General features: G+C 39.6%; 1 protein-coding gene and 1 pseudogene across 2 annotated transcripts; both read left to right on the forward strand.

Annotated features, from left to right (window-relative positions):
- The first annotated feature begins 59,090 nt into the window (after positions 1 to 59,090).
- HTR2A (5-hydroxytryptamine receptor 2A) lies at positions 59,091 to 119,538 on the forward strand. 2 transcript variants are annotated; one of them, XM_068526826.1, is made up of 3 exons: positions 59,091 to 60,479; positions 63,437 to 63,637; positions 116,268 to 119,538. In XM_068526826.1, the coding sequence occupies exons 1-3, from the start codon at positions 60,068 to 60,070 to the stop codon at positions 117,065 to 117,067; spliced, it is 1,413 nt and encodes a 470-aa protein (XP_068382927.1). In that variant the 5' UTR covers positions 59,091 to 60,067; the 3' UTR covers positions 117,068 to 119,538. The 2 variants fall into 2 exon arrangements, with proteins under 2 accessions (XP_068382927.1, XP_068382928.1); XM_068526827.1 differs by having other exon boundaries at positions 59,194 to 59,304.
- Positions 92,330 to 92,735, forward strand: LOC137752195 (prefoldin subunit 4 pseudogene; annotated as a pseudogene).
- Positions 119,539 to 144,179: the final 24,641 nt, after the last annotated feature.

Here is a 144,179-nt window from a genome sequence, read left to right on the forward strand (position 1 = left end):
TTACATTTGGTAGTGTATATATGTCCATGCCACTCTCTCACTTTGTCCCAGCTTACCCTTCCCCTTCCCCGTGTCCTCAAGTCCATTCTCTAGTAGGTCTGCATCTTTATTCCCGTCCTGCCCCTAGGTTCTTCACGACCATTTTTTTTTTAATCTTCCACATATATGTGTTAGCATATGGTATTTGTTTTTCTCTTTCTGACTTACTTCACTCTGTATGACAGACTCTACGTCCATCTACCTCACTACAAATAACTCAATTTCGTTTCTTTCTATGGCTGAGTAATATTCCATTGTATATATGTGCCTCATCGTCTTTATCCATTCATCTGTTGATGGACACTTAGGTTGCTTCCATGTCCTGGCTATTGTAAATGGAGCTGCAATGAACATTGTAATATCCTAAAATATTTTAAAAGTTTAGGGGTTTTTTTCTGACCCAGGATCTAAACAAGATTCAGAGAATGAATTTGGTTGTTTTTCCTTTAGTCTCTTTTAATACAGAACTGTACCCTCTCTTTTTCTTATGGCATTGAGTTTTTGCCAGAGGCCAAGCCAGCGGTCTTGTAAAATATGTCATGTAATTAATTTGTCTGACTGAAGAATCTATCAACTAAAAGATTCGGCTAATATATTTTTGGCAAAAAATGCTACGGGGGTGATATTGTATACTTCTTATTTCATTGAATCAGGACACATAATACTCATTGTCTCACCGTAAGGAACACTAAATCTGATCACTTGGTTAAGTGAATCACAGGCATATGTCTCCATTGCAAGAGCACATTAAAAGAATCATTCATCATGATCAAGTAGGATTTATCTCAGGATAGTTCAACATACATAAATCGATAGATATGATATACCACATTAATAGAATCAAAGATAAAAATCATATAATCACCTCAATTGATACAGAAAAAACATTTGGCAAAATAGAACATTCTTTCATGATAAAAACACACAATAGGGCTTCCCTGGTGGCGCAGTGGTTGAGAATCTGCCTGCCAGTGCAGGGCACACGGGTTCGAGCCCTGGTCTGGGAGGATCCCGCATGCCGCGGAGCGGCTGGGCCCGTGAGCCACGATTGCTGAGCCTGCGCGTCTGGAGCCTGTGCTCCACAAGAGAGGCCGCGACGGTGAGGGGCCTGCGCACCGCGATGAGGAGTGGCCCCCACTTGCCACAACTGGAGAAAGCCCTCGCACAGAAACGAGGACCCAACACAGCCAAGAATAAATAAATTAATTAATTAAAAAAAAAAAAGAAAAGAAAAACCCGGCATTCGCAAAAAAAAAAAAAAAAAAACAAAACACACAATAAATTGGGTATAGAAGGAACATTCCTCAGCATAATAAAGGCCATATACAACAACTCCACAGCTCACATTATGCTTAAAGGTGAAAAGTTAAAATCCTTTCCTCTAAGCTCAGGAATAGGACAAAGAATCCCACTTTTGCCATTTCTGTTCAATATAGTACTGAAAATCCTACTCAGAACAATTAGGCAAGCAAAAGAAATAAAACCCATTCACATCAGAAAGGAAAAGGTAAACTTACCTGTTAGTATCTGACATGATATTATACAGAAAACCCTAAAGACTTCACTAAAAAAGATACTGCTAGAATAAATGAATTTGGTAAAGTCTCTGGATACCAAATCAACATACAGAAATCAGTTGTGTTTCTATACACTAACAGTGAACTATCTGAATGAGAAATTAAGGAAGCAATCCCATTTACAATAGCATCAAAATCAATAAAACACTTAGAAATAAGTTTAGCCCAGGAGGTAAAAGATCTGTACAACAAAAACTATAAGACACTGGTGAAAAAAAGATTGAAGAAGACACAAATAAATGGAAATATATCCCATGTTCTTGGATTGGAATAATTGATATTGCAAAAATGTCCATACTACCCAAAGCTAACTACAGATTCAACACAATCCTTATCAACATCCCAATGGCACTGTCCACAGAAATAGAAAAACTTTCCTAAAGTTTATTTGGAACCACAAAAGACCCTGAAGAGGCAAAGCAATTCTGAGAAAGAACAAAGCTGAACACATCACATTACCAGATTTTAAGCTTTATTACAAAGTGATTAAACAGTACTGTACTAGTATAAAAACAGGCACATAAGGCAGTGAAATACAGAGCCCAGATATAAACAATACATATACATGGTCAACTAATTTTTGACAAGGGGGCCAGGATCACACCGTGGGGGAAAGGACAGTATCTTCAATAAGTGGTGTTGAGAAAACTGGGTATCCACATAAAAAAGAATAAAACTGGACCCCTATCTTACACCACTAACAAAAATTAATTCAAAACAGATCATAAACAACAAGATCCTACTGTATAGCACAGGGAACTATATTCAATATCCTGTGATAAACCATAATGGAAAAGAATATGAAAAAGAATATATATATATGTATAACTGAGTTACTTTGCTGTACAGCAGAAATTAAAACATTGTAAATCAACTATACTTCAATAAAATTTTTTTAATTTTTAAAATATAGATCAGACACTTAAATGTAAGACTTGAAACTGCAAAACTACTAGAAAACATAGAAGAAAATATTCTTGATATTTGCCCTAGCAAGGATTTCTTGGAAAAGACACCAAAAGAACAAGCAACAAAAACTAAAATAAATGAGTGGGACTAGATTAAACTAAAGAGCTTCTGTACAGCAAAGGAAACAATGAATTGAAAAGGCAACCTACAGACTGGGAGAAAACATTCACAAACCATACATGTGAGAAGGGGTTAATATTCAGAACTATAGAAATAACTCATAACTCAATAACAAAAAAGCAAATAATCCAATTAAAAAATAGGCAAAGAACCTGAACACATTTTTCCAAAGATGATATACAAATGTCCAATAGGTATATGAAAAGATGCTCAACATCACTAATCATCAGGGAAATGCACATAAAACCACAATGAGATATCACCTCATATCTGTTAAGATAGCTATTATCAAAAAGACAAGGGGTAAAAACTGCTAGTGAGGATGTGGGGAAAAGAGAGCCCTTGTACACTGTTGATGAGAATATAAATTGGTTCAGCCACGGTGGAAACAGTATGGGAGGGTTCCTCAAAAAATTAAAACTTCAACTATCATTTGATCTGGTAATCCCACTCCTGGGTATACATTCAAAAGAATTGAAATCAGTATCTCAAAGAGATATCTGCATTCCCATATTCATTGCAGCATTATTCACAATAGCCAAGATACGAAAACTAAGTGTCCATCAAGAGATGAACAGATAGGGGCTTCCCTGGTGGCACAGTGGTTGAGAATCCGCCTGCCAATGCAGGGGACACAGGTTCGAGTCCTGGTCTAGGAAGATCCCACATGCCGTGGAGCAACTGGGCCCGTGAGCCACAACTACTGAGCCTGCGCGTCTGGAGCCTGTGCTTCACAATAAGAGAGGCCACGATAGTGAGAGGCCCGCGCACCGCGATGAAGAGTGGCCCCCGCTCGCTGCAACTAGAGAAAGCCCTCACACAGAAACAAAGACCCAACACAGCCAAAAATAAATTAATTAATTAATTTTTTAAAAAAAGAGATGAATGGATAAAGATGTAGTGTGTTTTTAGATATATAATTGAATATGAGTCAGCCATGAGAAAGAAGGAAATCCTGACAGGGTGACCATGTGGATGGTCCTTGAGACCATGATGCCAAGTGATGTAAGTCAGACAAGAAAGACAAATACCGTATTATTTCACTTATGTAAGGAATCTATTTTTAAAAAGCTGAACTCATAAAAACTGTAGAATGGTGGTTACCAGGGGTTGGAGTTTCGGGGAAATACAGGGGATCATTAGGGTCAAACTTGGAACCAGTAAATAATTTCTGAAGATCTAACACACAGCATCTTCCAAGTAGCAAGAAGAGACTACATCTTGTTCTCACCACAAAAGAAGAAATGATTATGTGACATGATAGAGGTGTTAGCATATGCTATGGTGGAAATACAAAAATATTAAATCAACACATTATACACATTAAACCTACACGATGCTATATGTCGATTATATCTCAATTTCTAAAAAATTCAAAATGGAAAAAAACAGTAGTAGGCGATCAAGACCATGTAAATTTCCTGTTCCTTAGCTCAGTTCCTTAACAACTTTAGCACATTAGTTTAAACATCTATTGATATTATTCTGCTGCAAGTGCCAAGAGAGTGATTTTCTAACTTTATTATTCTTAATGCATTTATTTACCAACATATCATAATATTTTCTCAATCAATAGCTAGGATAACTACTGTAATGTGAGAGTACAAGTCTTCAGTAAGGTTAGAAGCCACTTTATCTAGGCAGATACTAGACATCAGGCTAGAAATTGTGTAAATGTTCCACTTCCCCCATACACCTCACTGCACCACTGCAATTATCTTTCCTCTCAGAAGCTCTGCTGATTGACAGCACTGCTGGCTGAATTATTTGTAAAGATCTCATTATTAGATTTAATAGGGATAAACATAATTTTCTTTAAAAAACTAGAACCTCATTATTCCTAACACTTAGTATTAGGATTCTAGATATCTGTACAAAATACCTGAAAAAGAGGGCTTTGTCCAGACAGTGAAAACACTAAGCAAATGATTATACAAACCCCACCTCCATACATGCTGAGAGCAACGAAATTTTAATATTTGCTGCTTAATTTGTCTTTATTTTCTTTAACTTCTGATATGTCTAATGCAAAGACTACATGAGGTCATGTTGTTAAACTTTTGTACATGGCCTGTTACTGTATAATTTGTGATTCCCTGGGCTTTTCTTGAAAATCAGCCACAAGTTGCTACAGGTGCAGAATTCAGCAGCTTGACCACTGCATTTAAGGAGAAGAGAGACCAATTTCATTACGAACGTAGTATGTAGATCCCTCAAAACGCTCAGATATAAGGGCCTCACCTACTCATATTCGATATCAAACCAAGAATTTGGCCCAGCAGTTCAGTCTTGCCCCTGTGATGTTCACAAAATCATCAGTTCAGAAAGGGGTTTCATTCTTTAGAAATGTCTCCACAAAGGTACATTACAAGGTTTTTGTTGTTGTTAAGATTTCAAGATTTACTACACTATCAAATCTGCCTGCATAAACAATGAGCCTCTCTTTTCTGATCTGGGATCACCTTCTCCAAGGGAGATAGCTGGCAGGTATTTAAAATACAGCAGAAGAAGGGGCCTTCAAGATGTCAGAGGAGTAAGACATGGATATCACCTTCATCCCCACAAACACATCAGAAATACATCTACATGTGGAACAACTCCTACAGAACACCTACTGAACGCTGGCAGAAGACCTCAGACTTCCCAAAAGACAAGAAAATCCCCACGTACCTCGGTAGGGCAAAAGAAAAAAGAAAAAACAGAGACAAAAGAATAAGGACAAGACCTGCATCTCTGGGAGGGAGCTGTGAAGGAGGAAAAGTTACCACACACTAGGAAGCCCCTTCACTGGTGGAGATGGGGGGGTGGGTGGGGGGGAAGCTTCAGAGCTATGGAGGAGAGCACAGCAACAGGGGTGCAGAGGGCAAAGCAGAGAGATTCCCGCACAAAGGATCAGTGCCAACCAGCACTCACCAGCCTGAGACGCTTGTCTGCTCACCCAGCGGGGCAGGCGGGGGCTGGGAGCTGAGGCTCAGGCTTCAGAGGTCGGATCCCAGGAAGAGGACTGGGGTTGGCTGCATGAACACAGCCTGAAGGGGGCTAGTGTGCCACAGCTAGAGGGGAGGGAGTCCGGGAGAAAGTCTGGACCTGCCTAAGAGGCAAGAGACCACTGTTTCAGGGTGCACGAGGAGAGGGGATTCAGAGCACCGCTTAAATGAGCTCCAGAGACGGGCGTGAGCTGCGGCTAACAGCACCGACACCACAGACGGGCATGAAACACTAAGGCTGCTGCTGCAGCCACCAAGAAGCCTGTGTGCAAGCACAGGTCACTATCCACACCGCCCCTCCCGGGAGCCTGTGCAGCCCACCACTGCCAGGGTCCCGTGATCCAGGGACAACTTCCCCAGGAGAACGCATATGGTGCGCCTCAGGCTGGTGCAACATCACACCAGCCTCTGCCGCCGCAGGCTTGCCCCGCATCCGTAGCCCTCCCTCTCCCAGGCCTGAATGAGCCAGAGCCCCCGAAACAGCTGCCCCTTTAACCCCCTCCTGTCTGCGTGAGAACAGATGCCCTCAGGTGACCTACATGCAGAGGCGGGGCCAAATCCAAAGCTGCACCCCAGGAGCTGTGCAAACAAAGAGGAGAAAGGGAAATCTCTCCCAGCAGCCTCAGGGGCAGCGGATTAAATCCCCACAATCAACTTGATGTACCCTGCATCTGTGGAATACCTGAAAAGACAACAAATCATCCCAAAATTGAAGCAGTGGGCTCTGGGAGCAACTGTAGACTCGGGATTTCCTTCCTGCAACTAATTTGTTTCTGGTTTTAAGTTTATCTTAGTTTCGTATTCAGAGCTCATTATCATTGGTAGATTTGTTTATTGATTTGGAGGCTCTCTTCCTTTTTTTATTTTTTTCATTTTTCTCTTTTTGTGAGTGTGTATGTGTATGCTTCTTTGTGTGATTTTATCTGTATACCTTTGCTTTTACCATTTGTCCTAGGACTCTGTCTTTTTTTTTTTTTTTTTTTTTTTTAGTATACTTTTTAGTGCTTGATATCATTGGTGGATTTGTTTTTTGGTTTGGTTGCTCTCCTTTCCTTACTTTTAAATTTTTTTATTTTTAATAATATTTTTTAATTTAATAACTTTATTTTATTTTATCTTTTTCTTTCTTTCTTTTTTTTTCCCTCCCTTTTCTTCTGAGCCATGTGGCTGACAGGGTCTTGGTGCTCTGGCCGGGTATCAGGCCCGAGCTTCTGAGCTGGGACAGCCAAGTTCAGGACGTTGGTCCACCAGAGACCTCCCAGCCCCACATAATATCAAACGGCAACAGCTCTCCCAGAGATCTCCATCTCAATGCTAAGACCCAGCTCCACTCAACAACCAGCAAGCTACAGTACAGGACACCCTATGCCAAACGACTAGCAAGACAGGAACACAACCCCACCCATTAGCAGAGAGGCTGCCTAAGATCATAATAAGTTCACAGACACCCCAAAACACACCACCAGATGTGGTCCTGCCCAACAGAAAGACAAGATCCACCCTCATCCACCAGAACACAGGCACCAGTCCCCCTCCACCAGGAAGCCTACACAACCCACTGAACCAACCTTAGCCACTGGGGGCAGACACCAAAAACAACGGCAACCATGAACATGCAGCCTACGAAAGAGAGACCCCAAACACAGTAAGTTAAGCAAAATGAGAAGACAGAGAAACACACAATAGGTGAAGGAGCAAGGCAAAAACCCACCAGACCAAACAAATGAAGAGGAAATAGGCAGTCTACCTGAAAAAGAATTCAACGTAATGATAGTAAAGATGATCCAAAAATGTGGAAATAGAATGGAGAAACTACAAGAAACATTTAACTAGGACCTAGAAGAACTAAAGAGCAAACAAACAATGATGAACAACACAATAAATGAAATTAAAAATTCTCTAGAAGGAATCAATAGCAGAATAACTGAGGCAGAAGAACAGATGAGTGACCTGGAAGATAAAATAGTGGAAATAACTACTGCAGAGTAGAATGAAGAAAAAAGAATGAAAAGAATTGAGGACAGTCTCAGAGACCTCTGGGACGACATTAAATGCACCAACAGTCGAATTATAGGGGTCCCAGAAGAAGAGAAAAAGAAAGGGACTGAGAAAATATTTGAAGAGATTATAGTTGAAAACTTGCCTAACATGGGAAAGGAAATAGTCAATCAAATCCAGGAAGTGCAGAGAGTCCCATACGGATAAATCCAAGGAGAAACATGCCAAGACACATATTAATCAAACTAGCAAAAATTAAATACAAAGGAAAAATATTAAAAGCAGCAAGGGGAAAGCAACAAATAACATACAAGGGAATCCCCATAAGGTTAAGAGCTGATCTTCCAGCAGAAACTCTGCAAGCCAGAAGGGAGTGGCAGGACATATTTAAAGTGATGAAAGAGAAAAACCTACAACCAAGATTACTCTACACAGCAAGGATCTCACTGAGATTCAACAGAGAAATTAACACCTTTAAAGACAAGCAAAAGTTAAGAGAATTCAGCACCACCAAACCAGTGCTACAACAAATACTAAAGGAAGTTCTCTAGGAAGGAGACACAAAAGAAGGAAAAAACCTACAAAAACAAACCCAAAACAATTAAGAAAATGGTAATAGGAACACACATATCAATAACTAACTTAAATGTAAATGGATTAAATGCTCCAACCAAAAGACAAAGACTGGCTGAATGGATACAAAAACAAGACCCGTATATATGCTGTCCACAAGAGCCCCACTTCAGACCTAGGGACACATACAGACTGAAAGTGAGGGGATGGAAAAAGATATTCCATGCAAATAGAAATCAAAAGAAAGCTGGAGTAGCAATTCTCATATCAGACAAAATAGACTTTAAAATAAAGACTATTACAAGAGACAAAGAAGGAAACTACATAATGATCAAGGGATCAATCCAAGAAGAAAATATAACAATTGTAAATATTTATGCACCCAACACAGGAGTACCTCAATACATAAGGCAAATGGTAACAGCCATAAAAGGAGAAATTGACAGTAAAACAATCACAGTAGGGGAATTTAACACCCCACTTAACACCAATGGACAGATCATCCAAAATGAAAACAAATAAGGAAACACAAGCTTTAAATGATACATTAAACAAGATGGACTTAATTGATATTTATAGGACATTCCATCCAAAAACAACAGAACACACTTTCTTCTCAAGTGCTCATGGAACATTCTCCAGGATAGATCACATCTTGGGTCACAAATCAAGCCTTGGTAAATTTAAGAAAATTGAAATCATATCTAGTATCTTTTCCGACCACAATGCTATGAGACTAGGTATCACTACAGGAAAAAATCTGTGAAAAGTACAAACACATGGAGGATAAACAATATGCTACTAAATGACAAAGAGATCACTGAAGAAATCAAACAGGAAATCAAAAAATACTTAGAAACAAATGACTATGAAAACACGATGACCCAAAACCTCTGGGATGCAGCAAAAGCAGTTCTAAGAGGGAATTTTAGAGCAATACAATCCTACCTCAAGAAACAAGAAACATCTCAAATAAACAACCTAAACTTACACCTAAAGCAATTAGAGAAAGAAGAACAAAAAGCCCCAAAATTAGCAGAAGGAAAGAAATCATAAAGATCAGATCAGAAATAAATGAAAACATAATGAAGGAAACAATGGCAAAGGCCAATAACACTAAAAGCTGGTTCTTTGAGAAGATAAACAAAATTGATAAACCATTAGCCAGACTCATCAAGAAAAAAAGGGAGAAGACTCAAATCAATAGAATTAGAAAAGAAAAAGAAGTAACAACTGACACTGCAGAAATACAAAGGATCATGAGAGATTACTTCAAGCAACTATATGCAAATAAAATGGACAACCTGGAAGAAATGGACAAATTCTTAGAAAAGCACAAGGATGTCCACTCTCAACACTATTATTCAACAGAGTTTTGGAATTCCTAGCCACGGCAATCAGAGAAGAGAAAGAAATAAAAGGAATACAAATTGGAAAAGAAGAAGTAAAACTAGTAAAACTGTCACTGCTTGCAGATGACATGATACTATACATACAGAATCCTAAAGATGCCACCAGAAAACTACTAGAGCTAATCAATGAATTTGGTAAAGTAGCAGGATACAAAATTAATGCACAGAAATCTCTAGCATTCCTATACACTAATGATGAAAAATCTGAAAGTGAAATTAAGAAAACACTCCCATTGACCGTTGCAACAAAAAGAATAAAATATCTAGGAATAAATCTACCTAAGGAGACAAAAGACCTGTATGCAGAAAATTATAAGAAACTGATGAAAGAAATTAAAGATGATACAAATAGATAGAGAGATATACCATGTTCTTGGATTGGAAGAATCAACATTGTGAAAATGACTCTACTACCCAAAGCAATCTACAGATTCAATGCAACCCCTATCAAACTACCACTGGCATTTTTCACAGAACTAGAACAAAAAATTTCACAATGTGTATGGAAACACAAAAGACCCCGAATAGCCAAAGCAATCTTGAGAAAGAAAAACGGAGCTGGAGGAATCAGGCTCCCTGACTTCAGACTATACTACAAAGCTACAGTAATCAAGACAGTATGGTACTGGCACAAAAACAGAAATACAGACCAATGGAACAGTATAGAAAGCCCAGAGATAAACCCATGCACATATGGTCACCTTATCTTTGATAAAGGAGGCAAGCATATACAGTGGAGAAAAGACAGCCTCTTCAATAAGTGGTGCTGGGACAATTGGACAGATACATGTAAAAGTATGAAATTAGAACACTCCCTGACACCATGCACAAAAATAAACTCAAAATGGATTAAAGACCTAAATGTAAGGGCAGACACTATCAAACTCTTAGAGGAAAACATAGGCAGAACACTCTATGACATACATCACAGCAAGATTCTTTTTGACCCAGCTCCCAGAGAAATGGAAATAAGAACACAAATAAACAAATGGGACCTAATGAAACTTAAAAGCTTTTGCACAGCAAAGGAAACCATAAACAAGACCAAAAGACAACCCTCAGAATGGGAGAAAATATTTGCAAATGAAGCAACTGACAAAGGATTAATCTCCAAAGTTTACAAGCAGCTCATACAGCTCAATATCAAAAAAACAAACAACCCAATCCAAAAATGGGCAGAAGACCTAAATAGACATTTCTCCAAAGAAGATATACAGATTGCCAACAAACACATGAAAGGATGCTCAACATCATTAATCATTAGAGAAATGCAAATCAAAACTACAATGAGATATCATCTCACACTGGTCAGAATGGCCATCATTAAAAAGTCTACAAACAATAAATCCTGGAGAGGGTGTGGAGAAAAGGGAACCCTCTTGCACTGATGGTGGGAATGTAAATTGATACAGCCACTATGGAGAACAGTATGGAGGTTCCTTAAAAAACTACAAATAGAACTACCATACGACCCAGCAATCCCACTACTGGGCATATACCCTGAGAAAACCATAATTCAAAAAGAGTCATGTACCACAATGTTCATTGCAGCTCTATTTACAATAACCAGGACATGGAAGCAACCTAAATGTCCATCAACAGATGAATGGATAAAGAAGATGTGGTACATATATACAATGGAGTATTACTCAGCCATAAAAAGAAACGAAATTGAGTTATTTGTAGTGAGGTGGATGGACCTAGAGTCTGTCATACAGAGTGAAGTAAGTCAGAAAGAGAAAAACAAATACCGTATGGTAACACATATATACGAATCTAAAAAAAAAAAAAAAAAAAAAAAGGTCATGAAGAACCTAAGGGCAAGTCGGGAATAAAGACACAGACCTACTAGAGAATGGACTTGAGGATATGGGGAGGGGGAAGGGTAAGCTGTGACAAAGTGAGAGAGTGGCATGGACATATATACACTACCAAATGTTAAATAGATAGCTAGTGGGAAGCAGCCGCATAGCACAGGGAGATCAGTTCGGTGCTTTGTGACCACCTAGAGGGGTGGGATAGGGAGGGTGGGAGGGAGGGAGACACAAGAGGGAAGAGATATGGGGATATATGTATATGTATACCTGATTCACTTTGTTATACAGCAGAAACTAACACACCATTGTAAAGCAATTATACTCCAATAAAGAGGTTAAAAAAAAAGAATCAGGTACCACAATGTTCGGTGCAGCTCTATTTACAATAGCCAGGACGTGGAAGCCACCTAAGTGTCCATCAACAGATGAAAGGATAAAGAAGATGTGGCACATATATACAATGGAATATTACTCAGACATAAAAAGAAAATAATTGAGTTATCTGTAGTGAGGTGGATGGACCTAGAGATTGTCATACAGAGTGAAGTAAGTCAGAAAGGGTAAAACAAATACTGTATGCTAACATATATATGGAATCTTAAGAGGAAAAAAAAAAAGGTTCTGAAGAACCTAGGGGCAGAACAGGAATAAAGATGCAGATGTAGAGAATGGACTTGAGGACAAGGGGAGGGGGAAGGGTAAGCTGGGACGAAGTGAGAGAGTGGCATAGACATATATACACTACCAAATGTAAAATAGATAGCTAGTGGGAAGCAGCTGCATATAGCACAGGGAGATCTGCTTGGTGCTTTGTGACCATCTAGAGGAGTGGAATAGGGAGGGTGGGAGGGAGATGCAAGAGGGAGGAGATATGGGGATATATGTATATGTATAGCTGATTCACTTTGTTATAAAGCAGAAACTAACACACCATTGTAAAGCAATTATACTCCGATAAAGATGTAAGCAAACAAATAAATAAATAAAATACAGCAGAAATCCAAGGTTATAGTCAATAGGCCATAACAACCTTCTGGATTACACTGTGATTATTTTTATTGTTGTTCTAATCAAATTTGAAGAATAATAATGGAGTTAATGTTTACTTGTAGGAAACATTAACTTATAGGAATTATGAAAAGAAAGCTAATAAAAGCCAATAATCCTTGAATGAAATTTAGGAATGGTTGGAATCTGGGAATGGAACCTGAAGATAGGCCAACTCCTAAAACAGACAATGATTTGCACTTTTTTCAGAAAATCAAAACAAACACTATCCTAATAGTAGGCTCTATATTTTTAAATAGATTTCCAAGTATGTTTCAAACAGAATTCTTCTACATAAAAATCCAACTGTTAACTACTAAGTTCACAAAATATGTAGATGTTTGCTTGCTAAAAGCAAAAAGCATTTGTTCTCGAAGTCTATTGCTTGAGTAACTATAAATAAGTGTCATTCATTCAAGACTCTCTACCTAGCATTCAGCTTGGATTAGCAGAGTTCTTACATAAGGCTGTGTATCAGAATTATCTGGGGGACTTCCCTGGTGCTGCAGTGGTTAAGAATCCGTCTGCCAACGCAGGGGACACGGGTTCGAGCCCTGGTCCGGGAAGATCCCACATGCCGTGGAGCCACTAAGCCCGTGCACCACAACTACTGAGCCTGCGCTCTAGAGCCCGTGAGCCACAACTACTGAGTCCGTGTGCCACAACTACTGAAGCCCATGCACCTAGAGCCCATGCTCTGCAACAAGAGAAGCCACCGCAATGAGAAGCCCACGCACCACAAAGAAGAGCATCCCCCACTTGCCGCAACTAGAGAAAGTGCACGTGCAGCAATGAAGACCGAATGCAGCCGAAAATAAATAAATTTATTTTTAAAAATTACAAAAAAAAGAATTATCGGGGAAGATTTTTTAAAGCACATGTGCTGGAACATACCCCCAGACACTCAGATTTACTGGAGATTTACAAGAGTCAAATATGTTCATATTTTAAAAGCTCCCCCAAATGATTCTGGTATGTACTGCCATTTGGAACTAGTCAGTGGAAAGAGTAAACATACATGGGTTCAAACAACTATTGCCTAACTAGTTATACAATCTTGAGAAAGATACTTAAAATCCTGAACATCCCTTCACTTGTGTGTAACTGGGCCACACAGGCATGAAATGTAATCAAATATCATATTTCACTGTTTTACTATTTTTGTAATTGTTTTAATTCTAAAAATCTGTACACATATTTAATGTTTCATTTTTCTCCAAAACACTATTACTAAAGTCACAGTGAGTCTTAACAGTGAGTAACATGCTAGGGTGAGGAAGTAAAGTTTAGACCCAAAGGCAATGCCCCGAAGTTGATGTTCTATCAATGTTGTATCAGCTGAACAATTGTCTCTGCTACACCTCAGTACCAGGCAAGAAGGGCCTTAGAACCTTAAGAAAATTTTAGCCTTAAAAGGTAGGCCATTTGAGTCCCTGAAAATATGAATCTCTGTAGGAGTGACACCTAAATTAGGGTAATCAAATCAATTTATTTTGTACCATCCCAGAATGTAAATATGACCTTTCAAATAGAAGTACCCAGAATTTGTCCTCACCAAAATTCCAAGTCTCAAATTTAAGTTCTTATACATGTTCTGCCTCTCTTCATACCATCTTCAAAAGACATGTATGTTCTTGCTTCCTTTTCTTAATTGTCTCTTCTAAGATACCTTTTGGGTAGGTAACTAACATTCATGTGTTTGCGACCATCACACATCAATACTCTTCATCTCATTTTACTGGGGACGAAGACCTTTCTAACAGTAAAAACTGAACACCTGCAGTAGGGACTTCACTCCCACAGTGTACCACTAGGGATTGTTGAATTATGACCTATCTCAATATATTAGTCATCTCTAACAAAAACTTTACCTCTTTTCTATCTCCTTTGCATGACTTATATTAATGAAGGATGTTAAGTGTTTTTTTTTTCTTTTTGGCCACGCCGGGTGGCGTGTGGGATCTTAGTTCCCGACCAGGGATCGAACCCACACTCCCTGCACTGGAAGCGTGAAGTCTTAACCACTGGACCGCCAGGGAAGTCCCAAGGATGTTACGTTTTCACGAAGGACAGAATATCACAAAGTACAGGGTAGGTAGATGATTCCACAGCAGAAATGTCTTTTATTCTAGAATTTAATCTCCCTCTTATATATTCATGAGAGCTTCTATAATAATATAATAAATTTAAAAAATAAACCAGGGGGAAGGGCAAGATGGCAGCATAGGAAGACCCTGAGCTCACCTCCTCCCATAGACAGACTGAATCTATACCTACATATAGAGCAACTCCTCCTGAAGAAGACCTGAGGGCTGATTGGACAGCTACTGCACATAAAGTGACCACAATAGCAACAGGTAGAAAAGACAGACATGGTATCGATGGGAAACCTACTCCAACCCGCAGTGGGAAGGGATATAACTGAGGGGCTTGAGCACCTGGGATATAGCAAAAACAAAAAACAAAAAACAAAAAATGGGGTGGCTTCCCTGGTGGCGCAGTGGTTGAGAATCTGCCTGCTAATGCAGGGGACACGGGTTCGAGCCCTGGTCTGGGAGGATCCCACATGCCGTGGAGCAACTGGGCCCGTGAACCACAACTGCTGAGCCTGCGTGTCTGGAGCCTGTGCTCTGCAACAAGAGAGGCCGCGATAGTGAGAGGCCCGCGCACCGCGATGAAGAGTGGCCCCCACTTGCAGCAGCTAGAGAAAGCCCTAGCACAGAAACGAAGACCCAACATAGCAATCAATCAATCAATCAATCAATCAATCAATCAATCTTTAAAAAAAAAAAAACCCAGCTGTTTAAAAGGCACCTAGACTCTATGGGAAGAAAATCCATTTCCTAAGCCTAGAGCTTCTGCCAGAAGATCAGGGAACTGCTGCAGCCCTCTGCAGGGTCAAGGGCACTGAGGAACATCACGGAGTCCCACCAGGACTCCTCCCAGCCCACACATTCTACTGAGTGGTTGTGGAGATTAAATGATTTACTTTTGTATGAAAGTATTAAGCTATTCTTTTTACAAGAAATGTTGGTTTGATAATTTCCGCTCTCTTACTCTTCTTTCCTTCCCTTTCTATCCTTTTTGTTTTCCTCATTATAAGCTCCTCAAAGAAGAGAGTATGGCAAAGCCCACTGCTCCTCAAATGAGAGTTGCTGAAAGTAGGGTTAAAGGAGAGGTCCATGGGACACATCAATGAGAACCCCTGAATACATGCTCCTATCAGCTTCCACTAGATGTGAAATCTTAGGCAGGTGGAAGTCTCAGAACCTTTAGGGATGCCCGCTTCGCACAAGATTGACCAGACTTTAGTCTGGAATATAAAATTGAAAATTGCAGTTATCCTGACAGATCTCCTCTTGAAATCAAGACAATACAGCTCTGCCAATTCTCCTTGGTTCTTGGGATCTTACCAAACTGTTTCTGTGTGTTCCCATGGTGAAAAATGGAGTCACTGGGGTAACGCTTAGGCCTGAGAGGCAACCCAAGTAGACCCTCATACACATTTGCTTCCACACTTGAACATTGGCTGAGTTTCTTTGGTCAAAATATACGTCTAATTGACTTGTGTGGCCTGGAGACAAACGTGAAAGAATGCTTCTGATTAACCAGGACTAATATCAGCAATCTGCTATGGTAAATAGTAAATACTGTGCTGATATGTCTCCATGAGTTAGTTAGAAATGTCAGTCTTGCACTATGAAAGCATTATCCTTGCTTGTCATTCTCTTGGATGACACTTGCAGAGATAGCACCACTCAAGTATGCTTAGGCATCCAGCTCAGATAATGAGCCAATTAGCTGTCCCACCCTAACCCTGTCAAAAATCAACACTGAGCAAAGACATAGGTAATTAAATCTCAGCCAAGAACACCAAATAGCTCAAAAGAACAAAGCCAAGTAATGAGGTCATGAAGAGTGTAAGACTGCAACTTAGCCTACAATTCAAGAAGTAAGCCCTTAGCACTTAAATACCTAGTAGATGGGAGCATCAGAGTTTTTAAATCAATCAAAATAAAATAGCTGGTAACTTGAAGTTCTCAGCATCCATGCTAGATTCTGACAGTGAAATGATAAAACTTTTTACACTTCCTACTGCCGTTCCACATCCCTACTAAACATCCTTCACTGGGTCAGCATTGCATTCATTATCTAAAACAGAGATTGGCAAACTATGGTCTGCAGGCCAGACACCCATTTTAAAATAAAGTCTTATTGGAACACAGTCATACCATTCATTTGTGTATTGTTTATGGTTGCTTTTGTGCTGTAACAGCAGAGTTGAGTAGTGGCAACAGAAATTGTATGACCTACCAGCCTAAAATATTTACTATCTGGCCCTTTAGGAAAAAAATTCTCAATCTTTAAATTCTCAGCAAAAGTTTCTGGTTCTGGGTAAGATGAAGTAAACACACTCCTGTCTCTTCCACTGAATTCAGTTTTAAAACCTGGACAGAATGCACGAGCAAACTATTGGGAAACTCTGAAAAGTAATGACAGGTAGATTGGGGTAAAGACTACAATTCAAAGTAGTACCAGACCAGTGGTGAGTTTGCCATTTTCTCCCCTCCATTTGGCATCCCCACCATTTGTCCCCATATGTGGATGGAGCTATGGACATCCATGGTAGACCAGGATAACTAAAGTCCCATATTTCTGGCAAAAAGACTGAAAAAGGAGATTCCCCAGGAAGCTGGAAAGTACTGAAGAGATTGTAGTGGTGAAGAAGCTTATGAAAGTGACCTCACAAAGTTGTTTATCGATTCCTGGGATAACCCCTGACCTGTGTACATATGGATAAGATCTTAATCAGAAAATAAAAGATTCTGAGAACTGAACTAAATGACCTCCACCCAGATCCCAGACTGGCCACTGGCTGATGCACACATGTAATACATTCAAATAACGCTGCAAAGGCTTTGGAAACTGAGTTAACATCGAAACCACAGTGCACTGAAGGTAGTTTTAAACTTTCAACCTGAACCTAATCAGGTGCTAAAACAAAAATATCAACATTCACCATAGGATTTAACAAGACCCAGAATCTCACAACCTGATATTCAAAATGTGTCAGATCTAATCCAAAATTATTGGGCACACGAAGAACCTGAAAATCCTCCAGCCCCATGTCACATGGGAAAGACAACTCACAGACATCAAAAGCTGAGATGAGATGGATGTTAGAACTATCTGACAAAGACTTTAAAGCAGCTATTATAAAAATGCTCCAGCAAGCAATTGTAAACATTCTTGAAACAAGTGAAAAAATAGAAAGTCTCAGCAAATAAATAAATGGATAAAAATCTGAAATTTTAGAACTTAAAAATATAATAAAAGAAATTTAATGCAAAGGACTAATAGTTGGGGGAAAAGAAAGGACTAATAGTTGAAACTGTCCTACCAGAGTCACTAGGATATATATATATATATATATATATATATATATACACACATATATGTGTATATATATATACATATATATACATATATATGTGTGTGTGTATATATGTATATAGTGTGTGTGTGTATATATATATATTTGTTTGTTTGTTTGTTTGTTTGTTTTTTACAACCCATACAGGCATCCCTTCACCAAAATAGTATAATTGAAAGGTCTGGGTCTCAATTTCTACAAAATTTTTTTTAAAATCCATTGTTGCCCTTTTGATCTACCTCTAAGATAAGCTTACCAACTACAAAAACTGTTATTTTTACTTTATGCTTACATATGGGTTTGCTGTTTCCTTGCTTACTTTAAACAAAACTGATATCACCAAGCTCAGTTTTTCATCATATGCAACAAAGTTTTCTGGCAAACACCTGTCAAGTGTTTGCCACATTTATTGGGATATTTTGTGCCAGTTAGAATATATCAAAGACAACTGGGCTGTGTCAAGAAGGTAAAAGAGATCATTAGAAAGAGTTTCTATCAAAAAGAATGAGTGCAATTGATTGGAAAACAATGAATATTTTAAAATCCATGAATTAGTAATGCTAATGTTAAATGAGATACAGGGAAAGACAAAAAACTCATTGAATACCTTTGGAAGAACTGGGTCAACAATTCCTTATTCTGAAAGCTGGCAATTAGAAATTAAGAGGAAAGAATTAAACAGTCATTCTGCCTTAACCTACATGAACTGTATTTCAGGATAACTAAATAGTCTTAATTAATGATGGAAAGCTGTTAAAATTCACTACTTTGCAGTCCCTAAGTGAAATAATTGAGTCAAGCAATAAACGTCAATGGAACGAAAGCATTAAACCATGGGTTCAAAGGGGTCTTCACAAAGGGGGGATCAGGATTTCAGGATTAAAACAACCAGACATCACTGTCTTCTGATGTGATGCAATAGGGAGCATATAGCATCCATCCAGTGAAGTATCTTGCCAAAAATGTTGAGCCAGAACCAAATCAAGTGTCTAAAGCTAATGTTACTTAAAAAAAAAAAAAAGGAGATAGAAAAACATTACATGACACCACGATGAAGCAAATAAAACTATTTTAAAATTAGGATCTTCTAGAGGTTTCTGTTGACAAGTCACCGACCAGGTGTTGCAACCAATCAAAATGTCATGAAAATGAAAAATAGGAATGGAGTCAATATAGATGAAAAAAAGTCTTAGGAAACATAATATCCAATGCATAGATCTTGTTTGGATTCTGACTTGAAGAAAAATTAAAAAGAGACCTTTGCACCTTTGAAACAATGGTATTGTGTGATACTAAGGAATTAATATTTTATGAAGATAATGGCATTGTAGTTATGTTAAAGATATCCCTTTTAGAGATGTACACTGAAGCATGAAGGTGTAAAATGACATGATGTCTGATATTTTCCTTCTAACACTTCAGAAAGGGGGGGAAAAAAAGAAAAAGCTATAGATAAAGCAATATGGAAAAATCCTGATAACATATCTTGATGTTGAGTATATGGAAACTCGTACTAGTCTCTCTACTTTCCTGTATGTTTAAAATTTATTTATCAAAAATATTTTCAAGAAAATTTGCTACTGATGATATCATAAAGATATTCCAAAGTCTGTCAGCTAAGTTCAAAAAACATCTCTGAAAAAGAATATAACAAAAGATTTGGGTGCATTTGCACCCTCATTCAAATATGTGGTTGTCCTCCCAAGGTGAATATTTTGAAGGAGCAAAACTCTTTGAGTTATAAGTTCTAATGTGTTTTCTTTAAAATGCAGTCACTTTTATCTGTAGTCTTAATAAGTCTTACTGTTTACTCCAAGGTAAAACCATCGTACCTCTTAAAAAATATCAAACCCCAGATGCTCCACTGATAATGGAAAAGAGTGTGAGGTGGAAGAGAGAGAAGACTGACGCCTGGACCTCATAACCATCCCATTCCCCCAGAGATTTACCTTCTTATTACTTACAGCTGCTTCAAGGAGGACTGCCACTCCTGTTTAATATTCTGGCCTAGGTCACAACATAGGACCCTTTTCTTATATCCTCAAGCAAAACTGAGTTAATACTGAAACATTCACACAAGATTTTAGTTAAAATTTGGGACTAATTACAAGAAAATGAGTACTAGGAGTAACGTAAAACTAGATCAGGGCGACTCAAACAGTGGCCACTGAACCAGCGGCATCAGTAACACTTGGGAGTCTGTTACGAATGCAAATTCATGGGTTCCCCGCCCCAGACTTACTGAGTCAGAATATCTGGGGATAGAGCCCAGGAATCCTGGTTTTAAGAAGCTTTGATGTGATTCTTTTGTGAGTACAAGTTCAAGAATCACTGAACTTGATAATCTCTCGAGATTCTGATTCAATTGGTTTATGATCATCATTCGCAAACTTGGTCGCACAACAGAATCACCTGGGGAGTTTCACAAGTCCTAACACCCAGACCTTACAACAAACCAATTAAATCAGAAACTCTGGGGTCTCTGCCAGGCATCGGTAGCTTTTAAAACTCCCCCAAAGAATTCCAGTGTGTAGCCAAACTTGAGAACCATTGGTCTAGAATATGGCATGACCCAGACATCAGTATTTCTGTTTTGTTTTGCCACTTGGCTTGCGGGATCTTAGTTCCCCAACCAGGAATTGAACCTGGGGCCCAGCAGTGAAAAGTGCCAAGTCCTAACCACTGGACTGCCAGGGAATTCCCTGGACATCAGCATTTTTTAAGAGCCCCCCAGATGATGTTAAGTGCAGCTTGAGTTGAGAACCAATGAATGATATGGTTTAAATACAAGATATATCATGTTCATTTCCAAAAAGGGGTCTTCTAAGTCATCTCACTGTCTGCCTTCACATGCCATGGGCCATTTTTTTCCCTGCATGCCAGGAATACCCACAAGCATACCTCGATGCTGAAAAATCCAAGGGAATAAGAATGAAGACAGTGATAAATTCCCTCTTCTACCTTTTCATGTGTGCCTTCCAAGTTCTAATGATTTGCCTTCCACAGATGGGTGATGTCAGGAGTATCACCCTCATTTTGAGAGATCCCACTTCTTACTCATAGGGAAGAGAACTTATCCCAAAGATCTCCATAGAAATTATGTCAGAATCTGCCTCAACACAGTAACTTCAACATTTCAAAATGAGACACTTAGAATATTAGAAAAAACATTTCATGTTCTCTATATACATCAAAAATAATGCAAATAAATATTTGAGCATCCAGGAGTAGAGAAGTAATTAAAGATATGCATCTACTATACATATGTGTAAACTACTCTGTAGTTTATACTTTAACTGATTATAGACCCTATGGGAATCAAATACTTTTTTTCTTAGCCTTTTTTTTTTTTTAACATCTTTATTGGAGTATAATTGCTTTACAACGTTGTGTTAGTTTCTGCTGTATAACAAAGTGAATCAGCTATACATATACATATATCCCCATAACCCCTTCCCTCTTACGTCTCCCTCCCCCCCTCCATATCCCACCCCTCTATGTGGTCACAAAGCACCGAGCTGATCTCCCTGTGCTATGCAGCTGCTTCCCACTTGCTGTCTATTTTACATTTGGTAGCGTATATGTGTCAGTGCAACTCTCTCACTTCATCCCATCTTACACTTCCCCCTCCCCATGTCCTCAAGCCCATTCTCTACATCTACGTCTTTATTCCTGTCCTGCCCCTATGTTCATCAGAACTTTTTTTTTTTAGATTCCATATATATGTTAGCATACGATACTTGTTTTTCTCTTTCTGACTTACTTCACTCTGTATGACAGACTCTAGGTCCATCCACCTCACTACAACTCAATTTAGTTTCTATTGAATTAAATACTTTAAATACCAGTTCCCAAGTTTTCTGAGAGCTTTAAGTTCTAAAGAACAAATCTATCTCTGATGCCATTCTGAACTACCAACAGGGAGATACTGCTATTTAATTAGCTTGTGTTTGAGATTTACACAGATCTTCATTTGAACCCAAATCCACCACTTACTAGCTATGTGATCTTGAACAAGTTAAGTCATCTATTTGAACTTTGATCTCATTTATAAAATGGGAATAATAATAATACCTGTTCTGAAGGACCTTTGTGAGAATTTATGTATGTGACACACTGACAAATTGCTTAGCATATGATTTGTGGTCAACAATGGGTAGCTATTATTGTTTCCAGAATACCTGTGTCATTTCATGCCTCCATGATTTTGCCACACCATTTCCTCTGCCTGGAAAGTCTTTCCCTTTTGTCAACCTGGTTCATTCATTCATCTAGTATTTTTTTGGATACTATGTGCTGGACCTTATTAGGCACTGAGGATAAATTAAGCAGACAGTCCATCCTTCATGTAAAGATAACCCAAATTGACAAATGCTATGAACGAAAAAGTATAGAATAAAATTTAAGTGTATAAAGGGGACTTCTAGTGTGGGGGTCATCACCAAAGAGTGGAGGGGTTAAAAGCATGGACTGTGAACTCTGCAATTCACTAGTTGTGCGACCTTGGGCAAGTTATTTCAGCCTTTGTGCTTCTGTTTCCGTAGTACTTAACACATAATGTTGTTGGGACAAGTAAATGCTGTGCAATCAATGTAACATCTGCCACATAGCAAGTACTTAAGTCTTAATCTGGTGAAAAGCATCTTAAGTGTTACCTTTTCTATGAAACTTTTCCTACTATTAGTGTACAGCACATAGTATAAACACAATAAATGTTTGTTGAAAGAATAAACTCCACATGTACTGCAAATAAGTCAGATGCTTGCATCAAGTTATATAAATAGTACTTCAGTTTAGCAAGCAAACATTCGTTTTGACATCTGGCTCAAGGTCTTCATTTTAACCTTCATATAATAACTGCTGATATGTTCCACTGTCATCCTCTCTAAGGATTTCAAAGGGAAGCTAAGTTTTAACAGAAAATTCTTTGAGGATAGCCTTTCTAAGAAAATCTACTTGCAAATTAACTTTGTGCCTGTCCATAATATTATCTTTCAATGTATAAAATTATATTTATCAATGCTTACTTAATTTGATTTTCTATGATGGGTATTATTATCATTCCCATTTTATAAAGGAATCAATTACAGCTCAGAGGCTAAGTAACATGTCCATACGCATGGCTACTAAGTGGCACAAACTCCCTCAAACATGTTTCTAAGTTTCACGATCTTTCACCTTCTTCCATTGCAGCTATAAAGCAAAAGACCCTTGTCATATTTAAACCCATCAATTTTTAGTAAATGATTACCAGCATCTCCTAAAAACTCCAAAGCCTACTCTGAGTCTATCTTTATTGTACACAGATGTCAATGCTCGACTACAACCAAGCCCCCATATAATTAAATTATGTCTAGCAAATCAGCCTTGATATAACAATAAATAATTCTTAACATTTAAATTTATCATGTGCAAGGTACCATGCCAAACACATTACAGGCATTATCTCCTTTAATTCTCTCAACACCTCTATGAGGTAGCCAGTACCATTACCCTATTTCACAGATGAGTAATTTGGAGCTTACAAAGGTAAATCTAAGTGACAGAATTCAATTTCCACCTTACATTTATATAGTTTCAAACCTCTAATTTTTAGCCATTTTTTTCAGTCTTCTCAGCCTATCTGTGTTCTTGGTTATGGATATAATAGCATCTTAGCTTTTCTCATTCCCAGTCTTCTCTGTTGCTTGGAATTGTAGTTCCCTGCTTCAAGGTTATTATTCTGTTTGTCATAAATTGCCTGTGAAATTTTTCCTCTAAAAGGGTCCCAGGCTGGCTTTGAGAATCTCTGTATTAAATCTGCCAGTTCCCATTCCTAAAAAGTGTGTCTATCAGGGATCTGGCCACAGGTGACTGAGATATAATTCCTAAGCTATGCCTCATACTCAGACCTCCATGAACCAAAAATACATCCTCACCATGACTGTCAAGCAGATAAATTCAGAATACCCAGAAATCAACTTGAATCAAGTCATGATGCCCCCTGGGCATCACCTACAAGCTTGATGGAAATTGTACAGCTATTTTATCACCAGCATCACAACTGTTGGGGAAATGTGCTGTTAGGTATTGAGTGTTACAGACGGAGAGTCAGACACATGCATTACTATGCGAGTTACCATACTGACAAAATCTCAGAAGAATTTGCAGGCAGGAAATTATGTGTAACCTAACTTCAACAGAACACAGGTTCCTAAGAAATGGAGACTTTAAGGAAGGAGAGAGGAGGAACATAGTAGATATGTCTTGGCTAATCCAACATCCCCACACTTTTTCACCTACTGAGACAGGATTGCTTAAAGACAGAACTATTGCTGGGGCTAGTCAGCAAGCAGACAAAGGAACCATGCCATGGCAAAGCTACACGCCATCAAAAACCTTCTCAGGAAGAACATAGCCAGGAATAAATAAGATCTGCATTGTGTGTGTGTGTCACTGAACTGTTACTGGAGTATTTAGTCTTAAAGGTAGCACAAATTCTTGGAAATCAGGTAAATTTTTGTAGAGTAGGACATTAGAAACTACATGTGCTCTCAAACCCACAAAAGCCTCCATTTCTCTGGCAAGACACCAAATGACATTTGAAGGATTATGTGGTAACAATGTCAAGAGTCTCCTTTAAAACAGCATGAGAGAGGTACCATGCAGAAAAACAAAATTGGATCCCTATCTTACATCACTCATAAAAATTAATTGAAATGGATTAAAGACTTAAACACAATACTTGAAACTGTAAAACTCCCACAAGAAAACATAGGGAAAAATCTCCCTGACATTGGTCTTGGCAATGACTTTTTGGATATAACACTAAAAAACAGAAAAAGACGAAGATCAGCAAGCGCGACTACATCAAACTAAAAAGCTTCTGCACGGCAAAAGAAACCATCAACAAAATGAAAAGGCAACCTATGGAAAGGGAGAAAATGTTTGCAAACCATATATATGGGTAAGGGGTTAATATTCAAAATACAGAACTCATACAACTCAAAATATGATTTTAAAGTGGGCAAAGGAACTGAATGAAAAACAACATACAAATAGCCAGCAGACATATGAAAATATACTCAATGTCACTAACCATCAGGGAAATGCAAATCAAAACTGCAATGAGATATCACCTCACACCTATTAGAAGGGTTATCATCATAAAGACAAGAGATAGTGTAACTATTGGCAAGGACATGGGGAAAAGGGAACACTTGTGCACTGTTGGTAAGAATGTAGGCTGGTTTAGCCACTATGGAAAACAGTATGGAGGTTCCTCAAACAATTAAAAATAGAGTTGCCATATGATCCAGCAATCCCACTTCTGGGTATATACCCAAAGGAAATGAAAACAGGATATCAAAAAGATATCTGCACTTCCGTGTTTATTGCAACATTATTTGCAGTAGCCAAGATATGAAAACAACCTAAGTGTCTGTCAATGGATGAATGGACAAAGATGTGGTACATTATACACAATGGAATATTATTTAATTCATGAGAAAAAAGGACATCCTGCCATTTGCAAAAACATGCAGGGCATTATGCTACGTGTAAGAAGACAGACAGAAAGACAAATAAATACTGTATGATATCACTTATACGTGGAATCTAAAAAAGCTGAACTTATAAAAACAGTATAATGGTAGTTACCAGAGGTTGGCGAGGAAGAACTGGGGAGAAGTTGGTCAAAGGGTACAAACATATACTTATAAGATGAATAATTCTGTATATCTGATACCCAGTACTGATTATAGCCAAGACTGTATTATATACTTTAAAGTTGCTAAGAGCCTAGATTAACCGTTCTCACCCCAAAAAAGAAATGGTAATTATGTGATGTGATGGAGGTGTTAGCTAACAGTGTGGTGATTATATTGCAATATATAAATGTATCAAACAACACATTATACACCTTAAATTTACACCATGTTATATGTCAAGTATATCTCAATAATAAAAGACAGGTAACTCCATATGTGGGTTTAATATCCAGAGAACTTTGCAGGAGACCACAACGAGCACACCTGGCAGAATCGAGCACAGCTGAAGCACTCAGAGAAGATGCTATTCCTAGGAAAGCTTATGTGGAACAACTTGGATTTCAGCGATTGAATTCTTACTATTAGTGGAGCAAATGGGGGAAAAGAGGAGCACAAAATTGGTCGCCCTCAGGGAATAAAACAAGTAGTATAAGGTCAGCCTTGAAGAACTAGTGATGAGACCAAAATGGCTTAGCTCCTTATAAGTCAAATCCTTGGCAAGTGAGGCCCCTTGGAACCTGCTTGGGGTCAGGTAGGATGCCAAGCCCCATAGTCTACTTCCACAGTGACAGTGTTGGTAGCAAGCTGCAAAACTATGACAAAGTAGGTACTAACGCCCAGCTCCTTTCAGACACAACTCATGTGGGGCAGATTCTAGATCCATCCTGGGGCTGTCCAGGACATTGGGAGGTGGTAATGCCCACCTACCTATTTCAATTGTGATGAGAAGGAATACACTGGAACAGACAGGAATAAGGTAGTTTTCTTCTTGTGAAAAACATACAAAAGGCAGCCTGGATGGGGGTTCTGCCCACCTGCTAATGTGACTGAATTCGACTTAATATTCACTCATTTCAAATAAATAAATAAATAAATAAATAAAACTCAATCTCCAGTCCTTCAAGCTCCCCAAGGTACTGGCTTACCCACAGGGCCACACACCTGCCCGGGTTGTAGCAGCAGAGCTGTACCCGAAGGCGAGAGCACAAACCTTCCTAGCATCTTAACATCCTAGACTGAAGAAGGTCGCCTCATGGAGCTCCTTAGATTAGCCCTGCTCAGCCCTGAAGGAGCTGCGGAGGTAAGTGGCAGGGCTTAAGACATGGAGCTGAATTAGGAATTTTTGTCAAAAGGAAAATCATGAAAAACCAATGAATATTCCATAGGCCTCTCTTTATTTTTTTAACATCTTTATTGGAGTATAATTGCTTTACAGTAGTGTGTTAGCTTCTGCTGTAGAACAAAGTGAATCAGCTATATGTATACATATATCCCCATTTCCCCTCCCTCTTGCGTCTCCCTCCCCCCCCCCATCCCACCCCTCTAGGTGGTCACAAAGCACCGAGCTGATCTCCCTGTGCATAGGCCCTTCTTCAAACAAATATATCTCCCTTATTCCCTACTCTGCACCAAGGGACAGGCTGAGGAAGAAGAGGTATTCTGCTCGGGGCTCAAAGGGGTAAGCAGTCTACTGTGAACAGCTGCATTCCTCTGGATAATGGGGGAATTTTATACAGATGGAAGGACACATGCACGGGTGAGCAAAAACCAAAGGAACAGATTGGTTTACTGGGGAATTCTGATGCATTTTTGTTACATGGTGTATGATGGAGTTCTCTCCTCCGATTCCCCCGTCCCCAAAAAATACCTTCGGAAAAACTACCCAAGTCTGGGGTTTGGGGGCTGTTTGTGGAGGAGGGAGCAGGGAAGGTAGAGCACAGGGGGCGGCCACACCGCAGCTGCACGAGGTCCTCCCGTGGACCGGTGAGAAAATCCCAGACGGGTCGCAGGCAGAGGGCGAGCTCACGTTGATGCTGCCGTTAAGTTCAGGCATGTGCACAGACCCCGGGGATCGGGGGCTCCTGAAAGTCTACTTGCCTGACAACCAAGGGGTCTCAGGAGAAAACGCTCTGAGACAAGTCAGAAGCTATTCTGCTTTTCTACCTACCGCTGCCTAACAAACTGTGCCCCAAACTCAGGGGTTTAAACCAACTGTATCCATCTCCTAATTTTGTGGGTCAGGAATTTGGAGAAGGCCTGTCTGGGCAACTCTTGTGCACTGTGATGGTACCACTTTGGATCACTCCGTGTAGTCTCAGAGTCTCCCAGTGGGCCTTCCAGCAGAGCAGTTTGACGGTGTACATGTGGCCCAGGGCCCCATAAGTGAGCATTTTAAGAGACAATAAATGGAAACTTAGTGGCCAAGCCTGGAACTGGCTAAGTGTCACTTCCCCACGCTCTACTGGTCAAGCCATCACAGGGCAGCCCACATTCAAGGAAAGAAGATCCACCTCCTAATGGGGCCGTCTTTAATCTGCCACCAAAGAAAACAAGTTTAGTCTAAGGACAATTAGGTGTTTTCCAAGGAGAAGGATACTCTGAATATATATAATGTGTGCTACTCAGACTGCCCTACCAGCCAGCTGTACACACTGATTTTTATGCAGGGGATCTGCAGAGCAGAATGGGCCTAAAAGAACGTCTTCAGGGTGTTTGTAGAAAACGGAGGAGACCAACAGCTCCACTTCAAGATAAAACATAACCCAGGTTGAAGTAGAGTGTCTTGTCAATGTCAGACGTGGAAGAAGCTGGGAGCCACCTGCACCCTGAGCCTCCCTTCTGCATCACAGCCTGAGGCGGGCAGGGGACAGCCACCCCACATGGCTACCACATGCCCTCACACAGGTAAGGTGTCTTGCAACCCCAGGGCCTCAGAGAAAAGGGGATGAATTTGTGGGTGGAGAACGGGTCAGAGAATGCACTTCTAAGCATGGGACCATTGCTTAGAACCCAGTGACCTTGATCATCTCCTACTGAGCACACAGAAGCCAAGTTGGCACTCATGTGGGCTTGTACACATTGTATGAACAGAAATAAGCCATTCCTAGTGAATAATGGCTTTCTTCCATATTTTGGCACTATTGCCAGTCTATCTATTCAAATACCACAGTAAAATGTTGTTAGGGATATAGAGTTTCTTGTTCCAGTCAGGAGATTTTCTTTTATTTTCCTGAGAATGTACCATGGTGGGTTCCCAAGATGAATGTGGGTACCCTCACTAAGCAGACACAGCCTGCTTCCATAGTTCCACAGACTCAGTTACTTTACATACATCTCAGCATTATGACCAAAATCTGGGCACGTGGCAGCCAGCATGACAGTATTGTTTCTGTTAGAGGTGGGTGGAAATAACCAACTGAGGGGAGAAACTAAAGGAAAAAAAAATGTAACCAACATATTTTTCCACTAATTTCCTTTCTTAGTATATCCACCCCTATTCCACATAGAAATGGAAATCCTATATGACAACCAGAACATTTTTCTTGATTACCATTCTGATCATCTGATGACCTTGGCACTTTTAAAAACATGTCATTTGTTCACTGCATGATATAATATAAAGTATTGTTAGGACTCTTGCAGATGCAACTGACAGAAATGGAAATCAAACTACCTTAAGGAAAAAGAAGAAATTATTGGCTAAATTTTAAGGGAGGATACTCTCAAGCACAAATAGATCTGGAGGCTTGAGGGATGTTGTTCACACTTTTTTCTCCACCTCTGGGCTTTGTTTGTCTCCACTTCTCTTTGTATATTTATCCCATTCTTTCCTATATGAGGCTTACAGGTTATTCCCAAAAAGCAAGAGACATTCTGTCTCCTATGATCTAGATTTAAAACCTCACAAGAGGGCTTTCCTGGTGGCGCAGTGGTTAACAATCCGCCTGTCAATGCAGGGGACACGGGTTCGAGCCCTGGTCCAGGAAGATCCCACTTGCCAAGGAGCAACTAAGCCCAGGTGCCACAGCTGCTGAGCCTGAGCTCTAGAACCCGCGAGCCACAACTACTGAGCCTGTGCGCCGCAACAAGAGAAGCCACGGCAATGAGAAGCTCACGCACTGCAACCAAAAGTAACCCCCGCTCGCCGCAACTAGAGAAAGCCCGCGCACAGCAACGAAGACCCAACGCAGCCAAAACTAAATAAATAAAATTTTTAAAAAAAAAAAAAAATAAAACCTCACAAGATTCTAATTCAGTGTTCTTGTATCCATGTCACCTTCGAGAGCAAGCACAGAAGTGAGAGAGATAAGAGTCCCACAACCAGACTGGCTGGGTCCTGAGCTCACCCCAGAGGTCAGCAAGCAGTAAAACAGGTCCATCAGAACCCTAGGCTTAAGAGAGAGCAGTTCCCCCACTGAAAGATGGGTACTGGGCACACAAAAACACATGTCCACATCACGTGATCAGTCCTGTGTTTCGTTAAACTGGAAAGCATGTGTTAAAAGAGATAGTGAAAGAAAACACTTAAAAAAAAATTCTAACAGTTTACAATGCATATGAAATATAAATATTTTATTCTTTTCTATGCCGTTCTAATCTAATTTTATTTTGCTGTATTTTATTTTTATCCTATCTAATCCCCATCTTATTCTACTCTATGTAGAGTATGTTTAATGCAGCTGCAACTATCTCTCCTCTCTTAGCACTTCCAGCATCCTTGCTATGGAATCATTACTATCCTCATACAAACATACTGCAACATTTTCCATCAGAAACAGGTCCCCCTCACCCCTCCTTATGCTCCAGCTACTGCATAGTTTCTCTGTTCCTCTTTAGACTCCCAAGCTTCTTACCAGGGCCCACAGAGCCCTACGCAATCTGATCATTGCCTATTTCTCCAACCTCATGTTTCTTTCCCTCACCTCTCATTCTGTTCTCAATCTATGCCAACCATACTTTCATCCCACTGACACCCCTGACACCCCTCTTGTCAACAAGGTCATAAAACAATATCTATTTTATAATTCTCAACATCGGATGCTCTCTGGTCATCTTGGAAGACTTTCTTCTATTGGACTTCACAATACTTTTCTGTCCTGAGTTTCCTCCTATCTCAGTGGCCACTCCTCCTCAGTTTCCTTCGCCAGCTAGCCCTCCCCTTCTCTTACTGACTTTTCTTCTCCGGAGCACCCCAGAGCTCAGTCATATCTCCTCTTCATCTCGATTTATTCCTTAGGCATTTTTTTTCCAATCCCATGACTTCAAAGATCACGTAAATGCTGAGGACCCTCACATTTATACTCCAGTCCTAATCTCAATTCCAGGCTCACATATTCAACTGCTCACTTACTATCTATGTTTGAGTGTCTAAGAAGCACCTCGACTGAACAAATTTAACATTTGCCCTCCACCCCAAAATATGTTTCTCCCATAACCTTTCACTTATCAGTAAAAGGCAACTGCATCCTAGTTATTTGGGTCAAGAAGGTCAGAGTTGCCCCTGACTCCTATCTTTCTCTCACACCTCACATTCACGCCATCAGCAAGTCCCACTGGCTCTACCTACCTTCATAATATGTCCCGAATCCAATGACGCCTGACCATGTCCACCAATACCAGCCGGTTCATGCCTAGATTATTGCAACAAACTCCATCTGGACTTTCTTCTACTACTTTTGCTTCCTTTGCTTCCTTCAGTCAATTTCTACACAGCTCAAAGCATTCTTGTGTTCTTAAGCTCCAAGCTTCTTACCAGGACCTGCACAGCTCCTCATGATCTGCCAGTTGCCTATTTCTCCAATCTCATGTCCCACGACTCTTCCCCTCACCCCCTCCACTCTAGCTACACTGGACTTTTTGTTGTTCCCCAAATATCCCAAGTCAATCACACATCAAGGGTCGTCACATTTGCTTTTCCCTCTGCCTGCAAAGCTCTCTTGCCCTAGTTCTCATCAGAGCTGGATTCTCCTTGTTATTCAGCTCTTAACTCTAATATAACCTCCTCAGAAAGATCTTTCCTAAGAATACCATCTAAAATACTCCCCACTCTTCACTCTCTATCCTCTAAAACTGTACCATTGTTCTTTTGGGCACTTATCATCACCTGGCCCAACATCACATACTAGCATGTATATGGTGATCTACCTTCCCAAATAGAATGGAAGCTCTATAAGGGAGAAACATAATTCCACCCTATCCCCATAAGCATACCCAACATCTAGAGCACTGCCTGGGAAATGGAAGGCCCTTAAGAAATAGTTAATGAATGAGGAAAATGCCAGAAGCTGTTTAAGAAAAACGGGGGCAGGGGGGTGGGAATGAGGAACTGTCAGGGTAACTGGAACTGGAAAGAGGTTACAGAAAACATCCCTCTGTTCAATTAGAGAGGTTTTTTTTTTTTAAGCAGAGACAGAACATCTCTAACCTAATTACATTTGCAGGAATTGAACTGATTTTTAAATACTGTTAAAAATGCACAGCAAACACTGTAGAGAATGTCAAACTCCTGACAGGAAAATGACAGCTGGAATTTGTCAGGAATATGTAATGAACATCTTCTGATGGAGCAGGCTATGATTAACAGATTGTATTTTAGAACTAATATGTTGAAGTGATGCATATGGAATTTGCATTTGCATCAAGTTTCAAAGATTTACAAAGATTGTTATGTGGTAATTCTTCCTCATTTACTATTAAAGATTATTAATATCCACGATTTATTGATAGTTTAAAGTTTAGCTCTTACAATCTAAAAGAAATATTCAGTCTATCACCTCGTGTCACTTCATATTTAATTTGTTCATTTATACACAGTTTTCGGACGGCCCAAGTACTGCTAAACTTAGCAACTGACATCTCTTCTCAAAAATGGAACGCATGAGGAATAAGGTAATAGCTCTTAAAAACCTTAAGAGTCTATATAGTAACCATCTCCCAGAATATCAGCCTATTCAAATTCCCTTTTCAGAGGCTCTGCTTCCACCATCCCAACTGAGTAGGTAACAAGCCATGGGGCTGCTGACCTCCTTACAGATAAAGAGAACAGAAGTGGACAATTGACCCCAAAATGGGCCATTCAGATGGTTTTTGCCTGTAATTCTGAGATGGTCTTCAAAAATTCCGGCAAGAGAAATTTCATTTCCAGGAATAAAGAATAGATGTATTTCTCCCTATTCCTTCCACTAAGCATAAATAAAAGCCCTAGATGTTACACATAAAATGAACATAAGACTCTGAAAGGTAGAAAGTGGGTGGCAGAATGACTAGGGTCCTTGAGACCCAATAGTGGAACACCACGGTTGTGAGTACCCTGGGTTTCCTTTTGGTCTCATATAACCCAAACTGGGTGCTGGAGAAGCAGCAACCTGGGAATACCAACAGGGATAACCAAGAAACGCCTCAACCAGAGCCTCTCTCTAGCCAAAGGATCAGAAAAGCAACAGCCTAGGAAGATAGAAAATCTAGATAATAACCACTCTACTTCGCACACCACAAAATAAACTGTGCTCCCATCCAGCAAAGGCTGAGTGAAGAGACTACACTTCCACCCTAGCCAGGCTGTAGTGAGGCACTCTAAGGTGGTGCTAGAGAAGACTGAGTAGGTCTCTAGGACGTTTATCCTTACCTTAGTGTCAGTGGAAACCACACAGGAACCTGGACTTCTACCCACACCTGCAGAAACAAGTTGCCCTCTCCCTCCCCTGATGAGGCGGTATCCTGGGAGGCCTAGCTGGAGAGGCAGGATGCTCACCACTACCTACTAAAAGGCCATCTCTCCCCACAGTAAAGCATATCCTGGCCCATAAAACAAACCTCAAGAAATTGTAAAGCATTAAAGCCATACCAAATCTGTTCTCTAACTACAGTGGATTCAAACTAGAAATAACAGAAAGATAACAAGGAAATCTGAACACTTGGAAACTAAACTGCATGCTTCTAAATAATCCATGGGTCAAAGAGGTTTATTGGCTATAAAAGGTAACTGAACTTAATTAAAATGAAAATACTGTATATTAAAAATTGAAGGAGGCAGTGAAAACAGCTCTGGGAGAGAAATTTACAGCATTAAAGGCATACATTAGAAAAGTCTCAAGTCAATAAACGAAGCAAAGAAGTGCAAAATAAACCCAGTGCAAAGAATGAAATAAGAAATCAAGGGAAATGAAAAGAGAGATAAATCAATGAAACAAAGAGCTGGTTCTTTGAAAAGAAAAAAACTGACAAACTAGCAAGAAAAAAAGAGAAAGAAGACAAATTACCAACATCAAGGATAAAACCCAAGATATAACTCAAACATTGTAGGTATCAAAAGAATAAATAACTACCATGAATAATTCTACACACATACATTTGACAATTTAGATGAAATGGATCAATTCCTTGAAAAACACAAATTATCACAACTCACCCAATAGCAAATAGTTAATTTTATAGCCCTATAACTATGGAGTAAATTGAATTCTTTATTTTAAAACTCCTCAAAAAAGAAATCTTAGCCCCAGATGTGTTCACTGCAGAACTCTACCAAACATTTAAATAATTAACATCAATATTATACAATCTACTCCAGAAATAAAAGACGAAAACATTTTCCATATTTTATAAAACTAGTATTACCCCAATACCAACACCATACAAAAACAGTACAAAAATGAAAAACTATAGATCAATATCCCTCATGAATATGACACAAAGATTCTTAACCAAATATTAGCAGATACAGTCAGCAATATAAAAAGAATTAAACACCATTGCCAAGTGGGGATTATTCCATGGCTGAAAGACTGATTCAAAATTAGAAAAAAATCAATGTAGTTGCCTTTAACAGGCTAAAGAAGGAAAATCACAAGATCAGACCAGTGGATGCAGAAAAGGCATTTAACAAATTTCATGATTAAAAACTCTCAAAAAGTTGGAATGGAGGGAAATTTCCTCAAGTTTATAAAGCACATCTACAAAACACCTACAGCTAACATACTTCATGGTGAAAAACAGGATTAAGGCAAAGATGTCCACTTCTACCATTCTAACGCAACATAGTGTTAGAAGACCTACCCAGTGCAATAAGGCAAGAAACAGAAATAAAAGACATACAGATTGGATAGGAAGAAACAAAACTGTTCCAATTTGCAAATGACATGATCATCTATGCAGAAACTCCCACTGCATCTCCAAAAACCAATCCTAGATAAAGAAATGAGTTTAGCAAGGTCACAGGATATAAAGATGCAAAAATAAATTGTATTTTATATACTACTGATGAATAAAGGACATCAAATTCTAAAATGCAGTATCATTTACAATCACTCAAAAAATATAAAATAATCAGATATAAATCTAACAAAACATGCACAGGACTTGTATGCTGAAATACAAAACACTGATGAAAGAAATCAAAGATCAAAATAAATGGAGAGATCTGACACATAGATAATGGAATAAAGAATTCAAAAGTAGTCCCACACCAACATGCTCAACTTTTTTTTTTTTTTTTAACAAAGGTGCAAAATATTTCCATGAAGAAATAGCCTTTTCAACAAATAGTACTAGAGCAACTAGGCATCTATAGAGGAAAAAAAAAAAAGAACTTCTACCTAATCTCACAGCTTTACAAAAATTACTCAGAATTAATTACAGACAAATGTAAAATGTAAGACTATAAAAATTTTAGAAACAAAATAGAAAACCTTTGGGGTTTAGGGTTCAGTAAAGAGTTTTTAAACTAGACACTAAAATCACAATCCATGAAAGGAAATCTTTATAAATTTGATCTCATTAAAATCAAAATTTTTGCTCTGTTAAAGATCTATTAAACATGAAAAGACAGGCTATGGAGTGAGAAAGTATTTGTAAGCCACATATATGACAAAGGGACAGTATCTTTAATATACAAAGAACTGTCAAAACTCAACAATAAGAATTCTATTTGAAAATGGGCAAAAGATGTGAACAGAAATTTCACTTAAGAGGGTATACTGTTGACAAGGAAGCACATGAGAAGATCTTCAATATCATTAGCCATTAGGGAATTAGAAATTAAAAACAAAATGAGATATCACTACATACCTATCATAACGGCTAAAATTTAAAAGTGACGGCACCAAGTGCCGACAAGGATATGGAAAACTCAAACTACTCGTGCATAGCTAGTGTGAATGTAAAATACTGCAGATACTTCGGACCGTATTTTGGCAGATCTGTGAGACACATACTCCTGTGTCCTTCCAGTTCAAGTTCCTTTGGGCTTAAGCTAGTACAGGCGGGTTCTATTTCTTACTGCCAAACAATTTCTAAAGAAGACAGCCATGTTCACAATTACGTCAACACTCAGAACCAAATGGAATATTTTTTAAATGTGCAGGATACACCACAGGTACATACCTTATAGTTTTGGTTCCACCAGGGTACTAATTTTAAGGCTAATATAGTGTGATGTAGTAAATTTACATAAATGTTTATATTACCAGTATTGATTACAGTTGTAAACATGCACCTGCCCAGATTAATTAACCTATATATTAACCTGTGATGTAACTATATAATGGCATTGAGATGTTCCATTTCAGTGGGAAAATCGTTTTTCCAGTAGTTGAACCAAACTGTTTTGATTCTACCTCACTTTTCATCATTAAATCAGTTCCTCTTCAATAATTAGAAAAACAAGAGGAGAATATTTAAGAGGAACATGGTTGTTTGGAGGACATCTGTTTTTCAAGCTGGATAGCATAAGCGGTAATCAATTTATTTATATTTATATCTATATTACTGGGCTGTGTGGACCATGAGTGAAACCTAATTTTTATGCTTGTATGCTTATGCCCATTCTTATGCTCTCAATGTGCCCACAAATAATTGCAAAAGGTGATTCTGATCCTGTCTTAGAAAGAAATGATTCAATTTAAGACGTAATCCTCTCAGAAGCATTTTTCTCAGGTTTATTTAAAATAGCCATTATCCCTCCCTCTCATAAAATCCAGATTTACAAAAATTAGCCATAACTGTTTCAGAACATATTTATTATACATAGCGAGGAGCACTCATCCACCCAGGTATGCATTTATTTAACACGGCTGTGGTCTTCACACTGTTACACATTGAGCTAGATCTATCAAACACAGCTAGTCCTTAAGACCCTCACAGACAATAAGGGTGCCACATCTGCAGTGGGTCTGTGAACTGCACCTCAGGATTGTATCAGTACATGAGTAAGTATTCTGGGATGTGCAAAGGTAAGCAGCAAAAATTACTCGATTCAAAGTAAACTAGTGTGGTTGTATCGATGAGTTTGTGTGTGAATCTAATCAACATTGACCTATCTCACAGCTTGTTGTATGACAGCTGAAGGTAAGCTGGAGCCTTTAGGAAAGTGTCATGAACTAGTTCTATCGAGATTAAAAAACTCAAACCAAAAAGCAATACAATATTTTAGAAATTAGAGACCTTGTACTATGACACTAGAAGTGCTTTTAAATAGGGAGATATGAACCAAAAATGCGTTATACTCACACAAGCTGTGAATACCAGGATGGAACTTTGTTATATCTCTGCTCGTAAGAGAAGTCTAAGCCCCAGAACTTTTCCCTTCAGGCAGCTTGACATTTTAACTCAGCAAATTACAAAACCATTATCCCTGACATTTTCTGTGAGTGGGACAAGCTTCCAACTTGCTTCTGCTCGTGTGCAAATAAGGATTCAAATGGAACAGACGTTTTAATAAGATGAGCAATGCTATCTGAGAGTATCATACGAAGCACCTTCCTTTCTTACCTCATAAAAGTGCTTTGTTATGAAAGCAGATTAACAACTGTCATAATTATAATCCTAATTGTTCTGTTTATTGAGGGCCCATCACATGCCAGTTCCTCTACTTGGTACTCTCCAGGTGTCATCACATTGAATCCTCACAATAATCCTATGAGGTAGAAGAGGAAATGGAGGCTCAGAATGAGTAAACTAGCCTAAGGTCACAAAACAGAATACCAGGCTGCCACCAAGAAAAGTCAAATATCTCATGAATGCTTAGAAAAAGGGAGGAGAAAGATGGTAGCTGCCCCTGGGAAGTGAGCGTGAGAGGCGGTGGGTGAACAAGTACAACTTTTATTCTTATTTTCTATATCTACTGCTTTTTTTTTTTTTAAGCGAGAATGGATTATTTTTATAATAAAAAAAACTATTGAATTCCTTGATCTGATAAGACACCTGTTGTATGGAAACATCAAATCCCTTGAGTGCTGAAAATACAGTCGGCACTAAGTAATTACTAGACAAAACTGAATTGGGTTAAAATATTTTATTCTTCAAGAAAATGACAGGTAGGTGGGAAGCAGCTGCATCGCACGGGGAGATCAGCTCGGTGCTTTGTGACCACCTAGAGGGGTGGGAGGGAGACGCAAGAGGGAGGGGATATGGGGATATATGTTTACGTATAGCTGATTCACTTTGTTATGCAGCAGAAATTAACACAACACTGTAAAGCAATTATACTCCAATAAAGATGTTAAAAAGAAAATGACAGCTAAAAACAGAAAATAATTAGCAAAGTATAAATAATGTGCTTGTATAATATTTATAAAGTATCGTTAAGTTATACAAAAAAGTACATACTGTATAATTCTAGTAACATAAAATTTAATAAATGATACAACTCATTTTTGCTGTTAGAAGTCAGGATACGGTTACACTTGGAGTGGATAGAGAGGGAAAGGGAAAATAAAGTGGATTTCTTATATGCTGGAATTTTCTCTTTCTCAACCTAAGTTCTGGCCACATGGGTATGTTCATTATAGGAAAAATTAATCAAGCTGCACACTTACAGTATGTGAACTTTGCTGTAATATATTATATAGCAATATAATAAAGGTAAAATAAAATTAAAGTGTCCATAGCAAAATAAACAGCAGTTATTGCACAGTTTAAAATTTAAAAGCCAAGACACAATAAAATTTAAAATATATAGTCAAAGAAAATATGATGTCATAAAAAAAGAAAGAAAAATGGAGACATGGGTTAAGATCCCAACTCCAGCACTGGCCTGTGAGATTAAACTTGGGCACATCTCTTGACTTCTGAGGGGCATCTGTGTCAGAGACTCTTAACTTCACCTCTCTCGCAGAGTTGTTGCCAGCATTATATAACATGTATGTAAAGCATAATACTTGGCACATGGTTCCATAAGCATTCATTTCTCTTCCTTGGTTTTAGAACAAGATATGACTATAAGTTTCATACAAAAGCAGCTGCTATTATTCTTAAACGTAGCAAGAGTTCATAACCAGTAGTATAACTCAACATCAATGTGGACAAGCCTATTACAAAGGAATGTTCATGCCAGCTTAGAATAAGACAATTCCAGAGGATTTTAAAATATTTCCAATTTTACATGCTTTTCTGGGGTGGGAAAGCAAACGGTAGGTGGTGACTAACCTACCAGACAGACAGATACGGGTGTAGAACGTGCTGTCTGAAAGAATACTGGCTGTGACACACTGCTTTGAACATCCAGGAGCTGTGATCCTGACTCAGTGGGGTGTCATTAAAGGAAGTGTCATTGAAGGAAGAAGTGATGATGAAACTCCAGGACCCAAATTCAAATGCAGCAGGAAAAAAAAAAAAAAAAAAAGACCTGAGTATTGAAAGATTTTGAAATGCATGGCAATCAGTGCTAGCATGTTTCCATTTAAAAGGCAGATCATCATCAGATTCAGTGAGAGCCGGCATATCGTTTGGCGTGGTGCACTGACTGAACAGCTACCGTGTATGAAGCCTCTGGCCTCACCACTCAGTTCTCATCTGGGCTCCAGAACAGGTGGAATTTGGAGAAGATTGAGAGGAGCAAAGGTTGAAAACAAAGACAAATAAGCAAAACTTAAAATCACCCAGCATTATTCACGCAAAGAAGAGAAAAGTAGTGGCCAATTCAACAACCATCTTTAATTGTCTTTGAGTTTAAAAAAATCAAAGATTTAGGGGGAAAGTAACAAGTACATTGTCAACAAAATCAAACACGCTGCATGTTTTTAGTGCCCTGCCTATTGGTTCCATTACTGTTCTCTCCCAGGCAATAATGATGCCTCCCTACTGGCTTTATTTTGTTTCAGAAAAGCACATACAGTCAGTGTATAATCACTGTAACTTCTGATTACAAAAATGAAAAATATGCCTGGAAATAGAAGCCAAAAAGTAGAATGGAAAAGAAAGGGATGGTTGGGTGAATAAATTTGTTGTATGTTCTCCAATCTTCCATTACATTCCTTGGCCAATAGAGTCAATAGTAAATGGCTCTGAAAGTCATAGGTCATGACCACCACCCCCCCCCCCAACAGATACTAACAAAATTTGGGGGCAGTTATACAGTCATGAAAGATTGATATATTACATGACAGACTTCTGAATATCAAAAAGGATGACCAATAGTAAAATATTCTAACTTTGCTCTTTACCTTTAAAACTTTAAAAGTTTAAAGTCTCCCGAAAAGTGAATTGATGGCTTACAAAAAATGTGGTCAAGTCCATGGCTAAGAAATAACATGAAACGTCTGTTTACATGCCAAATTTTCACATGCTCTCTACTGTGGTGACAGAGATGAGAAATGGAAGTTTCTGGCTTATTCTTAGAGTCACTACCATAGAAAAATTAAATGAGACAACTGTGAGGTGATAGAGAATTAGTTCTTCTGAAGTAGGAATCAGCAGACTTTTTTTTTTTTTTTTTTCTGTGAAGGGCCAGATAAATATGTTAGAATATGCAGGCCAAATGATTTTTTTTCACAACTACTCAACTCTGCCATGTAGCATAAAAGAAGCCACGGACAATATACAAGTTAATTAGCATGGCAGTCTTCTAATAAAACTTTATTGAGAACATGGGCAGCAAGTAATATTTAGCCTGAGGGCCACAGTTTGATGACCGCTGCTCTAGAGAACATCACTAAGACCACCTTCCTATTGAGTGGAATACATCAAACAACGTTTTAACTGAATCTGGCCAAGAGACAGAGAGCCAGACACAAACACAGACACACAGAGATGGAGAGAAACAGAGACACACACAGAGAGAGAGAGACAGGGATTCAAGAAGAATTTAATCTACACATTAAAAGGGCACACTATGTTTCAAGAAAAACTGACACCAAACAAGCAAGAATAATACATTTCCTGACAAACTTAACTAGACACCAAAAGCTTAAAACAAATGAAAAAAAGTCCTTCGAGCATCAAGACAGAAAGGGGAAACGATCTCACTAAACTCATACTTCTACGCAGCCATAGTCAACCCAGGAAGACGGTAAGACAGTATGTACGATGCCCTCTTACAGTAGCCAAAACACGGAAGCAATGGAAGTAAACGCCCATTGATGGGTGAATAAAGAAAATGTGGAGTGAAGAGAGAAGATGGCGGAAGAGTAAGACGCGGAGATCACCCTCCTTCCCACAGATACAGTAGAAATACATCTACACGTGGAACTGCTCCTACAGAACACCCACTGAGCGCTGACAGAAAACGTCCGACCTCTAAACAGGCAAGAAACTCCCCCCGTACTTGGGTAGGGCAAAAGAAAAAAGAAATAACAGAGACAAAAGAATAGGGACGGCACCTGCACCAGTGGGAGGGAGCTGTGAAGGAGGAAAGATTTCCACGCACTAGGAAGCCCCTTCGCGGGCAGAGACTGCGGGTGGCAGAGGGGGGAAGCTTCGGAGCCACGGAAGAGAGCGCAGCCACAGGGGTGCGGAGGGCAAAGCGGAGAGATTCCTGCACAGAGGCTCGGCAACGAGCAGCACTCACCAGCCCGAGAGGCTTGTCTGCTCCCCCGCCGGGGCGGGCGGGGCTGGGAGCTGAGGCTCAGCCTCGGTCGGATCGCAGGGAGAGGACTGGGGCTGGCGGCGTGAACACAGCCTGAAGGGGTTAGCGCACCACAGCTGGCTGGTAGGGAGTCCGGGAAAAAGTCTGCAGCTGCCGAAGAGGCAAGAGACTTTTTCTTGCCTCTTTGTTTCACGGCGCGCAGGGAGAGGGGATTCAGAGCGCCGCCTAAACAAGCTCCACAGACGGGCGCGAGCCGCAGCGATCAGCGCGGGCCCCAGAGACGGGCGTGAGACGCTGGGGCTGCTGCTGCCGCCTCCAAAAAGCCTGTGTGCGAGCACAGGTCACTCTCCACACCGCCCCTCCCGGGAGCCGGTGCAGCCCGCCACCGCCAGGCTCCCGTGATCCGGGGACAAGTTCCCCGGGAGAACACGCGGCGCACCTCAGGCTGCTGCAACGTCACGCCGGCCTCTGACGCCGCAGGCTCGCCCCGCCTCCTCTGTACCCCTCCCTCCCCGCGGCCTGGGTGAGCCAGAGCCCCCGAAGCAGCTGCTCCTTTAACCCCGTCCTGTCTGGGCGGGGAACAGACCCCTCAGGTGACCTACACGCAGAGGCAGGTCCAAATCCAAAGCTGATCCCCAGGAGCTGTGCGAACAGAGACGAGAAGGGGAAATCTCTCCCAGCAGCCTCAGAAGCAGCGGATTAAAACTCCACAAACAACTTGATGTGCCTGCATCTGTTGAATACCTGAATAGACAACGAATCATCCCAAATTCAGGAGGTGGACTTTCGGAGCAGGATATATTAATTTTTCCCCTTTTCCTTTTTTTTGTGAGCGTATATGCATATGCTTCTGGGTGAGATTTTGTCTGTATAGCTCTGCTTTATAATAGCTTTATTTTACTTCACTATATTATAGCCTCCTTCTTTCTTTCTTTCTATTTTTTCTCCCTTTTACTCTGAGCCGTGTGGACGAAAGGCTCTTGGTGCTCCAGCCAGGCATCAGGGCCGTGCCTCTGAAGTGGGAGAGCCAACTTCAGGACACTGGTCCACAAGAGACCTCCCAGCTCCACGTAATACCAAACGGCAAAAATCTCTCAGAGATCTCCATCTCAACATCAAGACCCAGCTTCACTCAACGACCAGCAAGCTACAGTGCTGGACACCCTATGCCAAACAACTAGCAAGACAGGAACACAGCCCCATCCATTAGCAGAGAGGCTGCCTAAAATCATAATAAGGCCACAGACACCCCAAAATACACCACCAGACGTGGACGTGCCCACCAGAAAAACAAGATCCAGCCTCATCCACCAGAACTCAGGCACTAGTTCCCTCCACCAGGAAGCCTACACAACCCACTGAACCAACCTTAGCCACTGGGGACAGATACCAAAAACAACGGGAACTACGAACCTGCAGCCTGTGAAAAGGAGACCCCAAACACAGTAAGATAAGCAAAATGAGACGACAGAAAAACACACAGCAGATGAAGGAGCAGGGTCAAAACACTCCAGATTTAACAAATGAAGAGGAAGTAGGTAGCCTACCTGAAAAAGAATTCAGAATAATGAGAGTAAGGATGATCCAAAATCTTGGAAACAGAATAGACAAAATGCAAGAAACATTTAACAAGGACGTAGAAGAACTAAAGAGGAACCAAGCAATGATGAAAAACACAATAAATGAAATTAAAAATACTCTAGATGGGATCAATAGCAGAATAACTGAGGCAGAAGAAAGGATAAGTGACCTGGAAGATAAAATGGTGGAAATAACTACTGCAGAGCAGGATAAAGAAAAAAGAATGAAAAGAACTGAGGACCGTCTCAGAGACCTCTGGGACAACATTAAACGCACCAACATTCGAATTATAGGGGTCCCAGAAGAAGAAGAGAAAAAGAAAGGGACTGAGAAAATATTTGAAGAGATTATAGTTGAAAACTTCCCTAATATGGGAAAGGAAATAGTTAATCAAGTCCTGGAAGCACAGAGAGTCCCATACAGGATAAACCCAAGGAGAAACACGCCAAGACACATATTAATCAAACTGTCAAAAATTAAATATAAGGAAAACATATTAAAGGCAGCAAGGGAAAAACAGCAAATAACACACAAGGGAATCCCCATAAGGTTAACAGCTGATCTTTCAGCAGAAACTCTGCAAGCCAGAAGGGAGTGGCAGGATATACTTAAAGTGATGAAGGAGAAAAACCTACAACCAAGATTACTCTACCCAGCAAGGATCTCATTCAGATGTGATGGAGAAATTAAAACCTTTACAGACAAGCAAAAGCTGAGAGAGTTCAGCACCACCAAACCAGCTTTACAACAAATGCTAAGGGAACTTCTCTAGGCAAGAAACACAAGAGAAGGAAAACACCTACAATAACAAACCCAAAACATTTAAGAAAATGGGAATAGGAACATACATATCGATAATTACCTTGAATGTAAATGGATTAAATGCTCCCACCAAAAGACACAGGCTGGCTGAATGGATACAAAAACAAGACCCATATATATGCTGTCTACAAGAGACCCACTTCAGACCTAGAGACACATACAGACTGAAAGTGAGGGGCTGGAAAAAGATATTCCATGCAAATGGAAATCAAAAGAAAGCTGGAGTAGCAATTCTCATATCAGACAAAATAGACTTTAAAATAAAGACTATTACAAGAGACAAAGAAGGACACTATATAATGATCAAGGGATCGATCCAAGAGGAAAGTATAACAATTGTAAATATTTATGCACCCAACATAGGAGCACCGCAATACATAAGGCAAATACTAACAGCCATAAAAGGGGAAATCGACAGCAACACAATCATAGTAGGGGACTTTAACACCCCACTTTCACCAATGGACAGATCATCCAAAATGAAAATAAATAAGGAAACACAAGCTTTAAATGACACATTAAACAAGATGGACTTAATTGGTATCTATAGGACATTCCACCCAAAAACAACAGAATACCCATTTTTCTCAAGTGCTCATGGAACATTCTCCAGGATAGATCATATCTTGGGTCACAAATCAAGCCGTGGTAAATTTAAGAAAATTGAAATCGTATCAAGTATCTTTTCCGACCACAACGCTATGAGACTAGATATCAATTACAGGAAAAGATCTGTAAAAAATACAAACACATGGAGGCTACACAATACACTGCTTAATAACGAAGTGATCACTGAAGAAATCAAAGGGGAAATCAAAAAATACCTAGAAACAAATGACAATGGAGATACGACGACCCAAAACCTATGGGACGCAGCAAAAGCAGTGCTGAGAGGGAAGTTTATAGCAATACAAGCCTACCTCAAGAAACAGGAAACATCTCGAATAAACAACCTAACCTTGCACCTAAAGCAATTAGAGAAAGAAGAACCAAAAAACCCCAAAGCCAGCAGAAGGAAAGAAATTATAAAGATCAGGTCAGAAGTAAATGAAAAAGAAATGAAGGAAACAATAGCAAAAATCAATGAAACTAAAAGCTGGTTCTTTGAGAAGATAAACAAAATTGATAAACCATTAGCCAGACTCATCAAGAGAAAAAGGGAGAAGACTCAGATCAATAGAATTAGAAATGAAAAAGGAGAAGTAACCACTGACACTGCAGAAATACAAAGGATCATGAGAGATTACTACAAGCAACTCTATGCCAATAAAATGGACAACCTGGAAGAAATGGACAGATTCTTAGAAATGCACAAACTGCCGAGACTGAACCAGGAAGAAATAGAAAATATGAACAGACCAATCACAAGCACTGAAATTGAAACTGTGATTAAAAACCTTCCAACAAACAAGAGCCCAGGACCAGATGGCTTCACAGGTGAATTCTATCAAACGTTTAGAGAAGAGCTAACACCTATCCTTCTCAAACTCTTCCAAAATATTGCAGAGGGAGGAACACTCCCAAACTCATTCTACGAGGCCACCATCACCCTGATACCAAAACCAGACAAAGATGTGACAAAGAAAGAAAACTACAGGCCAATATCACTGATGAACACAGATGCAAAAATCCTCAACAAAATACTAGCAAACAGAATCCAACAGCACATTAAAAGGATCATACACCATGATCAAGTGGGGTTTATCCCAGGAATGCAAGGATTCTTCAATATACGCAAATCAATCAACGTGATACACCATATTAACAAATTGAAGGAGAAAAACCATATGATCATCTCAATAGATGCAGAGAAAGCTTTCGACAAAATTCAACACCCATTTATGATAAAAGCCCTGCAGAAAGTAGGCATAGAGGGAACTTTCCTCAACATAATAAAGGCCATATATGACAAACCCACAGCCAACATTGTCCTCAATGGTGAAAAACTGAAACCATTTCCACTAAGATCAGGAACAAGACAAGGTTGCCCACTCTCACCACTCTTATTCAACATAGTTTTGGAAGTGTTAGCCACAGCAATCAGAGAAGACAAAGAAATAAAAGGAATCCAAATCGGAAAAGAAGAAGTAAAGCTGTCACTATTTGCAGATGACATGATACTATACATAGAGAATCCTAAAGATGCTACCAGAAAACGCCTAGAGCTAATCAATGAATTTGGTAAAGTAGCAGGATACAAAATTAATGCACAGAAATCTCTTGCATTTCTATACACTAATGACGAAAAATCTGAACGTGAAATTAAGAAAACACTCCCGTTTACCACTGCAACAAAAAGAATAAAATATCTAGGAATAAACCTACCTAAGGAGACAAAAGACCTGTATGCAGAAAATTATAAGACACTGATGAAAGAAATTAAAGATGATACAAATAGATGGAGAGATATACCATGTTCCTGGATTGGAAGAATCAACATTGTGAAAATGACTCTACTACCCAAAGCAATCTACAGATTTAATGCCTTCCCTATCAAACTACCACTGGCATTTTTCACAGAACCAGAACAAAAAATTTCACAACTTGTATGGAAACACAAAAGACCCCGAATAGCCAAAGCAATCTTGAGAATGAAAAATGGAGCTGGGGGAATCAGGCTCCCTGACTTCAGACTATATTACAAAGCTTCAGTAATCAAGACAGTATGGTACTGGCACAAAAACAGAAACATAGATCAATGGAACAGGATAGAAAGCCCAGAGATAAACCCACACACATATGGTCACCTTATCTTTGATAAAGGAGGCAAGCATATACAGTGGAGAAAAGACAGCCTCTTCAATAAGTGGTGCTGGGAAAATTGGACAGGTACATGTAAAAGTATGAAATTAGAACACTCCCTGACACCATGCACAAAAATAAACTCAAAATGGATTAAAGACCTAAGTGTAAGGGCAGACACTATCAAACTCTTAGAGGAAAACATAGGCAGAACACTCTATGACATACATCACAGCAAGATTCTTTTTGACCCAGCTCCCAGAGAAATGGAAATAAGAACACAAATAAACAAATGGGACCTAATGAAACTTAAAAGCTTTTGCACGGCAAAGGAAACCATAAACAAGACCAAAAGACAACCCTCAGAATGGGAGAAAATATTTGCAAATGAAGCAACTGACAAAGGATTAATCTCCAAGATTTACAAGCAGCTCATGCAGCTCAATAACAAAAAAACCAACAACCCAATCCAAAAATGGGCAGAAGACCTAAATAGACATTTCTCCAAAGAAGATATACAGATGGCCTACAGACACATGAAAGAATGCTCAACATCATTAATCATTAGAGAAATGCAAATCAAAACTACAATGAGATATCATCTCACACCGGTCAGAATGGCCATCATCAAAAAATCTAGAAACAATAAATGCTGGAGAGGGTGTGGAGGAAAGGGAACACTCTTGCACTGTTGGTGGGAATGTAAATTGATACAGCCACTATGGAGAACAGTATGGAGGTTCCTGAAAAAACTACAAATAGAACTACCATACGACCCAGCAATCCCACTACTGGGCATATACCCTGAGAAAACCATAGGTCAAAAAGAGTCATGTACCAAAATGTTCATTGCAGCTCTATTTACAATAGCCAGGACATGGAAGCAACCTAAATGTCCATCGACAGATGAATGGATAAAGAAGATGTGGCACATATATACAATGGAATATTACTCAGCCATAAAAAGAAATGAAATGGAGGTATTTGTAATGAGGTGGATGGAGTTAGAGTCTGTCATACAGAGTGAAGTAAGTCAGAAAGAGAAAAACAAATACAGTATGCTAACACATATATACGGAATCTAAGAAAAAAAAAAAAAAAAGCCATGAAGAACCTAGTGGCAAGACGGGAATAAAGACACAGACCTACTAGAGAATGGACTTGAGGATATGGGGAGGGGGTGGGGTGAGATGTGACAGGGTGAGAGAGTGTCATGGACATATATACACTACCAAATGTAAAATAGATAGCTAGTGGGAAGCAGCCGCATAGCACAGGGAGATCAGCTCGGTGCTTTGTGACCACCTAGAGGGGCGGGATGGGGAGGGTGGGAGGGAGGGAGATGCAAGAGGGAAGAGATATGGGAACATATTGTATGTGTATAACTGATTCACTTTGTTATAAAGCAGAAGCTAACACACCATTGTAAGGCAATTATACTTCAATAAAGATGTTTAAAAAAAAAAAAAAAGAAAATGTGATATACACATGCAATGGAATATTATTCAACCTTTAAAAGGAAGGAAATCCTGCCATCTGTGCCATGAATGAAACTGGAGGACATTATGTTAAATGAAAGAAGCCAGATACAGAAGGACAAATAATAGCTGATACCACTTACACGAGGAATCTAAAATAGTCAAACACAGAAGTAGAAAGAATGGTTTTTGCCAGGAGCTGGGGAGGAGGGGAAAACGGGGAGGTATTAGTGAAAGGGTACAAAGTTTCAGTTAGGCAACATGAGGAAGTCCTAGAGATCTGTTATATTGCACGGCACCTACAGTTAACAATTCTGTGTTGCATACTTAAAAATTTGCTAAGAGGGTAGACCTTAAGTGTCCTTACCACCAAAAAAATGATAAGAGGGCAGGGGGAAACTTTTGAAGGTGATAGATATGTTTATGACATAGATTATGGTGATGGTTTCACAAATGTGTACTTACCTCCAAACTCATCAAGTTGTATACATTAAATATGTACAGTTCTTTTATATGTCAATCATACCTGAAAATGGTTATATATATATATATATATACACACACACATATATATACACATATATATATATGCACACAGTGTTCAAGGAAAGAAAATGTGACACGAATTTTAGACTAATGTGTAAAGATAGAGAAATGTTTTTGAACTATTAAGCACACAGGGAATACAGTTCCATGACTCATTTTTAAGAACCCGCTAAAGAACAATCTTCAATCAACCAAGAGATAACTAGACAGCAGTGGCAGAACAGATGTTGGTAAGCATTCGTGCCAGCAAACTGTAGGAGTTTTCACAACTAGAGCAGGTGTGAAGATTATGATCACAAAATGAATTTAACATTATATGCCCCAGAATTGTTTAGAAATGATATAATTGACAAAACTGGAAGGAAATATCAGAAAGAAAGCAAGAAGTAATGTGAGCATGATGATTTTCTCTCCCTTTATAGATATTATGTAATGCTGATAAGTAAAGGTACACATACACTTAAGTCAGAAGTGCTGTAAAGACCGTGATCACAGACACAGCCCCGCACAAGTCCTGTGTGTTAAAATTTCACAGTGCATTAGTAGGTGAAGTATTTTCTCCAAACACATTACAGCCTTTGACTTTTTTAATGGCAAATCATCCATAGAAAAGCACTTGAGCTTTGGAGAGAAATTACCTGGAACCAAGTTACTAAAATGCAGTTAAAATGAACATTGATGGAAATGATAAAAGCAGAGAGTCTCCAAATAAGGGATGAAGATACTCCAAGTGAAAGTCAGGGTTTTTAAGTGGCTACTAAAATAGTGGCTTCCAAAAATTGCTACATTTTTTAGGTCTTGAAAGTTTATACATAAGTGAAAAGAACTTTTTCCTAAGTAACAATACTTCATAAACATTTATATTCATAGATATCTTCATTAGAATAATTTTGTTTTCTAATGAGTCAAATTTTATTAGAGTAACCAAATGGTGGTTCATAAGATGTGAAAATGTTAGAGCTGCCAATTTAAAGAACGCTGCGTTAGATGTGGGGAAAATATTACTAAATTGTTGGTGGAAATATAAATTAACATATTATTTTGAATAGATATTTGGTGGTATCTTTGAAATTTAGTATTTTCAATCCTAATACATTATTTGCCTGTTTATCAAGAAGAGACTGGTCAAATGAATCCTGGCGTGTCCTTCAGAAGAATTCTATTGCCTATATTTTTTTAATTTATACATTTAAAAATTTAATATATATTATATATACATATATCACATGTATGCATATATATTATATATATGTCTATATATCCCATGTATGCATACACTCATGCAAACACACTTGCATATGCAAAGAAAGTATCTGAGAGGAGCTAAAATATGGGCAGTATGATTGGAAGGGAGACCCTTTTCTACATGGATTTTTAACAATATGCATGTATTTTATTAGTTAAAATAAAAACCAATTTTAAGACATAGTAATACCTAAGTATGACTTGGGCACCAGAGCCTATATGACTGAATGAAAACACATGGCAAAAAAAAATAGATAAGCCAAGTATGACTTTCCGCTAACAGAGTGGATAGTCATCGTTTTAATAGTCTAAGAAATCCTTATTTGGGAAAGGGGTCCATTCTATACAGTCCCAAGGAAGCAGTCAATCACTTTGCCTTGACCTCTCCCCCCAGGAATGGGCAGGTGGCAGGTCCCAATCTGGCCGATTCGAGGGCTCCATTCCTCCCAGCCACCATGATTGGTTCAGAAACAGGCAAGTGACCCCTGCAGGTCCAGTCAGGGTCTTCCCCGCATGTGATAAAGGAATGTCACAAAGTTAAATCCTGTTTCACAAGTTTCAATTATGTAAAATCAGAACTGCCAACAACCATCTTTCCCAGCCCCACGAAGGAAGCCATGTGTAGTAGAAGAGAATCAGGTCAACTGAGGGGAAAACAGATTTCAGAGATAGAAATAGAGTCTGCACCTTTTTAGCCATTAGATCCAGCCATGCCTGAAGTACCAGTTCCATTCCTGGACTTGTCAATTACCTAAGAATCTCCTTTGACGCTTCTTCGTCTTGGATTTCTGCCATGTGTCAATAATTATCCTGAATAATACAACTGCTATGCCTAATGAGAACAAGCTGTTGTTTTTGGTTTTTTTTTTTTAACATCTCACCTTGAAGCCAGTGCACCCCAGTCATGGTTAGAACAGAAGATTATCCCTGGCTCTCTTCCTATGACCTTTAATTAGCTTAAATATTTTTAAATTATTTTATGTTTATAAACATAACACATACATGTTTCAGAAGTTTTATAAAATCCAAAATAAACATAAATAAGAAAAGAAATCACCATAACTCCTTGGCCCAGGTGATTACAGTGAACGCTTTCATGCATTTCCTTTCAGTTTAGGACCATGCACATGTGTTTTTTGAAATTGAGGTCATACTCTTTTGAGTTTTTATCCTGCTTTTATTTAACGTGTGAGTAACTTCCCACATAATGAAATGCTCTTCAACTATATGAATCTTAAAGCTTCACGGTGTTTCATTTGCCTTCTTCTCTCCTCCTTGAAATATTTTCTTCTAACACCAAGGGAAGAAAATATTTCTCTGTTTTTCCCCCTTCCTCACCACGCCTACACATCAAGTCTCCTTTGCTGGTTCTTCCTCACTTCTAAATGTTGAGGTTATCACTGGATTCAGCTCTCCAACTGCTTCTTTCTCTCCCCAGATGTTGGGAAATCTCATCCTATCTCATGGCTTTCAATACCCTCTATACGCTGACAATTTCCTAATTTACATCTGCAGCCTGGACTCTCCACTCTACCCTGGACCCTTATATTCAGCATAGTCATTTGTTTGTCATAGACATCTCAAGTTTGGCATGTCCAAAACTGATCTCATATTGACCCAAAACTTGCTCCCCATTGGAGCACTTCAGGGAAGGGCAATTCCATCCTTCCGGTTACTCAGATCTAAAGCCTCAGGCGTCCTGTCACCGCTCTCTTTCTCACATGCCACATCCTGTCTATCCATCAGCAAGTCCTGTTGGCTCTATTTTCAAAATATACACAGAATCTGATCACTTCTCACAAACCCATTACCACTACCTTAGTCCAAGCCACCATTCTCTCACCTGAAACCAACATCCTGCTTCCATCCTACCCGCTACTCACCCCTCATTTCATTCTGTTCTCAAAGCAGCCAGGGTGATCAGTTTAACTGTATGTCAGACACAGATGTAGAGAACAAATTTATGGATACCAAGGGGGAAAGGCGGCGGGATGAATTGGGAGATTGGGGTTGACATATATACACTACTATGTATAAAATAGATAACTAATAAGAACCTACTGTATAACACAGGGAACACTGCTCAATGCTCTGTGGTGACTTCAATGGGAAGGAAATCTAAAAGACGGGATATATGTATACATATAACTGATTCACTTTGCTGTACAGCAGAAACTAACCCAATATTGTAGAGCAACTATACTCCAATAAAAATTATTTTTCAAAACATGTACGTCAGAGCATAGCACACTTCCGCCCAAATCAAATGGCTTCCCACGTCACTATGACCAAATACCAAATCCTTTGCCCATAGTGACCTGTGGAAGGTTATCCACAGGACTCCCGGCCCACTTATGCTGCTCCAGCTACACTGACCTCATTGCTTTCTCACCCACCCTAGTCATGCCCCTCAAGGCCTTTGCTCAGAGAGAAATTTGCCAAACAATCTTCACCCCACTCCCCATATATCTGCCTGGATCATTCCCTCGCCTATCTCAAGTCATTGATCAAATACAGCCTTCCCTGACCACCTACTATTACAACCCCTGCTCCAGTGCCTATCCCCTTCCCATGCTTTATTTTTCTCCATAACACCTATCACTTGGAGACACTATATAATGTATATCCTTCCACCTCACACTCTCAGAACTCGCCCTGCTCACCACCACCACGTTGCTCCTGTACATTTTAACATTTTCGATGAAACTGTTTTTTATCAAGGTCACCAACCAACCCATGTTGCCAAATCCAATGGACTCTTCAATGCCTTCATCTAAATAGGCATCACATTTTATAGCTTAAACTCTGGTATTTCACTTCCTGAAACCCTAAGTGACTTCCCACTGTACTTGGAATATAATCCAGACTATTCATCCTGGCCCAAAAAGCCTTAAGGATGCCTGACCACCTCTCAGCGTTCATCCCGCACCAATCCCGCCCCCCCCCCCCCCCGCAGTCCCAACCAGTCCTCAGAACCTCGCCTCCTCCCGCCACACCAAGCCTGGCCCAGCCTCAGGGTCTCCCCACGTGCTGCTGCTGCTGAGAGTCTCCCCCCATCTCCTCACCCTCCTGACCTCAGCTCTGATCCGAAGACCACAGGAGACCCTCCCTGATCCCCTTATACAAAATGTCCCTCATCCTTTTCTATCACAACACCACAGAACTTAAATTGACACATAAATATATTTACTTTCTCCCCTAACTAAAATACAAACCTCATAAAGTACTCTGGTCGTCATCTGACATCAACACATCTACCAGCTGCCTGTATCTGAGCCCACGTATTCTGTCTTCTCTCTTGTTATGATGGAGGAACCCTTCCACTTGTGTCCTTGACCCATCCCTTTTCATCAGATCAAGGACATCATTCCAGCAATTATCTCCTGCCTCTATTGCACTGTCAATTTCCCCCTTTCTACTGGACCATTCCCATCAGCACAAAAACATGTCATAATTTATCCTATCTTGAAAAAAAAAGTCTTTGCCTCTTATCACCCTTCAATTACTACTGCATTATTCTGCTGTGTTTTTTGTTTTTTTTTTTTTAATCCTCAAAGTAACTCTTCACATTCATTGTAACTTCTCCTCCCATTTTTTTTCTTAAACCCACTTAGTTGGACTTTTACTGTAACCACTCCATTGGAACAGTTCCAGTTAGGGCCACCAAAGGCTTCCATTTTGACAAATGTGATGGTCATTTCTTAGTTCTCATTATACTCAGACTACCAGGATCATTTGACCCAGTTCAGCACTCTCTATTCTTGAGAGTCTTCACCTGACTTCCAGGATATCACTTTCTTTTTGCATCCCTCCTTACTCATTGGTTGCTCCTTCTCCATCTACTTGGCTGGTCCCTCTACAACTCCCTGACTGGAGTAATCCAGGGCTCAGTCCTCAGAACTCTTTCTTTTCATATCCCCATTCACTCTCTGGATGATCTCGCCCAGTTTCAGACTTTAAATACCATCAACAGGCCATTGACAGCCCAGTTTATACCTCAACCCTATACTCACACTTGCTACCGCCAACAATTCCTTAAGTGAATGAATTAAGGCAGAAACGCTGTCCATCTTCACGGTGTTACTCAGCTCCCAAAACAGTGTCTGACACAGCACGTGGTAATTATCCGTTAAATTTATGAATATTGTTAAAACTAGACGCCACTGTGGGAAAACTGAAAAGACAGATGACAGTCATTAGCTAATTTCAAGTAGTTGTTTCTTTTCACACATGCCAATGACATTAACAGAAGGCAATGCAAGACACTGCTTTCCAAGCATGCAGTGGTCAAGCGGTCTGGCTTGTTCCAAACCTCAGAACTGGAACATCCAAAGGAAATGATGGATTACATATCATTCAGGAAATCTGGGAAATTCTTTTTCTCATTCTTAGACCATTAGTAAGATCTGATTAATAGAAATCTCGGGGACATATTGTGAAGAATGAACATGAAATAAACAAATTCTATGCAGCCAATTTAGAAGAAAATCAGATACAATTGAGCGGAGGTTAAGGTGGCCACTGTCTTTAAAAACAAAGCCTATAAAGAACAGACAGAAGAAGGATCTAGTCTATGCTTCTTTGAATAAAAATAAGTGATTGATACCCCAAATGCCCAGGCCATTTAAGCTTCCCAGACTGCAATCCATTAAAAAAAAAAAAAAAAAAGTTTACTCACAGCAATATGAATGAATCTTACAGACATACAGCTAAGCAAACTAAGCCAGACACAAAATAAGCATGTACTACATGCTTCCGTTTAAGTGAAGGTCCAAAAAGGGCATAAGGGAACTTTCAGAAATTATGGAAATGGTAGATGTCTTGATTGGGTAATAGTTATATGTGTGTATAATATATTTATCAAAATGCATTGAACCGTTTAAGATCTTAATATTTTAATGAGTGTAAAATATAACTCAATTTTAACAAATAAATTTTCCTGCAATGAGTGCTCTGGGGGCTGGGGGGAAGTGGGAAAAATAAGAAACAAATGCCTTCACTGCAGGATCTCTCAGAGCCTTTAACATGCTTCTGTGCACTGTAAATCTCTGAGAGAGGCTACAGGATGCTGTATGTTCCAGATTCAATTGCTCAAGGAACTTTATGTTTTTCTTACATATATTAACGTCTCTAAGACACTAATGTTTCAGAACCCAGTAACTTTAGTCTGGAAAAATTCAAACAAAGGCTATAAATACCACTGCAGTCTCTGAAAAAATAAAATCAACATCATTTTTTAGTGAATCCCCCAGAATAAACTAGTTGCAAAATGTACCCTTAAAGAAAGTCCAATTAAGTACTGGAGTAATTCTGTCCAAAATAATAAATTTCATTTTGGAGTTGTTGACCTCAAATTCCTTCTCGCAATTATTAGACAGTAAAGCCAGTTGTCTATCAAACAATTCCAAGTTTGTGTCAAGAAAGCGTGCAACGATATAGACAATACTTATCTCTCTGTTCTCTGTAAGACATGCAACTCATCCAGAGGTGGCATCAAGGCATTGAAACACAAGTTTAAAAATAGAAGTCTTAGGTTGGGTTCCCTGGGAACCCTCGTGTACAGATTTACTGTGGAAAGCTCCAGACCAACACCTGTCGGGAAACAGGACTAGGCAGGGGGAGAAGTGTAATGGTGATGCAACCACAACAAAGGTGGGGAGCTCTGGAACCAGGGCAGCCCTTAAGTGTTGTCCAGCCTTGAGGCAAGGGGGCCAGACTTTTAGATCCTCACAACAGACCAATCACTGTATGCTGGCCGCCCTAGGAAAGGGGCACAACTATGGGCACAGTGGCCTCTTTGAGGGTAATTTCCACGGGGAGGATCAGCTGAGAGCCATCAGCTACCAACACTTCCAGCAGCAGAGAGAGTGAGTGCCTCAGCCTTGAAGGGGGAGAGGCACCACACACCAGTGTCCACTACAGCAGCCAATACACACCCCTTTCACCAGGCTCAAAGGGGTGTCTGATCTGCAAGAAACCACCCCGACCAAATCTAATTCTCATGCTATTAATAGACAAGCTCTGTTTAAGTACCAGGAGTCAAGGACTGAGATTTTGCCCATATTGCTTTGTCCTTGACAAGCATTCACAAAACTGCAATAGAAACTGCAAATAATCTTAGATGGTTACAAAAAAAATTCTCTCACAATATAAACTATACACCAGGGAACTCATATGACTAGCTTTGCCATGACTGGAAACCTAGCTGTTCTTCAGGAAGAATAATGGCCTGAGAACATCAGATTTCTTTAAGAACTAAAACACAACAATCAGTAAAACAAGATTTAGCATCAAAAAGCTTTAGAATCACTTTCCAACACTGAAGTGGTTTTTTTTCCATCATATTTTCCTTTGCCTTTTTTTTTTTCACTTTTTTTTAAATTAATTAATTTATTTTAAATTTACTTATTTATGGCTGTGTTGGGTCTTAGTTTCTGTGCGAGGTTTCTTTCTTAGTTTCTTTCTCTAGTGGCGGCGAGCGGGGGCCACTCTTCATCGCGGTGCACGGGCCTCTCACTATCGCGGCCTCTCCCGTTGCGGAGCACAGGCTCAGTAGCTGTGGCTCACGGGCTTAGTTGCTCCGCGGCATGTGGGATCTTCCCAGACCAGGGCTCGAACCCGTGTCCCCTGCATTGGCAGGCAGATTCTCAACCACTGCGCCACCAGGGAAGCCCCACTTCTTTAAATTGAAGTATAGTTGATTTACAATGTTGTGTTAGTTTCTGGTGTACAGCAAAGTGATTCAGTTATATCTATACATTTTTTTTCATATTCTTTTCCATTATGGTTTATTACAGGATATTGAATATAGTTCCTTATGCTATACAGTAGGACCTTGTTGTTTCCTTTGCCTTTTTTAAAAATAAAGTTTAGTATCCCATTGGACAAAATAATTAAAAAGTATTTAGAGGTGTCTCCCTGAGTCTGCTTTTTAATGTATACTAACAATCAATTCATATATTCCTTCAAAATGCATCTACCAAGGACATCACATTAAGGGACATCATGTTTGGTATTGATGGTATAGAGATGAACAAGAAGTTCACCATCTAATAAAGATGACAGACATGTAAACAGGTAATTATAAATCATTCATTCATTCAAACATACCTAGGCACCAACTATATGCCCCACCTTGAACAACAATAACATAGTCTTTGCCCTCATGGGGCTTACATACAGTGTGAGAAGTGTTCACATAGAAGACTGTAGAAGGTGCTATAGTCTCTGCCTACACAGGGAAGGAGTGCCACAGAAAGCTATCTAACAGTAAGCTCAACAACAATAACAATTAACCTTTCCTGAGGGTGTAAAAGGTGCCAAGCATATACGTAAGTTTATTTAACCCTCAAATCAGTCCGCTGAGGTAGGTATTGTTATTATTCCCTATTTACAGATGAGGAAATCACAGCCCAGAGAGGTTAAGCAGCTTAATCAAGGTCACACAGGTGGTAAGTGGTGGCCTGGGATTCTCAGGGGACGTAACACTGGAACTGAGCCTTGAAAGCTGACTAGGAATTTGCCAAATGGACACAAAAAGGGGGGGGGGGGGGAGTAAGAGTATTCCAGACACAGGAAACTGCAAGTACCAATGCTTAAAAATCCTCAGAAACCGGCAAGTTCATCTGCATGTAGGCTGCTGGTGGGAGAGTTACAGGGGTCCGGGCCTGAAAAGTGGGAGCGGTGGGGACGGGCAAAGACAGAATCCACGTGCCCTACAGAGACTGAAGGAATGCAAACACAAACTGCCGTGGTTTTTAGTAATATCAATAAGAATATTCATAAGAATTAAAATGGCTAACATTCTTCAAGAGCAGCCAGACATGGGCTACATATTTCTACTCGTTATCGCATTTCAGCTTCATTACAATCAAAGGGAGCAACTAGATTGTCCGGGGTTCTGCTGCTTATGAGTTACAGAGCTGTGGTTCAAAGCTAGGGAAACTCTAACCCCAAAACCTGTGCTCTCTCAGCTGCTGGGTCTACAACACGCGACGATCACCCCTTATCCTCACCCACCCCGCCCCTACTCGGGAGGCAGAGGGGCAGTGAGGGGGGGACTCATGCTCTAGCCCAAGAGACAATCATGCAGCCGCCTTTAACCAAAGAAGTGAGAGCTGCGGGCTGGAGAAGAGATTTGAGAAATACGTACACAGAGGTGGCACTGGAGACTTCTTAAGATCGGGCCGTGAGAACGAGGGAATAGATGTGGAAAGAGATGGTGATTCCTTAACCAAGTGAACGGGTGGAAATAAGCACTGAGAGGTGGGCAGCGGGATGGGAGGAAAAAAAAAAAAAAGATGCTAAGGTCAAGGTCTACCTAGGCTAAAGACAGAAGGGCCTGCTGGGCAGCTAGATATTTAGGTTGGGAGCTGAGGAAAATAATCCACCGTGAAGGTACAGATTTGGCAAAAAACATGTTGAAGGCATGGGAGGAGGTTAATTTGTCTCAGGAAAGTGTAAAGAATAAGAAGAGGGACAGAAACCTAGAAAACATCAACTATTCAGGAAAGAATCCATTTTCCCACCTGTAAAAATAAGAAGATACACACACACACACACACACACACACACACACACACACACACACACACACACACAGCCCCTGACATATCTGCCTTCTTTAAAAATCTGAGAAGGAGCTTTCTTAGAAGTAAAGCTGGTTGTCCTTAGTGTTACCTCTGGAGAAACCAACTTATTCTCCTCCACATGTGAGGTGTTGAATTACTTCTAGGGGGTATATTTCTGCCGAAGAAAATAAGCTAGTTGAATGATGTATGTATTTGATAATAAACAGTACTGATAGTTTATCAGCGTTATCACCAAAAATCTGCTCGGCCACTCTGAGCCCAAGTCACCGATGTCAACAATTCCACTTGAGGCACAAGCTCGGTGGGCTCTGCGTGGAAGCACCGATGCTCCTAGAATATACCATCCTCTGGCTTTATTTACATTCTCTCTTCACCCTTCACCCTAGAAAACGTCACAGTGGGGCTTACCTGCCTTAGGGATCTGTACAAAGGGCGATTTCTCCCATTTCTCTCTTTTTTAAAAACAATGGAAAACTTCCCACTGTTAATATGTAGCAAAAAGAGGGAAGGAAAAAAAAAAGCCCGTCTGGTCCGCCCTCCCTGGCTGTCGCTACCTTGCAGTTTATGACACACAGACAGAGGGAGGGCTGCCGGAGTGAACGAGGCGGCCGGGCAGCAAGTCCCTTCCCGGGGAAACCACGAGCGCCCGTGTGCAGGCGCCTCAGCCTACTTTGTACCCTGCGATGTCTTCTGTGCGACTTTGAGAGGGGCTGGGGACGATGTCTCACCGCGCGCCCGGCCCAGGCGAGCCCCGCGGGAGGGAGGGAGGGAGGGACCCAGCCAGGCGGGGGCAGAGGGAGCCGCCGCGGACCTTGCAGCGCTGGAACTGGCTCGACTCTCCCAGGCAGTTTTTGAAGTCAGCAAAACAGAAATCGAATTACTATGATGCCGGTGGACGCTCAGGGACAAGGGGCTTTCTGCCGGCTTAATCGCCACGAGAGATGCAGCGAGTCACACAACAGTCAAGTGTGTCTACCGTGTGGACCCCGAAGACCTATGTAAGTTGTAGCGCTCTCAGGCTGCTGTGTTTTATTGCCGTATAATTTTCTTGCTGGCTTGAAAGGCTGCTTGGCCGAAATGCAGTCGTTTCAATGAGAATTTCTAGAGTGGAAAGTTGTCTGCTGATCTTTGCTGAAGACTTTTTCCTTCTTTGATTAACGAAGCCACATGATACAAGCTGACATTCCTGCCGGCAGCCGTGGCGATTCAGCCTAAGACCGACGGAGAACTATATCCCAAAGTACATCCAATTACTATGGAATTAACCCTGGATGTATTTTTAATTGACTGCCAGGGTAGAGTGTCTACAGCCCCACTGTTTTGGATTGCTTGCTGTTTTAATGCTGCTGTGGCTCAACGAGTAATGATCAGCAAAACCAACTGAATGAGACAGAGAGCTAAGAGAGATTCCCGGGGGTTACAAAACTTTTCTTTTTTGGCCAGGATCACATTTTTCTCCCTGACTGCTAAAAAAACTCAGCAACCTCTATGTTAAAAGTTCATTCTGCTTTTTTGCCCTTGCTTTGGAGAAAAAAATGAAATCAGACAAAGGATTCTACTGAAATCGTGAAGGAAGGAAGTATAAGGAAGCCACCGCAGTTAACTACGATTGTAATAATGGGAGGAAAAGAGCCAACCAAAGGAGCCCAGCACGTACGCCAGCCTCAGTGTGACAGAGCATGGGGACATAAAGCTGAATGGTGAGCAGAGCCTGTAACTCAGTTTTTCGGCACTTCATCTGCTACAAGTTCCAGCTTAGAGATGGATATTCTCTGTGAAGAAAACACTTCTTTGAGCTCAACTACAAACTCCTTAATGCAATTAAACGATGACACAAGGCTCTACAACAATGACTTTAACTCCGGAGAAGCTAACACTTCGGATGCATTTAACTGGACAGTGGACTCAGAAAATCGAACCAACCTTTCCTGTGAGGGCTGCCTGTCACCACCCTGCTTCTCCTTACTTCATCTCCAGGAAAAGAACTGGTCTGCTTTGTTGACAACTGTAGTGATTATTCTAACCATTGCTGGAAACATACTTGTCATCATGGCAGTGTCCCTAGAGAAAAAGCTGCAGAATGCCACCAACTATTTCCTGATGTCACTTGCCATAGCTGATATGCTGCTGGGTTTCCTTGTCATGCCCGTGTCCACATTAACCATCCTTTATGGTGAGTGGCGTTAGTTTCCCAGCTGTACCCACACTGGTAACAAAGCATGTGCATGTCATTAGCAGATGAGTCAGGGCTCACGGGGCAAACTAAGCGCAAGGCTTTGTTTATACAGGAGGGTCTACCATGTTATACTACTTAAATTGTACTTTTAAAATGAGATCTCACATTTTAAGAAATCAGACAACTGGAGAGTTTTGTGCTTTGAAACGTGTGTATTTTATGCAGGGAGATAAGGTGTTGTGCTGAAAAACATGTACATTTTATGTAGAATTATAAAGGTCCCAATACAGTCATAAAGCAATGACATCTGTCGTTCTGAATCCACTTGGTTTTCGCTCCTTTATATTCTCAACCAAATACTCCAGCCCTCAAGACAGGACAGTTTTATCTTTGTCACACTGTTTTCAGCACTTCTAATGAAGGGGTAAAACCTTCCCAATTACCTTGGAACATTTGCAGAGAGAACATTAGTGGTGCAGTGGGTTTACTGTTAAAATATGGAGTCTCCATTAGAATAAATGAATTACACCAGTTTTAAATTGTTCCCTGCCCGGAGAAGCTAATTTGGAAGTGTGCCTTTGAATTATAACCTCAACTCTTTAAAAATGCATAGGCTTAAACTCCTCCCGTCTGGTTTGGAGGAGGGTGGGAAACACGTGGGAAGAGATTAATCTTGCTTTCTTCTCAGTAGAGTTTGAAAGAGTCAGACCTCTCAGCAAGTAGGCAAACACTGGGATGGCTTCAGCGGGAAGCAGAATGTGATATTCTTTACAAATTATGAGTAATACAGCTAGATTTCTCTCTTTAAAAGGGGGCAGAGACTCTTCAGACTGCTGATACAGGCACACCAGGAGTTACCCAGAGCTAGAAACAAGTTATGAGCGCTGTCTTTTAGAAGGGATGTTCTGGCCAAGTCTTAAGGCTTAAAAAAAAAAAAAAAAACAACAACCCAGCCCCAAGGAATATGGAGGAGGAAGGAGGTGAGCAATGGAGCGCAGGCGCGCCAGTTTGCACAGGGTCGATAGAGCTCTTTGCAAGGCCAGCCTCCGCTTGACCACTCACAATGTCACACCAGGATGATTTGATTAAATTCGCCTGTCATTTCCCAGACATCCTGGAGAGGTTCCCGCTTCCTAAAACCCCACTGCGTTGAAGGCAAACTCCAGGAGTGGGAGATGACTCTCAGAGGGCCTGTCCGGGAACCAAAAGCCCGGTGGGGGGAAGGCGGGGGACCTCCGAGCGGCAGGTGGACCCCTGAGCGGCCCGTGGGGACTGGCACCGGCCAGCCGGGGTAGGAAGCCGAGATCTGCCCGGAGCCTCCGGCTCGGGGTGCAACGGCGCCCCCTGGCGGCCACCACTCCGCGCACAGCTGGTTCCTGCCCAGAGATGCCCGTGTCCCTGGACTGGTCCTCCGGACACCGCTGGGTGGGTGAGGAAATGCCCGCTCCTTATCCCCACCACGGAAACCCAAACTACGGCCCGCGGCTGCCTCCTTGCAGAGAAAACTCCTCCCAGGGTCAACATCAGTTCCGACCAGGCAAAGCATGGCTTCCCCCCAGGCGCTGCTAAGAAAAGTCTCTCCTTTTAGCTCAAGCTCTCTGCAAATGGCGTGAAAGGCACCAAGTCCGACTTGTATCCTGCACCCTTTACTTTTCTAAACATCGGTGGTGGCATTTTGGTAGAGAGTATGTTTGTGACTAGAGAGTTCGTTCAGCTCTGTGGGTCCAGAATGCTGTGAAAGAAAGGTGGTCTTCATCATTTTCCTTCTCACCTGTGCACAGATTTAACACCATTGCTTATATTGTCATCAAAACTAATTAAGGTTTATATAACCGTTTGATCTCCCTCTAAAACTAACAGAAACAGGAGACTGTGTGTCCAGAAGGCATACCCTGCCTTCCTAGTGCAGCAGGTGACGTCCTGCAGTGCGTCTCACAGTGGAATTCTCCGGGTAGCTTTAAATCACTTTAATGTTTGGGGCGCCCTCCACCCACCCTGCTGAGCATCAGGACCTACAGAAAAGCTGTCCAGCTGATTCTAATGTGCAGCCCTGGGTGAGAACCACTGCCCTGGGCAGCAGTTGCCCAAGTGTGGTCCCTGGGCCAGCAGCATCCGTACCAGATGGGAAATTGTTAGAAAAGCAAATCTTCCTGCTTCACTGCACACTTTCAGAATCAGAACCCCTGGAGATGGGGTCCAGCAGTCCCGTTTTAAGAAACCACCTCGGAGATTCTGAGACTCGTTAAAGTTTGAGCACCACTGCCCTGAAACAGTTCTCAGGACAAGAATACCATGCTTTTCTTTACCACTGTCTTCATTTTCACCCCACACCCCCCAAGTTTGAGTTTAACCCCCAAAGTATTATGAGGTAATTATTTTTCATTTTCACAGAGAAATTCCCAATCTGGATTTTTAATCATTTCTTCATTCACACCAGTAGCATTTTTGAGAGACCACTAAATGCCATCACTGTGCAAGACTGAGCAGTTGTAATAATGGCCGAGAGATGGCCTAACCTCAGGGAACCTACAATGTGTGAAAGATATGTGAATAAATAATGACAGTACACTGCAAGAGGTGCTTCAATAGAGGAATCCATAGTACCTCATGGCTCCTGACCTAAGTCATCAAAAACAAAAAAGAGGTAGATTTTGTTAGGCAGAGGAGACAGAACGAGAGAAACCCCAGGGAGACACAACCTGAGTTTACAACACACCAGCATGATTCCAGCCACAAGAAGTTTTCAAACCTTGTGTTCAGCCAGTGCAATCTTACTGTAGTTAAGTACAGTTGCCATCAGGCTTTTTTTGAAATATTAAAAATATTAATATCTTGTGTTGCCCTTTGCTGTTACCTGTACCTTTTCCCAAGATGGAAACTGTTCAAAGCAGGGTAAATTCCACACACCAGAGAAGTTCAAGGTCACTAACTGATGCTAACCTTCTGCATCATAGGGTACCGGTGGCCTCTGCCTAGCAAGCTCTGTGCCGTCTGGATTTACCTGGATGTGCTCTTCTCCACGGCCTCCATCATGCACCTCTGCGCCATCTCCCTGGATCGCTATGTTGCCATCCAGAACCCCATCCATCACAGCCGATTCAACTCCAGAACTAAAGCATTTCTGAAAATAATTGCTGTTTGGACTATATCAGTAGGTAAGTAGGAACGGTATTTTGGAATCTCATTTGAAATGACGGTTCATGCCTTCTAAGTAGACTTGTCCTGTTTTGTTGCACTGAACCCTGACATCCTGAATGTACTGTTTTGCTTGTTGCAAGACATGTTATAGTAATTATTAGATTTGCTTTAGGAAAGAAAAATCTGTTAATGTCACTGGCTGACAACATAAATTTGTATTTCTTTGCACAGGTAAAAACATATACACCAATAGAGCCAAACGCGAGAATAACTGTGCCATGGCCACCTCCAAAAACTTTCCCCATCTCACACTTTCAAATTCACTCAGTTCAAGTTTCTAAATTCCTAAATCTTGAGTTTCCCAGAGACCTCAATGTTTATAATCACTGGACTTGTGGTCAGTATAAGAATACAGAGCCCCATACTGGAGAATACACAGCTTCTGGGGGGATAGAGAAGGTACCAGGTGCCATAACTCAGGGGGAGAAAGAAAGTGAGGACAGAGGATGGTGGCAGGACTTGCTCATAGGGTACCCAGCACTTCTGCAACCTTCCTCTTCCTCTTACAATAAAACATGCCAGAGGATTTCAACCCACTTCACTTAGGTTGATTACACACCTTCATCTGTTGCCAGTATTGATCTTCTCTCACACACCTAACAGCCAGGAAAGCCCAGGTAGTGGAAGCTAAAGGAATAGCTCCCAGGCAGCTAAATCAATTGTACCTGTCCCCTAAGCAGGCTTGGTTCATAACCAAAAATTCCCTGGGATTTGTTTTAAAGTTGCCAAGTGGGAACGATGTGCCTGCTTACGGCCACATGCGTGCCAGTATCTACTAACACGAGGAACTATGGGATTTGGTGGCAGGCTTGACATCAAGGACTCCAAACCCTCCTTGTACTGCTGAACTTAATAAGTTCCTTCCTGGGAAACAGATGTCGCTCCCAAAATATGCTTGTAGTTTCTGGGCCTGTGCAATCTTGGACTCCTCCTACGAGGATCAAGAGAATGAAGGGCTAGTGGTTCTCAACCCCAGCTGCACATAAAAGCCCTGGGGAGAGTTCTGATTTCATTGGTCCATGGCAGGGCCTGGTGACTCTGAGGTGCAGCCAGGGTTGAGGACTGAGATCAACAGTTGCTGAGGGAAATGCAATTAGAGGGGCAAGAATAACGTGAAGGAAGCGAGCCGAGCTATTGTCACATTTACTTAGCTTTACCCCTGGACACTGTCCCATTGGTGAGACAGACGCGGGGAGAGTCACCCAATCTTTTACCCTCAGCCGCAATACCACCCCTTTCCCTGCCTTAGTCAAGCTTAATAATAGCACTAGTAGTAAGGGCTGTTTCTGAGCAACGACCAGAGACACAGTCGTGTTCAAAGCACCTTATGGAAAATAAGCTGCAGAGAAATAAGTTGCACAGGGTGACATAGCTCATAACCAGGAATCACCCTGGGTCAATCCTATTTGAAAGCCTATACCCTTAGTACCACCCAGTAAGACAGTCTGCTTCCTGCTCCTTTCAGCCATCACCCCAGGAGGCAGGCAGGCTGGAATGAATAGTTGTGGGGTGATGGTCAGGGGTCATCACCCATTTGGCCAAACTTTTACTGCATAGCTACTATGTGCTTGGCACTGAATATACTAAGGTATGCATTCAGAGATCTCTGACCATGTGGTCGGGGAAGGCAGATAAGACATAAGGAACGCTGAAGTTACGTAGGCTGTATACCACAAGTCTGTGAGATGTGTGTCTGAGGAGTTAGTAAAGGTAAAAAATAATAATGTCTGTTCTAGTGAAGGGGCTTAGCATAAATATCCTCCCGAATTGTTTTTCTAGTGTTTCTCTTTCCATTGTTGTTTTTTTGTTGTTGTACATTTAAATCCTTAGGCTAGAATTTTTGTATATGGTCTAACATGTTTTCTTCTACCAATTATTAGAGCCTTTGCAGTATCTATTGATATCAGCTTTTCCCCTTCAATTTCTTGATGTATTTCATTTTCTTTGTAGATTTTAATATTACACTGCCCTTGCATGCCTGGAATGTATTCATGAGTGAAATTGGATTTCTATGACTTTGTTAGTTGGTTTATTATTCTTATAAGGTTTCTTTTTGTAGCCTTACTAAATTTGGGAGGGTTCTGATTTTCCCCTAAGGTCTTGAAATATTTAGTAGGAATGTACTTTAAAGGTTATATAGAATTTAGTTCAACTCTTTCTCGTCCTGGTGCCTTTTCAAATGGTGTCTTTAATTATGTCACAAACCTCTTCAAGATTTTTCATTTACATTTTCTACATTGTTTTGGGTCATTAGCTGCATACAAAGTTTAAGTTATCTTTTGTATTGATTCTTTTATCATTATTAAATGTGAGGCTATTTGTTTTAAAGTCTGCTTCATCTGATATTAGTACAGCTATGCCAGTTTTTTTTACGTTGTCATTTTCTGGGTATATCCTATTCCATCCTATATACTGTCAAACTCCTTTCTGACTTAATATTAAGTACATTGCTTGTAAGAAGCATATCAAGTTGTTTTGTTTTTATCTAGTCAATCTGTCTTTTTTTATTTAAACTTGTTTTTTGGAGATTGCCAGTTTTTTTTATAAATTTATTTTTGGCTGTGTTGGGTCTTCGTTGCTGTGCATGGGTTTTTTCTAGTTGTGGCGAGCAGGGGCTTCTCATTACAGTGGCTTCTCTTGTGCAGAGCATGGACTCTAGGCATGAGAGCTTCAGTGGTTGTGGTTCACGGGCTCTAGAGCCCAGGCTCAGTAGTTGTGGTGCATGGGCTCAGTAGTTGTGGCTCGTGGGCTCTAGAGCACAGGCTCAGTAGTTGTGGTGCATGGGCTCAGTAGTTGTGGCTCGTGGGCTCTAGAGCACAGGCTCAGCAGTTGTGGTGCACAGGCTTAGTTGCTCCGCAGCATGTGGGATCTTCCCAGACCAGGGCTCGAACCTGTGTCCCCTGCATTGGCAGGCAGATTCTTAACCACTGTGCCACCAGGGAAGTCCCCAATCTGTCTTTTAATTGGAATATTTCATTCATTTTACATTTAATGTAACCCAGATATATTGGGCTTTAAATTTACCCTCTTACAATTTTCTTTTTATTTCCCATTTATTCTATATTCCAGATTCTCTCCATCCTTGCCTTCTTTTAGACTAATCAAGAATTGTTCATTCATTATTCCCCTTTATAAGCTTGTTAGTTATCCCATTCTTTTAAATCCTTTTAGTGATTACAGCATTCATTTTTGACCTAAAAGAGGCTAATACAAATTACTTGTATCATGTTTGTTTGTTTGTTTGTTTGTTTGTTTGTTTATTTATGGCTGTGTTGGGTCTTCATTGCTGCACGCATGCTTTCTTTAGTTGCAGCGAGCGGGGGTTACTCTTCATTGAGGTGCACAGGCTTCTCACTGCAGTGGCTTCTCTTGCTGCGGAGCACGGGCTCTAGGTGTGTGGGCTTCAGTAGCTGTGGCACACGGGCTCTAGAGCTCAGGCTCAGTAGTTGTGGCGCACGGGCTTAGTTGCTCCGCGGCATGTGGGATCTTCCTGGACCAGGGCTCGAACCTGTGTCTCCTGAATTGTCAGGCGGATTCTTAACCACTGTGCCACCAGGGAAGCCCCTTATCTCTTCTTAAATGATGCCAAAACCTTAGAATATTTAACTCAATTTTGTTATTTTTATAACAAAAAACTTATTATAACATTTTTATTTTGCCTTCATTTTAAGCATACTTTTGTTCAGTACAGAATTCAAATTTGGCAGTTATCTTTTTTCAGCAATTTATGGGTAACATTCTGAAGTTCTAGCTTATATTGCTTCTTTGTGAGAACTCTGCTGTCAGACTTATTGTTGTTCCTTAGAACGGGGGGGTCCCCAACACCCGGGCCATAGACCAGTACCGGTCTGCAGCCTGTTAGGAACCGGGCCGCACAGCAGGAGGTGAGCGGCGGGTGGCGAGCAAGGGAAGCTTCATCTGCTGCTCCCCATCGCTCGCATTACCGCCTGCACCATCCCCTCCCCCCCTTTCCCCATCCGTGGAAATACTGTCTTCCGTGAAACTGGTCCCTGGTGCCAAAAAGTTTGGGGACCGCTGCCTGAGAAACTACCGTCTCTTACCACCCTCTGCTGCTTTAGGATTTTCTCTTTATATTTTAGCAATTTTACTACGATGTGCCTAGATATGGGTTAGTTCTGGTCTTATCCTACATGGTGTTTGTACTGATTCTTAAGTTTGTAGCTCAATGCCTTTTGTCAGTTGGGGAGAACTCTTGGCCGTTATCTTTTCAAATATTGCTTCTGCCCCATTCTCTCTCCCTTCCCCGACCCACTTCTTAGACTCCAATTTCTTGTATGGTAGAACTTTTACCCATGTTTATGACTCTTAAATGCTTTTCTACATTTTTCACCTTTTTTCAATTCTTACTTTAGTCTGGATAATTTTACTGACTTTTCTTCTCCTGGGTTATTAATCCTCTCACCAGCTATTTCTAATTTGCTATTTAAACCTATATACTTTATTTTTAATTTGGTACTGCATGTTTAGTTTTAGAATTGCCACTTGATTCTTTTTATAGATTCTGGTTCTCTGGAATAACTCTCCATGTTTTCATCTATTTTCTTAAGTACTAATCACAGGTATCTGGGTATCTGAGTTACCTGGGAATTTCTATTTGCTGGGGTCTTTTTCCGCTTGGTTCTGTCAGCTGGTAAGCCTGGTAATTTTATTAAACACTGACATTGGGGGAAAAAATGTGGATACTCCACTGATGTTCTCATTCTTCAGACAGGGGTCCTTTAACTTTATTCAGGCAGTTAGAATAGGTCCCCTAAATCCAATCAGGGATTAAGCTAGGTTTAGGCTGAGTTTTTGTAACCATTGGTCTGTTTTCAGTTTGCCCTTACACCTGGGATATATTCCTGCATGACCTCAGATGGAGGACCAAGGCGTTCTCCATTTTGAAGAGCCCTCAGCTCCAGTTTTTGTCTCCTCAGCACTATAAGACTGCTGCTAACTCTTTTTTAAAATTTTTTAATTGGGAGTATAGTTGATTTACAATGTCATGTTAGTTTCTGCTGTACAGCAAAGTGAATCAGGGGCTTCCCTGGTGGCACAGTGGTTAACAATCCACCTGCCAATGCAGGGGACACCGGTTCGAGCCCTGTTCCGGTAAGATCCCACGTGCCGCGGAGCAACTAAGCCTGTGCACCACAACTACTGAGCCTGGGCTCTAGAGCCCGCGAGCCACAACTACTGAGCCTGCGAGCCACAACTACTGAGCCCGCGTGCCACAACTACTGAAGCCCACGTGCCTAGAGCCCATGTTCCTCGACAAGAGAAGCCACCACAACGAGAAGCCCATGCACCACAACGAAGAGTAGCCCCTGCTCGCCACAACTAGAGAAAGCCCGCACACAGCAAAGACCCAACACAGGCAAAAATAATTAATTAATTAAAAAGTCAATCAGTTACCCATATCCACTCTTTTCTAGATTCTTTACCCATATAGGTCATTACAGAGAATTGAGTAGACTTTCCTTCTATAGAGTAGTGTGTATATGTCTTTACTCAACCTCTCCATCTGTTCTTCTCACAAGTTGGTAAATGCCTTAAAGGGAAAGGAGGCTCATACTATTAACCTTACTTTTTTTCTCTTCCCTTCATTCCAGAATCCTAACCCCTGAAATCCTGACTGCTTAGACAGCCCTAACTCCAATTTTTGATCTCCCAGTCCCCGCTGAGACACAGTTTGGGGCCTTGAATTTTGCTTTATTTGACACTAGTATTCCATACCTCCTCCTCCTCCTTGTTTGAATCTTTCCAGTCTATCTTTTCTCAACTCTCCATTTTTAATATCTTTGTTCTTTTGTTTAATAAATATATTTTCACAAGTAACTTACAGATGGATTTTTAAAAATAAAATCTGACAGTCTCTGCCTTTTGATAACGAAAGTCAGCCTGTCTACATTTACTGTGACAACTGACATAATTGGTTTTATTCCTCCCATTTTACATTCATCGTGTATCTTTCTTTGTCATAGTTCATTTTCTTCCCCATTTCATATGTTTGCTGACTTACACAATGTTTTCTTCATTTCCCTCGCCCCATCCCAGTTAGTTTGAATTTCTCCTTGGCTTTTCCATTCCTTTTGTGATTATAGTCTCATCCCAAATAATCATTACACTGATATTTCTATTATTATATATAAAATAAATAACCCCACTAAATTGTTTTATTTCCTCATTCACCCTGAGTCCCAATTCATAGGTTTTTCTCTAATTTTAAAATAACCTAGTGGCACAATAGATCTTTTTTAAGCAAGTCAAAAAATGCAGAAACCATAAAGATTGATATAGACATAGCTGACTACACTAGAAATAGTACATTTTATGTGGCTAAAATCAATATAAACAAAGTCAAAAGAAAAATTTCAATGTCTGTGAATAACAGACGAAGGGTTGCTCTCCTTAACATATAAAGAGCACCCACGTTTTGATAAAAAATGAAAAGACAAGCAACCCAACAGGGAAATAGGTAAACTAAATCAACAGGCAATTCACAGAAAGTTAAAATGGACAAAGCTCATGAAAAACGCTCAGCCTTTTTACAGTCATGGAAATGTAATTTAAAACAATAATGCAATACTACTTTCACGCATCTGACTGGCAACATTAAAATGAGTGAAAACACCCACTGCAGTTTTGGATATGGTGCCCTATGTACTCAGATTCTGTTTGTGTGAATTTGAATTGTTTGTTCTTGGACAATCTAGCAGAAGTTATTCAATATTAAAATTTGACCTACCAACCCCACTTGAGAGAATCTGTTCTACAGAAAAACAAAAGTACATGTAAGAATCTATGGGAATTTGGGGAAATAGCAGAAAAGTGGAAGGGCTAGGTCATGGCTGAATGTATTATTTTTATCTATATGATGGAATATTTTGCAGCTCTTAAAAATATCGAGTTGGGGTTATGATATTCAACCAGAGGAATGTTAAGTGCAAAAACATAAAATAAGTTTCAGGGTGGTATGCATGGCCTGGGCCCATTCGGGTAAGATAATAGTAATAATAATATGGAGACATTTACACATTAGCACTGAGAAACTACTGAAAGACTTCACACTTGTCAAGAAGGTAAAATTAGCCATAAGAACGAAATAATGCCATTTGCAGCAACATGGATGGACCCAGAGATTGTCATACTGAGTGAAGCAAGTCAGACAGAGAAAGACAAATACCGTATGATATCGCTTATATGTGGAATCTAAAAAAGGGTACTAACGAACTTATCTACAAAACAGAAACAGTGTTACAGATGTAGAGAATAAACTTATGGTTATCAGGGGGTAAGGGATGGGGAGGGATAAATTGGGACTGACATATACACACTACTACATATAAAATAGATAACTAATAAGGACCTACCATACACCTGAAACTAACACAACATTGTAAATCAACTACACTCCAATAAAAATTTTAAAAGAAATGTATACAACATAAAAAAGGTAAAATTAGAAAGAATGATAGGATTGTTGTATTTTCCCTTATATATTTCTGTATAGTTTTGCCACAAGTTATGATGATGATGAAAGTGCTTTAGATGATCAAGAATGAAACAGTTACACCTGCATCATGGGAGGAAGGGCTCTATGGAGGAGATGGCTGACCCTTCAAAGTTTGGGAGGATCTAACAGATGGCAACCTTGACGACCACATCATAGACTACTCAAGTTTTCTTGCACTAGGAATTTCTGAAATTAGCCTCTTCTTTCCCCTCCTTACTGCAACCGGCTTGGTCGTTTTATTTTTGCCAAGGCTTCTATCTAACTCTGAGGAAAATGAACATAATTACAAATCAATTGAGTTTTCTATTTGTGAGCTTCTCTGAGCAAAGAAGTGATAAGAGTAAAGATGGAAGCATTAGATTAAGAATGATCCTGAGGTTCTCTGGATTTCATTTTGCCTTCATAAACCCAATTCCCTTGATCAGGGGAAACCGTGACTTCAACTACAATATATAAAAGGAGCAAAACTTTTCCTCATGAGGATTGCCTTGCTAATGCCATGTGAGAAAAGAAAGTAGATGCTATTTATTCCTTGACCATCTTTAGCAGGTTAAAGTATATATTAGATAGAAAGTGTGAAAATGACTATTTTCACATTGTCATATGCTGACAAGCAAGCAAAGACACCGATTTAATTTTTTTCTTGTGCTCATTTCATTGCAGAAATATATTTGCAGCTCATAGAGTAATTTTGAAGTATCATGAGTGTAAATAAGATTTTTTTTTCCTCAAGGCTAAGCATGACCTTGTATTTTATGCACTATTACTTTTATAATAGAAGAGACAAGCTGTGTCCATTTATTTTGTCCTTTGCCTTCACAAACTGGGACACCACACATAGAACCTGAAACCAAATGCTTAGATCACTGGGTCCAACCTCATGCCTTCAGGCAGGTCAAAAAACCTACCTCCCTAGACAGTGCGGTTGAATAAGGCAGGTTTGAGGGACAGTGAAAATGATATATGTCACTATAGTTTTAAGTTGTATTTATCTGATCATATAGTATTCTGAGGATCTTTTCATGTTTATGAGCAAATTTATATTATGTTTTCTATGGTTGGCTGCTTATAGTTTTTGCTGTAGAATTTGGTGGTTATAAGCAAAAGCCTGGAGCCAAATATCTGGCTCTGTCCCCATAAGCTGTGTAACCTTGGGCAAGTTACTTAACCTCTCTGCACCTTCAGTTCCTGATGAATAAATGATAATAACAGTACGTATATTGTGAGGTTGCTTTAATGATTAAATAAATACAGCATTTGTGCCATAAATGTTAAGAGCTTACAACATCATTTGAACTCCTTTCTGTAAGGTTCTTGGACTTTTCCTAACATAAAATAGAAGAATTAACTTTTTGTCTGTATTTTCACTATCTATGTATTCCCAGTGTGTTGTCACTTGCCATTGTTTATAGTGGTTTTCCTTCCCCCCACATAGACTTTTATTTTTATATAATTTTATCTATAAATGTTCTTTTCTCCTTTACGGCTTCTGAGTTTTGAATCATTACTAAAATTGCCTTTCCCACTACAAAATTATAAGAGGAATTCTTCCATATTCTCTTCCATTATTTTTATGGTTTTGTTTTATACATTTAAGTCTTTGACCCATCCAGAATTTAACCTGTGGTTTAATTTTATTATTTCTACACAGCTACATATTATACCCCTTATTTCCCCCACTGATTTGATATGTCACCTTTAGTATGCTCAGTTCTCATGTATGTATTTGGGTTTATTTCTGGACTTTATGTTCTATTGATCAGTCTGTTCATTCACTTGCAGTATATTTTTAATTGAGGATATGTAATATGGCTTTTATTATCTCTTAAATCTAGTATTCCTTCATTGCTTTCTTTCAGACTTTTCCTGACCATTTTCATTTGCTTCTTTGAGTTTTTTTTAGGAATGAGCTTCTATCTAGTCCCAGAAAAGAAAATTTTATTAGAGCTGCATGTAACTTTTTAAGTCAACTTTCTAGACCTTTTTCCTGGCATACCTGTGTACTATTTTTGGTCTTGTTTATTTTTTGTGGTTTGTAAACAGCCTCAAATTCTATATGGAATAAAGTGAAAGTATATAAACAAATAAAACCTAAAATTTTAGCACTTAGGTTTAAAACATTTTGAATGCATGTTTAGGTCCAAAAGGAATGATAGTGAAATATGTATGTTGAGTATTCCTATCATAACATATCTTCTGGGGGAAAAAATGGCTTGGAAAAACACAAAATAAATTGGCTGAATAAAATGGGCTCAAAACCAGATGGTGTTCTGTTGCCCTTTAGAGTGGGCGACCTCCCTAACTCCACCGTCAGAAACAAATATATCTGCGGAGCCCACTTGGGAGTCTCTCCTCTAGGACCTTACAGGTTTATGCCCGAGTCCCTTACTGCCAGGAGTCAGCCTAGGAACTGGGTTTCAGATACTCATCATTGCAACCAGGACAGGAAAGGACTTGGGTTACCTGTTCTCTCTCCCACTGCTTAAGAGATCACATTGTAGGTGAGCATCTACCGAGATACAAAAAGAAACTTGGGAAGAATTAGTCTAACTCGCCTTTCCCTCAGTTTCTCTATCTTCTAATTTCTCTCCTGGGTGAAGTAAAATCGCCTCCCCTTTTTCCCCATCTTTTTTGTCCCTGCCACAATGCATTAGCGCATCAGAGGTCCAGGAAGGAGCTCTGGGCACTGCCGCAGCCTGCAGGGGAGCAGGTTGGTGTCCAGGAGCAGGGATGCTCACAGCCTTGGCGAGAGGGGCTGCTGGCCTTCCCTAGGGTGCTTCAGCGCCAGAGAGCTGCCAAGGAGCCAGCTGTCACTGTCACTGCCCTGAAACAAAGCCTCCGCAGGGCTGCCGCTCAGCCCACCGCCTTCTCTTGACCCCTGAGTGCAACGGTCCTGTCTCTTTCTGTACACGGGTGCAGGGAATTTGGGGACATCTCCCCCACCAGACCACCTCGCCTCATACTTAAGAACATAACATCACGACAAAGACTGTGCTCTTGGAGGATGTGTCCTTGGTTGTCCTTCAGGACACTGTCCCATCGGTAAGAGGAGGTTTACTGGCCTGGGCAGCTCAGAGCCTTCCAGAGTGACAGCTGACTTCTCTCTGCAGGGCAGACTCTAGCCATAGCCATGGGACTACGTGCTGAATAAAACAGCACTTAGTAGCATACACTCTCCGTGGCCACGGGAAACTGGTGGGCAAAATTAAGAAATGACCCAATGAAAAAGAAACGCTTTATCCTCTGTTAATTTGACCTTCGTCATAGACTGAGTTTCTTGGCTTTTGGTTCATCATTCTTCCAAGGAGGAGAAGTTAGAGGAGGAAGCACAGGGCTGGGACTCCTATTGCTTCTGGCCACTTAAAGCAGAGGACTAGCATCCACATATCGCCCCCTCCTGCCCTTGGACTGTGTCAGAAACTCACAAGCTCTGGAGGCATATACTTGCTCCAAATCTATCCATCCCTTTTGGGCCCGCAGGTAGGAATCTTCACTAAGTCAGGAGCGATAGCAGATCATCTGATCAATCTGTTATCACCCGCACCCTTTGTGCCCTGGTACCTGTTCTTTCAGTGGCCTAACAAAACGCCAACCCTGCACAACCGGACTTTACTGTTGCTGCGTTCTGTAACCAAGCGCTCCTGGAGAAAGTCACATGCTGTGAATCGGACACCACTTAGCTGTGGTTTGCAACCTTGCCTCGACTCTCATTGCTATCAATCCTTTGCTTCGTCCTTAGTGGATTTTTTCAAGTCTTTTTCCTATTCAAGTCTTCTTATCAACCCCGGGTGCCATTCTCTAAGCAGACCATCTTATTCCCTTTTGCCCTAAGAGGGGGCCATCAGGCGCAACTCGTTTTCTGTTTCTACTCCCACGTGCCAATTCCACTTTCAGTTCTCAACTTCCAAATGGGTATCCCAAGAAGACGCAGGTTCTTCCGTACTTTGTCTCTACCTCCTATCCCTCCCAGAAGAATCTTTCTTGACTTCTCTCCGTCTCCCTCCCTCTGATTTAATTCCCTCCGAAGATTCTACTCATTTGCTCCATTTTGTCACCTCTCGTTTATACCTCCAAGCACCATCCAGCTTTGACCTCCCTCCTTTTTACTGTTCTTCAAGGTCACTAAAACCTTCCTGATTCCCAGTTAAATCCAAAAGATTGTTTCTATTTTAATAATGTACTCAGGTAATACATGAATACATCCTCAAGGTGAGAAAGTCAAACGGCTCCAACTATAGGGAATAAAAGTGAACTTGCCCTTCTTCGCTCCCTATCTCTCCAGACCAGCACCCACAGGTACTGTGCAGACCTTGAACCTCTCTGTGACCGTTCAATGTAGAGCACAAGCAGGAGAGGAGTGAGTCTTGCCAAGCAAAGCCCCCTCAGTCCCCTTCTACTGGTATATCCTTCGACTCTAGGCTTGCATTTCAAGCTGTGCCCTCCAGACCCTGCTGACCTCTGCTGCAGTTTTTTCTTTCGTTTTGGCCCTTTCTTCAACTTCTACTTCTCTCTAAACCAGGTCCCATCTGCTGTCTTCCAGAGATTCCTCCATCATTTGTGAAATACTAACGAGTTGACATTTTCTTGGGTTGTTATAATTTATTCTGATCAATGTGCTTTATCTTTTTTAATCATTAAATGGAATTTTAGGAGGGAGTATAGACACATGGACACGTGCTTGAATACCATCTTGATCCAAATTTTATTTATACATATCATACCTTATCTACTACTCTTTTATGCATTTATTTGTGTGTATTGACATCTCCTCTTCAAAACTGTCTCCTTCCTCATCATCTTCTCCTCCCTCTCTGATCTGTTGCTTTTGTTAGCTCCTTTTTCCCTTATTCCTTATATGGTAGTGTTCTCTAGAGATCCATTCTCTACCTTATTTTTTCTCCTCCTTGCTTTTGCTGGGTCCTTTCCATTTCCATGGATTCAGCTCTTAGCAGAACACTGAGGAACTAACAAATCTGTGTTCCAGCCCACAGTGCTCCCCAGGGCTTAAGACTCCTGCATCCAACTATGTGCTGAGCGCTTCTAGCCAGAAGGCCCACGGGAACCCCAGTCTTACCAGATCAAAAGCTGTGCTCATCGTCTGCCATTCCTCCTCCTGAAATCTCAATCTCAGAACATGGCATTAATATCTGCTCAGTCACTCGATACCCAAAATCCCTCCCCTTTCTCACCTCCACACCTAAGCAATTGACTAGTCCTTTGGGTTTTTTGGTTTTTACTTGCTAGTTGTTTCATACATCAGCCTTCTCTCCTTTCATTCAGCCCCATCATGTGTCCTGTGATACTGCACACATTTCCCTGTCCACAGAATTTTGGGTTTTTTTGTTTGGTTTTTGCTGTCAGTCTCCACCTTGTCACCAAAGTCACCCTATGAAATAAAGGTTTAACTAAATCACTCTCTTGTTGGAAACCCCTGAATGACTTTGCTGCCGATGGATTGTAGATTCTTCAGTGAGAGACACAAGGCCCTGTAAGTATGCTCCCCATCCACACTTCCATTTCATCTCCCACCATATTTTGCCTCACATTTTCTTCTCCAGTTACAATAAACTGCCCCTAAATCCCACGTCATTTCACCTTAATTTTTGCATCTTCTGCTTCAAATGCCTTCTCATCTCCTTGCTTGACTAATTTCTACTATTCTTTCGGCACCACCTCCTCCAGGAAGCCTTCTTTTTTTTTTTTTTTTTTTTTTTTTTTAATTTGGAAACAACCAGCATTTTATTATCTTTCCAACTCTGTGGGTTGACTTGAGCTCCACTGGGTGCTTTCCTGCTCCATGTGTTGTTGGCTGGGCCTCTAGTCGACAATCTGGAGGCTTCTCTGAACTGGACATCTGCCATGGAGAGCTCACATGGCTGGTGGTTGATGCTGGCTGTCGGCTGGGAGCTGAGCTGGGGACAGACACTGAGTGTCTCGGGTCTCCTCTCCTCCAAGGAGCCCTGGGCTCCTCAGAGCATGGTGACTGTGTTCCAAGAAGGAGTGGAAGCTGCCAGGCTCAGGAAGCCTTCTCGATTTCTCCCTTTTCTCCAAGGATTAGGTATTTGCCCTGCTTGGAGTCTTCCACAACCTTTACATGTATTATCTTTTCACATATTATAATCATCTGTTTATTCCCTCACCGGATGAGTTCCCAGAGAAAACAAAAAAAATATATACTTCCTCTTAAGCCCAAGTTATATAATAGATAATGCCTATCCAAAAATTAATTTCTAGAGTCAGAGGCTGAAAGCATCTTTAAGAAACTTATTTCCTTGTGCACTTGGTTTCAGAAAGCTATTTTTAGATTGCTTTCCCCATACTCTATGAAAGCCTAACATTTATATAAAATAACTACTTTTATTTTTCTACTTAATACCAAGCATGTTGTGGTTATTATAAATGCCTAATTAGTAGGGTCTGTAAGAAAGATGTGGAATTTTTTCCCCACCAGATGGTGAGTTTTAGTTTGAGATTTTTAAGACCTATTTGGAAAGTGTGGGACAATTGTCCCACTCCTAAGCCCAGTTCTCTCATGTCAGAATCTACATAGCATCTCAGGGTAGTTTTCCATTGGCTGTTTTTTTTGTTTTTTTTTTTTTTAACTCATTATGAGAAGGCACGTAATGTGTCTCTTAGAGGCCTCATGGGTCTCCCAGGCAGAATCTCACCATTGCAGCTGGACATCAGTAGGGTCTCCACATTCTACAGTCCAGACATCAACTTTGCAAGTTCAGATTTTTCCCCTGCTTTGCCCAGGAATAATCACACTCTGGGAAGTTGACTTATACGAGTCAAATTCCAGTAAGCTGACTTATTTAATACATAGGTAATATATACCCATTTTCCTGGACCCATTCACTGGCCTGGGAGTCTCCTTCCTGCAGAACTCTCCAGAAAGAGAATGCAGGCAAAAGACATGATATAGCTTGATAAAGGATTGAGATATCAAAATATCCTTTAAAGGATGTCTAAATTCATCGAACTCTAACTGATGAGTTAGATGCCCTTTTCCACTCTAGGGATATTTGTCTTTAAATAAGCAAGACCGGTCGTCAAGAATCAGAACATCTTTCCCCTGGACAGCACTGAAAGAATGCTGAAGATTTCTTAGCTCTCGGACTCTTTCAATATTTCGTCTCAGTCATCAAAATAGTCCATTATATGTAAACGTTATGGCTCTAAGATTGCTTGCATTAGTCACGTTACAGGTGCTGGCTAAGAGAGGCACCTTGGAGTCTCGGATAAACAGGAAGATATGTTTTTATCAGATACATTTTCAAAACTTTCTTCTACAGAGTTGCTTCTAGGAAGAATTCTGCAGATGAAGAGTTTCATCCATTTTATTATGATCCTTCTTGATTTTAATTCTAGAAGGTGGCATCTTCTGATCTTGCCCTGTATTCTGCTCTCTTGCTTAGTGAGGGGTAACAGCCTTTGTTTTGGCCACAGGGTCCGGAAGCGTGAAGTATGCCGGTACTTTAAAATGTCTTCCTAAATTTAGTTTCTAATCTAGCCTCATATTTCTTATTTTTTTAATTAAAGCTTGACTTCAGGAGTTAGGACTGTTGGCTATGGTGGGGTGTAGAGGTGGATAGAAACTTCTTGCTCAATTCCTATTAGAATATGGCCATGACAACCTTTATGATAAGTTATCAATGCTTGCCATTATCTTAGATTTTTAAGACATTTCCAAAATTAGTTACATTTCTCTATATTCTACAGGATGGATTCTTTTTCATATTCCTATTCCTTTTTAACTCCCAGATGAACCATTGTAAAGGTTTATATGGGTGACCTTGTTTACAGGCTGTACTCAGATAATTAAAACATGACCAAGTTAATGCCCACTGTGTGTTTTATTCAAAGAAACCACCCAGTTTTTACATTTGATATAGGAACTTTGGAAACCACCCAGTTGACATAGAAACCAAAAGTCTGTCTACTCAGGGGTTCTCTTTTTTCCTCTAATACAGCAATTAACCCACCTATTGGGTAAGGGCTGTTGCTTATTAAACTTTTTGTTTCATCCATGAAAGATATTCAAGCCTGTCTGGAAGAAAGCTGATCTCCATTTATTGTTTGTCTTTGGCACACTGGTTATTTTGTCTATTTCTGTTTTAGGCCCTGGTTTCTGAACCCCTGGTAGATGTCCATGATGTACCACAAACCATGTACCTGTGGTTTCTCTACTTAAAGGGAAAGGAGGGATGCCTTTTATGTTTCTCAGCTACCCCAACTCTCCAACATCTCCCCATACAAGAGTCTGTCAGCGTTCTGTTGCAGCTCCAACCATTCTATTCAGGCATCATCATTCTTAGATGTGCACTGAGCCATCATGCTTTGGATGGTTGGGATGCAGAGATAACAACCCTGCCCTTCTATCAGTGTGTTTAACTGACATGCTCCCCAGATATACTTGAAGACAGCATCCCGGTTGGTTTTGTCTCCTAAAGACATCTATCTGACCCATATAAGATGGGAATAAAGTCTAGATTTAACCACATATAGGCACTCAATTATGCCTGTTGATTGAATAAATAAAAGGAATGAATGAACAAAGAAAGGAGGGAAAAAAGAAGAGGATGGGAAAATAAAGGGAGGAAGAGAAACAGGGTTTCCTAGAAGCCCTTGTAATTTTTCCCTGATAGCAAGTCATCTTTAGAAGGTCCACCTGTGCCCATTTTGCATCTGGGGGCGTCACCTGGCAAAGGACAGCAAATGAAAATTTACAAGAACATCTCGATCGTAGCTTCTCTAGTATTTTCACAGATTTAATGTCTGTTTCCATAGAAACAGCTTTGGCAAGGCTCGTCATAGAAGCTAAGAATGAGAGACACATACCATGAAAATTTCACATTCTAACTTCAAGCAAAGCTAACTCATGGTTTTGTCTTTTCAATAACTTAGTGCTTTAAACTCAGCATCAGAGAGCCTTATTAAGAAATAGTTTCATTACATTAATGAGGGTTTCATTTTTGACTGTTTATGTATATCATTATAGTGAAAGCCATGACAGGAGCAGTGTTACTAGGGAATGTCCTCGGGGGAGTGGAGAACTTTGGGATTCCGGGTATGGCCTTCAGAACGAAGTCTCCACCAGCCACCCTTTTCCTCAGGGAATGGTCTTAGCCAGCACTTGCTCACCTGCCTGTTTTGTTTTCTTCACGTTTGGCTAAACCATTTATAAGTGTTAGAGAAAACTGAGTGAAAGACTCAAAGATAAACAGTGAACTAGTTCTCTAAGCATCCCTCATAACCACTCTCAGACCAGTTTCTGAAACAATGTGAAAGACACAAAAATAATGACCCGTCACTGAAGACCGTTTCACCCTTGGATGAGAAACTATTGCTGTGAAGGATGACTTTTCTCTAAGGAAACAATGGAATTGTGTTAGAATCACAGGAAAGTGCATATTCTTAGGGCCCACTCCCAGATAATCTGATTCAGGAGAAACCAAGGGGAAGCCCAAGAATTGGTGTGCACCAAGAAGCACTGTCTAAACTATCAGTTTAGAATTGGGATGGACTTTTTAATGTCTATTCTCATGGATTGCCTCACATATGCACTTTCTAAAATTTCAGATAAGTACATTGCACGTACCCTTGTTTGCAACGAACCAATGACAGTGTTGCACAGAGCTATCAACCCATGCAGTAGACCATACTGGGTTTTTAACCTCTCAGGTGCAGGGAGGGGTCATGTCTTATCGTCTTTGATTCACTCATCACTAGCACAGTAGGCACTTGATAAATGCTGGCAAAACTGACCATTAATGAGCCAATCCTGATTTCCTCAACCAGGTGCATTGGCCTTGACTCTTTATAATCTTTTATCTTTGATTTAAAAATCTACATTTAAGAACGGTTTTCATTCCAAACTGGTCAAGGTAACAAGGTACCTTCTCACGTTTCAAAGAGTACCATGATATTTTAAAGCTATCATTGCACATCATGAACATTAACAGAATTGAAGAGGAAGAAATAAAAGATACAACTGAAGTGACTTCCCTGGACGTCTTTTGAAATCATAAGACTTATGTGGGATTTGTCTAGAATTAAATTACATTTTGATAATCCTTTCCGGCTCTATAATATTTTCTACTGTTAGGTCTCAATACCTAAGATTGTCAGCAAGCCGCTGAACAAACAGGCTTTTGTTCTGGTACAGAGGGATTCTATTTCGACCTTCAGAATTATGCTTAGAGCAAGTTGGGTGTCAAGATACCGAGAAAGGCACTGAAACCTCTTACTGGCCTGACCAAGACAGGTGGTGTTATCTCCAACTCCCATCCATTTGCCTACCTGGAGAGTTTACTAACATTTTGTAATTATTGATATTTTGAAATAGAGTTGGTTTTGGTCAATAAATCACAGACCCTATTGAGAGAATAATATTAGTTTATGGGCTTTTAACAGATTTTTCACAAGCTATGAAATACGAATCAGGTTGCATTTATATATCTTTAGAAAGCTTTTTCTGCGTTAAGCTTCTAGCACGCAGAAAAGTCTAATTACTGATCAGCTGAAATAATTCTCACAATGTAAAATATCCTAAAAGTTAAAGGAGGAGAGAAGGGATGATGGGTTTGGTTAATTTAGTATTAACAGCAATAAGCTAACAACATTTTGAAGATGAGTCTTCCAGCACCAAGCTCCTCTGGTATAATACATTGTCATGCACGTGCAGCACCGGATTAGAGCAGCGTATTAAGACCCAGGCAACCCGGGCTACTATCCGGCTTTCTTCAGAATACAGGCTGTGTATATGTTTCCTCACTTGTAAAATGAGTTTGGACTACCAATTTCCTAACTCTATAGTCCTATAGTTATATAAAAGGAACCCTGAAGTCTTGGCATTAAATGAGACTATTTCGTGAGATCCCAAGCAACACTTAATTGGGGTTTAACTTATAACACCTTTAAACCACTGATTTAACTCTACTGTCATTAATTGTAGCCCAATTTAGACGTAAGCCTTCGGACTAAAATTGAATATAATTGATACAGCTCCAGGATAAAGAGAATCTAGTTCAAAACACCAGCATTACTTTGCACGATAGGTAATTACTAGAGAGAGAAAGTATTGAGCCCACCAATATATTTCACTTTTCCTTTTTTGAAAACAATTAGAGCAACAGCATTAGAAATATTTTATTCCTAGAACTGTTTTTGTTTTGACTCCCACATAAAATGTATTTTAGCAAAGATATTATATATGCTATTCTATATTCTGATACATCATATAATGTATTAATGTGTTTTTATTTTTCCATACGGGCTTCATAATTATGATTTTAATGGCTACAAGTTATTCCCTCATGTTGACATATGATAGTCTATTAGCCATTTTCCCAAGTCTGTTTCTAGTTTTGACTAATAAAGTAGTGTATTCAAAACAGTAGTTTGGCATATAATTTGATCTTATTCTATCCCTACAGTAGTCTATTTGTCCTTTTAGTTTCACTTGCCTATAATTACCTCAGATATATTTACTTTGGTCCCAGTAATTTTACTTTTTCAGTTTTAAAAATCCCTTGACCGATTTAGAAGCTAAATTATTTAAAAGTCACAAATGAAAGGTATGTACATTTACACAAATTATGGTTAAATAACAAATTTGCCATTTTCAGTATACAATTTAGGAGTATTATATTCATAATCTTATGCAACCATTACCATTGTCTATTTCTAGGCTTATCACCCCAAACAGAAACCCTGACCATTAAACAATTATTCCCCATTCCCTCCTTCCCCAGCCCCTGGTAGCCTCCAATCTACTTTGGATGTGAATTTATCCATTCTAGGTATTTCACGTTAAGTAAAACTTTGTCCTTTTTTGTCTGGTTTATTTCACTTGTCATGTTTTCAAGGTTCATCTATATTATAGCACGCTATCAGAACTTTATGCCTTTTTATAGCTGAATAGTCCATTGCATGTACATTTTATCTGTTGGACAGTTGAGTTCTTTCCATCCTTCAGCTATTGTGAATGATGCTGTAATGAACACTGGCCTACAAGGATCTGTCTGAGTCCCATTTTCAATTTTCGGAATTTACTGAGGAATGTAGTTGCTGGGTCATATGACAATTTTATGTTTAGTTTTTGAGGAACTGCCAAACTATTTTCCACAGTAACTGTGCATTTTTCCATTCCCACCAGTAATGTACAAGGATTCCAGTTTCTCTGCATCATCGCCAAAGCTTGTTCTTTTTTGTTTGTTATAGCCATCCTAGTAGGTGTAAAGTGTTATCTCACTGTGGCTTTGATTCGCATTTCCCTAATGATTAGTGTTATTTCATATGCTCATTGACCTTTGCGTATCTTCTTTGAAGAAATGTCTATTCAAGTCCTTTGTCCATTTTAATTAGAATGTTTGAGTTTTAGGAATTCTTTATGTATCCTGGATATTCAACCTTTGTCAGATACAATTTGCAAGTATTTTCTCCCATTCTATGGCTTGTCATTTTACTTTCTTGATAGTGTTCTTTGATGCACAAGAGTTTAATTTTGATGAAGTCCAATTTTTTCTTCTGTTGCTTGTGCTTTTGGTGTCAGCGCTGTTCTTTGAATCTAGTTTCCCTTTTTACTCCCTTCCAATTCCTTAAAGTGACTTTATCACCTCAAGTATTACTGTTCAATAGTAATCCAACAATAGTTATCTGAGAATAAAAAAGTAGACTTGCAAAAAGTGTTTTTCCTATAATTATTTTAAAATATTTTAAAGTATTGAAATTTCTATGTGACAATGTTAAAAGCTGAGAATAATTTTTCCATCTTTAGAAATGGCAGTCCTCCAGTTGTTAGTGAATGTAGATTACTTTATAAGCCCTTTTGGATATTTCAAGGATGAATAGCCACCCTAGACTTCCTTGGGGAAGTGCCTGAAGATAAATGATATAAATTCTGTATGAAGGATAAAATAGAAACTCGGTCAAATATAGGGAATTTAAGGTACACTCCCTGTGAGTAGTCTCTCTCAAAGAACTAGGTATAATAGTTATACATCTTTAAAGGTGCAGTTCCCTAATTTAAGGGGAAAAAAATCCAATGATGATATTTTAGGGAAGTGTTAGTTTGTAATTTCTTGAGTAGGAGTTTGCTTTTGGTCATATGGTCAATTCCTCCAAATACATGTTCTGAATAGTTTTGTTCTTAGCCATGCCTTCACCCTCAAAGACCTTGTACAAACGTTCAGTCTCAATACCAAGCTGTCAGAGTTTTGCCTTCCATTTCATCTTCAAGCTGCATTTCCAGCCACACAAACACATTCAGTAATTCCATTCAGCTTGACTCTCTGCCCTGGCTCTGGCAGCATCGCACATCCAAGAAAGCTGAGTGTTCAGATTATTCAAATGTTATGTGCTCCCTGAAGTCTGACCTCTTTAGGGAAAACACATCCCCATACCTTTAGAGAGATGGGGGAAAAAAATTTGTTTGAATATGGAAACAGAGTTTCCACTGATAATATAAACTTGTGAACTTAACAGACTGACTAGGTTCCCAGTTGCCTAAGGAAACCAGCTACTTAAGAATTGACCCCCTCTCTGCAGCAGTGCTGAGACAGTTGATGAACTATTTCCTACGTTATCTGGGTATTTTGTACTCAATCAGGACAAAGTTAAAATTTAGACTTCAGGAAATTCTTCAATTATTTGTTTATAAGGTATATCATCATTTCTTACATTCCTTTAACTATTCCCTTGGTCTAACAAAATTGCTAACAAAATTCATTCAAAAAGCGCACATGAAGATTGAAGGGTGCATCTTAGATTTTACTTTACTTGCAAGGTAACAGGTCAGCCTGCCACAGTTTCATGGATGCTGGCAGATGACATGAGACTCTTGGACCAGAGATTCCCGGCAGTAACAGCCAGAGTATCATCATTTTCTTGTGCTGGTTGCCTGAGCCCTGTTTCACACAGGGCAATGCCAAGGGAGCCACAGTAGATTGCACAGAGAAAAGGAATCTGAGTGTAACAAACCCAAATCCTTTATGATAAGCAGTAAGCAACCTCCCCCTTTGCTTCAGATGGATACACTATATCATCCAAGGTTGTTCACTATTCAGACATCCTTGAAAAGATACTCTGGAGAAATGGCAACTCAAAGTTCCATGAAGAATTGTCTCCACAATTTTATAATACATCATATTCATATTAGTACCAGGCTCTGTCATAATGTTGATATAAATCCATAAATGGTAGACTGTAGAATAAGACATTCAAATTGAAAATGGCCCCTTCCCCGAGACTGGGAATTTGTTAAGATTTGGGGGTTAGCCTTCACTTTCCAGGATGAAGGTCAGCTGTAACCAGCTTGTAGAATAGATATATTTTAGATATAAGATATATGCCAGATAAACTTTATGTCTACTACATGATTAGCATATAGTAAGCATTTTAAGAATATGCTGTTGTCATTGTTATTAGTTCCAGGCAAGGGTCAACAACTAGTTTTTTTTTTTTTTTTAAACATCTTTATTGAAGTATAATTGCCTTACAATGGTGTGTTAGCTTCTGCTTTATAACAAAGTGAATCAGTTATACACGTACAATATGTTCCCATTTCTCTTCCCTCTTGCATCTCCCTCCCTCCCACCCTCCCCATCCCACCCCTCTAGGTGGTCACAAAGCACCGAGCTGATCTCCCTGTGCTATGCGGCTGCTTCCCACTAGCTATCTATTTTACGTTTGGTAGTGTATATATGTCCATGACACTCTCTTACCCTGTCACATCTCACCCCACCCCCTCCCCATATCCTCAAGTCCATTCTCTAGTAGGTCTGTGTCTTTATTCCCGTCTTGCCACTAGGTTCTTCATGGCCTTTTTTTTTTTTTTTTTTTTCCTTAGATTCCGTATATATGTGTTAGCATACTGTATTTGTTTTTCTCTTTCTGACTTACTTCACTCTGTATGACAGACTCTAACTCCATCCACCTCATTACAAATACCTCCATTTCATTTCTTTTTATGGCTGAGTAATATTCCATTGTATATATGTGCCACATCTTCTTTATCCATTCATCTGTCGATGGACATTTAGGTTGCTTCCATGTCCTGGCTATTGTAAATAGAGCAACAACTAGTTTTTAGTTTCCTATTTTCCTGTTTCTGGACTCAATTTGGAAAGTTCTTCCCAAGATAGGTACATGTTCTATTAGGTACATGTTCTATTGCCTCATTTGCTTTACGCCTTTGCTCAAATGCTTATTTCTTGTGAGGCCTACCCTGATCTCCCCAGAGAAGTTATCACATTCTCTCCCATCTATTCCCCATCCATTTTATCCATTTTCCCCCTCTACCTTATTTTATTAGCTTCTATTATATTATTTACTTATGTTTTATCTTCAGCTGAAATGAAAGTTCCATGAGGGTAGGGGTTTGTAGTCTACCTCACTGATGATTCTCCAGCCCCACATACTATACCAAGCCCAAGAGTCGGTGCTCAATAAATTTGTTAAATGAGAACTAGCTCAAGGAGACTACGTAGCTAGTCAGGATTTCATAATTAAGAAGGCAGAATTTGTCAAATGCACGTCTTCTGACTTGAAGTCCATGACTATTTCCACTGTGCAGCAGTGTCTTTCCTCAGCCTCTCCCTACCCTAAGGCCTTTAGGCAGGTCTAGGGTGGCTCTGCCCAAGAGCTGAGAGACCCCAGGAAAAGGAGGGAAGCAGAGAAAGGAGAACTGTGAGGCCAGGCTAAGGCTGAAGGACGGGTCAGCTTCATAGGTAAGCACATCAGGAAGCGGATCACCTGATCCAACTGTATCTGTGTGAGCCGGCCTCCTGGGTTAATAACACAGATGCATTTCTCTGAGCCCTGGAAGTGTGAACTGTCAGAAGTCTAATCTCTCCAAGTCAGGACTGCTCAGAGTAATAAACACCTTATAGAGAATTTTAATCTACAAAGCAATTTATAAAACTCTTACAAATGAATCCTCTTAGGATTCCCAGGATGTGGGCAAGATAAAGACAGCAGAACTTGAAAATAATGAAGACAGCAAAAAGGTCTCATGAGATGGCTGGAGGGAGCCCAGAAAAGCTTACCTTGTTCTGAGCACCCACACGTTCCCACTGCTGCTAACAACTTTTAGGGGTGCTTCAACTTTGGTCTGTGTATCCTCCAGTCAGTGATAAATGTTGATGAGCATTCCATACTTCAGATTTATCCGCCCCCTGGCCCCAATAGCACAGGTTGTGTATATACATACACGTACCCATATATACATATGCTCTAAGTAAATGACCCCAAAATGTTTTTGCCTTGAATCCAATAGTTCTGAACTGTAAAGATAGCCACTAGACATGTCTATTGCTATTTAAAGATCCTATCTCCCTTGATGATGGCATTTCAAAGGGTTAGCTCCCTGGTCCTTGGGAAAGACATTCCTCGTTGTAAGACTTGCAAGAGGCTTTTTAAAAGATTTTAAGCCCAAAGCCAGAGAAAGAATTTACAACTTTACAAAAGAAAATGCTCTAAGAGAAGGGAAGGGAATGTCTCTTGCCTTATTTTTAATAAGGAGTATTTGTCCTCTTGCTTTGAATTTGTATTTGCCCTTAGAGTCTATACAAGTAATATGCTAACTCAAAGTTGTATAACCATGTATAATGTGACTTTATTTGATTAATTGCTGGGAAAATAAGTCTGAATTAAAGAACCTAAGTTACAGATTTTAAAAGAAACTTTTACTCTCAAACGTACATGGTAAAACAGGGTTATACCAAAGAGACTGTCAGTATAGAGGTCCTTGATATTTCTTTGAGGATTAAATTGAAAACTTGTATAATTAGTGATTTAAGTCATTTACACGGAAATGACCAACAAGTGCTTTAAAGCATTCTACTCTTTTAAGTTAATATTTCCACCAATAACTTGTTTTATTTGTAGAACAAATGTCACTTTATAAGTAGCACCAGTATTTTTCTACATAGTCCAAAATAGGGATATTCAAATAAAGTGTTGTAATGAACCAAGCAAAGAACTTAATTTTCCTTGGGTGCATTGCCTTACTATAGTTCTTTGCCTCATGTGTTGTGCTGTTGAAAATGTGGCATATAACAATCATGTGCTCTCACCAACTTCCACTATAACTTACGAAAACTAACCCCCTATACTACTTTATTAAAAAGTTCGATTTCAGTACTTGATAAGATTCACAATCAAGAAAGCCATACCATTATTTACGTCAAGGAAAAGTCAGCTGTGGTCGATGTACTCTGTATATTTCATTCTCATAAAACGCCTTCATGGTAATCAACTGGTCACAAAGGTGCCAAAATTGTTTATATACTCATTAATACATATACCTATTAACCCAGTTAATTTGTAGATGAACACTTGCGTGTTTAAACCACCATAGGTTTGATTCATTATTCAACAGAATTCAGAGGTGTGAGCTATGTAAGTAAAGACCTTTTAGTAACTTTTCAGTGGCTTCCCATCTCCCTTAGGATGACTGTGAAATGCTTTCGTTAGGCTTAAATGCTAAATAAGTCCATCTGCCCTCAGGCACCTGCCCATTTCTCCACCCTCACTTCACCTCCCTTGCACCTTATCTCCCTTAGGACCTGCCTACTCTTCCCCCCGTTACTAGACTCTTTGGCTTCAGGGTTGAAATATCATTTCCGATCCCACCCACCCTTCACTTCACTTCTTACTCTTCCTGTAAGTCTTGCCTCCAAGTTCTGTAAAGTGGAGTATTTTACCAGCGAAGTTCTTACCAATTAGAGGACACTCTTAAGAGTTAACTGACCCAACAGATGTTGTAAGTTGTCTTACAAAGACTTCATTTAATAGGAGTCACTAACAACTGCATCTCCCAATCAAGGGTCAGCCAGTTTTTATTTCCCCATTTCTCTTTCCTATTTGGGTGGTTTCTCTTTGGGGGCCTCTGTGTCCCTCAGAGCCACCCTGGATCTATCCCAAAGTTCTACAGTACTTTTTTTCCCTGCTAATTTTCCTTGTCCTGCTTATATTTTATTAAACTTGATAGTATAGTTTGCCTTCCCTAATACATTAATTTGCATAGAGCGTATCTTACACAGTGCTTACCTCTATTCTTAGATTGTGGTACCTACAGAATAGGCCCTTAATGACTGAACACACAGGGGGGAAAAAAATGTTTTTTCAAGGAGCTACTTGCTGTGAGTCATCTCCTCTAAAGTGTGAAATGCTTAAATTGATTGGTTCAAAACCGTATGCATTGCCTATATACTGTGCACCAGCTGCTGGGTCGAAGTACGCTTACAGAAGGTACGATAATTTGATTCATTGTAATAGTCAAATCTGACAAGGAACTTCTTCGCTGTCGTCTGGTTCTCTATTTTGCATGTTTGCACAGAGGTCATTTTGAAGTCCGCAGCTAATTTCTTATGTCAGAAATTAGTAGGATCCTGCCCCAACTCCCAGGAACTAAAGGGCAGGCAACAGCCAGACAGTCTATTTTTGTCTTCTAAAGGGGGGTTGTCCCCACATGTATCCAGTATTCCTCATTACCTTGGGCTCTTTGGCAATAGGTAAAGGCATAAAACAAACTGATTTCAGTTCGGTAATTAGTGATCCAGGAAGTCTGGGCAATAGAGTAAGCCAGAGAAGGAACCTCCTATTCAGAGTTGTAAGAGAGGCACAAATGGGCTTTTCCACCTCTGCAAAGTAGCACTTGGAGGAGGGGAAATTTCTCCAAAATAATTCATTCCATCTGCTTCAGCCCCTACAGGACTTCTATTTGGGATAAGGTTTTAGTTGATAAGAGCTAATGGGTTCTAAGTTATCACCCCTTCCAGAAATGGGTGCATTTTAAGTAGAGATTGCCAGAAAGATCAAGACGTGCAATATAAAGAAATGAATCTGTGATGGGAAAATGTGGGGAAGGTGGGAGAGACAATTTGAAAACAGACCTTTCTATGTCTCCCAAACTATATCACAAGGGCAAGTTTACTCCTTGGCCCACAGCTGATTGAGGATGGGGGAGGGGTGGTGGAAGGAGCTGTGTTGGTATTTGTCACTGGGTCATGTGTCTAGAGGTACTGAAAATTTAATAATGGTTTTGGGGATAAGGGAAGGACATTTTTCACAATCTAAAAGTACGTCAGTGAGAAGGAAGCTGCTTAGGAGAAAAAATAAAATAAAATCATATCCTTTGGAATCCCAAACTCCAAGTTTCAGAAATGCTAACACTCAATAGGATTTCATCTTATTCTCCTTTTCTTGCTTCTAAGCTTTTCTCCTCCATTTGGCTCTGAACCTGGTTGCTTTCTTCATTTTATCCTTTTGGTTCAGTTTCCTACCAGCTGTTATGAAATGACTAGGTCCTTTTAAAGGGATAAATTCCTATTTTCCCACTTGGTTTCCCATTTCTGCCTACAACAAAAACATCTGGTGATTCTAATATTAAGTAATCAACCTTTTCTACATGGTGATTAAAAGATACATATCTGAATTTGCATTCATTTGTAGAAATTCTTCCTGGGAGCCATTCATTTTTCATCAAGCTCCCTGTGCTTTTCATTACTTCCTTCCATCTCCCTGTGGTCAACCTGCCTGAGTAAGCAGCTCTATTTCACTCCAATCTCTTGCTCGGCAAATGTAAAACCATTAGCACATGTTAATAATAGTAACCCATCAGACTTCATTATTTCGGTAATGGAATCTGTCAAGGTCAGCCACTGATAGCTGTTAATGACCACTTTGTTAACAAATAGGGGGTAACTGCAACAATATTCATTTTAAGCAAATAAAATATGTTCTGATTAAGAATTCATTCTGCCCGGTTTGAATCCAATTAAGCCCGCTTCTGGAGAAAGGCTCACTCAGGATCTCTCTGCTTAAGAATATAGTCATAGAGACAACATAGTATAAGTTGGACTTCTTTCCATAAAGCTCTTCCTCTCTTTGGAAGCAGTAGAGCTTTCCTTCATCCAAAAGAAAATCAAGGAGCTCGCTCTGCAATCCTCCTTTGCCACAGACCTCCCCATCTCAGGCCCGAACACAAACCTACACCCACACACCCTCCCCCCAGTTTACCATAACTGGCACCATGGTTTTGCTTTAATTTGTTCACGTTGCCATTGGGGATTTCTGAATTAGTATGGAGGTTTCCATGTATTATATAGCAACATAAAGTAGACTTAGACCTCAGATTAGAAGTCCAGCCAGGGGAACAGTCAAAATATTTAGTACCCTTTATGACACAGACACCAACCCAGGACCCTATAGTACGGTGAGAGACAAATATGTAAACAAAATATAATTTGAAGCAGATAAAAGTGCTATGAACGAACAGGACATAGTACCACGATAGTAATAATGGTAACTAATTAGAGAAGATGTTCAGGAAAAGCTTTTCTGACCATTTTTATTTCAGCTGAAACTTGGAAACTGAGTAGCCATACAGTAACATCTTGAGGCCTTGGACAAATTACTAAAAACCTTTGTGTCTGATTATTTGGGAAAGAAAAATGCCTGTAGATACTAAGTTATAGTAGTATTTTCTTTTTCCCTGCATGTTGAGTATTGCTGTCTCCTTAGAGAAAAGCAGTTTTTCAGCGTGAAATAATTCCTGAGCCTTAATATTGAGAGAAAAGGCTAATGTGACATCACTACAAATACTTTACTGCAGATCAAAGTTACAATTGTTTCTTGTAGTGAACAAAAATTCCAGTCTTTTAAACAACTCATGGCTCCAGTAGAATGAAGAACCAAGGGTTATGGCCCATCTATCCTGCTTTTCTCAATAGCTGCTCCTTCCCTTCACCCATCTTGTCTAACTTATCAAGTGGCCAAGTCAGAACCCTGAGCATCATTCTTGCCATTTTCCTTGCCTCCCAGAGTCCACGGTCATGTCTATTATTTCTGTTGCCTCAATATCACCTGATTTCATTCCTTTTTCTCCATCCCCTCTGCCTTGGCATTCATCTGAGACTTTACCTTTTGACAGGAATCGTGCTATATTTCTCTAAAGTGGTCTGACTTATTCCCATTTCTAGTTCATGCTCATGTTAGTGCCCAGTCTAATTTGTAAAGCACAAATATAACCAGGTCTATCCTCTGCCTAGAATCTTATTGGCTCCTTCCTAGTTCCTTGTGCATAAAGGCATGACATGGAAGGCTTATCAAGAATTATTCTCACAGGATGGCGGCCACCATGAAGAAGCCGGCTGCAGAAGATGTCAATGTTACTTTTGAAGATCAACAAAAGATAAACAGATTTGCACAGAATACAAGTAGAATCACAGAGCTGAAGGAAGAAATAGAAGTAAAAGAAGAAACAACTCCAGAATTTAGAAGATGTTTGTGAGGACATCATGCTTGCAGACAACGATTGCTTAATGATACCTTATCAGATTTGTGATGTTTCCATTAGCCATTCTGAAGAAGAAACACAAGAAATATTAGAAGCAGCAAAGAAAAATTTGCAAGAAGAAACCGACGCCTTAGAATCCAGAATGGAATCAATTCAGCGGGTGTTAGCAGATTTGAAAGTACAGTTATATGCAAAATATGGGAGTAACATAAACCTTGAAGCTAATGAAAGTTAAACATTTCATAATACTTTTTAAAATGTTTAATAAACTGGAATATTCTTTAAAATGATAATTTCCCTTCTCCAAATGATGTGGAAAGCAAAACTTTTTTTTTTTTTAATTTTCATTTATTTAATGGAAACTTGCCTATTTTCAGGTCTTGCTTATTTATATTTTTAAAAGAAGACAATATTCATCTATGTATTTTGCATAACAATTATATCAAGTGTAGGGGCTTTGTCCCCACTGCTGTCTGTCACTTTCTCACCCTGTGTACTGCATCAGCCTCTTTACTGGTCTAGTTCCCTTCTGATCCATTTTCCACACTGCCGGACCTTTCATCCGATCATTTCCATTCTCCGCCTTAAATCATTTAATGGCTGCCCATCGCCCTGAGGATGAAGTTAAAACTTCTCCAAATGGCTCACAAGGCCCTTCAAGATATAGCTCTTGCATACTTCTTCAGACTCATCTCTCTCTGGAGGATCCTTACCTCATATTGAATGACTTTCAGTTCTTATTATGGGCTGTGCTTTCTTGTCTCTAGGGAATGTATCCAATTTGTCTGGATAAAGCCTTATTTTTGAGGTCTCAGTTTTTGATCCCTTTCTACAGAAAGTTTTCTTGATCTGTCCCCATATCCAAGTGCCCTTCTGTGCTCCTCATTGTACCCTGAAACTGCTGCTACCCTAGGATGTATTACCCTGTCAGTAATGCCTTCTACTGAACTGTAAACTCTGATGTCGGGGACTGTTTCGGCCAAGGTGTATCCTTGGTGCTCATCATCATGCCTGACACTTAGGAGACATTCAAAAATTATTTTCCCCATGAATGATAAGTAGTTAGATAATGATATCCCTTTAACCTAAGTTACAAGCCTTTTCATAAGAAACCCTGATCCCAGGATGAAAGTACTGTGAGACAGCATATATAAGAACCACCATACTAGATGTACCAGTAGCCCCATTCGCCCTAGTATTTTGTACTAAGAGTTGAACAGGCTTCATTAGAGAAGCGCAAGCTGATCTTACCTTTCACACACTTTAAGGTATATATAAGACTCGTACTGACTTAACAGATCGATACTCCATAAGGTAGAGGGCTAGCCAAGCCCCACATCCATTTAGAAGACTCATTTCTATTCAAAACCCTGCTGCAATTTTTATCTCTTGAGTTTCATAAGCTCATAGTGAGTGAAGTAACATTCCTACGTCTTTACTGCCTACCTGTCTTTGTTGGGAAAAAGAGAGGTTAAGTAATTCGGTGTATTGAGAATTCGCTGGAAAGATAAATGCAAACACTAGGTGCAACTTTATTTCAAGTCTTTTCTAAATTGCCTATTAGGTTGATTAGAAAGCCATGAGGGATTACTGTTTTGCTTTATTTTAATGAGGGATTTTTACAGAGAAAAACTGTTCAAATTGGGTACTCCTATAAGGAGAATGAGAATCATCTTGGCAGGACACAAATGCCTGAATCTTGTTCTTAACCCACTGTTTAGAACACTGTCAGTTTGCCAAGAGAAATGTATAACCAGAGGATGAAGCAGGACAAAGGATCGTTCTACCTCTTTTGTCCTAAATCCAATCTCTTATCTTGAATATCAAGAATATACCAGCAAGGAAGAGTTGTAAGTATCAGATGGTGGTAGCCAGAGGAAAGACCCTTTGCCCCAGTGCCCAGGGTTGTTTAAGACCTTTGGTAACTCTTACTCCTAGAGCCTCCACCCATATCATCTTAAACATGTACGTTCAATGTGGCATATTAATGTAGCCAGGTCAGCTCTGATCGTTAGATGTTACATGGTATCGACACTTAGATGTTTATTTTGAAAAGGTTACATATATGTGTTTTGGATTTTTGCTAGATCTTAAAATTTTCATAGGCCCTTCAGAACACCAAAAGGTCCCCACCTGCCACCCCACCTCAGACCTTTTTAGGGAAAGCAAGCTTTGGAGTTCTGTCCCCTGTTATAGTTTGTCTGGCTACATGTAATAAAGAGCACCCGCAGACGCAGAAGCAGAAGCCAAAGAAAAAGGCGGCCAGGGTATCTCCCAGCTGGGAGCCCCTTCACACTCCAGACAAGGGAAGAAGTGGAAATGCGAGGCAGCCCCCCAGCCCGCCCTAATGAGATCTACTTAGGGTCTCACACAAGAAAAATGTTAGGTTGGATCATGTGAAACTGTACTTTCTGAAGGTCAGAGGTGGCTAACTATCGGCCTTTTCATGTTTCAACCGAATAAGTCAGTTGAGTGTCCTCGAATCTGACCGACCCACAGCGTCACTTCTCCGGGGAGGCAGAGTGAAGGAAAGAGGGTGTACTAGCTTCCTAGGCCGCCATACCAAAATGCCACAGACTGGGGGACTCAGACAGGAATGTATTGTTTCACAGTTCTGGAGGCTAGAAGGCCGAAATTAAAGCATCGGCAGGGTTGGCTCCTTCTGCAGCCTGTGAGGGAGAATCTGCTCCGAGCCTCTCTCCCAACTTCTGGCGTTTTGCTGACAATCCTTTGCATTCGTCGTCTTGATAGATGCACCACCCAACTTCTACCTTAACCGTCATGTAATGCTATCCCTGTGTGTTTCTCTCTGCACCCTAATTTCCCCTTTTTATAAGGTCACCAGTCATACTGGCTTAGGGCTCATTCTCATGACCTTATTTCAACTTGATCATCAACAAAAACTATTTTCAAAGAAGGTCACGTTCACAGATGCTGGGAATTAGGACTTCAACATCTTTTCCAGGAATACTCTTCAACTAAAACCGGGGCTTGCGGATGGCTGGCAGGGGGGAGTGGGACGTAATCTACGATCTTAACCAAACGCTGTGATCTGTTTTTCCCTTAACCAAATGTTAATTATATGATCACGTCCCTGAACCTAGGGAGTCTCTGCTGACTTCTTTTATTAGTGACGTACACCATAAAATCCCCGGGAAAAGTTCAGCCTAGAAAGAGTTGAAGTCAGGTAGGGCCAGACCTGGAAGAGTGATAGTTTATTCTAATAGAGGCTAAAAAAAAAAAGAAAAGAAAAGACAAGGAAGAAAAACAGACCACTAGCGGAATTCCTGACAATAAAAGGCAATTCTAGCAGCTTCTACCTCAAGCCAGTACAAGCCTGAAATGAGCTAAATTGTATGAGCTCTATTATGTGCCCCTCTTGTAGGCTAACAGAGGAGTCTAATTAACTAAGTTTTAACAGAGTCTAAAAGCAATCGTAACAGAAGAGAGTACTAAAGGTATGGCTCACAACCACGGAGGAATACCTAAGCCTTTGATATTTGTAACACCACCTACTAGATGATTCTCTTATTCTCAGAGCATTGATCCTCCCGTCACACATCAGTTAATGAACGTTTCTGTCCTACTCACACCACAAGAGTTCAAGTTCAGCTAACATCTGTGAGCATCTCCTAAACGATGCCACTGGGGGCCTTGCCACTTTCTCTCATTTAATCCTCACAACAGCTCTGAGGGATAAACTTTGTTAGGAAAGAATCAAATCCCAGACTTGACACTGTGTCCAGAGCCCTCCCCCTACAATCTGATAATGTTCTGAAGGAAAATATACGTGCTGCTGATGACCAGGACCCTTCTGGCTTAGTTCCTCAGGCTGGTTTCCCTTTAGTCTTCCAGGTTTAAAAGTAAAGAAGGGCCTCCAGGTGCTATTACAAAGGCAGATTCACTGGGACTGCAGACTACCTCTTCTAAACCTAACAGAAGAGGAGAATTGGGGAATCGGAGAACTAGCATAAAAGCTATGAAAAACCTCTAGGAAAACAGAAGGTGATCAGGTCCACACGTGGGAGACACATAACCCAGAGGGGAAAAGTGCCGAGAGCCACAGACAGTGCAGTGGGCTTCCCCTTAGAGCCACTGCCCTTGGCCGGGACTGCTTGCCTGGTGACCAAACAGAGAAACAGAAACCTTGGCTGGTACCTCCTCCAGCCGGTGGGCTAAGTTCAGGCCAGGGCTGCAGATCTCGGCCTTCGCAGCACATAAGAATCACCTGTGGAGTTTTAAAACCTTCTGTCCTAGGCCTCACCTGGGGCTCAAAGTCAGACTATAGGTTCAGTCCAGGTGTCAGTATTTTAAAGCTCCGAGGTGATTCCAACGTGCTCCGAGGTCGAGAACCGCCGAATCAAAGCACGGGGAAAGGGGAGAAGCAGCCAGCTGGCCCCCGAGCTTTCTCTCCTCCTGGTCCTCCCAGCCCAAGGGATAGGGGATTGGGAGCTAGAGCAGCAGTCCACGCAGGTGCCGTGCAGGCATCCAGGCAGGGTGTGGGCAAATGGGGGACCTTTGAGCCCACCTTTTAATGCTAGAGGTCCTCTGCCCTAAGGTCCATCCTCCCCCCCCAAATAGAATCACCAGGAGGCACACAGGCTAGGGCGTGCGCTGTAAAACCCCTTCTCCTGCTGAACACAATCAGCTGTGGCAGCTTAAATCCTCAGAACAAACTCAAGAAAAAATACTTAGGCCTAAAAAAAATAAAATAAATAAAAAATAAAAAAAAAATACTTAGGCCTATGAGAAGCAAATCTATAAAGGAAATACTAGTAGCCCAACGTTTACCTGACCATTCAGAAGTACCACACCATACAAAGGAACAATAACAACCACACAGATTGACGCAGGCAGCAACACTGGATGCAAAAAAGATAACATAAGAATTCCCAAGACCTTTAGGACAAAAAAGCCTTAAACTGTTATAGACAAAATAATAAGACTTAGCCAGTTAAAAAGATACAACATGTTCATATTGGGATAATTTAACATCGTAAATTGCAGAACTAAGATGTTAGTTTCCCCCAAAATTAAACCCACAGTTTCAATTCAAATATCAAAAGGATTTGAGGAACTCGACAAAGTTCTCGTAAACGTTTATGGGAGAACAAGTCCATCACATCCGTAGCTTGTATGAGGAAGAGGAAGGACCAAGGACAAAAGGCAGGGCTTCTGTCCCCCAGTCTCATGCTTATTTCACCCCACATGGCTACAGCTGTGAATTGCACTTTAACAACAATAAATAAAGGTGAAAAGCAAGGCTGCTTTTCATATTGTGGAACAGTTTTCTTCCTCACAGGAAGGTTTAAAAGTTCATACATGAGCTTGGATGGCATCAAACCTCATCAAGTTTTGAAGAGTTTGCCGGGTGAATCTCACTCCAAATGAACAAAGGCAATGCCATCAAAACAGTGGGAGCAGAGGACGCTGTGTACAAGCAAAGGCTGGAGAGGCCCCACTCTCTGACTGACCCCCTGAATGTGCCTACTTACAGCAACACCCAAGTATCAGAGAAGGAACCCGTCCAGGCAATGTGTGTTCCCTTCCTGTTGCTGCAGTAACAATTATCACAAACTTAAGCAACACTTCTGTCAACTTAAAAAAACACACACAAATGTGTTACCTTCAAGTCTAGTTAGAAGTCCAAAATAGGTCTTACCGGGCCAAGTCAAGACATCAGCAGGGCTGCGTTCCTTCCAGGGGCTGGGGGAGAAAGCATCACCTTGCCCTCTCCAGCTTCCAGAGTCCACCGGCCGCCATCTTCCAAGACTAAATCACTCTGACCTGGCTCTCCCGCCTCCCTCTTCCACCTTAAGGCTGCTTGTGATTACAGTGAGCTCACCTGGATGATCCAGGATCCTTGCCCTGTTTGAAGGTCAGCTGATTGGCATCCTTAATTCTCATCTGCAACCTTAAGTCCCCTTTGCTGTGAAATACAACGCATTCAGTTTCCCGGAGTTAGATGTGAGCATTTCAGGGGATCATTATTCTGTCCCCCACAAAATGTATCAGTTCAAGAATTTAGTGGGCTGGAGCTGGTTAAACAGTGTCTTTGCTACTGTCACGAAGTTTAGAAAAGCAGTGAGCGTATCATCAAGAAGTTCACAGTTTACTTAACCGGATCCACCACTACCCCACATGCCCAAAGTGTTAAAAGGAGGGTCTCTCTCTCTCTCCCACTTGCTCTGAAACCATCCTACCCTTGTAAACTGGACAACTGAGCAATTTTTCAGAAGTTCCTGCTTCCATTGTATGAAAGTTGTCTTTTGTCTATGTGAAAGTATTCTTTTGGTCTGACTTATTCTAAGAATTGCTTCAATTTTAACACGTATGTAACTGGCAAATTACCTTCTCCCCAGGATACTAATGTGTTTTGTGGTGTGTGTGTGCACGTGTGTGTGCACGTGTGTTTTAACCTGAATACACAATTCATCAAAAAGCTCATCCTTTTATCATTTTCCTGCATTTCCTTAAAATTAACTGGCTCATTAGATTTTTGACTGTGACTTGGGTCTCTTGATGTGTTTTTAAAGCGTAAATTGCTTCCATATTCTCAGAAAAGCACTCTCCAGGAGATATGGAACTATGAAGCTGTGAAGCTGTGATTTTATCAGGAGGCACATACACACACTCTCTCTCTCACACACCCACACACAAATGTAGCCTTTGTATATCCAGGTTCAATGGTCCAGAATCATTTTTGTGTTACAGAGTATTGCAGGATTACCTTTCCCCTGAAAATTTTACACAGTCAGAAGAACATAAACTTTTGCATTCATTGTCAGAGGGTTTCTGCCCCACCCCCATCCATGAAATCATCTAAAGGTTAACTTGGAAGAAAAGCATTCAACATCAGCACAGGTGTAGGATATCAATCAGCCGGAACCCAGGGAAAGAGAATGAGTGTAAAAAAATAGTGGAGGAAATTGCAATTTTAAAAATGTTACAATTGTTCACGTTAATGTAAAAATGTCAAATTAAAAAAACTGGGAGATGTGCATTAAAGACTTATAGTTGATAATTCCTCCTTAACTTTAAGCTCCTGAACGACGGGTTCCATATCGTATCTCTTCATTTTTGTTTCTCTCTCATGGAAAGCCATGACTGGCCTTCCCGTGAATAGCATCTAAATGGCTCTCAATGTGAAATTTAGATACAAAGAAAGAAGAAGGCTTGCACTCAGCAGCATGTTTCATAGCTAGGGCCCAGCATGAATTTCAGGATCCAGACCTGATGATGCAGAATCCAGGAGTGATGTGATCTGTTAAGTAGCAGATTTGCGAAATGAGGTAGTTTGACCCCTCGAGCCTGCATGCCTGACGGCTGCACTGTGCTGGGGCCACAAAGCAAAGAAACATACACACTCTGGAGCCAGACTGGCTGCATCTCAAAATCCTGGTTCTGCCTCTTACTGTGTGACCTTAGGCAAGTTACTTAACCTCTCGGTGCCTCATTTTTCATCAGCAAATGGAGATAATAATAGTACGTATCTCACAGGGTTGTTGTGAAAATTAAGTGAGCTAATTTGTGTAAAGCACTTAGGACAGTGCTTAGAACATAGAAAATATCATACAACTATTTGCTACTACTATTATATTATTATTATTATTATTATTATTATTATTATTATTATTATTATTATTATTATTACCATCCCTACCACCACTACATAGTGTCCCTAAAGAAGCGTTAGGCTGTAAAGATGAAAGATCTTATTAACTGCAGGGTATTAGAGAAAGGGTACTATCTCTTGAAAGCCCTCATATTTAATAGCTTTACCTTCATCACCTACAAAGACCTAATTTGACTAGAATTTCGACTGCCCCAAATGACCTATATTTGGGCAACCTCTTGCCCTTACCCCTATAACCAAGGTAATGAGAAAGTCTATTATCTAATCATAATTGCTTTCTGCTCTTCTTTTTATGTCCCAAAGGCCTCTGAATTTGCTTGTTCATTTATTCCACGAATCTTTATTTATTTTTTAATGCTTAGGTACTGTGTGCCAGGCACTATCTTGGGAAAAGTCCCTGATTTTTATGGTGTTTACATTCATGGAAAAAGACAAACAATAAACAAGCAAATAAATAGACCAATTAAAAAATTCATATAATGACAAGTGCTATAAAGAAAGCAAATCAGGGAAATGTGCTATAGAGTGACTCAGGCAGGGTGAGCAAGGGCTAATTTAGGTTAAGTTGTCAGGAAAGGGCTCACTAAGGAGAGGGAATTAAAACTGATGCTGAATGATAAAGAAGGAGCCAGCCATGGGAACACGGAGGACACGTTCCTGGCAGTGGGAACAGCAAGTCCTAAGTCCTATGTGGAAACCAGCTGATGGGGTTGAAGGATCAGAAAGAAGCCAGTGCAGCTCAAGCAGTTCATCAAGAAGCTATGAGATGTGTGTTAGGAGACAAGGAACGAGAGGGAGGCTGGGCTGATAAGAGAAGGCCTTGCAGCCAAGCTAAGGAGGTAGACGTTATTCTAAGTGCAATGGGTGATCTCTGAAGGGTTCAAGCAAAGGGTTACATGGGTAAGGGTGGACACAGTGAGAGCAGTGGGGAAGCTCTTGCAGTAATCCAGGTGTGAATCTTAATGGCTTGGAGTATAGAGATGGCAGTGGAGATGGAGAAAGGTAGACAGATCTGGATATAAAATATATATTGGAGGTAGAATTAATAATATGTTGGTGAGTTTTTTGCAAGCACAGGATAATGAAAAGAATGACTCTAGTTTTTGAGCTGTGTACCTGGATGGTTGGTAGTGCCATTAACTAGGACGGGGAAAGTGGAGAAAGTTGGTGGAGCAGTGAGGGATGCAATCCAGAGCTCTATCGTGGCCGTGTAAAGTTAGGATGCCTATCAGAGACATCCACGCTGCAAGGCCAAGTAGGCAACTACATACTTGTTTATTGCTTATGAAAGAGTTATTTGTGACCTTGAATAGGATACTTGTATTGAAGAGCCCTGAGAGTGAAGTCTAGTTATATCAATGGCAATGCACAGCCCTTTTGTTTGTTTTCCACTTCTATCTCCTGTTTCTATTCCTACCTCCAGTGTATAAGGTCCCACATAATATTCACTTGCGTCTCAAGGCTCTTGACCCATGAACATTCTTAATCCCTAAAAAAGTATTAGTTATAAAGGGAAAGCAGTGAAGGAGCGAACCAAACATTCTGATGTAGTCAAAGGCCACTAGCCTAGGGACCATGAAGCCAAGGTCATGACAAAAAGTGAGGTACGGGGGGTGCCGGGTGGTGGTGGGATGAATTGGGAGATTGGGATTGACATATATACACTAATATGTATAAAATATGTAACTAATAAGAACCTGCTATATAAAAAAATTAAATTTAATTAAAAAAAAAAAACCCATATAACCCCAGACTAACCATGAGAGGGACATCAGACAAATACCAGTGGAGACTCACGCTACAAAATATTTGACCAGTACTCTGCAACCTGTCAAGGTCATCAAATATGAGGAACGTCTGACAAACTGCCACAGCCGCGAGAAGCCAAAGAGACGTGACCCCAAAATGTAGTGTGGGGTGCTGGATGGGATCTTGGAACAGGAAGAGGACAGTGGGTAAAAACTGAAAAGATGGGAATCAGGTATGAACTTACAATAATGTATCCATATTGATTCCCTAATTGTAATAAACATACCACAGTAATGTAGTGTCTGTAACAGGGGAAACTGGCTGTGGGCATATGACAACTCTCTGTACTATGGGCACATTTTTTCTGTAAATCTAAAGTTCTTAAAAAGTAAAGCTTATTAAAAAAAAAAAAAGGTACAGAAGAAAACAAATGATTTCTAGGCTTGACTCCTAGCTCATTCCTTTACTAACTGAAAAACCTAGAGCCAATTATAGAATATTTTGGAACCTCAGTTTTCCTCCCCTGTAAAATGGGGATAATAATTCCTGGCTCATTTGTGCCTTGTGAGGATGAAATTTGCTAACATCTGTGAACACCCACACAGTGCCTATACTATCTATGGTGGATATCTGTAAATATAGGTTTCTCCCACTCTTTTTACTTACTATCTTTCTACCTTGGTTCATCAAATGTAAAAAGAAGATGCTTCGCTAGATGATCATTAAGCTCTATTTCAGCTCTTTAAAAACCAATAAACCATCCTCTTGATAACAACTGGATAAACTTCTTGGTTAAAGCTACTTTTTAACCCAATATTAGTACATCTTTCTGCAAGCTTAGGTCATATTTAGACTAGGGAAGATGCAGCATTCAGAAGCAGGCATTAGACCAGAGAAATGTCTCTCCAATGTTGCAAAAAAAAATTTTTTAACACTTTTATTGGAGTATAATTGCTTTACAATGCTGTGTTAGTTTCTGCTGTATAACAAAGTGAATCAGCTATACGTATACACACATCCCCATATCCCCTCCCTCTTGCGTCTCCCTCCCACCCTCCCTATCCCACCCCTCTAGGTGGTCACAAAGCACCGAGCTGATCTCCCTGTGCTATGCGGCTGCCATCCCACTAGCTATCTATTTTACATTTGGTAGTGTATATATGTCAATGCCACTCTCTCACTTCATCCCAGCTTACTGTTCCCCCTCCCCATGTCCTCAAGTCCATCCTCTGTGTCTGTGTCTTTATTCCTGTCCTGCCCCCAGGTTCATCAGAACCATTTTTTTTTTAGATTCCATATATATGTGTTAGCATATGGTATTTGTTTTTCTCTTTCTGACTTACTTCACTCTGTATGACAGACTCTAGGTCCATCCACCTCACTACAAATAACTCAATTTCATTTCTTTTTATGGCTGAGTAATATTCCATTGTATATATGTGCCACATCTTCTTTATCCATTCATCTGTCGATGGACACTTAGGTTGCTTCCATGTCCTGGCTATTGTCAATAGAGCTGCAGTGAACATTGTGGTAAATGACTCTTTTTGAATTATGGTGTTCTCAGGGTATATGCCCAGTAGTGGGATTGCTGGGTCATATGGTAGTTCTTTTTTTAGTTTTTTATGGAACCTCCATACTGTTCTCCATAGTGGCTGTATCAATTTACATTCCCACCAACAGTTGTTACAAAAAATTTATCTCCCCCAACATCAGTAAAATTTCAGGGTAGGAATAACCTTGTAGAAGTTAGAGTAAATGAAATCTCACAGAGTGGTACTTTTAGTAACACTTGCTGAAAACACAGTCTAGGAGAATCAAAACCCAAAGCTCTTCATCTCAGACTCCCCTAAACTGGACGGGAAGTTTGGAGGTCTGGGCCAACCAGATGGATGGGGGATAAGAGTGGGAAGCTGTTAAGAAGCTTCTAGTATCCTACCAGCTCAAAGAGAGAGGGGCAAAGACAGGAGGGCCATACAGAAGACCAGCTCAGGTTAAAAAAGGGAGTCACTAGTTAGGGACTTCCTGTGTCCTCCTCCTCCAGGGACACCTGTCAGAACAAGAGCTTATCCAGCTGTGTGGCAGCAGCACTGATCTGAGTCCAAGGGGAGTGCCTCTGCAGCCCACGCTGAGAAAGACACTGCTTGATCAAAGGACTTAGGAACAAAAATTAAAATGTGTTCGAGCCTTATGGTAGAAACAGTGTCGGTTTATCAGGGCAGGGACCGTGACCCCAAGAACAAGGCCAAGATGAGAAGCCTATAAGAGATGTGAATAAAGAAGAATCCACCCCCAAAACACTTTTTAAAGCTCCAAACCTATGCCAAGCTAATTGAAAAATGAAAAATCGCTCTGGCCCAGAGATCTGTTTGGTTTGGCTTGCACAATGTGTTTTTTCTTAATTGAACCCAATTGTCCTGTTCAGTTTTCCAAGCACCACTCTCCTGTCATCTTCTACCCCAACCCATAACCCAGCTATATGACTACATTAGTCCCATAGGCATTCAGGTTCACAGCTACTGGTATGTAATTTCCAGACTGACTTACTTTTAAGTATTAGATACTTGAACATATGCTGACTGCAGGGATGACGGAGAAAGAGAACAATCCCAGGAAAAAGAGGAAAATAGGAAAAGGCCAGAAATTCCAGCCTTGCCGTCTTTGGATGAGGCATCTCCCCACACCCAGCCCAATTAAAACAGTTGCAAATCGGGCCAAACCTAGGTCCAGTGAAATGGGTACCTGGCATAGTCATGGCTGCCTGTCTCTTTCAACTAGCCTTTCTATATTTGGAGAAATTCCCGAGAGGCAGAACTCAAATTCCCAGCCTTCCTGGTAGCTAGGACATTGGCTCATGGTCTAGGTTCCTCCAAAGACCATGGCAAAACTGTGGTTCCTGGCAAAACTGTGATGTGGAAAAGAGCAAAGTGAACAAATATGATGTCTTTGCCAGCATGGAGGTGGCTGGGCCATCAGGTTCCCAGTGGTTGCATAATTGATTCCCTAGTAAAGAAGTGACATTGACGAGACAGGAGGCTCTGATGCTCAGTGGACAAAGAAAACAGCAGAAGTTTCCTCATCAGACCGGGTCGGCAATGCAATTTTACTCCTGGAATTTTAGCCTGGAGCCCAGCCCTCTCAAGAATTCTTTGAACTACTCAGTATCATTTTATTAAACTCATTTTCTGCTAAATCAGCCCAATCAGCTTCTATTGCTTGAAACCAAAATCCATGACTGATAAAGCAAGCAGTGGTAGATCCATCTTTGAGAACCTTTCATTGGGGCTGCCTTGGGAGAAAGCCATTCGTGCTGATTTCCACGAATCCCAGCACCTGTGGAAGAAGCCCCAGATGTCATCAGGCCGCCCTTGTTCCCACAGAGGAAGTGCACAGGAGAAAACTCTTTTTTATCCTTGCTCTGTGAATCCTAACATGTACTTTCTGAAGTCATATCACATTGCACACCCATTACTCAGTACTCCTGGCAGTTGACTTAATTGTCACCATCTGCAGAAGAGGTGGTTAAATTTTCACCACTTGCTACTTAGTCAGTTGTGGAAAATGACAGAGCTGAGGAGTCTATTCTCAGCCAGTCTGGGAGATGGTCTTGCTCTACGTGGCCCTTATGGTGACTAGTGAACTGGTTCCCTCTTCTCGGACCTCTGTGCAAGCAAGACACGGATTTTAAGCTAAGCTGCAAGGATGACAGCAAGCTGGTTTTCCTTTCTGTTAGAGCCAAACAAGGGATGTAGGAGTTCTCAGCTACAGCAGGGATTTTCAGACAGAATGAAGGCCTCTGCCCACTAAGAAAGGCTGTCGAACGTTCTTCTCTGTTATTTCTGTCTGCTAGACAATTCTGTATTTACTACAAACAGTAGAGCAATTCTCATTTATAGTCCTCATGAGAATCCTTTCATGGGGATACTATTAAATCCCCCATTTTATGGGAGAAAAAGCTCAGACAGATTAAGTGGCTTGCTTAAAGTCATAGGGGATCCAAACTTGAGTTTTCTGATTCGAAGCTGGTGGCTTTTTCTTCTACACGTCAGTGGCTTTCAATGTGGGTTCCAGGGATCTCCGGGATGCTTTCGGGAAGCCAAGGAGGTCAATACTATTTTAATAATAATAATAGTAATAATAATATCCAAAGTAAAGGAGATCACTATCTCAAAGAGGTATCTACACCCCCATGTTCATCGCAGCATTATTCACAATAGCCAAGACATGGAAACACCTAAGTGTCCACTGATGAATGTATAAAGAAAATATGGTGTATATATATTTGTGTCGTGCCTTTTGTGACAACATGGATGGACCTTGAAGGCACTATGCTAAGTGAATAAATCAGACAGAGAAGAACAAATACTGTATGATCTCACTTATATGTGGAACCTATACAAACAGAGTAAAATGCTGGTTACCAGGGGCTAAGGGTTGTGGGAAATGAGGGTGCAAACTTTCGGTTCTAAGATGAATAAGTTCTGGACTCTAAGGTATAGCGTGGTGACTATAGTTAACAATACTTACTGTATACTTGAATGTTTCTATGAGCGTAGAGCTTTAATGTTCTCACTGTAACAACAACAAAATGGTAATTATGTGAGGTAAAGGATGTGTTAACTAACCTTATTGTGGTAAACGTTTCGCAAAATATATGTGTATCAAATCATCACATTGTACACCTTAAACATACACAATGGTATATGTCAAATATATCTCAGCAAAGCTGGGAAAATATAAAGTGTCATTTGCCCTCTTCTGTTTCATCCTTTTATGAGGGTGCAGGGGAATTTTCCAGGGGATACCTGACATGAAATATAACAGACTGAAGCAGAAGCATATGTGAGAATCCAGCTGTCTTCTATTAAGCCAAACATTAAAGAGATTTTCAAAACTGCAAAACAGTGCCACTCTTCTCACTGTTTTGTTCTGGAAAACATAAGTATTTTTCATAAAAAATATTATTTATGTGAATATATAATGGGTTTATTCGTTTTATTTTAAAATGGATTGATACATTATCTTCAGTGTTCACAGCTTTCATTTCTAATACAGCAAATATTTATAGATGTAACCCACAGAAACAAAAACGCTTTGGAGTCCCCAATAATTTTTCAATGTGTAAAAGAGTCTTGAGACCAAAATGTTTGAGAACTGCTCTCCTGCATTATAGCTGCCTTAAAAAAAATATCCAGGGTAGATACAGATTTACCTTGATTGCATTTTAACAATTTGATGCCAGTGCTAAACCTAGATTTTCTGCTTACACCTTGTATGCTCTTCCTCCTTGTCTTGATTTGGATTGATGAGTTCGTGAATGACAGCCAAAAGTCTTGAACTGTAGTGATTATAGACTCAAGCAGCCTTCCTCCTCTCAATTCCTAAAGTACCTAGTTCACTGTATGTTCGATTAATATTTGATCACTGGATGAATGACTAAAACAGATTGCTATCACAGACAGAGGACCTGCTTGATGCCTCTGCTTGATGAACACGTGCCCTTGCTCCTGAGTTCAGTTGCCTGCCAAACCCAGCTCAACTCAGCCCTGGCAAGGCCAAGTGCACTTTGGCCCCGGATGTACAGCGATCGTATACCTGTCTCCCTGCCTTTGGACCTGACCCCTGTCCAGAGTCTATTCACCCACAAGACCCAGCTTAGCCACCCTGACCCCTACACAACTCTTTCCTGGAGACACTAACCCACAATGATCATCACATTCTGACATCGTGTAGGAGTGTTTATCCACGTCACCTATTTTGCCTCTTGATCTCATTCTATCCTGCACTGCTGTCTTTCTAAATCACCTGCGTCTATTTCGTTTTCCCTGCAAGATCTTAGACTTCACGAAGGTTCTCAGAGGTCTTCTGTGGTGCCCACAGAATCAAGCATAGTGCCAAGTTAATTATAATCACTTTCAACTTAAAAGTTTACAAAATAATTGACACATCACCTCACTGTTTTCTCACCAAAGCCCTGTAGGTAAGTTAGGGAAGGCCTCTTTTTATTATCTCCACCTTACAGAGGGAGGCTTTAAAATTAAGCAGCCTAAGGTCACTCAGCTAGTGATGGACAGAGTCAGGATGCCAACCTGTGTCTTGTGATGCCCTATTCCGTGCTTTCCCCACTGTATCATGCTCTAGTTTCCTAATACATACCTATTTAATTTACCTGAAAGAGAGCTTTGAGAAAAACAACAGCTCTAGATCTATGAGTCAGAACAGTCAGGAATAAACCCAGGTCTCCTGATTCTCTCTCAGGTGCTGCATTTCACAGCCATCTTTTCCCTTGTGATTTTAGCTGTTAAGGTAGTCAGCACATGTGCTGGTTAATCCTATACATAGTTCTCTCAGAAGGTATACAAGTTAAGTGTCACATAAATATCCCTTTTCCCTCTTTCTGCCCTATATGGCTAATTGGTAACCTCATTTACTCATTTGTTTTTTGGGCAAAAATGTAGGAAAATATTCTGAAATAATCCAGTAAATGCAAGTTGTGTCTATAAAATTGATTATACATTTATAATTCCTTATCTTTTCTCTTCTTCTCATTCATTTGCTCACTAATCCCACAAGCATTTACTAAGCTCCAAGTATGAACAGAGCTGCATGATGCTGGAGGGACCTGCAATAAGTAAAAGAAATGATATCCCTGCCATTAATGAGATTATCATCTCATGGTTGAAATGACATTTCTAGAGAAAAATTCTAAGGCATTAGAAGTGTGAGTTAGCTCAGTGTAAATTATTTATGGAGGTGATGAAGGACTAGAGAGTAAGAAAAAAAGAGTTCTTAATACAGAGAGAAATAATTTGGGAAAAGCTTCGTACAAGGGATGTCTTGAAAGAAGGATGTCATGAGATATGTCTCAAAAGAAATGTAGAATATGGTCTGGGAACATGATCTCCATCTACAGCCTCCAAACCACCCCCAAATAATCAAACAGTCAAATTAAAAACAAATGTAGACACAAGACAGGTTGCCTGGCTCCCCACACCCAACCAGCTGCCACCCCTAGGTCCTTGCTACAGAGAAATTCCGGAGCCCCCCATGGGCTGGTAGAGCATTTCAGGGGAGGGGGTAGCATCAGAACTGGTCCAGGGCAAAAAGAAAAAGTGAGTCCATCCTCCCAGATACTATTTACAGTGCATCTTCCTTCCCCCATGGTGCTCAAGTCTTTTAGGAACAACTCAACATGCCATGGACACCACATTCCTCTCTGACCTGCATCCCAAGCTATTCTCTATGTCTCTCTCCTATGATGGGCTTCTTTCTGATGCCCATGCCCTCAGGAGTTTCCCCTGCTGTGCATCTCTGTGCCTCTACAACTCAAGTTTGGATTAATAGTACCCACAAGACCTATAGTACCCACAAGACCTATAGTACCCACCAAGGTACTACAGGTACACAAAATGGGACCCTTCACTCTAGCAGCGGGACACTGCAGTATACCAAGCACGCCACTGGGGGAAGACACAGTGGGACCAGAAGGATCTTGGGAGCTACTCAGACCACACTATGTGATTAGCTGAAAAGTCAAGCTACGTGTAATACCCTCCTGGATAGTTCAAGATATAACATAAAGAAGAGAGAGCACGCCACATGGCTATGTCAAAATCGAGAAGGTTGAATAATGACATTAAGACCACATCACAGAGACCTTGTGGGGTAGGGTGGGCTCTGTCGCTGGTAATGGCTCGAGCATTAGGGACACTGTATTTCGTCATAACGTAATGTGATAAATGTGGTGCTTTGAGAAGCCGTGGATGAAAGAGGCTGGGGCAATAACGGACTCCCCATAGGCCTGGATTATGAGGGCACCTGCTACAAGCTCACTTTTCAGACACTGTAACCATTTCTACACACACTTTCTAGACCAGAGTCTCTGAAATGAGATGTCACATGTGAGTTTCATTCTGCAAGCTTTCAGAAGGAACCACTCCAAAATCTACCCCCTTTTAAACAAATGGAAGCATGTAGTTCTTTAAAGATGAGGTTCCATCATGTGGGACAGAGATGAATTTTTTTTGGCAAATAAACCTTTGCTCATGAGCACGTTGCTAAATACGCAGTCTAGAAAAGAACACTTTTCTGTTGATGGATAGGATGATATCCACTTATTACAGATGACAAGTTGAATGGAAGAATTTGAAAAGTAGCTTTATTGTGATTCCAACAACAAAACGAGGCTCTGATAATTTTTTCAAATTCCATTGTATCATTCAGATTCTATTTGGGTTTCAGGGGAAGAAGGTGGTGGGTGGACGCCAATCTGCCTGGGATGAGAGATGTGGATGGACTTTCAGGTGTCCCAGTGACAGCTGACAATCCATGTTTGACAAGTCAGAATTCAATCTCTTTACCTTTCAGTGCAAGATCGTCACATTAAAAGCCCAACTTCTGGGGGAGACAGGGAAGAATAAATCAGGAGTTTGGGATTAACATATACACACTACTATATATAAAATAGATAATCAACAAGGACCTACTGTATAGCACAGGGAACTCTACTCAATATTCTGTAATAACCTACATGGGAAAAGCATCTGAAAGGAATGGATATATGTATATGTATAACTAAAGCACTTCAGCTATACACCTGAAACTAACACAACATTGTAAATCAACTATACTCCAATATAAAATAAAAATTAAATTTAAAAAAAGCACAATTTCTGGGCTATGAAACACAATGGGAAAGGAGTGAGGGTCAGAAGAGCAAGAAATCGCCTTTCTAGGAAGCAAGGACCGGGAACCAAGGCCACCAGCTCGCGCAGTGAGTGCACGACTGCTTGTACCGCAAGGAGACTGAGCATTTCTTCCAAAGAACTGAAACAAGGACTTGGGGCTTAACATAATAACCTCACTCAACACTTTGTTTTTCCCCAGACAACTCTTGCCCAGGAAGGGGAAGGGATAAAGGGCAGGTTTCTCTTCCTCTCCATCAATTCTCCATGTTCCTTTGCTGTTTGCTGCGGGAAGTTAGCCTGAGCCCCTTGGAAAATTAATAGATTTGTTTAATGAAGGCAAAGGGCAGAATTCTAAAACTTTACTTGATTTGGTTTTATTTTAAACACATTTTTACTACACTTTTAATCCTATACATCTTAGGTTCTTGACACTGGTTGTAGATTAGGATCAGCTGGGTGTTCTTTTGTTTTGGTAATAATGTCCCTGCGGGACCTGAACATTAGTATTGTTTAAGGTACTAATGTCAGAACTTCTGGGAATGGAGCCCAGGCAAAGTAATTTTCAAAAGCTCCCCAGGTAATTCTAATATGCAGCCAAAGTTGAGAATAACTGCTATATTGAAAAAAAAAAAAAAACTAGGTGTTGGTTATAAGGATTTCAGTTTTAAAATATCTGTCTGGCCTCAAAAATAATGTCTCACTGGAGGAAATTTCGCCTTCGAGATTAAAGAATGAAAAAGAAAGTATCAAGGTGTAGAGAATCCTTGTGGGGTGTGTGTGTGTGTGTGTGTGTGTGTGTGCGTGTGTTCTATAGTTAGGGTGTTGATATAATTCAGTAGTTATTAACAGCCTTGGGAGCAGAAGCTTTTCTGATAATCTGATGAAGGCTGTATCTTCTCCAAAACAATGTACATAAATGCAAATTTTGCAGATTTTAGGACTATCACTCTCTTCCTAAAACCGATGTTAAGGACCTCTGATATAGTCATAGACGTTTATAACTACCATAAAAGAAACAAATAAGCAGATAAAAATAATCAGCCATAAGAATTGAGAAACCTAAGACTGAGTCTTGATTTTTCCCCCTAAATTGCTGTGTGATTCTAAATAAATTACTTAAGCTTGCTAAGCCTCAGTTCTTCTATAAAATGAAATGTTTATCTGCCTATAGGGCAATGTGGTTAGTAGTTTCACAATTTTGTAAAAAAAAAAAAAAAAAAATCAATTCAGAGTAAATGAATACGTGTAAAAGTACTTTGAAAAGTTACGATTTATTGTCAGAGATATTCAGAATTAATCTAAGAAGAAACATACAATCTCTTGGGTAACCGACATGTATGTCTCACTTTCACTGCTATGTACACCTGCCCTGTCAGCAGACCATCAATTATAAGGAATTCAGCAACTCTTGAGCTAACTCAGAGCTAACTCTGTATTAGATGGACGGTGAGTCCCAGCCCCAGTTGGTCTATATATTCCATCTCTCTCTCCCAGTGGTATGATGACCAGCCTTTAGTATTCACTTTCTGTCAAACTGCTAGTAAATCCATTCTTATAACTTGAAAAAATTCAGCGTGTGTTAAAATGCAAAGGGAAAATAGTAGTTTCAGGGGAAATTAAACCCATGAACCAAAATTTGGTCTTTTTCACGGGAGTCCTGAGGTATTTGTTTCTTTCTCCTCCACCTCCTACCTGACCTGAGGCCCTGGGGATTCCCACTGGTTCCCTATCAGAGGATCTCTCCCTAGTAAATCAATCTTCTTATTTCCCAAGGAAACACTGTCTCAGAAGTACCTTCAGTCCCAAAATATTAAAGTGTAAAAATCTAGGATTAAGAATAAAGCTTGCTTTTCACAGCCAGTGCTACAGGGATAGGGCCATTTATCCTGACTGTGGTAAGATGTTCACCAGAAGTGCAAACGTTATACGCAAAGATTCGGCAGGGCTACCCTAAAAGAAAGACACCAGCCAAAGCCTTCATGTTCCTGGGTGTCAATGTTTCCTATTATTTCATTGTCTTAGTCTGAATAAAAAGAAATAAAATATGAGTAAGACACTGAAAAGAACGGTATTTGAGAGCATTCAAGATATTTTTGTTACATATAAAGAGGAATAGGCCATTTAAAGACCTAATCAGTTTGATTCTGTCCCTCCAAACCAAGGTCTCCCTAGGAGATGACCTACCTGTGCCCTCTTGCCCCAGCTGCTTTAAAGTGGCTCTTCATCCCAGGGAGCTAATGGAGGAAGCTGTACTTCAGTGAAATGGCTCCATCATCCCTTTTCCTCCCTGACCACAGAAGTTGGGCCATTCTGGAGGGGTGTGTGTGTGTGTGTGTATGAAAGAGAGAGAGAGAGAAAGTATGTCTTCTCCTCAGACCAGGGCACGGCACGTATCTGAATTCCAAATGACTGAAATTTGGTGTTTTAGGTAATCCTATATTCTGGTTAATTGAGAATTGCCACTTATATAAATTACCAGGTCACAAACAAATAGGGTAAAAAGGCTCTCAGGGTGGTGACTTCCTTTGTATTAATCAGGAAAATGCACACCCAAGAGTTGAATAACAAAATCATATACTTTTTTCTTGGACAGTTGATATTTTGTTTCTGTATATCATGACTAATCATAATGGCTATAATTCATCACATTAGAAAAGCAATCAACAGTTCTAGCTGTACAAAACTAAAATTGATTGAGACCCTTTGTCACCCTGGCAGAAGATAATAATTACATCATTATTTATTAACTATAGAGCCAATAGCCAAAAGTCTTTTTAACTTCTTTTGATTTAAGATCTATTATACATTATAGTCCAGCATACACAAATAAAGCAAAATAGAACAAAATTAGAGAAAAATCAAGTTAGTGTATTCAATCTGAAAAATCCTGCAAAGAAAGCTACTCTCATGTTTACCTACCATTGGTAGAACATCTACTCTGCACTAAGCACTGTCATAGGTGCTCTGCATATTGATTCATTTTATCCTCACCACATCCATGGAGGCATGTTGGTTGCATCCGTTCTAATTAGTGAATAACTACACTAACAAAGATCCTGTAGATTAGTACAGGCAACACCTTTCACAGATAATATGTTCAAACATTAGAAAAACAAAACACTCTTCTTGGAAACCATGTCTTAACTTTTACAATCAAGAGTTTTTTGAAGGATAAGAAAAACTGACGCATATCCAGAATCTCAGAGGATGTCCCTCTTGGAGCCACATTTCTTCCATCTCTTCTTGGCCCACAGAATGTTCCCAGAAACAGGCCAGGGACAGAGGGGAATGATGGAAATGAAGAGTCATCAACCACACTGAGTGTCCTTAAGAACGGCTCTGATGTCATTTGCCTCCACCTTCCAAGAATCCTGGGATGGCCCTGCACAGACAAGTGACAGATATTGACAACTCAGTCTGTGAAGATAGTGGCAAATGTCACTGAGGGAGATTTGTGTTAAGCATTACATTAACTCAAGCTAATGTACCCTCCTTGCAAGGATGGCCAGTGTGAGGTGACGTGAGGTTAGGACAGTCCGAGCCATAGTTGGATGGAGATGAGCTCTGTTCTGAGTATGCAGAAGTTAGAGTATAGATCCTCAAAGGAAGTTTTTCCACGGATAGCAAGAGTCAAGCAAGCAGTAGCTCCCACCTCTGGAATGAACCTGTGTTCCTGGCTGGATTGTGACCACTTACTAGACTCTAAAGGGTGGTCAGAAGCAGGGACCAGGACACTCCCTATTATACAGTTTCTGAAGAAAACATGGGCAAAAGTTAGGAAGACACTTTTTGCTGACTCTCCCAGGATGCCCCTGTGGTATCTACCCTTCACAAAGGAAGCAACCTTAAACTAAGTTATAAAGAGTATTTGATTCATGTTTCCTCTCCTTTCTCCATCATCCTGATTCTTCCTTTATGACAAACACATGATTGCCTGGCCTGACCAGTCCTGGGCCAGTAGAGGAAGACATTCCCACTTCCCCCAAACTGTACAATGGTGGTTGTGGCCAGCTGGTCCTATCATCATGGGGGAGAAATTAGCATGATTAGAGGCCAACTGTTGCCTTCATTCCCTCTACTCCCTCCTCTGCCTGAGCCTAAGACCTTTACAGGTTCCCCAAATTTGAGTGACAAAGCAACTGACCATGGACTCATGTTCCCATATATTTGTCTCATTATGTACCCAAATTTGTATCTGTCAATAAGAAAAGTCTCTGGCTGCTTATTTGTTTGTAATCCACCCTTTGGAACGCTCTATGTATAAAAATATTATTAAAAATATATAATGACTTTTATGGGACATTGGAAATGTGAACATCAACTCTATATTTAATGATATTAAGGAAATATTAAATTTCTATTTAGGAGTAGGAATGGTATTGTGATAGTATTAGGATTTTTAAGAGTGCATAGCCTATATATATATATATATATACTAAAATGTTTACATATTGAATGATATGATGTCTGGGATTTGTTTCAAAATAACATGGGAGGGTTGCAGCAGGTAGGGATATGGGTGAAACAAGATTGGCCTTGAGTTGATCATTGTTGAAGCTGGGCAATAGGTTCATTGTGCTGGATTTCATTTTGTTTTGTTTTGTGTTGTTTGTATATGTTACAATTTTTCCATAATAAAAAGTTTTTTAAAAAAGAATCAAAATTGGTTAAAGTTACTTTAAATTCACGTTAGAAAACATTTTTTCAAAAATACTTTAAGATATGTGCAATTTTATGATTTAATGTTAAATGGAATAAGAAGATATAAAACTGCACATAAAATATTGCATGCACATATATATATGCATGGAAATGGAAGAATAAAACTACACAAAAAGTAAATTATGGTTGCCCCTGACTGGCAAGAATACATGTTATTATTCTTTACATGTTGTTACTTTTTTGCATTTTCCAAATTTTCTAGAAAGAAAGTATATTATGTTTTTGATTTTATGAAGTTATTTGTATAAACCATGCTCATGATACGTAAGGTGAAAAAAACTGTTATAGAACTGTATATGAAATAGAATCTGAATTTGTTTTTAAATGTGCGTGCATGATGTGTGTGTGTGTACCTAAAATAAACATCATCAGATTGTTAATGATGATTATCTCTGGGTGGTGGCATCATTTGGTCATTTTTATATTTTTCTTTGTCTCAATATGTTTCTTCTTCAGTTAGTAAGTATAATGTTATAATCAGAAATATAATATAGCATAAAAAAATTAAACTTAGATTTATTGTATTTCTTTATAAGTAAAGGATTGTCTATATAGGGCAATGTAAATATAAGGAACTATGTAATATATATTTATAAAACAGATAAGTAAGTCCAAGGGAATTTTAATTCTCTTTGAAAGCATATGTTAAGTTTTTTTTTTTTAGATATTTTTTTTTTTTGATGTGGACCATTTTTAAAGTCTTCATTGAATTTGTTACAATACTGCTTCTGTTTTATGTTTTGGTTTTTTGGCCACGAGGCATGTGGGATCTTAGCTCCCCGACCAGGGATCAAACCTGCACCCCTTGCATTGGAAGGCAAAGTCTTAACCACTGGACTGCCAGGGAAGTCCCTGTGTTCAGTTTTGAACAATGCTGACGTAAAATCCTGTGAACAGCCATTATGTGGCGACGCTCCTGCCTTCATATACTCAATTCCTTAATAACCATGTTTCATTTTCTGTCCAACTCCAGGTATATCCATGCCAATACCAGTCTTTGGGCTCCAGGATGATTCGAAGGTCTTTAAGGAAGGAAGTTGCTTACTCGCCGATGATAACTTCGTCCTGATTGGCTCTTTCGTGTCCTTTTTCATTCCCTTAACCATCATGGTGATCACCTACTTTCTAACCATCAAGTCGCTCCAGAAAGAAGCTACTCTGTGTGTGAGTGATCTTGGAACACGGGCCAAATTAGCTTCTTTCAGCTTCCTGCCTCAGAGCTCCCTGTCTTCAGAAAAGCTCTTCCAGCGGTCCATCCACAGGGAGCCAGGCTCCTACGGCAGGAGGACTATGCAGTCCATCAGCAACGAGCAGAAAGCTTGCAAGGTGCTGGGCATCGTCTTCTTTCTGTTTGTGGTGATGTGGTGCCCCTTCTTCATCACCAACATAATGGCCGTCATCTGCAAAGAGTCCTGCAACGAGGATGTCATCGGAGCCCTGCTCAATGTGTTCGTTTGGATCGGTTACCTCTCCTCAGCAGTCAACCCGCTAGTGTACACACTGTTCAATAAGACCTATAGGTCGGCCTTTTCCAGGTATATTCAGTGTCAGTACAAGGAAAATAAAAAACCATTGCAGTTAATTTTAGTGAACACTATCCCAGCCTTGGCCTACAAGTCTAGTCAACTCCAAATGGGACAAAGAAAGAATTCAAAGGAAGAGGACAAGACGACAGATAACGACTGCACTATGGTTGCTCTAGGAAAACAACATTCAGAAGATGCTCCTACAGATAATATCAACACAGTGAATGAAAAGGTTAGCTGTGTGTGATGGACTGGTTGCCATGGCAACTGCGGAGGGCACACTGAGCAATTTTCCCCCTATCTGGGAGGAAAAAGAAAAAAGAAAAGAAAATAGGGAGACTGGAAAAAATTAGGCCAGTCTAATGGAACCAACAATAATATCTATATGCCTCATTTTATTATGTCAGTGAAAAGCAGGGTTCAATGCCACAAAACGTGCACTTCAAAAATATTCTGACAGCATTTCAGCTGTGAGCTTTATGATATTATTTTTAACATTGTAAATTATACGTCTTTAAAATAATTAGCTTTTATTGTGTAATTACAATGAGGCCATAAATAAATCTAAATTATCTTCTATTTGCAAGTGTAAAACTTGCTACTGTGTTGTTAATTGATGGCATGAGTTGGTTACCTGTCGCTGTGAACAAAAATAGCTCTAAATAGTGAAACATTGGATGACTATAATGGCCTCTTACATAAAGAAAAAATTCTCTTTAAAACTTACCATGATACACGTTTTGGATGACAACAAAAAGACACTAAAGACGGTGTTATGAAATCTGTATTGCTAAGATACTTAAAAGAAATACTTGACAACTTTTTCAATCCTGCTTTTTCATAGATGCCATTTTGCGACATTCACAAAGTTGCTGGCATTTGCTGCACTTCAAATTAATTCTTCTCAGAAGTGAACAAGATTTTAAGTGTTATTTAATAACTATTGCTGCTTTCTCTTCTACTACTTGTGCTTTATTCTGAATTTCCAGTGTGGTCTTGTTTAGTGTTTGCTCTATTAGGTAAACTATCAAAAGGATAATCAAACATTACCAGATACATTTCTAGAAATTGCTTCTCCTAACAGCACCACAGAAGTGTTTGGTAACTTGCCCTTTAATGACTGCATCATGCCTGCGCTCCTCTGAGCAGTAAGTGGTATTGATGTAACTGTGTCAGGATTGAGGAATAAAGTCAGGTTTTTGGCTACTGACAGAAGTAGAGTCTTAGGACATCTCTGTAAAACGCAGGTGACCCACCTGTTGGCACCCATCAGATAAATCGATGCTTTCAGATCAATCTATATTATTTACTAAAACTGTTCGGCTTTGGATTCACAATCATTGATTGAGTGTACACCATCTGTGAAGAAATTTCCTAGGTACTAAGGATATAAAAATAATTAAAACAAGATCTTTGCCTTTAAAGAAAAGGACCTAATTTGAATGGCACTTATCAAAAATAGTAATTAACAGACATTTGGAGAATCAGCTCAATTTATTTCCTTCTCACCTGGCTCAGAAACAAGTTTATTTCAACTCCAAGGGCAGTTTTCTCAGTAAGTTTCCTGACTGGTTGCCAACGAATACCAACCAAACAAAGGAGGGGGAAAATAGCACTTGAGGTCAAAATCTGCAATTAATTTAGGAATATGAGCTTCAACCTGGACCCCAACTATGACTACCATAGTTCTGAGCAAAATTTTATTCCACTTTCCTGAAAACAAACTCATTTATTACTCACTGACGCTGGACATCCCACCCCCCAAAAAGCAGTAATATAATATTTCATAGAAAAGTTTGTTAAGGAGACAGAGATTAACAGCAGTTAATTCACCTTGATATTATTACTCTAGGTTAAATTGCACATTCTTATTGGAATGGATGTTAGATATGTGATTACAATACTGAAGCATTTCTATTGAATGAGAAATCGTTTTTGCTGTACGCCATTAGAAAAAACTATATATTTGAAAACTAAAGAATGTGGGAGATTCTGTTGCGTAATTTGGAAATGCATTAGGTCTGTCCTAATTATGTCCTTTTAGGTCCATTGAAAGGGGTTTTTTTCAAAGCTAGAATTTATAATAAGCTGCTAGTATCTAGGCTGCATTTGAACTAAACTATTTTCATGATTATACCATACTAACTGATACAAATGTTAAAAAGTCTCTACTCTAATGTATTTTGCCTTAGTTTATAACTCTGCCCATCTCATTATATATTAGAGAAAAGACTACAGATTCTACACCCATATACTCAATCTTGATGAGAATGAACATAAATACTGCCTGATAAGTCTTTTGACTACATATATATTACAAATGTGTTATGTTTTTTCTCTCCATAATTATCTATTCAAGTGTATATAGACAAACATGTATCTGTATTCTTGTACAGACATGTTCCCATGCACTTTATTCAGTATTTATATATTTATATGGAGGAAAAGCAAGTCATTAATGAAAACACAGTATACACACGTGTGCATGTTTGTATCATGTCAGTTTAAATGTGAATTTCATGTTCTTATGTTTCTATGACCTTCCATTGCTGTCAAAGCAGATTAAAATGTAACAGAAATGTCAGCTCTTTAAATAAACTGGATGTTGACCTAATTTTGTGGGAAGACTTTTAACACAATTCTATGAGGGTGGTGAAAACAATGCTCCTTTTACATAGTTGATTGATCCTAAATAAAATGGTACCTTTTGGCCCTTTGTTTAGTCTGGGGACGTTCTGATTACTAAGGCTTTTGTTTTTTCCTTTTTTTTTTTTCTTTTCTTCTTCGGCCACGCCACGCAGATTGCAGGATCTTAGTTCCCCAGTCAGGGATTGAACCCGCGCCCTCGGCCGTGAAAGCACGGAGTCCGAATCACGGGACCCCCCAGGGAAGTCCCACTAAGGCTTTTTAACACACCCTCACTCCAGTGAAACAGTCCTTGAATTATTTATGGATCTGTGATCAAAGGACTCACTCCTAGTCAATATTGTCAGAGCGACCAACCTTATTCTACTTTAAGTTGAATGGTAGATTCTTCTAAGTTTAAAGAATAGAATTAAGTGCCATAATTAGGGAAAACTTTCAGGTTCAAGCATACTTAATCTACTTGGACACAGCACCATCTCACGGTCATTTTCTAAAATGCTACCATAGCCAAATTGAACTAAGTTACTGTACTGCTTTTGCACAAGGTGCTTCTTCCATTTGTGAATCAATGAAACATAAAGTGTTAAATTATTCTGTGCCATACGTAACAAATACAGCGAATATTTTTATGTCATGATTTTAATCAAGGCTATTCTAAAAGATTTCAAGAAAGAATGAATAATTTTAAATAAAGTATACTCAAAAATAAATGCAACTTTTTGAGTCTATAGCTGTGTCTGCTAAAGAAAGTTGCCCGAAACCTCCCATGTCATCAGGCTGGGAACTCCAGGTACCATCCAGGTGTTTTGAGAGTACAAAGTCTGTGCTTCTGGAGCTTGGTCACAGAGCTAGGACCCACCTGGTTGAGTTAGATTTACATTAATGATCCCGTTTCTAGTTATCTGCAGCAGACAAATGTTCCATGTTTGATCACTATGTCTGGTTCCATCTGTGGGTACATGTGTACAGGTGTACCGGAAGACATTCACAGATACATTTATACACACACACACACACACATACTTTTGCAGGAGCTAGTTTCAAGAATTAAAGTAAACCAAGGAGACGCTATATCATTGAATAAACAGGAAAGTTGCTCTGATTCATCATTTCACCTCTAAATGTAGGGAAAGGGAAATAGGGACAGTTCGTATCTTTTCCAGGTGTTTACAGCTCCATGTATTGAGTACCTATCATGTGCCAGGCATTAAGCAGGTTGCTTTGCTTACTTTACCTGATGGAATCCTCACAAGTCTACAAGGTAGGTATTATTATTCACTCTTTTTCATAGATGGAGAGACTGAGATTCAGAGCAGTTAGTAACATGCCTGAGGTCACACAGCTGGCAAGAAGAGTGGCAAGTGCAAGCCTGACTCTGAAGCATAAACTCTTTCCCCTGCTCAATTCGGTACAGGAGAGAAAGCACTGGGCTCAGCACCAAAAGATGCAAGTTCCCATCTTAGCTTCCCTGCACACTGGTTCCATGAACTTGGACAAGTCATTGAATAACCCTGTGCCTCAATTTCACTGTCTCTAAAATGGAACTACTAGTACCTGTCCTGGCTAACTAACAATGTTGCTTAAGTGAGATCATGGCTATGGCTGTGCTTGATAACCTGTAAAACACTGTATAAATGTTGTAAATGTGTTGTTATTAAAAAGAAAAAAAAAGCCTCTATACATTATTAGCCATCAGAGTAAATTCTAAACAAAACTGTGGGATAAGCAACATTATTATTCAACAGCTTCTATCCTTTCTCTGAATGCTTCTCATTTTTTACAACTATTTGCTTCTGCTTTGTTCTCGCCATAATGTAGAGTTCCCTTCATTGGTTCTCTGCTGCTTAACATCAAAACCTATTGACTTTATGTGCCATTCCCTCAGGTTTCTCCTCTTTGCTAGATCACTAATAAGTAATTCAAGCTGGTAATCCATTGTCTCTCACTGAGATCCCTTTAGCTGTCCACCATGAAGATAAACCAAAAGGCAGGAACCAAAGGCAAAAATTTTAGGCACCAGAGACACAAGTGAGAAAGAAATTGGGGGGCAAGAAACATCCTCCTGGTATTGCTCAAATGACCCGCAAAAACACAGGTGCCTTCAGACACTTCATAATTTATATAAAGTTTTGTAACTTAACATTGAATTTTAATCCACAATAATAACGATGATTTTGAAAGAAATATTTGTGACTTTAAAGATTTCATTCTAAACTGAGGACGATAATAATATTACTAAGCTTTCTTTCAATGGATATTTGCCCCAGTAAATATGCAGTAAGACAAAACTTCTTTGTTAATTTTTGATTATCTTTGCAGGCAGTTTGCAAAAACAAATAGCTTCCTTATTTTCCCTTAATAGTATTCATGTCCATCTTAGCTCTGTTCTTCCTTTTTGATGTTTAACACCAGTATGTACACCTGAGCTAACACATTATGGGAAGTTTTTACATCCAGTTGGAGCCTCAGGATTTGATGGGATCCCATTGGAGCAGAAGCGTGAGGCAGGAAACCTAGGTCTGCCGTTGCTGTCTGACACTGGACAAGTCAAAACCTGTTTTCCCTCAAGAGTATTGTGAAGGACTTAGAGTCAATGATCGTTTCAGGGTCTAAGTCTATGCTTCTTTGAGTGCTAGGGAGTCCAGTCAAGACAGCTTTGATGAACCTTGCACATGAAGACAGCTTCATGTGCAAGGAATATTCTGGAACCCACAATTCTCACATTTTCTTAAATTCTTTAGATGAGTTTCAAATAAATGACAGCTTTAATTTTATATGGGAATCTTATGAGAAAAATCAAGTTGTTAGTGATTTAAGGAGTTTCTAAGATATGAGACCAAGAGTCAGATATCAACAGGTGGGATTCCTGCTGTGGCGTTTTTCTCAAGGTCAGCCTTCCTTTTGTAGTTTCTAGCTGCTCCAAGATATCGGGTTACTCTTTTAAACAGCCTCTAGGCTTGCTGTAGAACAAATGTTCCCACTATCTGTGTCCTTGAGCAGTTAAACTTTAAAAGCCCAAATAGATTTAGAATGCACACTGCAGAGAAAATCTCTTTTTCAAAAGCTAAATTTTTGTTGAAAGTGAGCCAAGGTTATTTAAGTTTTTATTTATAATTAAGATTATGAGTTCTTACAGGGGTGTTTATTCTGGCTTCTAGAGAACAGTACAATTTGTACTTCCTATCCTACATTTATTTCAAATGTTGAAAGGTAATAATACGTTATTATTCAGATGATCTTGTCTTAGTTGGGCTGACCCCAAGTGCAGAGCTGAGACAAGAACTTGAGCGCAGATTATTTTATGTTGGAAGTGATCCCAGGAAGCAGACAGAAGTAAAGAAGATGTAAAATTCTAATTAAGGGTGTGGTATCAAGGGTACTGCAGACAGTTAGGACCCAATTCCACCAGCAGTAGGAGATGACTTGGAACTCTGCACCATGGGTACAACTAAAATCAAAGGTGAGCCAACAGCACCTGGTCAAGATCTTGCATGAATGTTTTATCCAGTTGGTAATTAATCATGGTCTTAAAAATCATTATGCTTCCTTAATAGAAAGTGGTATTATTATGGTTAGTAACAACTTTTAAATAAACATATGTTCGTATCACACAATCACATCTAAACTTACTCGCATTAAACACTTAAACACAATCACACCTAAACTTATTTCTCTGATCAGCATACATGTTTCATACAGAATCAAACTCAGAAGCATGCTGCAGATAATTCTTTTCAGCTCTGCTGAGATGGTTATGGTCAGCCAATATCATTCCTACCGGAGCTGTAGAAGACCTAAAAAAAGCACTGTATAGTCTGAATATGTAAACGATAAATTCTTTGTATAAGTTCTATTTATTTAGCCCCGTTTTTTGTATGAGTTCTATTTATTTATCCTAAGTGATCGATCTAAACTATTGAAATGGAATGAATAAAAAGAAACATAGTCAGTATATTTAAGAGCTAGAGGAGCTTAAACACCATTTAGTCCAGGCTCTTCATTAGTGGAAGTGGTGATGAAGAGCCAGGAAATTTAAAGAAATTATCCAAGGTCACCTGGCCTAGTAGCATCCAAGTCAGCTATGGGATTCAGACCTCCCTCATGGTACCCAATCTCTACTTTTCTCCTTTTATATGAAAAATGGGTCTAAGAAGGGCCCATTGGTTTATGGACCACATGGCTTATTTGGTCATATCACCAAATATATATTTAAATCAGGTTGAGAGACCAGGATTGCAAATTCACTTATTCTCTCAACAGGTTTATTAGCAAGGGTCTACTATGTGCATGTTATACCTAAGACATTATTAAGTGTGGGAAGTCTGGGGATGTGGGAAGTCTTTTTTTAAAGAATAGAAATAAGATGTTTCATGAGGAATTATCCTGTCTTCTTTCTAAACTTCATGTTGATTTTGCTGAACTCACTACATTTGTCAAAAATTAGCCTAATTAATATGTTGGTAACTTGACACACCTACCCAACAATGCCTCTTGAGAAACTGCATCTGATAGAGGTCCCCTGAGGCAATGCCGCCACCTTTGGCAAAAGTGTTAAGAACATAGCATTTGGAAATTAGTTTTAAAGGGAAAAAAATTTTAAATTAGATAAAATGTTCAATATCACCATCTCCAGGCTCCACTACTAAAGTTCTGCATTCTAAGACCCAGGGTTCACAATGGGGTCTATAAAAAAGAATATCAAAAGACAGGAATTAAGTCAACATAGAAAAGTAAACCAAGAAGAATTTTTTAAATAGAAGAAAAAAAGAAATTAAAAAACAATGATAAAAAAATCAAAACTAATTTGCTCAGCATGCACACATTTAATAATATGCCTCTCTGACCTCTAAAAATGGGATATATCTACAAGTATTTAATTTCTAAAAATGATGTGTTTTTTTTCTGAATTAGCAGGAAAATAGGAAGTAGTTATTCATGAGCAATTTTGAGTATGACAAATCTAGGAAAACTAAACATTTTTAAGACTGAAGAGGAAGAAGAGTGATTTGCATGAAAATGTCACGTTATAGTCAGCCTTTAAATATAATCACCAGAGAACTCGACTATGATTAATTCATCCCTGCACTTGTCTGCAGTAGAAAGTGGAAGCTATGACCACATTTGTTCCTCTACCCGTTCACCAGATGGATCAGACCAAGTCCAGTAACCCATTAGGACCACTCAAAAGGAGTAAGTCTTGTCAACCTTAGAATTCTAATCATAACCATGATGCAAATATCAAGTTATCTCAATTTATATTAAGCATAATGAATAAATATTGAAGCTATGGGTGCATTTATCTAATGTTCTTTAAGAAATTTGTTTTAATGACTTTGAAAGACAAATTATTTTCCCCTTGGAGAAGAATATTTTTAATTTAAATTTAGTAACAGCTTACGCTGCTCATGGCTTTGAGCAATCCTACTTGGTTCTAAGAATTCAGATGAAGTACAACTACCCACTTATAGGTAAATGATAATGTGTACATATAGCATAAATTAGCAATGTTTTGACCTTTTTTTTGGAAACAATTAAATTAAACCCAGAACCATCAGCCTACCTTCCTGACTATAGGAGAGAAATGCAGAAGGAATGTAAAAAGAAGATACGGATGTAAATATTTGTATACATTCCAACAACCATATGTAATCACAGTAACATCTGTTTATGTCTCATTGTAACCAATGAGGAAACTGAGTCTCAGAGGGAAACTTGCCCAATTTCACCAAACTAAGGGGTAGAATCAGAACTCAAGAGCAGATCTGTATGACTGTTAAGTTTTTACTGTTTCTTGTTTCTACTAAGCCAAAGATCAGGAAACATTTTCAGTAAAGAGCCAAACAGTATATATTTCAGGTTTTGTGGGCCATATGATCTATCACAACCATTCAACTCTGCTGTTGTAGGGTGAAAGCAGTCACAGACAATAAGCAAATGAGAGGATGCAACTGTCTTCCAGTAAGACAGTATTTACAGAAACAGGCCAGACAAATCCCATGGGCCATAGTTAGCCAATCTCTGGACTACACTAATAATTACAACTAATACAACACTATAACACATACAACTACTACCTTCACAACTATGTATTTGAGTCCTTATTGGATGCCAAGTATTGTGTTAGGTCCTTTTATATATCATTTTATTTAATTCTCACAAAGCAATACTCCATGCTTAATACTACTATCATCTCCATTTTGTATATAAGGACAGTAGAGATTAAGTGATGTGCCCAAGCTCACACGTAGTAAGTTTTAGAGCCGGGTTTTGAATCAACATTTGTATTCTCCGTCCCTTGCCCTATTTCTTGCCTAATTCAGAGATGCAAGAGCACATCACCATCAGGCCTGCATTATGTCTGAGTCTGCTTTGCCTCAGTTAAACTGAAGAATGAAGTTCAACAGAACTCTAACCTTGTGAAGGTACAGTTTCTCCCAAAGTCCCTAACTTACAACACAGGTTAAATTAGACTTTGCCGAATAAACATAATTTCAACCCATAAATATAGTTCACCGTCAACATGATTAATTCTCTCTATAAAGGAGCATTCCTGATCTTATAGGATACAGTCATGATAGATTGATTGCTGTCTTTTCTCTTGATTCACCTTCTTGCCTGGAGAATATAACTAACATTAAGTTCCTCTTAAATGAAGGGAAAAATGAGTAAACTCTATGCCCTTCATCCAGTAGAATTATGTTCAAAAGTAAATTTCTGATATATCCTTTCTATTTCTTGCACTAACAAATAAAAGAATAAATTTGGGCTGAGGGTACAAAGTACCATTTAAAATGAGTGTTAGACCTGCTGATTTGTTGAAAAATCTCCATCAAGTTCCTCCATCAATAAATGGAGTTTATTGTCAGGATACACATAGAACGAGCAAGCAGGAATCACTGATGTCAAAGAGGCCCCACAGAAGCCCAGAAAGAAAAACACAATCAGCTCTGTACCAAACCTAAGGCCGCCTGAGGTTACACAGGCCCAAGTTCCCCACTTCTCCATGGGATTCAGCTACTCTCTCCCAGCCCGTTCCTCTCGGTGCCCCTCTCTCCTCCTGCTCCTACCCATTGGCTTCCCTCATTTTCTCCTTACTTTTCACATCCTCACTCATGGTCCACCATGACCTCATTCATCTTCTACACCTGCCACTCACTACTTGATCTTTTCTATACTCCCCTGTTCAGATTTCTAAGAGAGGGTAATCAGGTTGGTCCAGGTTCTCTCAGTTTGGGCAGAGATTTTGTTCTGAGCCCCTCTTATAGTCTTCTCACCAGATTATGGCCAGTTGCTGCAATCCAACCAGCTGTGGTGAGCGGGGCAGAATGTTCCCCCTGCTGGATCCCTGGACAGAAAGAGTTTTCACACAAGGGGCTAAGAAGGGTCAGCACTGTGTCTAGTCAACACCTTCTCAAAAAAAGAGAGAATCTATTGACTCACTCTTCTGGTAAGTGTTGCTGTCTCTTTCAAATAGCACTCCCATTTCTTACTTTACATTATTTTCCTTCCAGTACAACTATTTCCAGTTTCCTATCTGTTACCTAATCTGTAAAACAGAAGATTCACACTTTAAAGAATGTCACCAAAAAGTGAGCCAGCCAGTTTTCTTTTACGGCGCAATCTGCAAAAGAGTCATTGCTTTAAAATACAGAAGCTTAAATATGAAATCCGGGAAATACAATGGACAGGAAATAAACCAAACTCAGGTGACGCTTTTCCAACACTTGCCCTGGGAATCGTGATTTGATGACCTCAACAAGCAATCACAATGTACTGTGATTAAAATAGCCATGTTACAATCTAAAGAAAATTAGACAAATCAGGAGGAAAAATCTGCCAAGCCTGAGAGAGAAGAAAATCATTTAGTATTTGAACTAGAAACATTTATGTCATGGTGCCGACATAGGCCTCCAACCACTTGATCCCCCAATGTTATGAAGATATACCGAGGAGAAGAAGGGCACAGAATGACACATGTACCTGCAGCTCTCAGGAAGATGCTCAATTTACACCTGTAAGTAGAAAAGAGCATGGATTTAATTATCTACAAGCCAAAACTCTAAGAAGAAATGAGAGAATTAACTATAGGACATAAGTAAAAATAATCTAATAAAATACTTCCCCCTGCAGTGCAGCAAGAATTGTTTGAGTTGTCCCATACTCCTTAGGTTCACAAAAACAAGAAGTTACATAACAGAGCTTGTGAACTTTATCTTAGTGAATTTTGCAATGAGTTAAAGTTCATGGTAAGGCCATTAAGGGAAGGTTGTATTTTAAATCTCATACTAAAAGATTTAGGAACATGCTTGAAATTTCATGGGCTTTCAAGAGTTACATAGACATTACTTCAAATTCTGCCTCTGCAGGACATTCCTGGTGGTCCAGTGGTTAAGAATCTGCTTTCCAATGCAGGGGACGCAGGTTCGATCCCTAGTCAGGGAACTAAGATCCCACGTGCTGCGGGGCAACTAAGCCTGCACACCACAACTACTGAACCCGTGTGCCACAATTACAGAGCCCACAGGCTCTGGAGTGCCACAACTAGAGAGAAGCCCATGTGCTACAACAAAGAGCCCACACGCAGCAACAAAAGATCCCGTATGCCACAACTAAGACCCAACACAGCCAAAAATAAATAAATAAATATTTTTAAAAAAAGAACAAATTCTGCCTCTGCTATTTACTAGAAATATTAAAATGAAAAAATTACTTAAACTTTCTGAGCCTCATCTGTTAAACGGAGACAATAATATCTTCTGGAGTTGTGAGAATTAGAGGTAGATCCTTGAACAGGATTTGGCCAATTATAGAACACGTGACAACTATTAACATTATTAGCTAAAGAGCAAAGAGGTAACTGCTTGTTAGGAGGACCTGCGTGACTATATCCCACAGAAAGGGGGACAAAAATGTAGGCAAAGGAATGTCCAGAGTTAAAAACCATAGGCAGGACTTCCCTGGTGGCGCAGTGGTTAAGAATCTGCCTGCCAATGCAGGGGACACAGGTTCAAGCCCTGGTCCGGGAAGATCCCACATGCCGCAGAGCAACTAAGCCCGCACACCACAGCTGCTGAGCCTGCGCTCTAAAGCCTGTGAGCCACAACTACAGAGGCCGCGTGTCACAACTACTAAAGCCCGTGCACCTAGAGCCTGTGCTCCACAACAAGAGAAGCCACTGCAATGAGAAGCCCACGCACCGCAACGAAGAGCAGCCCCCGCTCGCTGCAGCTAGAGAAAGCCCGCGCACGGCAACAAAGACCCAACGCAGCCAAAAATAAATAAATTAAATAAATTTAAAAAAAAAAAACATAGGCAAAATTTACATGTGAGGTCTGGCAGCCTGTCAAACTAATCTATCCCCATTTTGGTTTTCCCTTGGTGTTCATATAATAGGAAAAAAACAACAATCTACTATTGTTTGGGACTCTTTTACCAATATGGACTTAAAAAGGAGGCATCTCCTTTCCTTACCTGCACCTGTCTCTAAAGGTCTGAGGTTTCTTCCCAGAGGGGGCTGGTCCACAGGCCTGTTTCAGGCGCACTGAGGGTGTGTCACTTCACATGCAGAGAGGCTGGGAACGAACGTTTTAAACTGCAGTTGGGAGTAATAGCTTATGCCAAGGTTTTCCTGAAACTCAGAAAGTAAAGGGGTGAGTACTTCTACAAGTGCGAAAGATCTGCCAGTTAGTAAGGCCTCTGTTAGGCGCCTTGCCAAGAGCACTCCAAGCCTGATGCTGGCATAGAGGGAGTGAGCTTCCCAGCCTCCCTCCACTGCACAGCCGTAGACACGAGCATCTCAAAGTTTCTGGACTAGGACCTGGATTCCTTTAAAGTAGGGAGATTGTTGCTTCCTGGCATCAGTGACAAAACTGGGCTCTCACCAACTTCTGACAGGGGAAATCAGGCCCAGACTTATTTTTATTTAGAAAAATAGGTGATATTTTTCTCTCAAATGTTATTGTATAGAGAGGTAATAAGAAGGAAGAATGAGGGAAAGTTACATTTCCTTTTCAGATCTGCCTTTTGATGATAGACTATCAGTCCTGCCTTCCTGTACAGAAGGTGGTCTCATTCTGTTCTAGGTAAGCCGTCCCTGGGCAGAACGATCCTGTCCTAACAGGGAAATTCTTACACCATGGCTGACACTTTCTTAGCATCGGTTGTCCAGCAATCTCATCATCCTAGAACAGGGCTATGAATAGAAATGACTAAAAAGAACTTCTGAGTAGCCATAGACCAACTCTGCCCTTTATTCCATAGAAAATGCCCTCAAACCCTGAAGCAGAGTCACTCGATCGAGATAATGGGCAAAATTCTCTCACCCACAACTTTTATAAACTTGAAGTCCCAGGCACCTCGAGATTGTTGTGAGGAGCAGGGGATAATCAAAGTCCACTGGTCCCTTGTTACAAAATAGGTAAGAAACAAGAGATGGGGAGATAGAGAGGAAGTCGGATCTAAAGAACAGTTGATGAATTGGGAGTTTGGGATTGACATATATACACTAATATGTATAAAATGGAGAACTAATAAGAACCTGCTGTATAAAAAAATAAATAAAATAAAACACAAAAATTCAAAGAAAAATTAAAAAAATAATAATAATAAAGAACAGTTGAGGTATGGGACTGCCACTGAAAAAAGTAGGCAGAAAAACTACAAATTGGTGCCAGTGGAAAGCCCTCTGTGGAAGGTGGAGTTGATGATGGTTGCAACCGAACAGCCCAGTTTTATCGAAAACAATGGTAGCAGAGGTGAAGAAGCACAAAATGTGGAAATTGTTTGCTAATATAAGGGATGAACCGGAGATGGGAGAACTGTAGCATCAAGCCCTCCGGAAACCATTACACAACAGGCTCACAACCTTTTAACCTCAATTCCAAAATCCTTTATCCTCAATTCCAAAGCCCAAAAGTTCTGGACACTAAAACATAATTCTTAATAACTGATTTGGTAACAATACCTGACCTGATCTAAAGTCTTTTGTGGCAAAATCTGCCCTGAGCTATGAAACTATGCATAACTTTTAGTTACCCACTTGGTGTGACTATTCATATGTTTCACTGCAGAAATATTAAAGTATATGATTCCTGGGAGCAGTTCTAGACCCTGTTGGAGACATGTTTTCTGGAATTATAGGGTTTAGATTACCTTTCTAAAACCAAAACAATCTGAGTTTACAAATACATAGCATCAGAGAGAAGAGGAGATCAACAAGACTTAGCCGTGAACATGATGGAGAGGAAGACATTTTGTTTCTGGTTTGGGTTTAAGACAATAAAGATTATCACTATCCAGAATGAGGAAGAAGGAGCCCCCCAAATTAAGGAACCTTCCCCTGGAGTTTAGGAATTTTCCAATTCAAATTATTCATTTTTTAAAACCAGTGTTTAAATGCATCATTATACATATCTAGAAAACCATGTGTCTGGAATATCTCAAACCTCTTCAAAAGCAGGTAAGTGAGAAGGAAAACAATGCCTTATATCACTGTAGTGCTTGAGAACTTACAGAGCACTTTCCTATAATTATTGCACTGAGTCCTTTGAACCACAAGGCATTTTTGTATGCATGTGCTCACACTTAGCTAAATCTTAATTTCAAAAAAAGCATTCAGTTTATTTTTACATATGTCATGTTTCAAAAAATATATTCAATACCAGAAAAGCCTCTCTGTTCAGAGACAGGCTTGATATTCTGGGAAAAAGAATCTACAGAGCCACACTCATTCTAATTAGTTGTCCTTCCACATCAATATGAAAAATGTAGAAATCTATACTGAATTTATCAAATAATACTGCACTATGGGACTGCTGTAAAAAAAAGGGGGGGCGGCCTGTACCTCTCTCCCTTCAAGCATTCTAACATTATGGTTTGACCACTATTTTCTTTTCAATCAGTAAACTTTTCTCCTTTCTAAACAAATGCACCACGATCTATAATCATGTATCTGTTAACCTCAATTGTATTTACATCTCAATCTCCTGAGTCAATAACAAATATAATTGTTCCATTCTTGATTGAATTTTTCTTTCTAATGCTATATTTATCAGATGGTTCGATGGCACTTTGCAGTGCCCTTGCTAACTGTAGATGCAAACTATTTCTCTTGATTAACCTGCATATCTGTAAAGCTCATGTTAAAATGGCATACATGTTGCGTAAATGAAGAGAAATGTGTCCTTGGTAAAAGTTGTCAGTCTTACCCATAACTTTTAAAACACCTATGCGAGTAACATAAAGCTATATTGTTGTTGTAAAAGATTCAAATATACAGCTGCACACAGCAAAATGGGAAGGTTCCTTTTGCAGCTGTTGAGACTCTCCTACTTCACGCCATTGACAATAGTTTTGTGTAAGTCTCCACACCCTCCACACCTGTTCCTATGCTCCAGGAGTAGTTCAAAGGGAGAATTCAATTGTTTTTCCTTTTATATTTACATTTAGAGAGAGAGAGAGAGAGAGAGAGAGAGAGAAGAATACATTTAATATCTTCTCCATCAGGAAATACCATTGGCTCAATCTGCAAAATATATCCATCACCCCACACTGCTACCACCTTTGTCCAAACCATCATCTGTCACCTGGATGACTGCAATAATCTGCTTCCTGGTCTCCTGGCTTCTGTTCTTACCCCACCCTAAACAACTGTTCACACACAACAGTGAGAGGGATCCTTCTGGAAACAGTCTTCTGCTCTCAAGCGTCCAACGGCTCCCCACCTCGTGCAGAGTAAAAGGCCCAGTCCTTTGGGGCCTAGAAATTCCTGTACAACCTGCCCCAGCCCTGTCTCTCTGAGCTCATGTCCTGTAACTCTCCTGGCTCTGTCCAGCCACACCGGCTTCCCTGCTGGTCTGGGTCCGAATCCACTTAGGGTCTGAATCCACTTAGGGTCTCCAGAATAACGCATCTCCGCCAACACCTTGATGTTAGCCCTGCGGGACTCATTGCAGATATCTGACTGCCAGAACAGGAAAATAATAAATTTGTGTTGTTTAAGCCACTAAATTTATGGTAATTTGTTATATAAGTAATAAGAAACTAATACATAATCTACCCTTCATTTCATAGTAGTCACAAAAAGCACTCCTTCTACACACAAGTGGTAAAAGTGCTTCCAGGTGCAAGGCTGAGATGAGGAGGAGAGTCTCTACACACAAACCAGCATTCTTCTCAACAGTCCATTGTTAACTTATGCATAAGAAAAGACATGTTTCTCGGTACTTATTTACTCTCTTGCTAACCTAACATGCAGAAGAACAATTCATTCAAAAAGGTTAAAGAGTCAAGGGAATAAAAGACCTGGCAATTGACAAAAATTCATAGCCCAAAGTAAATCTATTTCCTTCTTCAGTAACTGGTAGCATTCATTTCCTGAATCAATCATTTATTTTCTTTGGAGAGAATAAAAAGCTGGGATACAAAGATTGGTTATTTAAAAGCAAAGATGAAAGAGAGGGGATGTATGTTCATTTTCATCTAAAATAGAAAAGCAAGTGGAAAGCTAAGTGGCAGATAATTTTAGCAGCACAAGGCCATCTTTAGTCATAGCCCTTGATTCAACTATGAATGAACAGAACTTTTAAATAAATGATATATTTGTTTTACAGCTAAGTACAGAATATAAATGTTTTCATTTTGCTTTAAAATTCATTTCATAGTTAATAGATTCATGTGTTTCAAAATCAAATGAATATAATTAGGAATCTCACTGCTTCCTGTTCCCTCATATCCACTCCCTATAATTTATTTATAGTTAGCACACTTTAGTAGATTTGTGTATTCTCCCAGTATTTCTTTACACAAATACAAATACGTATTTGTATTTTTTCACTTTTAAATACAAAAGTTAGCATACTACATACACTGATCTATGCTTGCTTTTTCTTTGAACTAGAGGTCATTCTACATTTGTACAAAAAGCACTTTCTCATTCTTATATAAGGCTGCATAGTATCCCATTTTGTGATGTAACATGGTTTATTTAACCAGTCCTTTACTGATATAGATTTAGGTTGTTTCCCTTGTTTTGATATTATAAACAATACTGTAATTAATAACTTTGGATGTATAGTATTTCATACATTTGCAGTCATATCATGGGGTTTATAATGTATGTAGATAAAATATCAATGATAACAAGAGCTAAAAGGATGAGGAGTGGGGAAATGGAACTATACTGTTACAAAATTCTTATATTTTTTCATAAAGTGGCATAATATTACATCAAGATAGGCCATGATAAATTAAGAATGCATATTGTGATTCCTAGAAAAGCCACTTGAAAAATATAAAGAGGTAAAACTAATGGGCCAGTAGAGGAATACTGGCCAAATACTGAAAATGGAATACTGAAAAATAGTTAACAAACCTGAAAGAAATCTAGAAAGAAGAATTAGAGAAATAAAAGAACAGGACAAATAGAAAATAGATAGCTAAAGACCAAAATCTAATCACATCAATACTTACATTAAATATAAATAGACTAAACCTTCCAATTAAAGGACAAAGACACTTCATAATGACAAAGAAGGTATAATAATAATATCAGGAAGGTATAATAATAAGAAATGTTTACATGCTTAATACCAGAGTTTCAAAATACATGAAGCAAAAACTGACAGAACTAAAGGAAAAAATAGATAAATCCACAATCACGGTCATACATTTAAACATTCTTTTCTGAATAATTAATAGGACACTTTTAAGACTAGACAAAAATTAGTAAAGATATGTAACATCTGAACAACATTATCAACTAACTTGACTGCATGAATATTTATAAACCGTACAATCAACAACCCCATGATACATATTATTTTCAAGGGCAGATGGAATATTCACGAAGATAGACATTATGCTGGGTCACAAAATTGTCTCAGTAAATTTCAAAAGATTGCAGTCTTTCACAGTATGTTCTCTGACTGCAAGGGAATTAAACTGAAAATCAGTGACAATAGATAGAGAAGATGAAAAGGAGAATTACAAGTACAGAAAGTGGGGAAGACTAGACCTATGATGTCGGATAGGTATTGGGGATCTCAGTATGAACCCATTAATTTTAATATGTATAGAGATAAATATAGAAATAAGTATAGGAATATATACATACAGGAAAGTGTGTGTGAGTGTGTGTGTTTGTGTGTGTGTGTCCATCCTAGTCTGGTCTCCTGAAAGGACCCAGAAGCTATTACATACCGGAAGCAACAAGCACATTTAGCTCCCAGATCTTAATTTATAGATACAGGCCTCCTTGGAGAAAAGTCTAATTCTAGCTCTGGGACAGGGATAAGCCTACAACATCTTGTTACTCCAGAAAGTAAGGAATTGCTTAAAGAATGATGGGAACATATCAAAAAGACATGGGAGCTGCTTGCAAAATCTGGCACAATTCAAGCATTAAAATAAATAATCTTAGTTGTGGATTACATAATCCACTGAAAAATAAAAATTAATGAGTACAATATGATAAAAAATAGTGAATGAATGAATAGACAAATAAGGGAGAAAGGAAAGCTTTTCTTTACAGTAGAATGGCAGCTAATAAATAGAGAAGAAATAACAGAGTTAGAAAAGCATCAGTGAGTACTAAAACTAGTGACTAAAAGCTTAATAAGAGGAAAGTTACTCTGGTGGATGCTGTGATGTGCTTCTCAGATCCTACTTCAGGTGTGAAGGACTTTTTACCCCAGCTGCTGGAGGTCTGTGAGCAGGCCCGACTCCAGCTGTCAATAAGCCCTTTTTGGAAACTGCTCCAACCAAAGAGACCCATCTCACCCAAGGTCATACCTTTTATTTTGGGCACCTGACAATCAATATCTAATCAATGCAAGTGTATAAAAGCCCAACCCTCTCAGCAACTCAGGACAGCACTTAACAGTCATTCCATCTTCAGAATATCCTGTAGCATCCACTGAGGCCCATTTGAGACTGCACTGCAGTTTGACTTCTCTCTGCCCAGTCCTGTATCCTTCCCTTCCTTTCCACAAGTATTATCCCAAGAGCATTCTCTGTTAAAACCTTTGCAGGCTAGTGTCCATCTTAGAATCTGCTCCCTGGGGAACTCAATCTTTGACATTTACATAGTCACAAAGCATACATTATTTCTTAATTACAAAGGTAAAATTATTAACTTTATAATCGAGAAACTTGGAGAACACCAACTTAACGACATGATCAACATTAATCACCGATATTGGAATAAACAAACACTATGTGCCACTGTGCCTTCTGGTATGATGCTCTAAGGATACAACATTATTTCAGAGAGAGTTCTGCTGAAAATAAGAAGAAAAAAAGCCTGAGTATAATCGTGACATATCATCAAAAAATCCAAATTACAGGATATTCTAAGACTAAAGTAACTGGCCTGTATTCTTCAAAAATATCAGGATCAGAAAACACAAACCTGAGGAACAACTCTAGATTAAAGGATACTAAAGAGATGTGGCAGCTAAATGCATGATACTGGACTGAGAGGGGTAGATACACACTCACACACACACACTCACATACATACATGCATACACACTTTGAATAATCAAAGGGAAAATTGACAAAATTTAGATGTGAACTGTGGACCAGATAATAGAGTTATTATCAATGTTAATTTCTTGATCTCAATAATGGTACTAGGTTATTTCAGAATTTAAGTACTAAGTGTCCTTGATAAAGCAAAAGGAGTAAACGATACACAGGAGTTTCTTATATTAATTTTGCAATTTTTCTGTAACTTTTAAATTATATCATAACAAAATATTACCGAAAATGAATATCCCAAGTTGCTAAAATTCTTTTAAAATCTCTTCTGCCACTTTTGCAATGCACCTCCTTGAGACTGGTTTTCCCGCTGTGGTGCCATTAAAACAAAACATAAAAATAGTTTAGACATCCACTGTCCCCTGTGTGTAACATGGTTATCAATTCATCCTAGATTAATAAGGTAACACACAAGAAGCAAACTCACTTGCCACATTGAAACTTTTAGTATTGATATGCATTATGTTCATTCAAAGTATGCATATAAGCATTTTATATATGGAAATCACTATTTGATTCAACTTTTAATTTACTTATGATTGTGGAATAAAAAAAGTTATTAGTGATTCTCTCTATTATCCACCTATAGCAACATATTCAAAAAAGAACATTTTTCATGATTATTTTCTTTTGGGCTCTTTGTTGTTCTGATTATATTTACTGAAATGTAATTTACATCATTGAATATAATAATTACAAATTGGACCATGTATTTTGGCCTTTGTGGGTTTTTTGGTCTCATTTTACTAGAAAGTTATTTTTATTATATTGGTCCATGACACTGGAAGTTATATAGGCATAGTTAACTACAGACAGTTTCAGAGGTACTGGTTGGTTATAGGGCTGATTAATGCATAAACAAGCCAGCCTCTCAGGGGTATTTGCTTTCTGAAAGAACCTGATCTCATTCACTAAAAGGACAAAGCATCCAATGAATTGGTAAGGATTTTTATTTGTTTATTTGCTTGATTTGAACAAGCATCCCCACTATAACTGAATTATGCCGTCAGTAGTGTCCATTTTAAAGAGTGGTGCTGGGCTTCCCTGGTGGCGCAGTGGTTGGGAGTCTGCCTGCCGGTGCAGGGGACACGGGTTCGAGCCCTGGTCTGGGAGGATCCCACATGCCGCGGAGCGGCTGGGGCCGTGAGCCACAATTGCTGAGCCTGCGCGTCTGGAGCCTGTGCTCCGCAACAAGAGAGGCCGCGATAGTGAGAGGCCCGCGCACCGCGATGAAGAGTGGCCCCCGCTTGCCGCAACTGGAGGAAGCCCTGGCACAGAAACGAAGACCCAACACAGCCATAAATAAATAAATAAACAAATAAATAATTTAAAAAAAAAAAAGAAAAACCACTAATATGCTTATAAAAAAAAAAAAAGAGTGGTGCTAAAAGAGCCCAAATGTGTGGGTTTCATGTTTTCTTTTTTTAATTAATTAATTAATTTTATTTATTTATTTTTGGCTGTGTTGGGTCTTCGTTGCTGCATGCGGGCTTTCTCTAGTTGCAGCGAGTGGGAGCTACTCTTCCTTGCAGTGCGCAGGTTTCTCATTGCGGTGGCATCTCTTTGTTGCGGAGCACAGGCTTAGGCGCATGGGCTTCAGTAGTTGTGTCACATGGGCTCGGTAGTTGTGGCACACGGGCTTAGTTGCTCCGCGGCATGTGGGATCTTCCTGGACCAGGGTTCAAACCTGTGTCCCCTTGCACTGGCAGGTGGGTTCTTAACCACTGTGTCACCAGGGAAGTTCCAGGTTTCATCTTTGAAAGAATCAGCTACCCTTGTTTACAGAGATATCGTTCAAGACCACGAAATGTACACACACCTGTACAGCCATATGCAGTTATTTTCAGGGGACTGTATACTTAGCTCAGTATTTGGGGGCCTGAGGAATGAGAAGTGGGGTACTGTTCAGAGGTTAAAATCATAGACTATTTAAATCTACATGGAAATTTATTTTTAATTTTGTTTAACTAGAAAAAGTTTTTTCTTGCAAGTTCTTGTTAAAAGCCTTAAAACTCTTAAATCTAGTGGTACTGTGCTAGGCCTTTGCCCTGGCAAGCTAAACCCAGTGGAGACTGGGTATTGTCTAAGGACACTCTGGGTATTATCCTATTTCATGGGGATGTGCATCTGTGATTGATGTTCTCTTGACTAGGCTGTTTTACAACCCTATACAGGTAGAATTTAAACTATAAAAAACTTACAGCAATGCAAAGAATTCCAGTTAATAGCAATGCAAATGATTCCTGTTCATAGTAATTAATATGAATTGATTTTATCTAGCAGAAAACATAAATCTCTGTAACTCAAGTTCCCATTTGAACAGTTTTAACATCTTACTGGTCCCTCATTTAATGAGTTGAATAAAATCTTTGATTCATGTGCAGTTTTTATTTGTATAGGAATCATGCACATAACCTTCTTAAAATTACATGGGAAGTACTATAAGGTAACAAGTGTTTCCTCTAAGGAAACCAAGGACAGCAGCATGGTTGAAAGAAGAGGGAGGGGTGACACCTTTAACAGTAACAAAAAAAAATTTCCATGCAGAGAAGTTAGGCTTATTGAAAAGGCTGAAACAGCCTAAGCATGTGTTGATCAAAGCCCCTAGATGAGGATGTAAGTCCAGAAAAATAAAAAGTGAGAAGTATTTGTGAAATTCTGTCAAAAAAATGCATCATGACTTGCAAATTGGTGGGGGAGGTATTGATAGAATAAAAAGCAGTCAAATGTAAAATTGCTTGGAGTTTCTTGTTTGAGAAATGGGTGATACTATGGTATTGAAAACTAAGATAGAGACCTCAAATGACTAAGGGAACGTAAAGAGTTAAGGACTTTATTAACAGAAAAAGATTATGATTGGGTCTAATTCAATGGGAACATGACCAACCCTAAGCTAGATCAATATTTCCCAAACTGTGTTCCAGACGACACACATCTATCAGAATGCTCTGTGGCAAAAATGGTACCATACCTCTCAATGGGAGATTCATAATGCACACAAGCACCTTAAATTTTCAGGGAATCCTCCCTTGTTTAGCCTACCATTCTCATATTTAATCATAGAAACATGAATCTAAATAAAATCCTATGGAATTAGAGTTTCTTAATGTCACTTTGAGAAATGTGGGACCAGATTTATAAAGAAAGTCTGTTTATTAATCAAGTTTTATCAAGTGATGATAAAATTTAAAGTGAGATATAAATTCTTATGTGAGCTCTGACTTCACCTAAGTGTATTCCTGAAACATCCTAGCCTATAATTTTATATAACTAGTTTGTGAAAATACCAGAAATCTGTCAGTTTTGCAGGAATAGTCTTTTGTATACCAGGCAATCCAAATGTAATAATAAAATTATCACTGTTTTCCTTACCATTTATAATAAGTTCAAAATGGTCCTGGCATTTTTCTAGTTCTTTCATTTTGAATCAGGTTTCAATCTATAAAAATCTCTCCTATTCACACGTCTTATTCTCTTATTACTCTTATTCTCCACTCACTTATTTTACTCACAGTTTTAAAAACTCCTCTCTTCTTCCCTTGTTGATCCCAGTAAAAACACTTTTAGAACTGGCTCATTCCCCCTGTTTCCTACTCACAACATAATGTTTCTAGAGTGTTTTATAACATTGCTGACTTCCATATTCTATGTTTTAATTTAGTTGGAGGTAGACTGGAAAAAATCAGAATTTAAAAGAATCAGGAGATACTGGCCATGTCTTCTCAAATTCAACTGAGCTAGTCTGGGCTGAAAGCAATGGTCATTTACAAACACTTATCAGGTTTCATTCTGTGGGATTGATTTTTCCTTTCTTGTAGATCTTGGTCTGCTCCAAGATAACACATACTAATAGAAAGATAAAATTCCAAACACAATAATGTTTCAAAAATATATATTTCAGGATGTCAACCTAGGATTGCTAGATCTATCACTGTTATAAATGCTAAAAGTTAAAATGTGCAAAACTTTCTTCTACAGATAGTTTTGTGTTATAAAAGAATCCATTAGATGTTTTATTAAATATAGTTTATGAAAACAAAATTAGATTAAACCTAAAATAAAGCCTTTTATTAATCCCAAATTCCTATATTCTTTCGCCAGGCACAGAAAGGTGAATAGCAAAATAACTCACACTCTAACTTTTTAAAATTATATTTTTATTGGAGTATAGTCACTTTACAGTGTTGTATTAGTTTCTACTGTACAGCAAAATGAATCAGCCATACATATATATATATCTCTTCCCTTCTGGACTTCCTTCCCAGTCGGGTCACCACAGTGCATTAAGTAGAGTTCCCTGTGCTCAACAGTATGTTCTCATTTGTTATCTATTTTATACATAGTATCAGTAGTGTATATGTGTCAATCCCAATCTCCCAATTCCTCCCACCCCCCCTTTCCCCCTTGGTACCCATACATTTGCTCTCTACATCTGTGTCTCTATTTCTGCTTTGCAAATAAGATCATCTATACCATTTTTCTAGATTTCACATATATGCACTAATATACAATAATTGTTTTTCTCTTTCTGACATACTTCACTCTGTATGACAGTCTCTAAGTCCATCCACGTCTCTACAAATGACCCAAATTCAATGCAATCCCTATCAAATTACCAATGGCATTTTTCACAGAACTAGAACAAAACATTTTACAATTTACATGGAGACACAAAAGAGCCCGAATAGCCAAAGCAATCTTGAGAAAGAAAAACGGAGCTGGAGGAATCAGGCGCCCTGACTTCAGACCATACTACAAAGCTACAGTAATCAAGACAGTATGGTACTGGCACAAAAACAGAAATATAGACCAATGGAACAGGATAGAAAGCCCAGAGATAAATCCACGCACATATGGTCACCTAATCTATGACAAAGGAGGCAAGAATATAGGATGGAGAAAAGACAGCCTCTTCAATAAGTGGTGCTGGGAAAACTGGACAGCTACATGTAAAAGAATGAAATTAGAACACTCCCTAACACCATACACAAAAATAAACTCAAAATGGATTAAAGACCTGAATGTAAGGCCAGACACTATAAAACTCTTAGTGGAAAACATAGGCAGAATACTCTTTGACATAAATCGCAGCAAGACCTTTTTTGACCCACTTCCTGGAGTAATGAAAGTAAAAACAAAAATAAACAAATGGGACCTAATGAAACTTAAAAGCTTTTGCACAGCAAAGGAAACCATAAACAAGATGAAAAGACAACCCTCAGAATGGGAGAAAATATTTGCAGATGAAGCAACTGACAAAGGATTAATCTCCAAAATATACAAGCAGCACATGAAGCTCAATATCAAAAGAACAACCCAATCAAAAATGGGCAGAAGACCTAAATAGGCATTTCACAATCTAATTTTTAAAGTGCTTCAAAGTTGTTCTACTACAAAAACTAATACATATTTAGCCCAACCTCCAAATCATTTGTATTACTAATTAAAGATATAATTTTTACCAATTGATTTATAATTTGAACTTCCCTCTCCATCTTCTAAAAATTATTGAAGGTAGATTAACTGTAGTCAGAGCCAAAGATTCCCAAATGAGAGAGAGAAATAAGAAATAAAGGAAAAGAAAATAACATCTGTATTTATAAAAATCTTGATTAAAGTAAACAGTGCTATAGTAATTGGGTAAAACTTAGTTATGAACATCCTAAAAAACAGGACAAAGAAGGAAATACAATACATAGCTCTTACTGATGGACAGAAGTATAGTAGTTTATTGGGGAAAGCAAATTTTATTAAGACCCCTAGTGCTAAGAGAAATACTTATAGGAGACTTTGTAAGAGGGCATTGAACTGCTTTATAAATATTATATAAAGCCATTTCAAATGTTACATGTTTTCATTTCAGCTATCTGTATAAGAAAATAATGCCAAAGCATCATTCTGAAAATGCAGCTATAGTGGGGGCAGGGAGATAATGACAATGGTGTAGTCTAGGTATTAGGTTTTCTAATTTTTTTAACACATGGTATGCATCAAAGAGACACTGTATTCATCAAAACATCCCAATCATAAAGAATTACAACTAGATAGTTATTCTATGTGATTTCTGAATTCACATTGGGAATTTGTAGTGAAATGTGCTTTGGGTTATACATTACAAAATGCAAAATATCCCACTGTTGAAGAACATGGCCTAATGGGGGAATTCCTTGGTGGTCCAGTGGTTAGGACTCCGTGCTTCCACTGCCGGGGGCAAGGGATCGATCTCACAAGCCGAGCAATGTGGCCTAATGAAAGGAGTATAAAGAGAATGGAAGATGTTGATGGGAATGTAAAATGGTATAAACGTTCTGTTATTTTGGCACTACATATCAAGAGGCTTAAAAAGGAGAATAAATTTCGACTTAGAGATTCCACTTCTAGGACTGTGTCCTTAGGAAATAACTAAGAAAGCGGGCAAAGGTTTACTTACAAGGATATACATCATCAATTATTTTATAGTAATGAAAAATTAGGAACAATCTAAACATGCAAATGAGAGTGGTAAAATACATTATATGGAAAACTGTTTACCCATTAAAAATTCCTTGATAGAAAAATATTTTTACCTTGGAATGTTCAAATACAGGTTGGTGTAATAAGAGGGATAAGGAAACAGTTTCTTTCATATGCTGAAGGGTGCACAAATTTGGCAAAGTCTTGTAGGAGTGTTATTAGGTAGATTTATCAAAATTCTAAATGTCCATGCCCTGTTCATGGGAAATACACCCTGTAGGAATCCTTGCAGCGTGCACACAGATATGGTATGTACACGTGCATTGTTCTAGTGTTGTAATGAACAAAACCATAAAGAGTCTACATGTTCATAATAGGTGTGGTGGTTTTAAAACACATCCACAAATTCTTTGACACATCAAGAGATGGGGGTCTATGTCCCCTCTCCTGAAATTTAGGAAGGCTTCTGACTACTGTGACCAATAGAATGCAAAAGTGGCCAGAAAAGGGTACACAGCTTCTGCCTGATTCTCTCAGGACAATCACTTTTAGAGCCTTCAGCTGCCATGTAAAAAGTCCAACTTCCCTCTAGTTGTCATACGGTGAGGAAGTCAGACCACATGGAAAGGCAGGAGCTCTGGACAAGAGCCAGCATCAGCCACCAGGCATGTAAGTAAAAACGTCTACTGGTGATTTCATTCCCCAGTTACTGAGTCACCTCAGCTGTTAGTTCTCCCCAGCTGAGGCCCCAGACATCACGTATCAGAGACAAGACATCCCCACTGTGCTCTGTCTGAATTCACAGAGTGAGTGCAACAAAATGCTATATCGCATGACTAAGTTTTAGAGTCATTTTTATGCAGCATTGATAACCAGAGCAATAAGGTATTGGTTGAATAAAATATGGTATATGCACAGAATGAAACACTATACAGCTGTTAAAAAGAAAAGATGGGGAATTTTAGAACAGTACATATAATATGACCCTGGTCTGTTTTTTATTTATTTTTATTTTTTTCCAACTTTATTGAGGTATAATTGGCAGTTATGACCAATATATGAAAGGGAGAAATAAGATAAACAAATGCTGCACATAAATCTTAGGAACTTTCTAGAAAGCAATTTGGCAGTATATTTCAAGAAGAGTAAGAATCTTCAAAATAGTTGACCCAATAATCCCTCTTGTAGGAATACATTTTAAATTTCCATTTAAAAAATTCATACACAAATCTAAGTATTGTTCTTTGGAAAGGCCAACTAAAAAGAATCATCTCTGAATGAAAGAAGCAAGCTAAAAAGAGAAAGAACCCAAACACTCAGCACTAACAAGGGGAAAAGTATGATAACACAGGTGTGGAGATTTTTATTTTTTAAAAGAAAATGCTACAAAAAATATAAAATCTGGATAAAAGAGATTACCTTTTTGGAAAATATAAATTATCAAAATTTATCTTAAAAACTTAAAAAGTCTAAATATTCATGTTAGAAAGTGAAAAAGGTGTCACTACTGCTTCCAAAAATTCGTCAGCCACAAAAGTTTTGCAGGCAACTGTTTTCAAACTTTAAATGATCAGATAGAGACAGGCCGGGACCTGGGACCCATGCTGCAGTGCTGCAGGGCTTCCACCTGGACACACCTCTCTTCAAGCAACAAAATACAAAGAAACTATATGGGACTAAAAATAACTGCATGCAAGCTGCAGCGAGGGCAAATTTTGGAC

Source organism: Eschrichtius robustus, chromosome 18 (genome assembly GCF_028021215.1).
Source record: "Eschrichtius robustus isolate mEscRob2 chromosome 18, mEscRob2.pri, whole genome shotgun sequence".
Lineage (NCBI taxonomy): Eukaryota > Metazoa > Chordata > Mammalia > Artiodactyla > Eschrichtiidae > Eschrichtius > Eschrichtius robustus.

What these genes read in the sequence shown, in the direction of transcription:
- HTR2A (XM_068526826.1), top strand. Translation starts at nt 60,068, where the DNA reads ATGGATATTCTCTGTGAAGAAAACACTTCTTTGAGCTCAACTACAAAC. An exon ending in CACATTAACCATCCTTTATG is followed by an intron (nt 60,480 to 63,436) that starts GTGAGTGGCGTT and finishes TCTGCATCATAG; the next exon opens with GGTACCGGTGGCCTCTGCCT. An exon ending in TGTTTGGACTATATCAGTAG is followed by an intron (nt 63,638 to 116,267) that starts GTAAGTAGGAAC and finishes GTCCAACTCCAG; the next exon opens with GTATATCCATGCCAATACCA.